Genomic DNA, 144,179 nt, shown 5'->3' with positions numbered 1-144,179 from the left:
TGTCAAACGCGTTTTAATCAGGTCTCGATCTCCCAACTCGTGAATCGGTATATGATGGTATATAACATTTCGAGCGCCCTGGGTCACTACACAACGGGACACTGATGACTCAGCGTCCGCCGAATCGCCCCGACTGGCGTTTCTCAACAACGAACGACGGACCGAAATCTTTCTGACATTATACGTCATGGACATTTTTTTTATCAGCTTAATCAGACGCGTTTCCGTCACGGCATATCAAGCAGGATCGTAGGCCCGCCAGTCGATTTATTTATTTTAAAATCATTAAAATCTCTACGCAAGTGCGCTCCAAAACAATTCGCATTTAGAAGATATGTGCAGTTAAGACGTACAGTCTCTCGCTACCGCCGTTTCAATGACATCATTCTGCACTGCGGCTTCACGTCGGATGGTCTGTCTGATCAAATGCTCTCTAGGATCTGAAGCGCCCCGACGGCCAACGTTATAAAAATCCACAGTGCTAACTCTCAAGTACGGCTTAGCCCGGCCAAACGCTATTGGCTGTTTAAAAAGGGGGAGGAGCCACTCGATATGTCCCGCCCTGACTTCCTGTTTCGGTGGAAATTACGCCAAGACGTCGGATAACGCTACGCGTTTCGAGGCACCTCACGCAGACTTGCGTCAACCGTCAAAATAAAGTTCAAAATCACTAACAGAAGTAATCATTCGAGAGCTATAACAACAATAACAAGCTGCTTCGAGTCTTTTCTTCAGGGGATTATTCCATAACGTTCCACAGTGAGTATGTGGTCTTCACATAACATCTAGTGCGTCTGTTTTAGTGAACGGAGGAGGTTCTGAGGGAAGTTCTAACATCTCTTGCTTTAGCGTTGCAGCTTTAGCCTTTTAGCTATGTGGACATGCCAGGACTGCAGCGCCACGCTCGCCGAGTGCACTTCAAAGTGTCCGAGCTTTGATGTGCAGTTCACAGAGAGCATGAAAGCAGGACGCAGAGGAGCTCGCACTCTGCAAATCAAGACCGTGGCCTTCAGCATGCGTGCGTGTTTGTGTGTGTGTGTGTGTGTGAGTACTGGGTGTATCTTGACTACAAAGTGGTTCATCTTTTTTGGATCTAGGGATCAAAGGAGTTATTGTGGGTCCTTGAGCCGAGTATGGCCGGGATCAAGTGCGCAAAGTGGAACCGCTGGTGTCATTGTGTGCGTGTCAACTGTGTGTCTCATTGTATACCATGAGCATTATAGATTAACACACACATAGTTTATTAGCTCGCTTAACTGCCTAGCATGCTAACTAGCCCCTCTGGAAGAGGGATACAGATCGAGTAGCCGGCTACGTAACAGATTAAACAGCAGATTAAAAGTGTGGACTATTTAGTTTTTTAGATTTAGGAGTCTGTCATTTGCGTTCGGAAATACGAAACGTAACGCCCTTCCTGTGAGATAATGACGTTTTTCGAAAGCTAGTAAAGTGTCCTTTGGTGCATGTTGTGCGAGTTGGCTTCAGAAAGGCCGTGTCTGATAGTGAAACATGGTCTAAGTAGGGTTGACCCTCTTTCGCTTCGCTTTGCAGGTGTGTCATGCCTATAATGACACATTAGAGCCGGGTTGTCTTGTTCCCGCCGCGCCATCTAGCCATTAAATACGGCTTTATGCCTTCTAATTAAAGGGGCTGTCCCGGAGTGCACAGGCGTCACGCTAACAGCTATACGACTAGCCAGACCCTCGGGCTCCTCCGAATCATTCCTTGAGTTTGGACCAGGAGTCGTGACGATGACCCCGACCCCGACCCCTTTGGCCTGCAGGAGGACACTCAGGTCTATTTTCCATCAACGTTGTTTATGTTACTATTTAGCGTTTTATAAATCCGGGTTAAATGAGACGTCTGTTACTGAAGAGTGAGCAGAACAGAACATGAGAGTAAATACAACCATTCACTCAGATCGTTCAGAGTGCCGCCGAAGAATCAGAAAACGACAGGGAGCCGATGTTTTACGGCCCAATATCCTATGATTCTCCCTGTGGAGGCATCGAGGAAGCTGTTGCGTTAGTCAAAACGCCACAGTAGAGTCTTAAAGAAAATCAGACGGGCGGATGTTCTCGGAAATGACTAGAGAGATTTTGATTTCATATTATATACGGTCCTATTGTGGAACTGGAGCGCCACAAGAACGTCATGGTTTGCGTTGCGAAACGGTGAAGCGTTACAACACCACGAGGGACTCATTTCCTTTAATTACTAAGTACTTAGCTCGCGGTTTCCTGCGAACATGACAAACTACGTTTTTTTTTTCTTCCAGAGAGAGCGAAAAAGAAGGAACTGACTTGTTTCTTAGATGCTCCACTATTAAAATTTTTTTAAAAAAAAAAAGCATGACGTGACGTTTTTTAATCATTTTTTTAAAAACGTACCTGCTGCAGAATAAGAGGAACAAAACACTTTAGGACATGCAACCTCAGGGTGGTACAGGGTAAAAAAAAGAACGCTATTCTAGTATTTTTTTTTTTTCGATGTTTGGACGTTAAAGCGTAATTCGTACGTGAATTTGCGAGTTCTGCTTGGGAAAGTGAAAAACGATACACTCGCTGTTCAAGTGTTTCCAGCCGTACAGGCTGTTGCTAGGCAACCGTACGGCATGAAGCTAGCTTATGTCTTCAGAATGAGGTTTTTTTTTTAACTAGATCAGGTTGTTTACGGAGAACGTAAAGGCACGGCGACCGTACGAACGACTCAAAAACATCGGGAATATCGACATTTCCCTCAGATGTGCAGCTGAATCGTTACGAAAAGACTCTAAACGTACATTTAAGATGGGCCGCTGACCAGAGATTTTACGCGTTCCGCCACGTTGAGGAACATCGACCGTGTCGTCACGACTCCGCACTACGACAGAAGACTGTACGTTGACTTTCAAAGCCGTGAATAAACCAGAACGGGCCGTTTATATGCGATCGGCTCATAAACACCGTGGCTCCATTCGAATGCGGAATACACTACAGTCGACTGCGGCTCATAAACAGCCTCTATTCTCGACAGTTTTCCACTAAAAGGAATCGTAAACCCTGGACCTCCCAGCTTGCAGGGTATGTGTTTGTTTGTGTGTGTTTTCTGGAGTTTGACTAACCTTCTTAGCATATGGTCAGCTCAGCTGGAGAGTGTATGGACACCGGATGGGGTGTGTTTACTTTTAAACCCTGGCTGTTGGGACACCCGAGTCGGCGCACATTCTCATTGGAACGTTCTTGGACTATGTTTGTCCTGCATGTTTATTCATTTGATAGATTGCTCTAGCAAAGCGATTACCGTGTATTGTTTTTGTCGCAAGTTAAAGAATTCTGTAACACCAAAAAATGTCAATCAACCAAGAGATGTTTCCTTGTTTCCTTCTTTGTGGACTTGATCGGTGTGGATTTCTTTCCGAACAGAGAGACAACATACCTACAGTAGACATGGGCTGAAATTGCTGGGGACGATTATTCTCTGGTAAAAGGGGTAGCGTCAGAAGACGAGAGGTACGCTACGTTACGTTACGTTACGTTACGTTCCACGTAAAGCGCTTTACAAGTCAGGCAGGATACAGTCGAAGTGTACAGCTGAGGAGTTGAGGGCCACGGTGTTATTTCCTGCCTTTATCTGATGGTATTCTGGGTGGCGCTTTATCGTTTGGGAAGGACTTCCTGGATGTTATCGGAGTTGTTCTTCTCACCCAGTACTACGTAACGCCTTTGACATTCTGAGAATACAGAAATGCTCATACACCTGAACAACGTACTGTATTCGTCTTCGCAGATTCTAGCAGAACGGACATAGTATGTCACTTTAGACATTAGATGTAAGGGCAAGAGGGTTAGCACATTAGCGGTTAGCACGATTGCCACGCACCTCTGGGTTTGGGGGTTCGAATCCATGGAATTTGCATGTTCTCCGCTTGCTTTGGGGGTTTCCTCCTCTAGTCCAAAGACATGCATTGTCGGATGATTGCTCGACATCTCTAAACTGTCAATAGTGTGTGAATGTGTGTGAGATTGTGCCCTGCGATGGTTGGGCACCCCGTCCAGGGTGTCCCAAGCCCGTGTACAGGATAAGCGATATGTTAAATGGATGGATGGATATAAGGACGAGCGTTACAAAAGAGTAAGATTGGCTTCAGCTAGTTAGAGATAATGAGCGACGATGATGAAACTTCACGCTTCAAGTGCTGATCTGTTTGAGCGCGAGAGCCGGCCAGACTAAAGGACTAAAGCGCCGCTGCATCACTATCAGCAGGTAGTTACTCTTAAAACAGACCAATGGAATTGTTGATGGAATAAACTTCAGGTTAAAAAAAAGAACAGATGTGCGAGTGCGTCATAATCATTATATTCCATCATTTTTGAAAGAAATCAAGACTCCACAGGATAAACGTAAACCGTAATATATTCAAACCTGTGACGGCTATCTTACCACGGATCCATTCATTCTTAGCGCTAATGTCGCCCCCCAAAACGAATCTGAAATGAATCGATGTACACGTTAAATAATCTTAACCATTTCACAACACTCTCTTATAACAACCCCGATTCCAAAAAAAGTTGGGACGCTGTGTAAAACGTAAATGAAAACAGAATCTCATAAACCCGTATGTTATTCACAATAGAGCACCGAAAACATATCAAATGTTTAAACTGATGAAATGTACCGTTTTAAGGAAAAAAAAAAAAAAAAAGGGGGTCATTTTGAATTTCATGGCCTAAAACACGTCTCAAAAAAGTTGGGACTCTCCATGGCGATTTCTTCTTGGTAAAAGAAGCGCAGGTTTAGCTCTCTGACAGGAAGGTGATGTCACTCGGTGCGAGTCTCACGCGCACACGCGCACACGTGCACGTCGACACGAAGAGGAACCTGACGGACATGCGCGAGACGTTCTCCTCCCAGGGGCAGAACCTCGCTTCAGAGCCTATTGTTTGTTGTCCAACGTTCGCAGAACAGGGACATCTGGACTGTGTGTGTGTGTGTGTGTGTGTTTGTGTGTGTGATAGAGCGGGGGATGGGCCCAGGGTGTTGCAGACAGTCTGTCACCTCAGTCAGTAGTGAAGTGAAGGGCTAACCTGTTATTACACACACACACACACACACACACACAGCTCTTTGATGAGGCGGGCATCATCTGGGGTCTTCTGGCGTCAAGACAATTAGAGAGGAAAAAAAAAAGATTTGTTTACAGAGAGACAAAGTAGTTTGCGGCGTTTTGACAAAACGATCACGATACGGATCAACATTTATCAAGGTTTGCTAACGAACCGAAAGAACAAAAAACGTCTCCATATTGCCATGTAACGCTTTAAAAATGAAAAGTAGGAACAAAATATATCAAATATTAGCAAGCAAATACGAGTTTATTTCATTTCAGGTCAGTGTTTTGTAACCGTCGAGAAGATTTCCTGTCTTGTCTCGTTAACGTCTCAACATCAAAGCCAACATTAACGTAACATCCATCCATCCATCTTCTATACCGCTTATCCTTTTCAGGGTCACGGGGAAACCTGGAGTCTATCCCAGGGAGCATCGGGTACAAGGTGGGGTACACCCTGGACAGGGTGCCAATCCATCGCAGGGTAACATAACATCAATATTTCAAAATGTACGGAACGCTAACCGGTGCGGACGTGATTCCGAGCATGTGCTGCTGTCTGTCTGTCTTATTAGCGCTCGGTGCTCACCTGAGGAACAGGTACGTGCAGGTTAATGAGCTGAAAAGCTCAGAAATGACTCAATCCCCTGCTATAAATGTGACTACAGCTAGAACTTACTGTACGATTAAACCAAAAAAAAACAAACAAAAAAAACAAAACACAAGTGCCAGTCGGGAGATTTTATGTTCCTTGGCAAAACATTTGCATACCGGCATTTTCTACCATAAAACTGTGATTTCCTTCTTCACATCAGAAGCTTAGCATTAGGTTAAACGCAGTGACGTCCGAGCTGCTAGGGTCAGAAAATGACGGAACAGACCAAGATAGAGAATTGAAGGAAAATATGATGAGGTTAAGCTAACAGGATAATGTATAGCGAGCCACAAGTAGAAAAAAAAAAGCTATAAAACACGATGTCATAACTTTGATCTAACCTGTTTAAAATCTAGCTAATAACATGCTAACTAATCAGCTAATTCTGGCGTTTAGCTAACACGCGCTTTGGACGGCGTACATATGTAGATACTGTTTCTTTAAAAAAGGGGACGTCATAACTTCTAGCTGATTTGATAGCTAGCTAGTAGCCTGCTAGCTCGTCAGCTAATTGTGGCTTTTACTTTCAAGCAAGTAATGGTCGTCAGAGTGACTTCCAAAGCATGTTTTCAATGCCGTATTTAGGTACTGTTTCTCTAGGAAAGAGAATATCATAGATTTGGTCTCGCTAATGTCATAGCTAGCTAATACCCAGCTAGTTAACTGTTGATACCGTACAGTGTCAGAGAATGTGTGTTTTTGTAGTGTATTTAGTGTGAAGTTAACGGCTTAGCTTCCTGGCTAAGAGACACTAATATGGCCTCTAGGTACATGCTAGCTAACTTTGCTTGATTGAGCAATCATGTCATCCCGAGTGATTCACTACTCACAGCCGTTTCTTGGTATTAGAGATGAAGTATTCTCGCGGTGCATTGCGGGTGACACATATGACCACTATCAAATAGCTTTATATTAGACAGATTTGATGGTATCTAGAGGTTTTTAAAATGGCCGACGTTATCGAGAATACTACGCAGACATGAACACGAGAGCGAGGGGGGGGGGGGGGGATGTTGGACAATTCCCGTGGCCAAGTACAGAAATGTTGGGTATCTGTGGTGACCCAGTTGTCTTCATACTTCCTTCCTTTGAGCTTTGCAGTCACTCACACATGCACAGCACAGCTCCATTCTGTGGTTAATGATTGTGACACGATGACAGGAATATTACAGCTCATATGTCAGGTCTCTCTCTCTATCTGTCTCTCTCCCTCTATCTGTATCTCTCGCTGTATTTATTTGTCTTTCCCTTTGTCTGTTCTTCTCTTTGTCTCTCTCTCTCTCTGTTTGTCTGTCTATCACTTTATCTCCTTTCTGTCTTTGTGTTCCTGTCTGTTTCTCTCTCTCTCTCTCTGTTTCTTTCTCCGTCTTTTTCTCTCTCTCTCTGTCTTTGTTTGCCTGTCTGTCGCTCTTTCTCTCTTCTCTCTCCCCTGTTTTCTCACCATCTCTCTCTGATCCTTTGCCTGTCTGTGTTGGTATCTCTCTCTCTCTCTCCTCTCTCTGCATCTCTTTCCAACTCTCCCACTTTCTGTTCTTCTCTCTCCCTCTCTCTTCGTCTTGCCCTCTGTCTGCCTGTCTCTCATTCTGTCTCTCTCTCTCCCTCCATCTGTCTCTCTCTCCATGTCTCGGTTTGTCTCTCTGTCTCTTTATCTCTCAGTTTCTGTCTCTGTCTTACTGTCTCTCTTTCTCTCCCTCTCTCTGTTTCTTTCTCAGTCTCTTTTTCTCTTTCTTCGTTTGCCTGTCTGTCTCGCTGTATCTCGTTCTGTCTGTCCCTCTTTCTGTCTCTCTCTCTCTCTCTCCCTGAGTGAGACAAGGTGAGTCAGCAGTCATGTTGGTAAGAGAATGATGAGACGTCCACACTTTTTCTTTCTTTCTTTCTTTCACTGTAGGCATTATTCGGGGGGAAATTCAGTGTTCTGACACACTCGAGCCTAAATGGGTTACAAAATAAAAACTTTTTAAATAAATAAATAAATACATACATACATGGCCCCGTGCTTCTTGTGTGTCACCAGACTTTAATTGTCTTTCCTGTCGTATTTCTCCAAATGTGAGCTCCACACCCACAGGGCATCGGCGCAAGAAGGCCTAGTCAGTATGTTTTTGCACCCTTGAGATGGATGCGGTTGAGGTTAGCCACATGTGGGTGGAAGTGCACAGCATCCGCAGTCACACACAAAACACACACACACACACCAATGCGTACTATGCACGCTTCAGTGTTTTATAACTAATTCCTAGTACTATTAAAAGTGTTAATCATGTTAATCATCGTGATTTTCATTACAGAATAAATTTGTGCTGCACTGCTTTGCTCTAATATTACCAAGGTACATTTTTTCATTCCTAGCCCAACCTTTAACAGTACGCCAGCCACGTACTCCTCCTGTAGATTTCCTGATGCCTTCTTTCCCTCGAGCTCCTCCCTTTGCCACGCCCATTCCCATCATTACCACCTGTTTCCACTTTAATCACACCGGTTTCTACTATCATTACTCATTAGCCTCCGTATAACGCACCCTCTGCAGTCTGTAATGTTATGTACGTCTAGCTATTACTCCATAAGCCATTGTTCTCCATTGTTTTTTTCCCCCGAACGTCAGGTTTGTTTGTTTTACTCTCCTAAGGTGTGTCTGATTGAGGAGGCCTTGATGATGTCTCGCTGACTGCTGTGTCATGAGTCACTGATAGTTGTGAAGGTGTTAAAAGCAGCGATGTGTCAAAACATGGTCAGGATAGCAGAAGATGACTGCTAGCTGGTGGTTAGCAGTTAGCTAACAGACTTGCACAGCTTAGAGCAGAGCTCACCAAGCCTGTTTTTGGAGAGCTACCTTCCTGAAGACTTTAGCTCCAACCATAATCCTGCCCACCTGACCGTCTAATCACTGGCGTAATAAGTTCTTCGTCAGCGAAAACAGACGTGTTAGCTTTTGGTTGGAGATGAACCTGCAGGAAGGTAGATCTCCAGGAAGACGGCTGGTGACCACTGATCTAGAGGATTCTTGTCAAGTTTCAAGACGGACCCATTAGACCAACACCACGTCTGTTATAACGAGTAGAACGTAAGCAACGCATTAAGGTTTGCTTTAAATATTGTCACGAGTTCGAATCCCGTTGATGTTCGTCATGTAATTGGCCGTGCTCGTTGGGTTGCAGGGGCATACTGTCAATCACTAGCCAATCAAGGGAGTCTGTGAGATTGTGTACTGTATGTAGAAGAGGGTAGACGGCACTGTCGTCTGAGTGTGTTCAGCTGCCACGTGATGCGACAGGAGCAGCAGTTAGAAATGATGCAGTTGGCTGGATTCACATGTCTCAGTAGAAACATCTGACAGCCTTCACACTCCCCATTTGGTAGGCGAGAGCTAGCTTGGAGTGAGAAAAAAAAGAAGCTCTTCCTGAGGGAAATGGTCTAAACTTCACTCAAACTGGAGAGACAGAAACAGAACTTTTTGGCCATGAACGGCATGATGTTTGGTGAAAAAATGGCGACTATACAAGAAACCCCCCCCCACCACCACCACCACCACTTCAGGCAAAAACCTACTTGCCTCTGCCAGGAGGTTAAGAATCAGGTTAAGGTGGATACACCAAGCACGCATCCAAACCCCCTCGGGGTGTGAATCCTTCACAAACCTAAAAATATAACGCAGCTTAAAATAGTTTGCATGGAACAGGAATCCTCTACAAACGTTTCCTGGTTAGACATTACAGGAAGAGGCTCTGCGCTCTTACTTCCCCCTAGGAGACGGTTCATTTGGACTCAACTATATATCTAGATTGCATCTGTGTACGTTTAAACACAGAGGATTCGTTTGAAATGGCTTTGTAGAATTCTACACACGACTGGGTATGGAATTGCCTCAGTTGAGTCTAACTGCGGTCGTGATTTGTGGTACAGCCATTATAAAGAGATTCAGCACATCCAACCTCTGAGTCATGATATTTCTTTACAATCTGTTAGAGAGCGAGAGCGAGAGAGAAAGAGAGAGAGAAGCTGAAACCTCATTGTATAATCAACACATTTCTACTCCTTGTAATTAGCAGATGGACAGATAAACAGAAAAGAGATGTGTTATCCTACACCACGGCTCAGAAATAACGGGCTATGTATAGTTTTGGTAAAACAAACAAACAAAAAAAAAACATTAGCAATAAATAAAAACAACAAGCTAGAGTTGTAGGGTAAATCTAAATATTTAGAAATAAAACCTGACAGATTATTAATCACCGCCGTGTGAAACGTGTGTGCCAGCTAACAAGGGTGACATCATTATCTACGACCTTTAGCCTGCCCCAGATCATCTCGGTGACATTTTTAAGCACCCCACTTAGCACTACCGTCTCCACCACACCCTAAACACAGAGATATACGACTCCCCACCTCCATACACACATACACACACCCACTTCAGAGCCATGGTGTTGTCATAATTCTACATTATTACACATATTTCGAGCACGTTCCTACACACATCACACGCACTGAGGAAAATACCAGCAGTCCCGCCGCTCCCTAATCTTTAATCGATGTCCCTCGAATGTCCCCTTCCCCCTTTACCACCCCCACTTCTACCACCTCCCCTTCACCCCTTCTTTCCTCGGGGGTCAGGGTTTTGTAGCTCCCACAATACAAGGCTAATAGGAGTGAAGGGAGGGACAAAGGTGTAGTGTGAAGTGCAGAAGGGGACGTTTAAACGTGGTCCGCTCTTAAAACCTGGGTCCCATCCGTAATTCGAGGTTCCCTCCTACTGCGAACATCTGCAGCGTGTCGTGGCTTTCCCTTATTCACAGAGCGTCACCAAGCGCATTGTTCAAGATGTCTTTAGTACAAGGTCAGGGATTGCAGACTTTGTAGGACAGATGGTGGACCATAACGGACGCAGAACAGTGCTGAATTGAAATTCAATTTGTACGACTGGATACTTATATTTATAACCGATATACACTGATCGTTCTAAATTCCATAGGCTTACGTGTAAAGTAGAGCTATCTCCAGAATAGGTAGCTAAAAAAGCAAATTTGTAGGGTAGTTATAAGATCATATACAACATCATGATACACCGTACGGATCATGATATTTCGGTTTGCCAATAGAGCGGAACAAATTTTCACAATTTCATAAAAATTTGAAGGTTCGGTCCAAAATTCCATCATTAAAATGAGATGCTATGCTTTCAGTGTATTTGTTATTTAAAAAAAAAAAAAAAAAGAAGTTATATTATACATAGTCATAGTGCCCTATAACTTACAACTGTATATTTAAAGTTCACTGGATAAAAAGCTACTTCTATAACTTATTAACTCATAATCTTAATAACAACATTTTATTATTAGCGCTTAGAGGTACTGTGGGAGGAGCAACCTTTCACATGTAGTGTGGATAAAATATGGATACAATTTTCTCGCTACTACATCCTGGACTAACTGGAACGTCTCGATAAACCTACTGGAGAATTCAGACAGCAAGGTATTACAATAGTCGAACCCGCATATAACAAAAGTAGGAGCTCGTTTTTCCGCATCGCACATAATGCAACTGAAAGGTCATCCAGAGTTACTACATAATCAGCGTGACAGAGGGCTCTGTCACGATTGCGGCTTTTCCTCGTCACAATCGGAAAACTTTTTCCCAGCTGCCTGTGGCCATGACGACAAGTTTATGTGTCTTGTCAGAATTAAATACAAGGAAGTTACTCAACATCATTGTATACTTACAGTATATAATATATATTTAACCTAAAAAAAAACTAAAACTATACACTTCAAATATGTGAATGTATGTTTACAGCTAAGTTCTGAATATTTCTGACTTTATATTTATAATTTAACATGAAATGCAGTCCTCTGTTTTGCCCTTTATATCACAATTATACTGTACATTTTAAATTTGTAAAACTACAAACTAGTATGACATAGTAATATTTAATTATAGTTATACTTATGTCTCTGTAATTGTACCTACAACATATACGCATTTATACTTGATATTGATCATTTCTACTTATAACGTCTTGTAACAAATGTATTATATATAACTATATACAGTAAGTATACTGTATATATAAAACTACATGCTTACATTTAGAGCTAATGTATAGTTAAATCGTTGTTCATACTTATAACTATATACATGTAAAATATATCTGAATATTTCCTTAAGTACAAGAAGTTGCTAGCAGCATTATGTACATCATTTATGTTTAACCTAGAAAACTTAAACTAGACCCTGAAAATTTTGTAAATGTATGTTTAGAGCTAAATTCTGAATATATATGACTCATATATAAAATGCGGTCGTGTTTTGTTTTGTCCTTTATAACACAATTCTACTGTACATTTTACACGTATAGAACTACACACGCCAGCAGTACGAGTCAATATTTAAAAATGTTTATTATAAAAAAGCAGTCTTTGTAAGTGTCTATTTATAATTGTACCTCTAACATATAAGCATATGTACTATATACAATAAGTTTATATACAAAACTACAGTATATACTTGCATTTAGAACTAACACGTTATGACATACATTTTATAGTTAAATATATAGTTAAGTTGATCCATTTTCATACTTATAACTGTATACTGAAAAGTACCAAGTTCAAATTGTATACTATTTAGCACCAACTTACAACTTTAAATAATACATAAGACAATATGCTAATAACTTCATACATACTACTACACTGTATTGTTCAAGTTTAGGACAACGTGAACATATTATAAATATTAATGAAACAAACTATATATCTTTCTAACCACATGTTCTAATTAGGAGCATTTACAGTAGTAGTTAGAAATTTATACAAAATATAACCTTCCTTCCATTAATCAGAAAGCTAAGTTTAAATGTATCATTTAATACACTAATTTAGTCATTATACACATCATGAGTCTATGATTTTTTTTTATTATGTGAAAAAAGTTACCGTTTTTTATTATAGAATTATATATTTTATATATATATATGCTATGAGACTAGCTTTATATTAAAATATCAATAATTCACCAAATAATAATGCATGTTCGAGTAAAGGTAATAATATCCATTCATGTATAATTCACAATCCTAAAATAGCAACTAGAGTGTGTGATCAATCGTGAGACACGCAGGGATCATGTCCGGAAGAATGGGGGTGGAGGAGAGGGAGAGAGAGAGAGAGAGAGAGAGAGAGTGTATGTGTGTGTGTGTGTGTGTGTGGACAGTCTTTGCTGTAGGAGGACTTTTCATTTTCTCTAAGCATTGTGGAGTTAGAGGGCTCGATTCTAGAGACATTAGTTTGTGTGTGTGTGTGTGTGTGTGTGTGTAGGGGGGGTGATGCCTAGACAAAAGCGCAGATGGCCTTCAGTGGGTGAGTGTGTGGCGAAGAGCAACAGAGAGAAAGAGAGGAACTCCAAATTTCACACACACACGCACGCACGCACACATTCACACACACCGAGTATATTAGTGCCAGTGAAGACCTGAAAAGTGTGATAGCGAAATATGAACATCTCATAGTGTGTGTGTGTGTGTGTGTGTGTGTGTGTGTGTGTGTGTGCGGACAGAGTGTTCTTGGCTCGCTCTGTCTCTGCGGGTTAGTCTGGTATGCCATGTGGCATTAACACCCAGTTCCCACTGCCCTGATCTGGTAACACACACACACACACACACACACACACACACACACACAGATACCCTGGCGTCTGATCGTGGGAGCGAACAATCGCACATGTAGAATCAGGTTACTGACCAGTGGCCTTGTTTTCTCCACACAATGGAATTCAGTGTGACCTCCTGGCCTATATATTATACACATACACAGACACACACACACACACACACACACACACAATAGGAGCGCTTCATAGGATGGACTGTGACACTGTGTCGGCTAGGACTGGCCAGGCAATCTGTGTATAGCGTGTGTGTGTGTTGGCTCAGGTATCTCAACAGTGTCTCATTCAGTGTAGTGTTACAGTAAGGTGTGTGTGTGTGTGTGAGAGTCTCATGCTGTATTTATGTAAACGTACAAGATGAACCTGGACTCATCTCAATCCTAATCTCTCTCTCTCTCTCTCTCACACACACACACACACACACACACACACAGCTGTATTGTCCACTTGCAATCATAGTCTCTCTTTCCTCTTCGTGGCAGAAGGTCACGTCACACTCCATGCCTCCTCTCTTCAACCCTCCACCCCCGACTCCACCTCGGGAAAGTGCCCGTGTCCTTCTCACCGTCTTACTCCCTTTTTAACATCGGGTTAGGAGTGAGGGAAAGAGGAGGGAGGGAAAGAGAATGAGAAAGAGGGTGAGATGTTTTTCTGAACGTTATAGTTAGGTGAAATTTTGGGTCCCGGGTTTTAATGGGCTGAGTCTACCAAAAAGAAAAATGATAGATAACAAAATAAATAAATAAATATGTCAAAAATAATAATTACAACATTCATTTTTGTCTTATTTGTTATATTCATTAATTTCGTCCTTTATATATAAATATTTCTGTACTTATTTACTAATTTGTGAACCTATTGATTTTCCATCGTTTCAATTGTAGTTGGAAATGTTTACATCATTTATATGAATTATAATAATGCAATTTTAATAACGGATCTGCTTTCTGTGTTCATTCATTCATTCATTCATTCGTTTATCCGTTTCATTTCTACACAGTACACACAAATTCTAAACAGCAGCGCGGTACAAAATATGCAACAATAAAACTTCATCGATATATTTGTCAAGAAATACGGAAATAAATGAAACGCATGCATTCATAAATAAACACAAACCGCGAGACAATATGCGTAATTAATGGATACGTTTAGTATTATTTCATGTCTAAAACGTACATACCTAGTAAGGTTTTTGAGAATTGTTTAAAAAAAACAAAAAACACAATTATAAAAAATGTATAAATTATAAATAGGTAAATTTCCTACATTATTTTTTTTTTTGTAGAAGAAACATTTCCATACTTCAAAACATTATACTTTTATAGAACAGTATAAATGATAATTTCGTATAAATAAATAAATAAATAAATAAAATAAATAAAGTTTTGTAAAAGCCGAATCCTCTTTAGAAGCGGGGGAATATATATTACTGAATGATCTGGAAATGTTCTTTGTTTGCTGGGAACATGATACGCACTTACAGCAGTACATAAGCTAATAAGCGCGTGCACACACACACACACACACACTTTTGAGTGCCTGCATTGTTAGCCATGTTAGCTAACACTCACTCAATGCAGCCTACACACTGACCTTTCATATACTGTATTCACACACACACACAAAGAGCCTGTATAGAATACTTGCGCAGACACACACCAAGCCTATAGTATACTCATGCACACACATGAACAGGAACAAACAAAGCTCATACAGTCTCATATATGTCAAATTCACATCTGAATAATTTATACGATACCTCAAATAACAGTTGGAAGAAGCGCGAACGTGGCTGTAAGAACGTCACTCCGATGTGCGTCAAACGAGAAATTCTTCAGATTTTAGCACAAACATTCCGTCCGACCATGCTAACAATAAATACAAGCTAACTACGGTCCAGCTAGCATGATCATACTGTATCTCTAGGACATGAACTAGCTCCTATAGAATCCGTAACGTTTCCGTTTTGCCGCTGTAAAAGTCAACACAACGTCGTCCAACCGTGTACGGCAGAAAGTCCGAACGCTCACCCACGTAGCATGAAGTTTAGCCGCACAAAAATAAAACAAACCCAAAAAACACTCAATCCAGTCATGCTATACAATTGAAAGCAAGCTAATGAACATGGTTCAGTTAGCATGTCTATGTTTGTGTTATGCTAATAAGCTTTCACTCAGGTTTAGCCACACGGGTTTTTTAGGTAAAGTATACCTGGGTGTAGTGATACGTGGCTTGTGTGTGTGTGTGTGTGTGTGGGTGTGTGTGTGGGTGTTAGTGATGAAAATTAGCATTTCTTTTCCACACACAACTCTTTAAAGTTGCCATTTCCCCCCACTGAGTCTTCAACCATGCTAATACAGCAAAAAAAAAAAAGAGTTAGCATTACAACATTCGAGCATTCCTAGTTGCGTGTAGTTTGTCTCTTTTTAGTTTGGAGTTTATCTGTCCGCCATTTTTTTTGTGCTAATGTGCTAATCAGTGTGAAAACTGGTTAATTGTATACATCTGTAAATGTCCAAGCATGCTAAGAAGTGTTGTCAAATTAGCACATTGCTAATCATCTCTCGTTCTATCACGGCATTCAAACTAGCAGGCGACTTATCGTTCGTGTCGCTTGTAGTTTGTCTTTGATTTTTTTTTTGTGTTAGTTCTGATGAGAAACGATTGTAGCTGTATATAGTTTCTAAAACGAACGAGGTTGTTTCTGTTTCGTTCTATTTTGTTGCTAACATTACTAGCTAGGTATACTCAGCAGAGGATCTCAAAGAACTCTGCTAACTCTTTCCAAGCTTTATTTTTCTTTGTAATGTCTCTAGACTAATTTCATGAGAGGTCATAAGTAGAAAGGGAAGTTTAAATAAATGAATAGGAAATGGGAAGTAACTACAGGTAGGAACTAAAGTTGTTGTGAGTGGGTGGGGCTGAAGAAACGTCAGCCGTAGGATTTGTCGAAGAGACATTCGAGACAATTGTTTGGATTTGTCGCGTCACGGCTTCATACCCACAGTCCCCTCCAAAAGTATTGGAACAGCAAGGCCAGTTCTATTGTTTTCATTGAAGAAATCTGGGTTTGAGATCAGCAGACACCCAGTGTATCTCTCTGATAGATTGTCCCAGCTTCAAAATGGCTGGCTTTACTCCCATAGACAGCTCTCTGCTCTTCATGTCGGTTTATCCTTTTTGAACAACAAATGCAGTGTTCACAGGCAAAACCTAGGGCTCAACCAAGAGTAGACATTCCGAGCTATTTATTGTTTAAACAATCAGTTTAACAGGGCACACCTGGGCAACAAGAAACACCCGTCAGTCACGTGTTCCATATATACGTGATCAGTTCAAGTAATGGGTGGGTTCAAACAAAAGGTGCCATATTCTAAGCTGAAATTCTGATCCGTCATCTCGTATACGTCTTTTGATCTTCAACGTATAGGGAAAACTATAGAATTGGCCTTGCTGTTCCGATACTTTCGGACGGGACTGTAATTTGCATAGAACTGAGGAAAATCTACATTCAAATGCCGATTGTCACTGAAATCGCAGCTCCGTGTCACACACGTGCATAGAAAGCGAATAATGGCCTGTTGCTTTGTCGCTTGCTAGTGTCAACACAGGGATTGTTAGTGATGTAAGGGTTTATATATTTTTGGCCAAAGTGTCACTCAGAGTCGTGTGAATCAGAGCACGAATGTGTCGACTCCATTAAAGTTATTGTCTCACACTCTGTACCGCCTCCTATTTTTCCTTCAATGTGACCCCATGACCCCATTCTCGAACCGAGACAGTGGTGTGTCGTGTTTTTTTTTTTTTTTTTTTTTTGCGAACGAGTCGACTCTTTGATCCGACTCATGTAGCTGAATGAATTTTTCCCTTGTGGCGAGACGCTTGCTGTACAATTTAATAAATGTTTCCATGGAAACTCAAAATATTTAGGAAAAAAGGCAAGGAAAGCCGTTTGGGATCCGAAAGATTCGACTCTTACTGGTGAGCCGAGTCAAATTATTTGACTCGCTGAAAAGAGTCGGGATTCCCATCACTAGGTGCCTCCCGTATGTTGTTCCCATCCCCCTTCGTACGCACTTATGTGTGTGTGTGTGTGTGTGAGAGAGAGAATTGTCCCTTTCACTATTGTGCTATGTTGTATTGTCATCTATAGGGTCACAGTGGAATACAGGTGCCATTATTCGCTGGATCACAGACACCATCTGCTTCATTATTGATAGTGAAGGAGCTGCGCTCGGACTTTAGGACACTCGAGACGCAGGTGCGCAAGGATCTAAAAATGGTACTACACCTTATCATCCTGCACCACTTTTTTGGCACCTTTCTAACACACTCTTACTGATGACGAAATTCATCAAGAAGCCATTTGCTGAAACAAACATTAACCCAATCCAATCTAATCTAGTCATCTTTCAAAATATAATTCACAATGACGTTAAATATTATGACGTTTCAGTTTCTCAGTGGAAAACGACCTAGAACTCAAAAGGCAAGTGAGTTCTCTCATCACGTGTTTGGTCCTAAGTTTGACAGATAACATCTCTTGGTTCTGTCTTCATTCCCGTCCCGTCTGTATAAAAGCTACAGGCACTGGTATGCGCTACTAGCTTACTTTCAGTGTTACCATTTCATTGTTTATCTCTGTACAGTTTCTTTCAATCAGCTGTTTGGGGAACATTGTGTTTCACGATGACATCATCATCATCTCGACCTTATCACCATGCACTGGAGAGCAATTCGAAAACAATTGCAAGATGAGACACCAGTTAGCCATTTCCTCTCCATTTATAGCCATTAGATCCAGCCCACAGTGAATTTGCTGCAAAGTCAGATGCCATCGTGGATGTCGAGGTGGTTGGGGGTCAAGGTTTACGGTCACGGTGACCTGCACAGTGGACGCACTGCCTGTTCTAACAAAAAGACAAGGTGAGAACGGAGAGCACCGGGTTTATGATAACACTCCTATGGTTTCCTGATTCTTGCGGCCATTAAAGGCAAAGATCAGAGCTCATGATTACAGTGAACGTAATCAGAAAGTAGGCGACTCACGTGTTGCTTGGAACGCAGACAGATCTCAGAATAAAACCAAAACTATCTGCAAAAGACAGATGGAAACGAAATCAAAGTTGTTCGCTAAGCTTTTCATACACACCGCCAGGCTTTTATCTCACGACTCGCTTCACTTCACCTCTTTTCAATACGTAGAATAGATGACGAGAGAAACTTCAACCGAACAAAAACCTCGACAGAATGTTGGCGATCTTCTTTGAAGTTAAAATAAAAGAAGATGAAACTGATACGAGCTGCAGCTTAACGTGAGTAAACCTGGAGTAAAGTGGAAAAAAATATTTGCCCAATCAGATTTGTTTCTAGAGCGATGACGCTGGTAAGGAATGATGCCATCTTGAGCAACCAGTGTGATTTCATTCCTCGGTTCCAGTTTGGTAACATTCCACCTGCAAGTCTCCGCCTCCTAAAACTTTACTGTGTATTTGTAACGTCATTTATTAATTTGCGTTGCGTAGATTAACGATGTTACTAGAAGAAGGACTGGTGAAACACCAGCACTCAGATGAGCGCTAATACAGACAGAAGCCTGTTGTGGACAGTTTTAAGGAAATACTAAACATCAAACATGGAAAACACCCAAAACAAACAAACAAAAAAAACCCCACAAGCTCGTATCTCTCCGAGCTCTCAAACAAACATGGATCCTTCACTCATCAGATCATGGCTTGAGGGGGTGTTGAATGTCAACACTTATTGTTGGGCAGGGACGGGGAAAAAAAAACAACGTTCTAGTGTAAATGGAGTGATCTTACGTTCATGAGTACTACTAAATATTTTGATAAACATGTTATTGTTTCCACGCGTCAATGGAAATACAATGGAATCCATTTATTTCCCCAAAGCTACAGCTAGTTCATTCGTAGCAATTAGCGTTTCCGCAATGTACCGCATGTAGAGATGGGTGTAATATTTCATGCTCTAGTTCGATTGTTGGTGTAAGTGATTATTTTCAGACACTTTTGTCTTGCAGTCGTGGTCCAATCGTTTTAAGCTAACGTATGGTTATGATCGACGTACGCCTCTATATCAACATTCCATCTTGAACGTGCAGTTCGCAAATTTTGGACCTGTAACAAGCCCACGTCGTGTATTGTACCTGGATAGTTTCTTCAGTTCAGGGTTGTTTCCATTTTAACTTAACTTTCACAACTAATTACTCATACTAAATAGTTTTAGAACTTCAAAAAATACTCAATTAAACAAAGGCAGCCTGAGTAAACACGCAAAAAAAGTTATCCAACACCTATGTGAAAAACGAATTGCACCTTAAATTTCAAATTTGCTTGTGCCGCCTTTAGCAGCAATAACTGCAACCAACTGATTCTGAAAACTTGAGGTCAGTCTTTCACTTACTTTCAGGACTAGGATTTACTCCTATGCTTTGGATCATTGTTGTGCTGCATAATCCAGTTGCGATTGAGTTTCAGCTTACGGACTGAAGACCGGATATTCTCCATTAGGATTTTCGGGTAGAGAGCAGAATTCACTCCATTACTGCAAGTTGACCAGGGCCTGAAGCAGCAAAGCATCCCCACGCCATCACACTTCCGCCACCATGCTTGACCACAAGTATGATGTTCTTTTTGTGGAATTTGGTGTTTGGTTTACGCTAGTTGTAACGGGACCCCTGTCTTCCAAACAAACCACAGAACATTCTCCCAAAAGGTTTAGGAGGGGTGTTCTGGCAAAATTCAGACGAGCCTTAATGTTCTTCTGGGTTAGCAGTGCCATTTTTGCCCAGTGTCTTTCTGATAGTGGAGTCATAACGAGTTCCGAGTGACCTTTATTGTTCCAAGCGAGGCCTGTAGGTTCTTTAATGTTATACTTGGCTATTTTGTGACTTCCTGGATGAGTCGTCGCTGTGCTCTTGGAGGAATTTTTGAAGGTCGGCCACTTTTGGGAAGGTTCACTACTGTGCTGGGTTTTTCCATTCGGAGATAATAGGTCTCAAATAACCGTCCCAGAAATAGCTTTATAACCCTTCCCAGACTGATTTATTTCAATCACCTTCTTCCTCATAATTTCTGGAATTTCTTTCAATTTTGGCAGTGTGTGTTATTGTGTAACCAACTACATGCTGTTGAAAAAGTTCTATTTAAGTGTTGATGTGATTGAACAGGGTTTGCAGTAATCAGGCCTGGTTGCGTCTAGTCCAGCTGAACGCCAATATCAATGCAGTTTCATCGATTTGGTGAATTAGTAACTATGGGGGCAAATACATTTTCACACAGAGCTAGCATTGGGTAACTTTTTTGCTTCCATAAATAATTATCATTTAAAAACTGTAGTGTGTTTACACTCGGGTTGCTTTTGTTTCATGTTAGATTCTGTTTTAAGTTATGAAACAATTCAGTATGAGTTGCATACAAAAATAGAAGAACTCTGATGCAAATACTTTTTCACAGCACTGTATATCACACGTCGATGAATAAAACACCAATGAATATTCACCACATTTGAATATTTTGAGGAAGTCCTGAGCAGTGTGGAAAAACACGGTGCTTTACACAGGACTATCAGTGATTATCTTTATGATCATAACATCATGATGGGTCGGTCACGTGATGCCTCCATCAACACTTCAGAACTTGCCCTTCAGTCCTGCCACGTTATCTAAAGCTTCTCCCCTGGAACCAGAAATGCAAAGCAGGCACAAAGTCCCCTCGGCTGATGACGCCTCGGCTCGACGTAACAGTCCGGCGTTCGTGCAAATGCGTATTCAAATTCAGTGTTTATTCTTGGGCCTCTCTGCGGCATTCAAATATTTTGATGAGCACAAAGAAGGCATTCAGGAGCAAATCAGAAAGTGAAAGAAAACATTTGCACTCAATCCGAAAAGCCACAACGCAATCGGATTACCTGTAATATGGCCTGGTGGAAGCGTGTGGTCATGTACGGCATGATAACCGTAAAACTCAACACGGTTACAGCATTGCATTCTCCAAATGGACGACGTTAAACACCATAAAACGCTGAAGCGTTTCATTATTTGATTTAATGAAAAAACAAACACACACACACAAAAAAAACAACAACCTAGAATATTCCACCGTACAAAGATTTGATCAAAGGAGCATTGGGAATCAGTATACACACACCACTATTCTTTCTCAACACCCATAAATAATTTACAATAATGTTCAGTAAAGTTTAAAAGTTTGCGCATTCTTGTTGAATTTTTCACTTTGGCCGTAATTGACAGTTTGGAAGACGGACGGGGTTTAGGGGTTTCACGGCTGAAAAGAATTCCTATAAAATTCTCAGATTTTCGTGTTTGGAATTCCCACAAATTTCCCTCCCATGCACTTGAATTTGTACTCATTTAACTCCTACTCTTTGAAAATTCACGTTTTGTTTTTCATTAGAATTCATGCAAATTTTCAGGCTGCTACAGTAACGCATAACCTTATCAACTTTTTTTTTTCCCCATTAATCTGAGATGAAGGATTTTCTTAAACTGTATTGAAAGCTACTTATATTTATCCAACATATTTTTAACTTCACCCACAGTGTATTTTCCTTTCCTTGTCTTCCTACTCCTTAATATTTGTTTAAAGTACTTAAACTGAGAAACACAACCACTTTAAACCGTCATATTATCGAAGCTAACTGGAAATTAGCTGGGTATGGAAACGGAACATTCCTAAATGATACACTTTTAAAAGATTTCCATGTTAAATTTGAAGTCATGGAATTGAAATTTGGCAAATATTTTATAGGGTAAAAAGAAGTAACAAGGTGATAAAGGCTCATAGTTGAAGCTGGAAAAAAAGCGCAAAGTTGAAAAGGAAAAAACTGAATATAGTAGTTGAACCTGTGTAATATCTCGGTGAGATTTTTATAAAACATTTATGACATTCTTCAGACTGTTTCTACAAAAATTTTTTGCTAGCTTAAAGCTGAAAAAAAGCTTCTTTAAACAGAAATATGTAAATAAATATAATATAAATGGCTTGAAATAGGCAAAAAGACCTGCAACTAGAGTAAACTATACACAAAATAAATAAACTACATGTCTACAGTTAGACCGAATAATTATTTATTTTACAAAAACATCAGGAATATTTGATACATTTGGCTATATTTAAAATCTTTTAGTTGGTGCTTGCTTACACATGGGTAAGCATGAAACTCTTGAGCCGTAGTAAATAGTGAAAACCTGAAACTCTGCCTTTGGTTGGAGGTTTTGGTAAACAGTTTAATGTGGCTTTACTTTACTCTTAAGAAACACACACGCATGCCCACGCATGACCTTTATCCAGCATGCTGCGCTACGGAAATCGAGCAGCACTGCTGAGTCAGCATAACATCATCAAGTGGAGCTCGTGCAAAATGCACTCAAGTGCACGAGTTAAATTCTTTGGTTAATGTAGCAATTTGAATAAGGGGGAAAGAGCACATCCTAAGTATTAAATTTGAAGTGTACATTATAAAAACGGTAAAACATAACGATTAAAGAAAATTGAACGGAAAATTCCCCAAATAAATAAAATCACGACGGATCGAAGCTGAAAGCATTATGACCAGTGCTGTTTTCTTAAAATAGCTTTTGTTTATTGTGAATTTACATCGATTAGCAATACAATCTAAAGCAAGTTCATTAGATTACAATTTATATACGTTGTAGTTTTTTTTTTTCTTTTCACAGGTCACGAGGTTCGGCTCACACGCTTGCATGCCAAAGCTATAAAAACAAAAAAAACAAAAGCGACATAGAAAATAAGCATTAATTGTTTGCTTTGTTTTTTTTATTTAAAAAAAAAAAAGAAAGAAAAGAAGGTGCAAACGTTCTTCGTTCAGAGCAAGAAAACAGAAACATTAGATTTGACGCTCGTAAAGTGGTTAATAAAACGTGTAAATCTCTGTAAACTAAAAAAAAAAAACCAACAACAAAAAAAAACAACATATAATATAAAGGAAAATAAACTGCAAACAGAAGACAAAAGTCCAGCAATAAAACATGCATGAGCTTTTCTTTCCTATTTTCTCCCACCATATTTTTGCATCTCACCACTTCGCTCGAACCTTGCAATTCACTCGGCAGCGCCTGAAAGCCATGTGCTATTTACACAGTTAAGAGATGACTCGATCTCCACATTCACTTCACATTGCTCGCTGGGATCGATCGCCTCGAGACGAAAGCCGCTCGGGGACGAGGGACGAAACGTGTAGCCTTAACGATTAACGAACGCAACTAATCCAGCTTTTCACCATTCGGCGTTAATGTCTGCAGTTCAAACAGAATTTATGGAAATGTCGGTAAAAAATTTGGACGTTAAAAATTTTTATGTCTCAAATCCGCCCTAAAAAAGCAGACTTTTTGAATTTTGTTTGGGGGGAAAAAAGGACATAAAATTTTTTTTAAATCATCCCATTCAAATGGGGGAATGGGGGGGGGGGGGATGTTTAAAAAAAAAAAAAAAAAAAAAAAAAAAAAAAAAAAAAGCTGCCTGAAAACTCCATGACTTGCATTTGAGTCATTCGACTTGTTTGAAAATTCATCACCTAATCAGTTCGTTTTAAAAAAAGAAACGAAAAGATAAAATAAGGAATTGTACAGGTACCGAACGAAAGCGAAAACACCAGTTCCTCGACTTATTACTTGAATGATAAATTTAAACCGATTTGTACGGACCAGTTTAAAAGTTTGGACGAGGGGCGGAGTCTGGGGGTCGGTGTGTATTTTGTGCGACTTCTTTTGGCTCAACCGAATTCCGACACGTTTCCGAATTTTCCGCGGATTTTTCGCTTGCATCCGTTGGAATTTGAAAACTTGTACATTTTTACTTTCTCGCTAGAATTCGGACGCGTTTTCAGGCTGCTGCGGGATTTACGTTACAGCGACGCAAACGCTTTTCTCGGATAGCAGGCATCTGGACGACCCTTTGTCAAACAAAAAATTATTATTTTCCAAATCTCAAAAGGGGGCCACGCTGAGATTTTACTGTTCCCCCCTCGTTCATCTGGGACGCAGGATTACCTTAAACTCGCGCGCGCTCTCTCTCTCTCTCTATATATCTCAAATTTAAAAGAATTTTATATATAAATATATAAAATGAAACATTTTTTAAGCTTAATCCCCTTGTATTTTTCTTCCTGGTCTTCCTACTCCTGCATTCTCGCTAACGTCCTGCAAATCTCTCTGGAAAAAAAATAAAAAAAATTAAAAAAAGACGTCTGTATGCACATAGCTGTTTATTTATATATATATCTAAAATATATACTACGTTAAAAGTGCGGCACAAAAAATAAACCGTTACTTTAACCATCACTCGTCCAGTTTACTTTTCTATATAATTCCGTGTGTGTTTTAGTCTTCCGAGTTACAGAGCGGAGAAACATCGAGCGGACATGATCGGCTGTAGGAAAAAGTGTAAAAGTGTAGAAATGAGTACAAAACATTTATTTAAAAAAAAAAAAAGGGGGGGGGATAAAACTACATGAGTTAAAAGGGATAAAAGTGAATGAGGAGATAACGATGAGATACACTTCACTAAAACGTGATGGTGTGTGTGTGTGTGTGTGTGTGTGTGTGTGTGTGTATAAAACACAGGATTATCAGCCATCAACTACAGAAAGAAAAAATCCTAATTATTTTTTAAAAATGTGTGTCCTTGGAAGGGAGCGGGGAAAAAACCTTAACAAAATCAAACCTCACGGCTAGACGAGGGACAAAAAAAATAAATCGTTACCATACGGTAACAAAGAATTAATCGTAAATGTAGTATGTGTGTTTGAATTGCTGTGTAAGCTCGATTGTGTGTGTCTGTGTGTGTGTGTGTGTGTTTAGTTCGAGGAAGAACCAGTTTGCCAGGACTTCCATATAAAGTGTCGCCCCCGGAACGTTCCCTTCCCAAATCAGATGTGCCCAAGTTTGTTAAAAACAAAAATCCAAATAAAATCGATAATCTTTCAAACAAAGGTAAAAACGACGGGTAAACAGAAAGGAGGCTGGACAAACAGGTGGGTAGGTCGAGTCTCCGCCCCCTCTCGCTCAGCATTCAGGGCTCCACCTTCTCTTTCTTCTTGTTCTTCTTGAGGAACGACGGCGTTCGGAATTTCTTCTTCTTCTTGCCAGGTGATTTGGAGGGCGAGCTCTCGGGGGACAGCACCTCCTCGATCTTCTCGCTGGTGATCTCCACGCTCTCCACGCGCTTCATCAGCTCCTCCTCGTCGTCGTCGTGCGTGCCCTTGCCGTTCAGCAGAGCGTTCGTGTGGTTCTCTGAGGGATGGGAAATTTAAAAAAAAAACAAAATACACAATAAAATTGTTCAACCGACGTTCATACACGACGCTCAAGAAGCTACGCAGATCAGACCACACACACAATGAAACGGGGGGGGAAACAACATTTGAGGCTCCGTTAAATAATATACTAGCGCGATTCCCCCCCCCACACAACAGATATATATATACATTATTTTTACGACCAATTGTTTACGTCGTATGCAAACCAGCAACAAAATGCAGGAACATCACCGTAGCTTCAGTGTAAAGATGTGTAAACTTTACGTTTTTACATATGGGGATTTTTAAAATGTAGTTTTAGGCCAAATTTTCGATTTAACGCTAAATACTACCGTGTTAAACATTTAAAACGTTAACATTTTACTACTTACTAAATTTACTATATATATATATATATATATATATATATATATATATATATATATATATATATATATACACATACACACACACACACACACACACACACACACAATTATTAAGCGTTTATCTTAGCTCTTTACATGACACATGAACACCACACACAGTTGAACGTTACACACGCTTGCCTCTACCTTCTTTAGCAGGTGTGTGTTGTGGGGACTGAGTTTGAGAGGCAGATGGGGAGAGCGTGGAAGCGTCGTCAGACGTTAGCTGATCCTGCTCCTCCTCTGCAGCCGTGAGTGGAGGAGGGATTAGTGTACACACACACACACACACACACACACACACACACAAGTACATTACACACACTTAACAAGTAAGACAGGTTAGAAAGGCATGCTGTTTTCGAGGAATAAACATTCAAGCTTCATCTTTTAGAGATCAGTATGGGGGTTCACGGTAGAAAAGAGTCAAATCTGGAACTGTTGCTTGCTAAAACGAATGTTAGCGTGCATGGCTAACTGCGCTAATATAATACTGACTGATAGCGTATTCAATCCAAATGCACACTATACAACTAATACTGCAGCAAGGATTGTCTGTTCTGCCAAGAGAACGGGAGCTATACGTGCAGAAAAGCTGCCATTTTAATACTGGACAGCAATTTAGGTACCGACGTGCCAGATCCTTTCGTAAATAAGAAGCGTTTGTATTCTACGGTATTTTTAGGGGCTTGTATTTCGCTTGTCCTCGGGCTACAAACCGGATTCAGGGATCTGCTGCGCGTCACGGCATACAAACTGGATTTCCTCTCACCGGCTGTTTCTCGTGGCAGGTCTCTCTCAGAGTTGCAGGGGGGTTCGTGCTACGCGACCGATCGCCGAGAAAAATCAAACGTGTGCTTGAAAATATTGGCGCCTCGGCGGTCGTTCTCAGACCGACGTCTCTGAAATCGTGCACCCGAACTCCTCACTAGGCTTTACCGAGGAACAGATCACCGATCCAGGAGCTCGACGGGGCCAAGGACGGATTAAACACTCGTGTTAGACGTTAAGGTCCATGCTACGTCGTTGGTTAGGAAGGATGTTGTTATTTCATTCACATTTAGGATGATTTTTTTTTTTTTTTTAAATCTCACAGTGATTCATGCAGCACACAGGATTAGAGTTATATAGACAGAATGTGCAAGGGGTATTTATTAAAAAAGTGTGTCAGCAAATTTAAAAAAAATAAAATAAAAATAATCAAACCTGTAGCGTTATAAATTAGTTTAAAAGGTTTTATTATTCTCTAAGAAACATTCCATATTTTAGTAAAACGGATGCTTTGGTTCTGAAGGCGTGCAAACGTTTGCACTAGTAAATAAGTTCTGGAAAATTCCAATCATCTCGAGGGTTTAAATGCAATTTTGCTCATTTTCTGTCTAAATGTCTCCATGTGATTGATTTCTCCATGCTTGTGTGTGTGTGTGTGTGTGTGGGGTCTATGGTCCCTGTGGTCCCGTCACACACATTAGTGACAGTAGACTGGATCTGAGAAGGTGTATATTTATTGATTGAGTGTCTAAGACAAGATTACCTCGTGTGATTAATATCGACAGCTGAGTGTGCGTGTCTGTGTGAGAGTTGGTACAGTAGGTCTTGGAGCTTTTCGCAAATATTACACCGTTTCCAACAGAGAGATGTGTTGAGATGATGTAATCGAAACAGTTTGTGACCCAATCCACATACTGTACACAAGTGTACACAAGTGGCTCTAATTAAATAACTAGCTAGCTAAATAGAGATAAGAAATACAGAGTGTGTGTGTGTGTTACCATCGAGCCCCAGCTGTTGGTGCTCCACTTGATGTTTGTAGTCATCCAGATCTCTCTCGATGAGCTCGCTGAAGGGGTTGGGTGGCAACGGCTCGACCTCCTCCTCGTCTCCACCCGTGTATGGCTGTATGCGTAAACGAAACGAAAGCAAAAACAGTCAGACAATACCCAAGTAGAAACACTTCATCCCACACACACAGATTGTGACAACACCCAGAAGAAACATCACGAGCATCCATCCATCATGCTCATATCCAACAAAAAAAAACTGCAGCACAAGAAAGAAAAAAAAAAAAGATGAGGCGGCTTAAAGTATAATCCACCCAGTAATGCGTGCACATGTTTCATTTTCACACCCTGGAAATCACCAGAACTTAAAGGAACAATAACTCAAATGTACATGGAGCGCAGTGTGCAAAACGTCAAGACACCAAACGTGTCCTGGCTGACTGACTGACGACGACTGACAGATGAAGTTTGTGCGAAATGAAGACGTCCAATAACAACCGACAAACCGTGAAGCCACTTTACCTTTGCGGAGAGCTGCTCCTTTAAAGCAAAACGCAAACATGAACTACGTTAAGCAAAGTTACATTTACACACCGCACGCTGACGTGTCTGAAAAGTTAGAGTTTGGTGACACCCGGTGGTCATCAGGAGAGCTGCAGGCATATCGTTCAATTCAATAAAGCAGCAACAGCTCGAGTAAATAAACAAAGCTTATGTTCCATGGGCAAAATTCCACTGGGGAACTGGAAAGGTTACCATGACGACTATATTTTTTATTCAGTCAAAGCTGCAATGTTATTCACTGATCATTTCCCCCCCCTTGTACAACTACACGTCTCTGAAGGTTGGAGTTTGGCGACACCTAGTGGTCATAAAGAGAAGCTCAAAACCGCCTCTCCTAAACACTGCACTAGTTAACACACATCTTTTCTGTCGTCTGAACCACCCCCCACTATGTGCAGAATATTTGCTTACTAATTAGCTCCTTGAGAACACGATATGGGGAAAAAGTGGACGACTGCTGAGTGAAAACAGAACGTGAACGCAGTGAAGGACTCACCGGCGGTCTCTCCACGACGATGCCAGCCAGGAGCTGAGACTGCGGGCCGGCGGACATCATGTCGAAGCGGTTCTGCTCTCGGATCTGAAACAGGCCGAAGGGAAGAATGCAGACGTGACGCGAACATAAGTAACGGCAAACAGAGTGAATCTTCGGGGCGGAAAAAATGGATTTCATTTGTCAACATTAAAAAAAACTTCCGTTCGTCTTTTTTTTTCCCCCCCGACTCAAACTAGGACAAAGAAAAGCTGCCAGAGTTGTGAGAGAGCGAGAGACGCACTTTATTCCTCTTCTGGAGGACTTCGGTTGGGTTGGTGTTCAGTGGAACGAACTGGTTCGGGTCCTCGATGCGGATCGGAGTCCCGCTGCTGCTGCCGCCGTCTTCAGATCTCATCCACTGAGAGAGAGAGACACACACAGAGAGACAGAGAGAGAAAGAAAAACACTGAATATCACAGCAAACAATATTTATGTAAAAAAAAAAAAAACCCTGTATTGACAAGGAAGACATTTGAAATGCCACTATTGTATATTTAAAGCGTTTCCAAATACCTTAAGCTACATATAGTTCAGTGCAAAAGTTTACACACCCCATTAATAGTGAGTGTTTCCTGCTATCCAAAACATTAAAACATCACACGGAGGTATGACATCGTCCACATTCTTACCAATTCTACTAGAAAGGATAGGTGAGCAATTGGACAAGCAACACGATAAATACGTCAGGGGCAACTGGGGGGCAAATATTATACACTGAGAATACAAAAGCTGCTAAGAGGATTTAATACGCAGTTTTAAAGGCAAATATTTGGCCGTGTAAATTATGCGACTGACTAGATCATATTCAGGATGGAAGAGGCAAACTTTTGCATTTGGAAAGATGAACGAATGATAAATATCTTATTTACATGCATATCATTTCGTTTTCATCCGACTTTTTGGCCTGAGGGTGTGCAAACATTTGCACAAAACACCACTTGCATTTCCTGCAGTAAATATGAGGAGAAAACCAGCATGTGATGTCGTCCTGAACGTTTTGGGGATTTTATAGGAATCAGGTACAATCCGAGTTGTTTGTTTAAAACGTGGTAATACTTAAACCTGCCACTAGATGGCAGCAGAAAGCCGATTGTTGTGTTCTGTAAACACGGAGAGACATGGACAAGCAGGAATAAGGTCACTTTCGAAGCCACATCCTCCTACTCATCCACCCACACACACTGAAATGCAAAAACGTGAAACTACTATGCTCTCACACACGCACACACACAAAAAGAAAACCAGGCACACACCATGGTCCTGACGCGGGTGTTCTCCTCGGCGCCGCCTCCGTCAGCCACGTTGATCTTGGTGTAGCAATTAGGCGAGTTGAGCCAGCGTGTTTTCTCCCTCTGCTGCCGCTGCTGAAGGAGACGGTGTTGGAGGCGGGACGCATCGGTTGGCTCGTCCAACGAGAACGCAGTCACCGTGGCCGGAATCTCCACCTCGCTCTTGTGCCGCGGTTTGTCCCGCAACACCGGGTGGCGGTGAGCGTAGCCTGTTCGGTAACCCTAACACAAAGTAAACAAAGATTACAGCCCTGGTACACACAAACGGACAAAAAAAAAAAGAGTCTCTCTCTCACACACACACACACACACACACACCAGATTGTCGAGCATCCTCATGAGCGACTCGAACTCTAGCTCTCCCACTTTCAACTTGTGCGAAGAGCCCATGCTCACACCGGCCTCGACCACGCCCTGCGTCCTGCTCTTATACTTCTCCAGGTCTAACACGATGAGGTTCTCCATTCCTCCTGCACACGAGAACGCGTTCACCTACACACACACACACACACACACACACACACACACACCATGATAATAATAATAAACTAATCATTTACACACTCGTCCCTCAGCAATGAACAGAGCCTTCGCATAAACAAGATCAGAACTCAGGGCTGTTTTCTATCCACACACACACACACACACACACACACACACACACACACACACACACACACACTTTACAGCTGCTGTTTTGACTGAGTATAAAGTCCTGGCACTGATAACATTATATAAATGCATTTCCAATGTACACCAGGAATCACACACACACACACACACACACACACACACACACACACACACACACACACACATACATATATACACACACACCCCAAGGTAATAATAAACTAATCATTTACACACTCGCCCCTCAGCAATGAACAGAGCCTTCACATAAACGAGCTCGGAACTCAGGGCTGTTTTCTATCCACACACACACACACACACACACACACACACACACACACACCTGGATCTGGCAGGCAAACTGGGCATTGTAAATGTAGTGGAAAGCCTCTTCAATGGTTTCTCCTAAAGCCACCACACCATGATTCCTCAGAACGAGCACCTGCGGAATCAGCGGGATTAGTTTGCAAGAGAACTCTATGCTCTCTTATCTTTTAGGAAAAAAAAAAAAAAGAAAAAAAAGTTTAAAACGGCTCAAAAAGTTAACCTTGGCCGAGGGTCCGAGCGCTTTCTGGAGCTCCGCCCTCTCCTCCTTGTCGTCCAGGCTCCCTTGGTAGTTGTAGTAGGCCACGTCGCCGAGGATCAGCGCCTCCTGAGAGATGGGCAGCAGGCCGCACTTCATCGATGACACCTGCACAGAGACGGACACGAGGGTGGGTTTCGGAAACTCGCGGAAAGCCGAGCGGTCGATGCCACATGACCTCGGAACCCGGAGTGATACTCACGGCTGCGGCGGCCGGGGTGTGTAGGTGGATAAGGCAGCGTGCGTCCGGTCTCATGGAGTAGATGGCTGCGTGCGGGCTGAAGCCGACCATGTCGACGCGCAGGTTAGTGGAGCCCTGGTCCACCACGTCGCCCAGGATGTTCACCTTCACCTAAATAATACAAAATAATTCAATGAATAAAAATACACCGTCACCAAAATATACAGGAAAGCCTTCTTCAATAAGACGTGTTTACTATAACTAGAGACCCCCTTTAAACTAAGGAGGACTCAAATGTAAATCTAGTGCAATCTAGTGCGCAGGCGGAAGACGAATAAAACACTTCGGGATGCGCGGTTATTGGAAAACAATTGACTTTTTCGGTAACTCCGATTCGTTCGTCACGCCACTTGGCCGCTGGTTATTTTCCTACAATGCTGCGTCCTGTCATCTTTTATTCCTTACATAATCCACCTCTTCAGCAGCGAATCTGCATCAGAAAAGGCTCTCGTCGAATCCATCTACACGCCCACACACACACACACACACACACACACACACACACACACACACGCTGCGTTATGTAACCAGCTGGATTATGCACTTCAGAGGACAGAAATGTCTGAGTTCAGTTGAATTCGATGGGCTATGTTTCTCATCCTCAAGGAAGGCAAAACCAAACCAGTTAAAACCTGTACGGAACAGGATTGTGAATGAACAGCTTCTAAAATGTCTCAAAATGGTTTTGTTTTTATAAACTACTACAAATGTAACCCCTGCACCAAAAAAGAGAGAGAGAAAAAGAATAAATAAATAAATAAATAGAAAAAAAAGGGAGTTTCCGTTTTAGACGTAATTTTTATTAGTGAACAGTGACGGATTCTCGTTTCTCGGATTCCCCGTACGTTGCCGAGGTTACGAGCATCGAATTAGGCAGTGATGCGAACGGAGGGACACGAGGAACTCCGGGTCAAAGCTAACTGCCTGAGGCTCACACACTGCATTCCATTGTTATCAGCTGATGAGCAGGAATTCACCAAAACAGCAACAGCTGCTACGACACGGGAATGTTATCGGAAGAGAACCAGACGCTCGACGACCGCGAGTAGAGTGCACTGCTCAAATGTCTCGGGATGCCATCTGGCACAAAGGATTAACGTCGATTTCTTGCAAGATGTTCACGGAAACTTTATCTGACCCACTTTCTCTAGTTGTTCGTTCACGATGACCACGAGCAGGGACGATACCGGTTTGTTTTTTAACAGCCTAAACAATGCGTGTTAAAGCGGGGACTGCTGTCCCCACCCCCCTGTGCGTGTGCGCACATATTTTGTCCAGGTGGCTGTAAAGACACACGGCACGACCCTTTCTTCCATTTTGGTCCTCACAATGATAGGATGGCGTCAAAATGTCCTCACAAATCACCCGGTCCTCACAAAACAGTGTGTTTACAGCTTTTATCTGGGAAAACGCTAACAACCAAAATACTTGCTTCTGGTTACCGAAGTTAAGGTATAGATTTATGTGCAGGCTCAGCAGAAGGTCCTCACAAGGATAGAAAAAACAAGATGTATGTGTGTGTGTGTGTGTGTGTGTGTGTGTACCAGATTAGAAGCTGAAGCCTCGGCGAATGACAGCCCTCTGGGGATGATGAGAATGTGGTCCTGCTCCTTACTGACGCGAACCTACAAACATACACATAATTTCGTCTGTCACACAACAGCTGTGTTGATGTTTTACTTCTAAATATAGCGCGTCTTTCGTTTAGTTTCCTCGAGTGCCTATAAAATTAGACCTTTCGCTTCTGGTCCCAACGCCACCCCCCCCATCAAACGGAAAGAAGTGGAATAATGTCAGATCCTGATTCTCCGAAGGTCTTAAACACAATACAAGCCAAGCTATTTTTCCAGGGGTCCAAGCACCAAAGGTATGGGATACTAATAGCGATCACATGCATCTCTATTAAGGGCCCGAACACCAAAAATAAAGCAGCCCCGTTCTAGTGTGTTGGCATGGCTTCCTGTTACAGATTCAAAAACCTGAACGTGTATACGTAACAGAGTCAAGCATCTAAAAATACCCCGATATGATCATAAAGAGTGACATAAAAGCTGAATGTGCCACAACCTGACGCTATGATGCTTTTGGAAATCACTGACCTGTTTGTTATTTCAGATTCTTCCTGTCACGCAACCATAAGTTTGAGAAAAGTACTATAACAACAATAAATACGTTAGTAAATAAATAAATAAACTAATTAATTTGCTGACCCAGCAGATGCGAATTTGCTAACCCAACAAAGTTATTTAAGCTGGGGAAAACTGTTTCACAATGACGCCACGGTATAAAAAGCAAGCCTCACGGTGATGTAGGCGTTGGAGAAGTGAGCCCAGCTGAAGAGATCGACGAGCCGGTAGAGGCTGGCCAGTTTACACCGCGCCTGCTTCTCACCCTTTACCATGGAGCCGGACTCCGCGCTGAAAAGATCATTTATGGGGGACACCATGCCCAGACCTGAGGAGGCAAAAATAAATAAATATCACAACAGAAACCTTCATTATGTTCAGATTAGATTACAAAGCACAAGGTTTTCTCCTTCAATTTAACCCAAAAAGTTTCTCGACCACCTGTGGGATGCGACTAGTTGCTGCTCTGCTCACGGGTGAACTCTGAGCAACACCAAGTTACTACACTGCAAACACGCCCTTGGCTACTTCCCCACCAGAAGTGCGCAACGCCCAGCGGCCGCTTGCAGCACGATAGTCACACACTGTAGGAAGCGGACTTGGCGAAGACCATATTACTATTTCTGAAGCCGTTTCGTCATTTACGTGTAGTGTACTGCGTCGGTTTCTATTTGAACCGCAACGAACTATAAATAAAACTTCACAGCAACCCTTCAGTTAATTAGTCATTAATTACCTCGAACCAAACACGCTGATCGACAACGCCGATATTACGTCCTCCGTGCTTATGACGATTACGCAATAAAATAAGCTAGTACACACTTTTCTAGTGCATCTCAGTTGAGACTAGGGATGTCACGAGAACCGATACTTCAGTACCAAGTCGGTACAAGCATGCTTAAAAACGTGACGGTACTTGTTTTTGTGCGAAAAAGTAGTTGCGCAAGTACCGAGGTAGTAATTCCTCTGGAACTGAAGGGGGCAGCAAATACGCGCGAGTGTATTAGTCGGTCAACAAGTGGTGAAGAAGAAGAACGCCTACAAGCACACGGGAAAAACTACAAAAGATATGCTTAGCTTAACAAGTTTAGCTCCGCCCCGACACGTTGAGAGGAATAAGAGAAGGAAAGCTAGAATCGGTTGCCGGTGTGTAACCGATGCTATCGTTCATTTCAAACAAAGCGAGGAAACACCTGGAATTTGGCGAAGCACCTGAAAGACGGTCATATATTATGTTTGTTTGAGGCAGCTGGCACTGTTGCCATGAATCCAGCTAACGTTATGCTCCATGTAATGTTAGCGATAGCCTGTTATTTGTTAACGACGCTAACGCACTGCAATGTTATAAACTACCTCCTAATGGGCCACCATGCATCGCCATTCAGCCCGTGTCCTGTCAGCTAAATGTAGCCTAATGTCACTAATAATTATTCACATGTCCATGCTTTCAATAAATCCTTTTATCCTGCCACCATCGGTGAATTTAAACTAATGCTTGCATTCAGAGTATAAGGTGTGTGTGTGCGCGTATTTATGAGTGCACCTTAGCACCTAAAATATCTGCCCCCCTCTCTCTCTCTCTCTGCCAGCAACAACCAGAGGAGGATGTCCTCCAGGAGTTTTAAATTTTCCTTAAAAATGGTTTTATTTTTTTTAAAACCACACCGTGGTATCGACTTTGGTATCGAGTATCGTGGACTTTTTGTGGTATCGGTACCGACTACTAGATTTTTGGTATCGTGACATCCCTAGTTCAGACATGTTAATATTTAACCCTCTACTGCATAAATTATATTATAAAAACGCATTTTTATGGACTGGAATTCGTTCAAGTAGTACAAATATATAAAACATTAGAAACTAGTTTTTATGGGGGGTAGTCGGGAAATTGTTACCGTATGGCAACAACGTGCAACGGTGGAAAGTATCGTATAATAAACATTAAAATGTATGAGGTTACTGTTCCAATTACTGCATTTTCCAGGCTATACATTGGTTTTTTTCGTCACCTAGTAAGGAGTGACCATCGGAAAAAGTACGTGGTTGGATTTACTCACTCAGAATACAAACAAAAATTAGATCCAAACATAATGTTTCATTCTCGCTCCACATAAAATTTTGAAAACAAGGTGTAATTGCAAAAATGTCTGAAATTACGAGTTTCCATACTTTGAACATGAAAAAATGTTAATATACCGTTAGAGTAACCGAGTGTTTTTTTCTCTTTTTTTTTTTTGCTGTGTGCGCCTGTTTCAGTTCGTGAACGCACATACCACAGTTCCATTATCGCGTGTCGTTGCCATATGGCAACAATGACATTTTACAATTTAACAGAAGACTCAAAATGTACATACTTGTTTAAATGACAAAAAAATAAACGTTAACTTCTCAGACAGCGTTTCGTTTTTTCCCTTTAAGTTGTTTTGCCCAAGTATTGAACAATTAATCAAATTTTGAGAGCCCTCAGGTGATGACCTTCACCATGCCATGTGACAGCAGAAAAAGACGTGCGAACAGCACTTCCTGGTGACTTGACATGGCCTTTTTCCCTTTATGTCAAAGTTAAATCCCCCCTTTTCCAGTTACATAGGAAATTTGTAGTTTTGTATCATTGCCTATCAAAAAAAAACACCTGGAGATAAATGGATTGTTGCCATATGGCAACAACATGCAGTAAAAAGGGTTAAACAGCCTTTCTCGCCAAACAGGAAATAATCCCGAAAGACACAGACAGAGACGGAGAGAGCGAGAGAGAGAGCGAGAGAGAGTCACTGTATCCTCAGACAATTAGTTCTGCATTCCAGAGATGTAAAAAAACAAAAGACAAAACATGAGGAGCGCTGGATCGAGGCCTGTTCCCCTGCCATCACTTCCAGTATTCAAAAAAGTAATAAGACACTCAAAAGAAAACTTTATTAAATAACATTCTATTACACTACATTTATTAGTAATTTTGAACAAATGCAGATCGTCCACTAAGCAAGTTCCCGTGAACGAGTGGTTACTATAGTAACGATAACGTATTCGAACAACCACCACTGTGCCACTCACTCAGGGGGGAGGTGGGGTATCCTCCGATGGAGCTGGCCATGAAGAAGTCGGCGATCTGGCGCAGGGCGAGGAGGCCGGTTGGGTTATTTCCCTTGTTCATCTGTTCCTGGATCAGGCCTTCCAGCTCGTCCTTGAACGCCTGAGACACAGACAGAGGGGATTAATCGCACCTAGCAACATTCTAACAAGTAACAACTCAGTTAACAGGTCAACAAAATGGCAGAACCTGGGTAACTATCCACATCCCCCCCCATTTCTTTAGATCATAGTATGGGTTTAATCTAGCTTGCTAGCTACTAAACCACAAGTAACACTACCCAAAACCGCGTACATTTTCTATACAGCTCTTTTACAACTCGCTTGGCCGACGCCCCTCATTAAATCGGCAAAATACTTCCACACAGGTGACATTTTTCACTGCTAACCAAAACAAAAACAAAACGTGGTGGGAAAAAAAAGACTGCATTTCTACACGGCCACGCACAGAGGGGGGGAAAAGTTCAAGACCTCATCGCGCACACTTCGCTCGAGTTAATGATACACCGAAACAACGCTCAGGACAGCGGCGCGATCAAAGCACATTTGGAACACGGCCCAGATCACCAGCACGGACGCTGTGTTGGGTGATGAGCCGCTCAGCGACAGTGATGACGGGTGTCAGGAACGTGTTGTGACGCACATGGTTTCAGTCCCGCTCATTATCCTGGGCCGCGTCTACTGTAAACATGCTCTCACACACACATTCTCTCTCTCTCTCTCTCTCTCTCTCTCACACACACACACCATCATGTTTGTGTACATGCACCTGTGGAGTTTGTGATGAAGCAACAAAACACCAAACCACCACCCACTGACACACCCCCCCCATTTCACTCGGACATGTCGCAACAATCACAGTTAACATTGCACTAAAGGAGGTCAGAAAGGAGAACATGTTAAAATGTTTCACAACAACCACAAATTGTGTGTGTGTGTGCACCAGAAAAATGCGTCACTTTTAAACCCCTGCCGAAAAAGCTTTTACACACTTGCATTATAATTCTAATTAAAAAGACGACGTCTGTGTGACTGTGGTCTGTTCAGTAAGCTGCGTTTGTGATTTGGGACACATCCACAGCGAACACAATGGTGAGAACTTTATGAGTACACGGTGAATAAGGAGGCGGTAGAATTATGACCGCGAGACATTTACGATCGTGTTCATCCTCGTCCCTCCTGTAGCCGTAATCCCAGCATGCACCGCTCTCCTCCGACGCTGCAGAAGCCATGTTGATCCCTTTCTGCTCGTCAGGAGTTGTTCCTTCAGCGACAGCGCGTTTTCCTCTCTGGGTTTGTGCACCTCTGGGAGTAATTAGCTGAAGTATTTCAGGCTGCGCGTTTGTGCGGTTCGTCTCTCAAACACTCGACCCAGACTGATAATTAGCTGCTAATCTGAAACGCTTGATCGCAAAAAAGCAAAAGGCTGAAGCGAGGGTGTGGACCAAATACTAGCTTTAAACACGAGGGTTAACACAGATACTGCTTTATAAAGGAAACCAGAATGGAGAAAAAATAAACCCGGCACAACTTAGTTCTTTTATAGCATAATAGCTAACATTTGTGAATTTAATCGGCTAATTACCAGCAGACTTTAAAAAAAAAACAAAAAAAAAACAAACACAGAAGTCACACATTTATAAGAGATTTTCTTAGCCACCAAGCTAGCGTGAGGTAACCCGACAGGATTTATGAAAGGAAATTTCAAGTCACGTTTTATGATTATAATTATAATCTTCACCTCATAATGCTACAGCTAGCTTACATGATGTACTGAAAGGATTTCAGATTTTTAGGCCACATTCATAAATATTCGTAATCTTAACGGCTAATGATAGCGATCTGGCTAACTTGAGCTAATCAGACAGGAATATCGAGGAGGATTACAACTGTAATCATGATCATAATCTTCAGTACTGATACCAGTTAGCTATTAAGAGGATTCTTTAAACCCTATAACTATATCTTCAACGCTAATACCAGCTTGCTAGCTTCCATGAGCAAACCTGACTGGATTTCTGAAAGGATATTTAAAGCCCTATTCTTAAAAACGTTCACCATCCTATTTACGATAGCTAGCTAGCTAAAATGAGCTGACAAAACTTCTGACAGGATTTTTAGATGTACATACAAAGGGATCAAACTCTTTCTTCCTAAAGCTACGTAGCTAGCGAACACGAGCAAACGTGACAGGATTTCTGAGAGGATTTTTAAAGCTACAGTCATAAAAGGTTCATAACTCCTGATAACACCAGTTAGCTATCTAACACGAACCGACCTGACAGGATTTCCAAGGGGATTTTCAAATTACTTTCAAAGTTGCTCGTAATGATCACTGCTAACAACAGCTAGCTGGCTAAAATGAGCCGACAGGACCACTTTATTCTTTATTTTAAAGCTAGCTAAGGTGTTTAAAATTTTCAAGCAATTTTTCTAATGGTTCACTGATGATGCCGGTTAGCTAGCTATCATGGGCTAACCTGAGAGGATTTCTCAGTGGATTTTTAAAGCTATACTCAAATATTCACAGTCTTTTACTGCTAATGAGAACTAGCTGAGTAAAACGAGCCTAGAGCACTTCTGACAGGATTTCTAGATGGATTTTACAAATAGTCATAATCTTTATTTCTAAAGCTACATAGCCAGCTAAGATTTCCGAGAGCATTGTTTGACAATAGGACTGAGGATTATACACTTTTATTAACGCAGCTTATTTAGCTGGCTAACATGAGCTAACCTGACACAATTTCTGAGAGGAATGTTCGTAAACGGTCATAATCCTTACTGCGTACTGCTAGCTAGAGGGCGAACATGAGCTGAAGAGACTTGTAGCAGGGTTTTAAGATAGCTAACCTGACAGGATTTCCGAGACGATTTATTTATTTATTTTTCACTGCCTATGCTAGCTAGCTGGCCAAGAGACTTCCGAGAGCTGTTTGGCTGTTGCGCTGGGTGTGTACGTAACACTTTCCACTGTCCTTGACAGCTAAATTTGCAGAAGTTGAGGCATTAAAACGGTCGTTGTGAACTTAAAACGCAAGCACGTGGAGGAAAAGACACCCCGACACCCTCTCACAACTCTACTCATTTGTGAGATTAAAAATGTGTCAATAATTCTCAGCTCTTACCATTTCTCTCTCTCGACTTTGTGTTGGATACACACCTCGTTTCCCTGCGCACTCGGCCCGGGTTCAAGAAAAACAACCTCCAGGCTAATTTGATTTGTTTCCTGCTGTGCTGTTTACATCACCGTAGATTAGGTAATAAGCAACGGCACCAATAAACCTAGACAGTTAACCGAAACTCTCAGTATGAGGGTAAGCTCATGTTAGCTCGTGATGCCCCCCCCACCCCCACGTTGCCTTATTGACAGTGCTAAACACTTTTAGCTAAAGCCGCTGGCATGCTTCTACGAAAACATCATGCAAATGTTCAGAAATCTTTACTGCAAAATTTTAAACAAGCATCTCCACACAGAAAACTTCACAATCTCCACGATTATAGGTTTTCTTTGTTGCACAGCAAAATCTTACTAATTCGTCTATTGTTAGCGTTAGCTTATGCGGCTCAGACGACTTCTGCTTTTCTACACAATAAAATATCTATATTTGTAAACATTTATCTAAAGAGCAACACTGCTAACCGTCGCTAATCTGCCTTCGTCATCCTGTATAAACGAAACCATCTGAATAGTGAGACTATGTTTCTGATCTGTTGTGATATGTGATCATGGAAAACATCACCACTGACAGTATATTAGTAACATACACACACACACACACACACACAACATGCCCACACTTGAAACAGGAGCAGTGAGGGCTGGTGTGATACGATGACCTCATGAAAACACATACAATTAATACAACGCATCAGAATTGAGTCTCGCAGGTGTTCGCTTCTTTCCCAGACCGCCCCTTTCAGCATTAACACACACACACACACACACACACACACACACACAAAAAGCCGTTTTATATTTAGCCGTGTGGTTTTATTCTTCTGCCTCATGGTCACGGATTTATTTCGGTTGCTGCACTGGTTTACCGCAATACGTGTGGACACTCGAAAAGTAACACAATTAATATATTTAATTAATTATTATATAAAATCAGTGGCATTTGCAAAGTTTGTTCTTTCAGATTGCTGAAAGGCTGAAGGACAAAAACAACAACAACAAGGCAGGCTGAAGCAATCTGGTCTTTTACAGGGATGGACAAATGATAAATTTGTTAGCACGCCCACTGGGTGAAATGAAAGCTCCAGTGTGCTGCCTAGTTGCCAGGAAGCCCAATCAAGGACAATCTAATTATGAGCATTAAATACATTAGTACTATTTCACTGCAGTCTTTACCATTTCCTGATAATACTTACTTTTCATGAAGCACTCTATTTACACACTGGACAATGCAGGGTTCGGGGGAAACACAGGGTTTAGGGTGAATGCAAAGGGGGGAGGGGGGAGTTTGGAGGAAGGCGAGGTTTGGGTGGAACACATAGGAACATGGGGTTTGGAGGGAACGTGTGGAATGTGGGGTTTGGAGGAAGGCAAGGTTTGAGGGGAACACAAGGAACATGGGGTTTGGAGAAACACGGGGTTTGGGGGGAACACAAGGAACATGGGGTTTGGAGGAACACAAGGAACATGGGGTTTGGGTGAACACCAGGAACGCGAGGTTTGGGCAAACACAAGGAACATGGGGTTTGGAGGAACACAAGGAACATGGGGTTTGGAGGAACACGGGGTTTGGGGGGAACACAAGGAACATGGGGTTTGGAGGAACATGGGGTTTGGGTGAACACCAGGAACGCGAGGTTTGGGCAAACACAAGGAACATGGAGTTTGGAGGAACACAAGGAACATGGGGTTTGGAGGAACACAAGGAACATGGGGTTTGGAGGAACACAAGGAACATGGGGTTTGGAGGAACACAAGGAACATGGAGTTTGGAGGAACACAAGGAACACGGGGTTTGGAGGAACACAAGGAACACGGGGTTTGGAGGAACACAAGGAACACGGGGTTTGGGGGAACACCAGGAACGCGAGGTTTGGGAGTGGGTTGGGTTTGGGGGGAATTCTGAGCTAGAGACAGGTTATGATATATATATATATATTTTTTACATATCTGACTGCAGAGGATTCCTCCTGAAAGCACGAAGCCCCGTCTGGGTCTTGACTACAGCCTGAAACACTGGACAATATGTAATCTTCCAAACCCCAATACACACAGAACTCAAGGATAAAACAAAAAGAAAGTCACGCATTTATGTAACAGGCTGCCCAAGAACAATCATGCTCTCTCTCTCTTTCACACACACACTCGCATCCCAGCAGTAAAACTCCTTTACACCCTTAAACCACAGCAAACCAGCCACCAACGCACTCACTGCCGTAAGATCTGCACGTGTGTGTGTGTGTGTCTCAGTCAGACGGGGTGTGGTACGCCAGGCTGCTGAAAACACCGCTGCTGTGACTCTCAGAAACTCGCCATCAGTAAATACATCCAGCTCGATGTAATCTCTCGGAGCGCAGGACTCGAGATTACATCCTCAAACACCCGTCCCTGTTCTAATCCATCACACCAGTGTTCAGACCAGCAGCCATTTCTCACGTCGCAGCACTCAAGATCACGGTACTGTAGTGGGCGTTCATATTTCAGCTAGTTGCCATGGTTTCACTGGCACACACACACACACACACACACACACAACAGGATAAATACAGAACATATACACAACCACACATTTCACCATGCCTCGTCTATTCGGACCACAAATCAAATATTCTCCGACTAAAAATAAAGAAAAGGGGAACTGTTCGTAAATAAACGCACATGCTGTGCAGTCCTTCCCCGTCCACTTTTAACTCGTGGTTCGTACTGCATTTGACCCTTAGGGATACACGATTCTGCTAAATTTTAGCTAGCTAGGTCGCTTCCTGGACACGTGGACTCTCCTATTGGCCGCGCTGAAATTTTCAGTGGGTTTGCGTACACGGGTCTCATTTATAAAGCTGGATATATGGAGAGAGAGTGTGTGTGTGTGTGTGTGTGTGTGTGTGTGTGTGTGTGTGTGTGTGTGTGGACGACTCACAGGACTCTGCAGGATGTGTGTGACCCTCTTCTTCTGCTCCATCATGTTGAAATCTTGCCGCAGGTCGGCGGGCATGTTACGAGCACGCTGGTACTCCGGATCGTTCTCGTTCACCCGGTCGAAATATCTCTCCTTCGGTCCGACGCTGGTGGGGGACATGACCTCCGCACTCATCTCTCCACTCATCTCGCTGCTCGGCTAAAAACCTGCGCACACACACAGAGAGAGAGAGAGAGAGAGAGACAGTGAGACCATTGAATTTTCTAGTTTATTACTCTTTAATAAAGGAGAGCGAGAGAAGCTGGAAAGAGGACAAGGCAAAACAGTGCGCATACACACACACACACACACACCCCCCATCAGACTGCAGATGAGCATTCCTGTGGAGACCCAGACACAGTGACAGAAAGAGAGACAGGATGGTGTTGGTAACAAGAAACTTTTTTTTTTCCCCCTCACTAAATGTTTCAGTGATATCTCTCTCTTTCTCTCCCTCACAAACAGTCCATTATTCCCTGCAGTGCTCTCTTTCCTTTCTGTGTGTGCGCACGTGCCAGTGTGTCTGTGCATAAAGTTTAAGCATCACTTCAGCAGATGGAGAGAGTGGGCTCAAATAGCCATTTATTATAATTCTTTAATATCCACCTCTCCAAAGAGAGAAGAGAAACACAGTGAGAGTGAGACAGAGAGAGAGAGAGAGAGAGAGAGAGAGAGAGAGAGAGAGAGAGAGACAGACAGATCAGGGCGGAGAGAGAGAGAGAGAGAGACAGACAGACAGACAGATCAGGGCGGAGAGAGAGACAGCGATCAGGGCGGAGAGAGAGAGAGAGAGAGACAGATCAGGGCGGAGAGAGAGAGACAGACAGATCAGGGTGGAGAGAGAGAGAGACAGACAGATCAGGGTGGAGAGGGAGAGAGAGAGAGAGAGAGAGAGAGAGAGAGAGAGAGAGAAAGGGAGAGAGACACCAGGGCAGAGAGAGAGAGAGACACCAGGGTGGAGAGAGAGAGAGATCAGGGCGGAGAGAGAGAGAGAGATCAGGGCGGAGAGAGAGAGAGATCAGGGCGGAGAGAGAGAGAGAGATCAGGGCGGAGAGAGAGAGAGAGAGAGAGAGAGAGAGAGAGAGAGAGAGAGAGAGATCAGGGCGGAGAGAGAGAGATCGAGATCAGGGCGGAGAGAGAGAGAGATCAGGATGGAGAGAGAGAGATCAGGGCGGAGAGAGAGAGATCGAGATCAGGGCGGAGAGAGAGAGAGAGATCAGGATGGAGAGAGAGAGAGACACCAGGGTGGAGAGAGAGAGAGAGATCAGGGCGGGGAGAGAGAGAGAGAGAGAGAGAGAGATCAGGGCGGAGAGAGAGACCAGGGCGGAGAGAGAGAGAGAGAGAGAGAGAGAGATCAGGGCGGAGAGAGAGAGAGAGAGAGAGAGAGAGAGAGAGAGAGAGAGAGAGATCAGGGTGGAGAGAGAGACCAGGGCAGAGAGAGAGAGAGAGAGAGAGAGAGATCAGGGCAGAGAGAGAGAGAGAGAGAGATCAGGGCGGGGAGAGAGAGAGAGAGAGAGAGATCAGGGCGGAGAGAGAGAGAGAGAGAGAGAGAGAGAGAGAGAGATCAGGGCGGAGAGAGAGAGAGAGAGAGAGAGAGAGAGAGAGATCAGGGCGGAGAGAGAGAGAGAGAGAGAGAGAGAGAGAGAGAGAGAGAGAGAGAGAGATCAGGGCGGAGAGAGAGAGAGAGAGAGAGAGAGATCAGGGCGGAGAGAGAGAGAGAGATCAGGGCGGAGAGAGAGAGAGATCAGGGCGGAGAGAGAGAGAGAGAGAGAGAGATCAGGGCGGAGAGAGAGAGAGATCAGGGCGGAGAGAGAGAGAGATCAGGGCGGAGAGAGAGAGAGAGAGAGAGATCAGGGCGGAGAGAGAGAGAGAGATCAGGGCAGAGAGAGAGAGAGAGAGAGAGAGAGAGAGAGAGAACAGGGCGGAGAGAGAGAGAGAGATCAGGGCGGAGAGAGAGAGAGAGAGAGATCAGGGCGGAGAGAGAGAGAGAGATCAGGGCGGAGAGAGAGAGAGAGAGAGATCAGGGCGGAGAGAGAGAGAGAGATCAGGGCAGAGAGAGAGAGAGAGAGATCAGGGCAGAGAGAGAGAGAGAGAGAGAGAGAGAGAGAGAGATCAGGGCGGAGAGAGAGAGAGAGAGAGAGAGATCAGGGCGGAGAGAGAGAGAGAGATCAGGGCGGAGAGAGAGAGAGAGCGAGATCAGGGCGGAGAGAGAGAGAGAGATCAGGGCGGAGAGAGAGAGAGAGAGAGAGAGAGCGAGATCAGGGCGGAGAGAGAGAGAGAGAGAGAGAGAGAGATCAGGGCGGAGAGAGAGAGAGAGAGAGAGAGATCAGGGCGGAGAGAGAGAGAGAGAGAGCGAGATCAGGGCGGAGAGAGAGAGAGAGACAGAGAGAGAGCAATGATGATTCGTCTATATTTTTACAATTGCTCTTATTTGTCTAGGTCTGTTTCTGTAATAAGGGTTGTGTATCGATGTTGCATTGCAGGAAATGTTACGCAACGTTCACTACACTGCAGCTCTGCTACCGCTGGTGTGAGAGTGTGTGTGTGTATGAATGAGACACAGTGTAAAGCGCTTTGGATAAAATCTCTATATAAGTGCAGACCATTTACCAGTTACATCGTCCTTTATTGCAGTACGAGACTAGCGCTCGATTTCGCTTGGGGTGATTAATCTGCACCCATAAACCATTTCTGTAACGATTGCTTATCAACAATAACCCACACCCATAGTTTCCCCCGTTACACACGAGAGCGCCCTCTAGAGGCGAAATAAAAACTATCGCTGACCAACTGTGTCCAGTATTTTGAAGTGTTTTTTTAAAAAATTATTTTGGACGTCTCTGTTTTTTTTTTTGTTTTTGTTGTTTGGAGCGTTACTTTTTGGTTCGGTTTGGATGTACATTTTTTATTTACCTTAACACTGATTAATAGCTAATATATTAATATTTACGTCATTAATCCATGTAAAAAAAATAATTTAAAAAAACAGTACAGTTTTCATGGTACCGTCAGTACTGCTTATTTTTGTAATAAAGTTCGACAATATTTTACTTTGAGTGTCATTTTTTCATTCGATATCAATTTTAAAAACTATTTGACTCATTGCTCATCGGTACCGGTGAACAGAAAACACAAGCTCCGCCTCCTCGTTAATAATAATAATCTACTAGGGCGGAAGGTAACGATACACACTACGCATCATGGTGTTTCGGTTCAGAATTTATAAAATGACATTAGTGGTGCATGTAAAAATGTGTTTTACTAAGGAAACAATACAGCATTTAAAAAAAAATAATTGTATAACATAATACTGTTTCTCTGCGTATCGTGATGCGATGTTCCCGGCATATTGTCAAGCCTCGGGCTGATTAGAAAGCGCTAAACGTTACGCCGAAGCATCTGCTAGAGCATAAAGCTGATTAAACAAATCCCCGTGTTAAATCCCTGCATGCAGCTCACCCACTGACCCGGCAGAGCGGGGGCGGGGGCGGGGCCGGCTGAGTGCATCTCGTTGTCATGGTGACGTGTGACAACCAGCATGTGCCGACGACGCGCACGGACACGCGAGCTGCAGAAACACAGAGGGTAGTTTCACTTCTTCATCTAAAATATCAGTCACCGGTTTCCTCCTGCGAATCAGCTAATAACAAAACACCACACGCGATCGTTTCTATAGCAACAACCGACTTATAAGGACTTGCACGGGCGAGCGAAAACGCAATCCAACGCTTTCAGGTTTTGTTTATGTAGGCGAACTGGATTTGAGCGTGCGCGCGACGATGCCCTGAGACGAGGCTGTAAGATAACGCGAGACGTGTTGACCGTGCCAGGCGACCGGGCCGAGAGAGAAAAAGTGTGTGTTTGTGTGTGTGAGAGAGAGAAATAAAGAGACTATGGGATTTACAACAGCTGCGAAGTCTCCAGATACAGTCCATTATTCTCTCTCTCTCTCTCTCTCACACAGACACAGACACACCCCCTCAGGCTGCATGACACAGGCTGTTACTGTGCTGGCTTGTGGGAAACAAATGCAGGGGATCAGTCATTGCGCACACACACACAGAGGGGGAATACGATGGCAGTGTGATGGCGCAGTCACAAGACCCACACCTACACACACTGCATCCGGTTCAATCAATGCACCATTGTATGGTCAGGGCTACCCAGGGAGAGGATTCACCCGGTCATCCACTCACTGTCTCTATCTCTCTCTCTCTCACACACACACACACACACACACACACACAGAAATACAGTTCCATTTGCATTAGCTATTTTACCATCATTACAATCAAACTTCCAGTCTCTCTCTCCCTCTCACACACACACAATTCTGCATTTCATTCTGTCGATAAAGAACCAACGAGCCAAATCCAAACGCTCACTAAACACCAGACCTCCGCAAACTGTACAAACACCACATTAAATCTGACAACGATGATCTCACACCTACGCCCACACACACACACACACACACACACACACACACACACACACAGAGTCGCTAAGTGCTAAAACCCACAGCGGAATCTGCACAACATGGACGAGTTATGTAATAATGCAAGATGTGGAACATACATACATTATATATATATATATATATGGAGCTGAATTTGAGTACACTACCGGAATCTTCCAAAATAAAAAAACAACAGCACAGCTCTACGTAAACTTTGTTATGCTAACAAGTACAAACAAGATACCGTTGTTTTTATTAAGCATCCGTTACCCGACGTTCTTCGCTACTTCACAAGCGACTGCTACGAGTAACGGCTTTGGCGAACCGTGATCAGCCAGCTTTACAACTGAAACGCACAATTTCCGACAATTTTTTTTTTTTAAACTTCATCGTACGTTTAAAATTTTATTTATATATTTTTACTTCAGATCAAATCAACATAGTCAGACGTTACCTGGTTACTGCCGACTAGTACGGGTAACTCTGCTACGCGAACAAGTACGTAACGAGATACCGCCGTCCGTTAGCGAACGTTCTTCGCTACTTCACAATCACCTGCTTCGAGTAACTGCTCTGGCTCAGCTTCACAGATAAAACTCGCAACGCCGGCGATTTAAGCATTTTTTTTTAAAATACAAAAACCAAAGAAATCTCCTCCTCAACTCGGAAATTCCTATTTCGACGTCTCCTCAACTCCGAGCTCGAGCCTAGCACACGACGGCGTGACAACATGGCCGCTCAAACGGTCAACAGTGATCATAATAGTACGTAGCTACTTTAAACGAGTATGTTTATTTACGTCAGAGCAATAAACACACACACACACACACACGTTAGCTGGTTACGTCTATAAAGTTAACCATACCGCTTCCTGGTTTGAGAAAGTAAATACGCCGTAAACTCACGATCACTGTTCGATGTTAGCTGGCTAGCTCGTCAACTGCGTCATTCACAAGTAGGACGCAATTAGCTAGCTATCCAGCAATCCCAGGTCAGACATCTCAATGCTGCCAGTAAGCCGAGACACAGATGGGATTTTGACAGCGTTCCAGTCGGATAACCTTTCGAAACGCTTTAAAGTAATCGAAAGCGACATTTTTTCAGAACAGAATTTTAACCGCAAATATTTATTCGACCGGAGCTTCCCGAACGCTCTTTCGCCCCAGACCGAAGACGCGCCGCATCCAACAGGTTCACGTTTATCGGTGAGCATTACAAATCAGAGACATTTTACGCCGTTTTTAAGTCTATACTTCAGAGCACAGGTTACCATAGAAGTTGCATTTGTAGAATAATCCGATACAGAAATCCGCATGTTATATAGTGTTGTGTATACTAAAATACTCCGCGCTAGAAAGCGTGCGCCGTATACGTGATGTGTAGATGCCACACCTTTCAGCGAAATGGACTTTACACTCGTATAAAACGTGCCACGTGACCCCGACTGAACTGACAAACTCGACTGCAGGTACCGTGTGATAAGAACAACAAAAGAACTGATGAACAACAAAAGCCTCCCACGTGTTGACGGTCTTGACTGATTTACACAACAGCCAATCGTATTCGAGATCCAACCCAATCATTTAGTTAGCTAGCTAAATATGGAGAACGGCGAAGAGTTTAACAAGTCCCAAGTCCCAACCCCCCCCCCCGCAACTCCGGACTTCAACCAGGATGATATCCTACACCTAGAAGACGAGATGCCGTGTGATTTCAGGAGTTATTCCGTACGTACCGCAGCGAAGTCTAGCTCCAGCGTCGATCTTATAACCACTTTTAAATATCATGCTACGTGATAAAACAATATTGCTGGCTCTCACCGTTGGAGAAATCCCGACACAAAATCGCGTTCTCGGTCAGCGTGTGGTAGCGACGTTACGACCCCGAACAACCCGCAAGTTTGCACAACGGTCTTCTGAAAAGTCACGCAATGCCAACCTGTACAAACTCCACCCTCTCAACTAAAGAAGGCGGAGTTCGTGGAAAGACGTGCAAAGAGAAAACCCGCACCAAACAACCCATGTTTACTTTTTTTTTTTTTAAAAAGCTACTGGAGTAGAGCTAGGGGGCGGGACTTGTACATTCTAGAAAGCGTTTGATTGGACGATCGTCAGATTAGTACAAGTAGGAGTCATCAAAAACTATATAAAACAAAAAAACCAACACCTCCACAACTGTTTTGTAAATATACTACAGTGTTAGTGTCTGTAACATGAAGACTGAAGCCCTCATTTGAGGAGCTCTTTAGATTCTCCCCACTTCCGCCCAGCACGAGGCTCAGTCCAGGTGTTACAGATGAACCTCGTCTAATGTTTACTGTCCTTGTTTACCCCCAGTTTTAATATGCATTTTCAATGGCGAGTACAGTTTACTGACGGAAACACAGGCGACGTGAGACTCAGTCACGTAAAGCGGGAACATGCACGCGAGTAAACAAATACATCACGTGCACGGCGTGCTCGACGCTATGGTCGCCCCTCCTGCGGAGCCCGCGTGCGTCCCGCCCATCTAGCAGAGAGACCGTTTCTCTCTTTCTTTAAATAAAAACCCCTATAAATAGCAAAGCGGGGTAGAGGTTGAGTTGCGGTTCCACACCCACCCAACAATACCTGGAAAGAACAATCCAAGGATTCACAATGGGCCTCCTATATCTGCACACGGGGGGGGGAATGTAACCTAACACACGCATGCACGTGCACAATAAAGCAAAGCAAACACACGATCAAAAGGAAAGCGCACGCGTGTGAGCTGTTCATGCGTTGCAAAAAGGCGTGCGCGAGCTCCGGTAAAGGAAAACATTAAATGACCCACCTGTGTGTGTGTGTTTTCCCCGTCTCAATATCTCGCTTTAAAAAAAAAGAAAAACATACAAAAAAACGCACTAAGCAGGCATGTCCTTCTTTCCCAGACTGCAACGCGCCGCCAGGGTTCACTCCCGCACGGTCATCCTCGCGACTTCCCTCCGTGCGCGCGCCGTCCCGAGCACTAGAGCTGCGCGCGAGTTCTCTGCCGGTGCGTGTGTACACGTTTGTATGGCCTCGCCTGCGTGCGCGTACTACGCGCGAGTGAAAACCCTTTGAGCTGCGAGAGGAGCTAAAGGCAGCACGTGACCTGCTAACCCGACCCATTTCCTTTGAGCGCGGCCACGCGCTGACCAATCAGAGCGCGAGTCTGCACGCGGGACAGCCCAGCTGTCTCAGAGCGAGGAAATTAAAGGTCACTGCTTTGTGTGTGTGTGTGTGTGCGTGCGCGTGCGCTCACAAGTGGAATTAAAGGTCAGTGTTTACTACTTTGTGTGTGTTTAATTTGTAAGCCTCTGTTTGTGTGTTGCAATCACACTACATCTACTACAGTAAATCTACCACACACACACACTCCAGCTGGACTTCATTAAAGCGCTGACACATGAGCCTCAGTACTTTTATCCCAAAGTGCTGGTGAATTCTCGACACTGATTGGTCAAAAGGTGTTCATTCATTTTTTCTAACAGCAGTCCTGACTATAGTTAATTACAGGTTTATATTAATGCACTTGTTCTGATACGTTTCTATAGCAACAACTTACACAGAAAAACATGCAACAACGGATATGGTAAAGCTTTCTGCATTCACATTTAAGTAAGGAGTCTCAGAATTTTTTAACAGTCGGTAAGTTTTTCCCAGACAAGACAGAGGAGTTTCTCGGTAACATGATACGCTGAATAGTTTTGGCTTGTTAGCAAGAGAGGAAAAAATGTTAAATGTAACTATAAATGGATAAACAAATATAATGTGTGATTCATTAATACTTGGAAAAAATTGTAATGGTTGGCTAATTGCGGCATTATAAGAGGAATAAAAGTAGTAGTCTTTGTATATCATATTTGCGCCTACATCTCTTCATAGCACCATAGCATAACGACAATTTGCAGTCTGTGTAGGTGATGTTGCATATTGAATAACGACAGACAAACAAATCAACACTGAACACACTTCCAGTTGGTGCAGGCATTAATAACTATCCAATAGCTATCCAAATGGAACTATCCAATAAATACAATAACTATCCAAAAACTATCCAAATGGAACTATCCAATAAATACAATAACTATACAAATGGAACTATCCAATAAATACAATAACTATCCAAAAACTATCCAAATGGAACTATCCAATAAATACAATAACTATACAAATGGAACTATCTAAATGGAGCTATCCAATAAATACAATAACTATCCAAAAACTATACAAATGGAACTATCCAAATGGAACTATCCAATAAATACAATAACTATCCAAAAACTATACAAATGGAACTATCCAAATGGAACTATCCAATAAATACAATAACTATCCAAAAACTATACAAATGGAACTATCCAATAAATACAATAACTATCCAAAAACTATACAAATGGAACTATCCAATAAATACAATAACTATCCAAAAACTATACAAATGGAACTATCCAAATGGAACTATCCAATAAATACAATAACTATCCAAAAACTATCCAAATGGAACTATCCAATAAATACAATAACTATCCAAAAACTATACAAATGGAACTATCCAATAAATACAATAACTATACAAAAACTATACAAATGGAACTATCCAAATGGAACCATCCAATAAATACGTTAACTATACAAATGGAACTATCTAAATGGAACTATCCAATAACTATCCAATAAATACAGTAACTATCCAAATGGAACTATCCAATAAATATCCAAATGGAACTATCCAATAAATATCCAAATGGACTATCCAATAAATATCCAAATGGAACTATCCAAATGGAACTATCCAATAAATACAATAACTATCCAAATGGAACTATCCAATAACTATCCAAATGGAACTATACAATAACTATCCACATGGAACTATCAAATAACTATACAATATCCAATAACCTACCAAATGGAACTATCTAAATGGAACTATCCAATAACCATCCAAATGGAACTATCTAAATGGAACTATCCAATAACCATCCAAATGGAACTATCCAAATGGAACTATCCAATAACCATCCAAATGGAACTATCCAAATGGAACTATCCAATAACCATCCAAATGGAACTATCCAAATGGAACTATCCAATAACCATCCAAATGGAACTATCCAAATGGAACTATCCAATAACCATCCAAATGGAACTATCTAAATGGGACTATCCAATAAATACAACTATCCAAATGGAACTATCCAAATGGAACTATCTAAATGGAACTATCCAATAAATACAATATCTATCCAAATGGAACTATCCAATAACTATCCAATAAATACAATAACTATCCAAATGGAACTATCCAATAAATATCCAATAAATACAATAACTATCCAAATGGAACTATCAAATAATTATCGAATAAATAGATTAACTATCCAATAAATATCCAAATGGAACTATCGAATAACTATCCAATAAATACAATATCTATCCAAATGGAACTATCCAATAGCTATCCAAAGGGAACGATCCAATAACTATCCAAAGGGAACGATCCAATAACTATACAAATTGAGTTTTTGGTACCGGATGGACTGGTAGTAGAAAAAAAAAAGTCCTGTTTTATGTTGCCAAAAGTTGAGTATTGAAATATTGAACATGCTAACTATGTAGGCAATGTTTAGCCACTGCAGCGATGCTCACAGAATCACCTTATTTTATTCAATATTTTATTACACAAAGTAAAGCTAGCAAGCTAACAACGACGATTAACCTAACAGCTGGCAATGTAGCTAAACCAGCAACAACTCTTGCCAGGCTAGTCCACACTGACAAGACAGCATAGACTTTGCTCCATTGGCTAAAGTCCCAAACCTGACATTCAAATGTACAGCAAAGTCTTCTGGTACTGACGACTTCACTGAAGTGTAAAAAACTCAACAACAATAAACAACCAAACCCAAGTTCTAATCTAGCAGAAAATGATGCCAAGTGTAAGTTGAGTGTAATTTTAGGCGTACTGAGCATTTTCTTAGCAATTTAACACCACATCTGAGGTAAATGTTGATATCCAGGACACTTCGGTCTCGGTTGTACTATCCCCATCACTATATCGTTTTTATTTTCTGGTTAAAACCCTCGACAGCTACAGCTATGTGCTAGCTGGTTAAACCTTCAGCCTTGCCGTTAAGGCTAGTTCACGCTCCGCGACTTTCAACGTCGGCAGATCGCCGTGCTGCCATAGGTTTCGCGGGTTTCCCTTCCTCACGGTGACCTCACCCCACGTGAACTAGGCTTTAGATAGTTTTATACAGTATTCTAGCTAGAATCTGTATTTTACTGTTGCCTAGCACAGAAAATGGTTCCATTCGACGATTAAAGCGCAAGTTACTTATCTATAACCTAGATACTGTAGACAAACCGATAGATAGATAGACAGAGAGATAAACAGATAGACAGAGAACACACACACATGTATATATACAAAGGATCAGGGCGTGTCAATGACTCAGCTGGAAAAGTGGGACAATGGAGTGTTACTCTCTCGCCCGTTCTCTTTCTCTCTCGCTCTGACTAGCTCATGACCAACACTGCTGTCTGTAAACACTCCTCATCCCATCCTCTGCTGTCTTTCTGTCCCCGTGTTTATTTATTTATTTATTTTGGTACGCCACGATAGCCGATAAGCAAGTAAGGGATATAGAAATAATATAATAATCCACCCTGAAGTTGATTATTTTCCTAAAACCACATGTCCTCAAGTGCTTAACTCCTCTTCCTGCACATCAAATTGCCAATGATTTCATTTGTTAACGAACGACACGTAATGCTTTTTTAAAAATCGTGTATAGCGCCATTTAACGTTGTGGAACATTCGAGAAACACGTCGTCACTTATTACTAAAAACGTCTCACTCTCTCCCGAGATTATTCGGAAACTCCATCCGACCTGAACGTAACGTTACAGAGCACTGGAGATCTTACTCATATTTCTCCGTTGTTAGCCTTAGATTATATTATATTATATATATGATCGTACACGTTCCTGTGAACGAGCCGTTACTATAGAAGGAACAACGTGTTAGGACGAGCGTTAGGACGAAACGTGTACGTTTCATTTTCCAGCCCACTTCTTGGTCCGCTCCGAGGTGTCGAGCGGCTTGTAATCGGGGATTTTGTTCAAATAAAAGGTAAATGTTTAACCTGGACTGCCTCAGCAGTTCCTCAATCTGAACAATACATACACTGTCCAACGAATCGATCTTTTATACACACACACACACACACACACACACACACACACACACACACAAACGTCAGAGGGAACATGAACCTGGATATTACATGAACTAATGTGGAAAAGGTGTGTGTGTGTGTCTCTGTCTCTCACTCACACACACACAATATGAATCCTGTCCATGATAATTAAACTTTTATTGAACCGCTGTTTCATTTACTAGCCCTAAGCCCTGCCCACACTTGGTTGGTTTGAGAAGTTTTACGTCCGTGGTGTCAAATACACACAAATGATACCCGACTCACAGAACAGGACAGTTTCAAGCTTCAAATTAGTCAACGTCAAGGAAAAAAGGTTTAAGAAATAATCTCAGATATAACGAGGAAATTCTCCACAACAACTCGCAAATTAAAATACCGCAACTCTGACACTGATTTAAAACCCCAAGTGAGGAACTGCAGAGCTGAAGCTGCTGACAGACTGTACGCTGGTTTTGTGGTCGCGGTTTTGTCGGCGTTTGGAGGCTCGTGTTGATGCTGGAGCCAAACCCCCTGCCAAAAAAAAGCCTTTTTAACTGCGACGAGTCCTGAATCAGAAGTGCTGAACACACACACACACACACACACACACACACACACATCTGTCCTCAGCTAAACTCTCTGCTGCGGAATAAAGCATCACTGGGCTACGGATAACAATCAGAGCATTCAGGAAGCATACCGAACGCCTGGCATTTAAAGGTGCAGTGTGCAATCCGTACAAATATTTCTGGCCCTGAAATAATTCAATCATTTCAAAGATACCTTTCAGAAACTGCGATTTGCGATATCGCCCTTGCATTGGATTTGTTCAGTTTCTTCAGTTCAAGCTTTGATTCAAGTTTTTCTGGCCCTGAAATAATCAATATTTTGATTACTGCCAATTCTCCACTGGTATCGTTCAAGGAGTATTGTTTATATAATATTTAACGTTTAACAACTTCACTGTTATTCAAAACACCTTTAAAACTGGCTTTGCATTTCAACGACTTGGAGTAGGAATAAAATTCGAATATTCATTGTTCGAAGATGACAAACGTTTATAAGACAAAATACGACTTGTGTAAACCGCTGCTTCGAAACGACAACCTTATGTTCACAGTTTATTTAAAATAAATAAATAATTAAAACGTTACTTAATAAACGTAGGCGACCGAAGTAGCTAGCTGGAAAAATCGCGGTAAGAATTCTAGCGCTCGCCATACTACGCAACAATACTTCCCAATATTGACACGCCCCTTTCCCTACGTAAAGTGACGAGCATAGTTCAGCCAAAACGTCCGGGAGAAATGTTTCTACGCGACTGTATTACGTGATAAACCTTCGTCTTTGAATTTTTTTCGCCTCTGAATACGTACAAATGACGTTAATTTAAACATTAACATCTAGTAGTGCAATACGATTATTTTTCCCTCATATCATCCGCTCGTATTTAAGAAAAAAAAATGTAGTAGCTAGACATGTACGGAGTAGTTACTCGCTTCGAAACCCATAAGGTGAAAGATTTTTATTTCGACACAATAAAAAAAAAAAAAAATCTGCCAGTACAACTTCACTCCGGTGAACGGACTGACTCACATTTTTTAAATGGAGAAGGAGGGAAAAAAACAAAACAAAACAAAAAACAATAAAACAGTGGGTGAGATTTCCTGTTAATCGGGTCATCTTTCCTGTTCAGGGTGAGAGAAAACAAAAACGTACTGGTTCTTACTGAACATCCACAGCGTGTGCTTTTGTTTACCGGCAAACAGTAAAGAACGCCTGCGGTCACGGAACACACCTCTCTTCACACAAGTTGCTTTAATACCGGAGTATTAGTGCGAGTTCCTGTACGGACGTCTCCTTATAACTTCATGTAAGTCGCAGGAAATAATCCACGGCAACTAGCTTGTCCGAAATTCCTTCGGATCTTGACACCTTTACCGCAATTTCAGGTCCTTAAAAACGATCCTCTTGTTCCAAGGGCCTTAAAAAGTCCACTCAAACACACGGAATGTACAATTTAGAGCGAAACGTTCGCGTACAACTTGCTGAGCGAATTTGTCCGCTAGCTACTCCTGCGGGAGTTCGTCCACAGGCTCGCGATTTCCAGCCGACCCGAACCGACTTTAAACGGCCTGTCTGTGTCGTAAAAACCCGGCTCGTGTCTCTCAACCTCGAGGCCCGGGGTCAAGTTCAAGAGCCTGTTCCTGTTTGAATTGGAAAACATTAAACTTCGACCCCTGTATCCTGTTGCGGGTGGCTTAAAGGGCGGCGTCTGTATTTGCAAGGTGTTAAGAGTTCAGCTTGTACGCATGAGGACGGAATAACGGCCCGTACCGACACAGTCCACGGCCTTCTGGATTCCGATCTCGTTCTTACTGGGCAGCGTTTTAATTCGAAACGGACAGACGCGTCGTTCGTTCAGGACATCCTGCACCTCGTGCGTTTATTCGTAACGCCAAAGATTCACTACAGATGCTGAATTCACGTTCACATATCCCTAGTGTGTCTGTGTGTGTGTGTGTGTGTGTGTGTGTGTGTGTGTGGAAATGACTTGCAGTAAAGGGGAAACATATGTGTAGGTGTTTGGGTCCATCTCCTTGGAAACTAGCGATAAGTGTGTTTTCGGAAGACGGGTCACTCCGAGTGTATCTGTGTGTGAAAAAGCGCTGCTACAGTATTACTTCATCCACACACTTCCTTGTGTTTACACAGACTTTCGCAACTCGCTTTTGCAGAAACCTCGGCGCTCGTGGGACGGGGGTTAAAGGTCACCACGACCCCCATCTCCTTAGCATGTAGAGGAATATAGAAAAATCCATAATATTTATAATTTTTTTTTTAAACCTGCATGTTGCCCGTTTCCTCTCTCATTCACCCCGTCCCTTCCCTTTAATCTCAGTCCTGTCTAAAGTTTCCCTCCTTTCTTGCGCCAAGAAGCTTGAAAGAGCGCCGAGCTTTGAAAAGGTCGCAGCTTGGCACCGTCTCAAGCCTTTTTAACTCGAATCTCTTCGGGAGGTTGAATCAACTAACGATTGTTTAATAGCTTCCGTATGATTTCGACCGCTCTGTTGTTCTGCGATTGACGGCCGCCGCTGGTCATGTCTCTGCTCTGTGGTCTTGACGCTGTTCAGCAGTGTTTTATTTGTTTAATCCATCTGGCCTCTTTAGGCTTTTTTTTTTGTTTTGTTTTGTTTATTAAAGATTCAAAGAATGAGAAGATATCGTCCGAGAAACAGGAAATCACTCCACATGTGCATATCAATTGCAGTCTGCATGCTACGGCACATTACAACATGCTCAGTCCCACACACACACACACTCATAGTAATCTTACTAACTAGCTTATGTACTAAAAAGTCATACTACCAACTATGTGCTAGTAATCCCACCTACATTATAGTAACTTTAAATACTAAGTAGTAGTAGTAATAATTTTAACATACTGAATACTAAAAGTTGAATAGGAGCAGTAGCAGTAAGAATAGTGACCTTGCAGGTTAATAGTACTAATTAGTATTCATACAAAAAAAAAAAAATTTCTAATCTTACAGCCAAAAAGGTAGCAGCACTCTTGCATACTAAATTCTCAGCATAATCTTACTAATCTTATGTACTATACAGTAAATCTATCGACTAACAGTAAACTTACCTGCATTACAGGAGTTTTACATGTTAAAGATTAGCAATACTTTTAAATACTGAACACTAATAGTAGAATAAGAACAGGCGGAATAGTGCAGGCTAACCGTAGTAAAAAAGTATTAGTATTTCACATAAGAGTCATTGTTACTATACTCTACCAAAAAAGTAGTAGTAGCATTCTTACATACTAAATGCTCACAGCAGTCTTACAGATTGAATAGCAATACTAATCTAATGTACTGAAAGTAATACTAGAGACCAATAGTTAACAGGTGAGACCCATATTACGGTAGCTTTTCATACTAAGTAGTAGTAATCATTTTAGAAGCACTGAACATTAAAAGTGGAATAGTAGTGAGTATTTGTATAGCGCTGTTTACAATAGACATTGTCTCAAAGCAGCAAAGTGTGTACTAAGCAGCAGTAATAAGTTTAGTAGTACTGAATATTAAAAGTAGCAGTAATAAGTTTAGAAGTACTGAATATTAAAAGTGGAATGGTAGTACTAAGTAGCAGTAATATGTTTAGAAGTACTGAATATTAAAAGTGGAATGGTAGTACTAAGTAGCAGTAATATGTTTAGAAGTACTGAATATTAAAAGTGGAATGGTAGTACTAAGTAGCAGTAATAAGTTTAGAAGTACTGAATATTAAAAGTGGAATGGTAGTACTAAGTAGCAGTAATAAGTTTAGTAGTACTGAATATTAAAAGTAGCAGTAATAAGTTTAGAAGTACTGAATATTAAAAGTAGCAGTAATAAGTTTAGAAGTACTGAATATTAAAAGTAGCAGTAATAAGTTTAGAAGTACTGAATATTAAAAGTAGCAGTAATAAGTTTAGAAGTACTGAATATTAAAAGTAGCAGTAATAAGTTTAGAAGTACTGAATATTAAAAGTAGCAGTAATAAGTTTAGAAGTACTGAATATTAAAAGTAGCAGTAATAAGTTTAGAAGTACTGAATATTAAAAGTGGAATGGTAGTACTAAGTAGCAGTAATAAGTTTAGAAGTACTGAATATTAAAAGTAGCAATAATAAGTTTAGTAGTACTGAATACTGAAAGGAGAATAAGACCTGTAGCAGGAAGAATAGTAACTTTGCAAGTTAATAGTACTAAAATCACGAATATTTCACACACTATATAGAGCAATAGTAACTATTCATTCATAAACAGTGATACTAATCCTACACGCTGATATCCAAACGAATAAACTAGTGTCTAAAAGCCGTGGCCTCTTGCAGTGAAAGTTTAAATGCTCTGCACACAGGAAGTGACCTCTCGAGCTCTTTCTGACTTCCTGTGGCGCTCTCATTCACTCGGTCTTTCTCTCTCACACAGTTTCAGACTTTCACTCTCAGCCCCCCATTTCTTGCACACACACTTATTCTCATGCGCTTGTCTTTCTCTCCGGGCTGCCCGGAAACATCCGGAACCCTGCAGATGAGATTTGAGGGTCTCTTATCGGGTTAGAGAAATTAGAGATCCGGCCAATGGTGTGTGTGTGTGTGTGAGTGAAAGAGAGAGAGAGAGAGAGAGAGAGAGAGAGAGCGAGCCGAACAGAGCAGCACTTTTCAACAGAATGTGGGGACGCAGGGCCATACACCAGGACTGTCCCCAGTGGACAGACACACACACACGAGATCTTCATATTTCTGTATTTTACCTATATGAGAACTTAAAACAAATTTAATTATGAATCTTCATCTGTTTAGATTTGAATTTAATTCATTTACTTTATATTTCTTGAATTTTAATCCAGTATTAATCTTCATATTCAATTCTTTTCTTAATAAAAAATTATATTATATTGTTATTTATATACATAGACTTTTTAAATAAAATTTTATTTTAATGTGAGTTCAAGATCTTTATTCTGGACCGAATGAAAACTTTGACGCCTTCATTTTTCTTGAGACAAAACAAAAAAAACCCCAACAACCCAGAACTATTTCTAAATAATTAATCATTTAATTTTCATTTGAATTAATCAAGAATTAAGGATTATGTTCCTCAATTTCAATTAACCAAGACTACTACTAGTTTCTAGTCTATAGCGCTCTCTCGCTCACACACACACACACACACACACACACACACACACACACACACACACACACAGGTTCCTCCCAGCTGTTTCCTTCCACACCCATGTGGAGTGAGGGAGCAGTGAAGTGTACAGAACGAGGGAGTTATAAATAGGTGGACGTCGCTCAGGAAGAGACTTCTTTTCCTCACACAAACAAACACATGATGCAACATCCTTCATAGTAACATTTTTGCAGGAAACAAAAGCCCGTGTTACCGTACAAAGCTAATAAGTTCCAGGAATAACAAACAAAAGGGTTTGCTTTGTGTGGCTGCGAGTGTGTATTAGATCCACCTGCACCTACAGTTCTGAATAAACACCAATGCTCACAGATGTGCTTGGCCAGCTACATGCACACGGTACATTTGTATTCAAGCGTTGTACAACATTTGTTAAGAGAAAACGTAGATTGTCGTTGTTTCCAACATCAACATCAACTCTTCTGAGCATTCTGAATTAAAGCGATAAGAGGACAAATGCGTAGCAGCTAAACTCAGTACCGAAAAAGTACATTGAAAAAAAATTAAATATTATCTCTTATACATAAGGTAGGATATGTTGTTTCCCCATCAGAAACAGGTGGGCGTAGATACGAAAGGATGACTACAAACGTTAAGATTCTGAAGCTTGTGGCCAGAAAAGTGTCACATAAGTAAGAGAGATAAAGAGGAGAGACACAAGGCCTTGAGGCGTTTTCATTTTCAGTGCATTGTGGGATGGCAAAGAGGCATGTGCTTTCAGTCAGAAAGATTAAAGACACACACAAGAAAAAAAAAAAAAAAGAAAGAAAGGAGAAAATCATTTCAGAGGAAAGAGGTGATGTGTTTCTCAGCTGTGTAACAGATATTCATCACCGTTGCACACATTCCACCATGCTCACCCCGACACACACACACACACACACACACACACACACACACACACACACACACACACCAAGATTCGAGATCGAGAGGACAAGATATCGTGCATCTTTCACCTGTTGTGCATCTTAAAAGTTTACTTTAAAAAGTAATTAAAAGGTACAATGATATGCAATAAATGTACAAAGGTCGTCACCTTGAGGGTACCACTACAGCGACAGCACAAGATACAGTTCAGTACCTTTTTTTTTTGGGGGGGGGGGGTAGTGACAGCTACCAACCAGAGAGGGTCAAGGTTAGCACGTTGTTCTTCCGAGATACGTGAAGCCAGCCACCATATTTGTTCAAAGTCGGGGGCAGCTGAACACTTGAAGGAAAGCACTAACCATCCTTACGGATGCGTGCGACCGGTTAGCGTTACTCCGATTGACAGGTGAGAGACTAACATCATCCCTCCCACCCAGAGACCACAACAAATTACGCTCTATCAGACTACTGGTTATGGATAGCTGTGGCATCGCCAGGATCCAAATTCACAAAGGGAGAGTGGTTTTCTGTTGCGCAACTCTGGAACCTCAGGACATTTTTTCCCCTTCCCGAGAGCGAGGGAGTATTGAAAGACGAAACGGTGGGCGTGAGAGAACAAGGGGAGGACGTAAGGATTCTTTGAAGTTTTATACAGTATGCCGGAACAAATTTCCTGCAACACACATTTAAACACGGCTGATCTGGGATCTCATCGCTCATTTGTCCTCTGTCCAAGCTCCCTCTGTTCTTTCCATCCATCTCTTGCCTTGAGTTTGCATCATTCTGAGAGCAGCAATTGTTCTCATGCCCTCGCTCTGTTTTAAACATCAGTTCATCAAAACTCTCTCGGCTCAAGATGAGAATCACCACATGGACTCTCGGCTTTCCACATTTTCCCCTCAGTAAACATGGATCTTTGAGGATTTATGGCTAAAACATAGCCACTTCCACTGTGGCTACGTTGCAGAAGTGCATTTTTGAGAGAAAATGAGAAAGCGCGTTCCCTTAAAAAGCACCCTCGATGCGCCGACAATTCCCACTCCCAATTCATCAGCTCAAATGAGGTAATTTTTAGATGTAGCTTTTGGAGACCTGAGGGATGATATGTACAAACTGGGCTTTATGTGGCCGACTAGTCTTACCGTAGACGAGTCATTATGGTAGCTACCAAGCCATTTTCAGAGGGAACGTATTTAGCAAATGACATATTCTGACGGAAATGTATTTAGCAAGAAAGATATCATGAGAGAATGTAGCTAGGAAACAAGATATTCAAAGGCAATATAGTTAGCAAGAAAGATATCATGACAGAATGTAGTTAGCAAGCAAGATATTGTGAGAGAATTTAATTTGGTAAGAAAGATATTTGGAGGAAGCATTGTTAGCAAGCAAGGTATTCTGAGGGAACAGAGTTAGCAAGCAAGATATTCTGGCGTATTGTAGTTAGCAAACAAATTTTCTGAGGGAACGTAGCCAGCAAGATGATATTTAGAGAGGAACATAGCTAGCAAGCAAGATATTCAGAAGGAACGTAGGTAGTTAGCGATATTCAGAAGAAACCCAGTTAGCAAGCAAGCCAATATTTGGAGTAACACAGATATTTAAAACAATGTTAGTCAACGGCTAACGGTATCTAGCTAGCTAGGCTACTTTTGCAAGTGTGAACAAGCAACTTTTAGAAAATAGTGAGTTGTAAGTGCAATTTAAATGCTACTCATCGGTAAGCTCCTCCATTTTAGCTTTCTCAGAAAGAACTCGCAGGGTCAATGTTCCAAGCAAGCTGGAATTTTCACCAGGTAAATTTTACTCATGTTTGGTCGAACAGCTAATTAGGGTAACTGTTAGGTAGCTTGATAGCTAATAGGCAAAGAAAATCACTTTAGCTGTGTTCCTGCTGCTGAGGTCGCGTGCTCTTAACTTTCGCGACATAACTTTCTTGGTGGCGAGAGAAAACGGACGAAGGAGCATTTTGTAAGGAACGCGAGGACTCAAGTAAACAGACCATGAGAGAAATATTGAAAAAAGCACATTATGATGTCATTTTGAAGCACATGAATTCAATTTGGAAACACCTGAGCTTCATTCTTTTGCTCTGAAATGAAGTAATCTCTTCCTCCCGCACTCATTTTTTCCTCTCGCCCATTTCCTGCGCCGAGCTTGGATATCTCTCTTCTGCTATCCATCTCTAGGCCTAAATCTTTCCTTTCAACGCCAACGGATCTTTTGTTCCGCTTAGACACAATGGTGACGTCGAGACCAGCTCATTCTATCCATCAATCTCTTTCTCTCATTTTTGTTACTCTTCTTTTAGCCCCTCTCTCTCTCTCTTTTTCACCGCTTCTCATTTTCCCTTTCCTTCATCCATTCTTTTTCTCTTTCCGTTATTATCGTTCTCTCTCACACATTTCTCTCTCTTCACCCATGACTAATTCCCACTGTCCATGTCTCTCTATTTCTTGTCATCTGTGTGTGTGCAGGTGTGTGAGAATAAATGGTACGCCACATGTTGCAATGGAATGTTAATAATTTCCATGATTCTGGGTTAAACCTGCCAAAACTAGGAAGACTGGTTTAGCATAGCGCTAACACGGCACACTGCTTTGAACCACAGACAGGTTAGCTTAGCATAGCATAGCATGGGATTTCCTGCCACCAGATTCAGTTCTGATTCGTTTTGATGAGTTAGACAATTGACACAACTTAGTTACTTCATTCTGCAAGCTAGTTAGCATTGTAGTCTTCAAACATGCTAGGTATCAAACTAGCTAGCACCGCAGCAAAAAAGTTTAGTGTTAAACAGTCAAGCGAGCGTTACATTAAATACTCTCTCGACCAGATATGGCTAAAATTTTACAATGTTTTTGGGATTCTGGGTTCTTGCTAGATAGGCTTCCTAACTATTAAGCTGGCTAGCAGGCTAGCTAGATTTCAAAGTCACCAGCTATTAAATTGGACAATTATCAAAATAGCTAGTTATCAATCTTGTTAATAATATAATTGTTAGCTGGCTAGCTAACAAGAACTGACCTGACAGGATTTCTGAGATGATTTTAAAGTCTTATTAATAAATGTCCATAATTATCAGAACTCGCTAGCAAAGATGAGCTAACCTGACAGGACTGTTTAGAAAGTATTACTTCTCGTGCTAGCTAAGACAAGCTAACAGGATTTCTGAGAGGATATTACATTAATATTAATAAATACTCTTCATCATCACCACCACTAGTGGTAGTTAGTTAGCTAACCTGACAAGATGTCTCAAGGGGGTTTGTGTCCATCAGCCTGAAGGTGAAATGTTCATAATTATCACTGCTAGTCGTAGCTAGCTAGCTAATATGAGGGTAGCTAACTTGGCAGGATGTCAGAGAGAATATTATATTCATATTAATAAACATTCATAACTACTACTAGCAGTGCTAGCTTGCTAATAATGGGATTTCAGAGAAGATTTTAAAGAGATATTAATAAATGTTCATAATTATTACTACTAGTTCTAGCTAGTTAACCGATCAGGATTTCATTTCTGAAAGATAAATATTCAGGATTATTACTACTAGTGCTACCTAGCTAGCTAGCATGAGCTAACCTGACAGGATTTTAAAAGTCATATTAATAAATCTTCATAATTATTGTTACTAGTGATAGTTAGTTAGCATGAGCTAACCTGACGGGATTTCTGAGAGAATTTTATGTTTTAAATTTTTGCTATTAGTGCCAGCTAGCATGAGCTAACCTGACAGGATTTCTGACAGGATTTAAAGGTCGTATTAATAAATCTTCATAATTATTGTTGCTAGTGATCGTTAGCTAGCTAGCATGTTCTAACCTGAAAGGATTTCTGAGAGAATAATTATTACTGCTAGTGCTTGCTAGCTACTCCTGAGGGGAAGCTAAGATTACTATTGAATACATTGATGAAATGGGGATTAGTTCTTTTCAGCATGCATTAAGGGCGGGACAGTTTAGGTCACTGGAAGTCCTTTCAATGATTCATGGCTCAGAGTTCCAGGAAAAGAGAGAGACAGACACAGAGAGAGAGAGAGAGAGAGAGAGAGAGAGAGAGAGAGAGAGAGAGAGAGAGAAAGGGTGGGCTTCTTGGCTGAAATACGAGCACAGCTGTGAGGAGACGATTCTAATATTTAACCCCATCAGTGTCTGAACACTCAAAACGCACTCAGTGAGCATGCGTCAGGGCTGTGGTTTGGGACGTAAACACACAAGTTCAGCATTGGGTCAACAGCAAAATTTTTTTTGGCCTCTTTGAGAATGACGACATGATGTCTTTACATGGCTTAAAACTGAAGAGCAAATAAATTTTTCTTAAAAAACAAACAAAAAAAACAGGTTAAACAAAGTTCAGACACAGAGACAATGCGCTAATCCTGAGCTGAGATTTGTGTGTTTTTTGGTGACACTCCTACGAGAAACGTCCAAATGCATGCTGGGAAAATGTTTGCTTTTCCCCCTCATCCTTGGCGCTGTTTGTATATTTTTCCTCCAGCTGGACAGGAAATGACATCACAACAGCCAACATGCCCATACACCATGTCTCTTCAAATAATAACTCGGTCTCACTCCGTTTCACACATCTCTCTCTCATACTTTCTGTTCTTTTTCCCCCCCCAATCCATCTCTCTGGTCACTTTTCATCTCTTTTCCTGCAGAGTTCATGACAGAAACCTGATGAAATGCCCCAGAAACGAGAAACAGCCCCCAGGTTCGACACCGAAGAGTCCGCTAAACTAAAACTCGCTGCAACAGCCATCGTCTGCACGGTTTAGGAATATCCCAAACTTTGGAATAAGTTCACAAGCAACCTTCATTTTACAGCGTTCTAGATTTCTAATCGAAACGTATTTTTAGTGCAACAAAATGGCTGTGCGTCGTTCGGTTTCATCAAGGTTAGCGATTCGCAGATGTGTGACGTAAAGGAATTGTTGAAGTAAAGTCTGTTGAACAGGCGGTGTGGAAAAAAAAGTTTAAAATGAAAAGTGAAGCAATAAGGTTAAAATAATGGGAGTCAGGACACGCCCCCTGACCCTCCCCATTTATTTATTTATTTATTTATACGTGTTTTTTTTTGTTTGTTTGTTTTTTTTAAAAGTGATTTAATGTTAAGTCATTTTGTGTACGTTATATTTAGTTTGGTGACTTGGGTCCTTTTTGGGTAACAAACAAACATCGGACTTACGAGTGTACACAAATACAACAACGTATAAACACTCGTAAATATCTAGTTAAAATTCAATCAAACAAATTCTATAAAAAGTTGTCAAAGTGATTGACAAATTCTATACCTTCCAGTGTTGTGGATGTTTTCAACATTTCTCAGACATGTTCCCAAACAAAACATCGATTCCAGCGTTTGGGGGCGGAGCCCGAGCGTGAACACGAACCTAGCTAGAGTCAGCTAAACTGTGTACTATATATCTTAACATCCTGATGAGCTACCACTGTGATGAGATTAGACGCCCTCAGCGAGGACACACACACACACACACACACACACACACACACACACACACACACACACACACTCTGTCTCTCGCTTTTGTTGCTTTTTTCTTCCTGTTCACCATGTGCAGGCCAGATTGTCAAATGCGTGTTATTTCTTTCAGCGCACACACACACACACTTCACAGGCAACATACTTGCTAAAACACTTGCAGTCTGGCTTAGAGTCCGATCCCAGTCGATGTCTCACTCAGTCTCAATCAATCTGTCACTCAAGCAAACCCACCATTCCTTCATGCGGTGTTTCGTTCTTTAGCCACAACCTTCTGTGATCTCTCCCAAACTTCACATCAATATGACTAACTCCAATGCTAACGCAACCCCATGCAGGTCGAAAGCTAGCTGTTATATACAGTTTATACAGCAAACGCAATATAGAAATCTCATCAACACCTTCTGGCCAATAAGATTCAAGAATTCAGCAACGCTGCGGTATAAACCAACCTAACCCCGCCCCGCCCCCCCCCCCCAAGGACAACCCCTCTCAACAGCGAACAGCTTTAATCAGCTCCACTTTCATCTTTGTTTTTCCCTCAATTGATTTTGATGGATGTGGAATTTTAAAAATCAAAAACTTCATATAACACCCCCCCCCCCCAAAAAAAACCCAACGTGTGCATGAAGGCACCTGGTTCTTGTTTCTGTAATCAAAAGGAAGTAGATGTTTCTCGTTAACGGGTGACTTTTGTTTTTTCAATCAGCGACAGTCCTGCAGCTGCAGTGTGTGTGTGTGTGTTTGAGAGTCCTGGAAACGTAAGGCTATGAAGCCACACATGTGGTATGTGAAGGTCAATATTAGCGGAGGAAGACCGAGGAATAGCCTGAGAGAAAGCGTGTGTGTGTGTGTGTATTGTGGTGAGATGAAGTCATGTCAGAGTTCCTGAGCTGAGCAGTAGGGGAAATGGAATATTCATTGTTATGCTGGAACCCTCAAAGCCAAAAATATTCTCTCTCTTTCTCTCGCCTAGTTATTACCTACAACTGAGTGCAAAAGTTTGCACCCCCACCCACCTCCCTTGTAAATCCTCGTATGGTGCCATTTTCTGCAAAGACGAGCCTGATGATGTCACACAACAGAGTTTGCGAACGGCTGATTGGGTATAACGTAAGCTCCGCCCTATGCTGACCTGCGGTCCGGCTCATTTGCTTTGCACGGGGTAGAGGATTGGGCAACGGCAAGTGAGCGTTAAACAAAGCCAAATGTTTTTGGGATGCGGTCCGAACTCCATTGAAGAGTCCGCTGAGGGGTTCGGGCCACGTCCCAAAAACATTTGGTTTCGTTTAACACTGTTGCCCAATCCTTACATAGCAACACTATTAATCTCTGAAAAAACATGCACTCTGGGGAGGACGGCTTGCCAACACACACACACACACACACACACACAGTGTAGTAGGTTTGAATGCTGGGCTAGAACAAAGTAACCGAACTCAATGCTAATTGTCTCTGTCTCTCACACACACACACACACACACCTGCTCATCCCTATAGCAACACACACCTTTCATGCCTCCTGCACCTGCCACATTCACCTGCACAAACAATTTCACTCCCAGCCAAACACTGAGTGAACCCCGAATCATGACTCGTGAATCATTTCAGTGATTCCCACAATATGAATCTTAAAGAACACATGTTTGGCGATGATGTCAAAAAATAAAAAGCTAATAAAATGTTGTGCAAGCTGCATGAATAAATCACCACACGAGTCAAATTTGGAGTTGTTTGGTGTCTCGGACGGCGTATGACTCACTGCCATGAATATAAAGAGTATAAAATAAATAAATAAATAAATAAATTAGAAAATAGGAGCTACAAAATGGAGTCGTAGATGCATGCTGATGCTGTATCAATTTCTTATGACTTAAGGTAACGGGGCGTGGCATAAAGTGTGAAGGCGGGGTTGTATGTTAGAAGTGATTCGGATGAACATATGGTGCCACAGCATGTTTTGAAGTGTGTGACGACTCAGGCGCGCTCTAGCAGTCTCTCCATCTCGCTCACTCGTTCACTTTAAACCTTCACCTCCCCCAACTTGTCCCACTTCATCTCTTCTTTTCTTCTCTGTTCTTTCATCCTCTCTCTCTCTCTCTCTCGTTTTTATTCACTGGCCACCAAAAGGGCCAAGAACAAGAACAAAAAGACCAAAGTCACAGCTGCGGAGTACAGGGCCAGGAAACGAGCTCGTCAGTGCAAACTGATCCGGGATCAGAGTTTGGCTACGAACCTGAACCGAGTTAAAGCACAGAACTGATCCGAGGTCAGCGCATTCGATAAGAATCGACCTGGTTTTTTTTAAAAACACCCCTCCCTTCATGTAGTCCTCTTCAGGTTGGAATCTCCTGCTTCTTTGTAAGCATGTGTGTGTGTGTGTGTGTGTGTGTGTGTCAGTACACACCACAGAACCTCAGAGAGTTCAGGCTTCGGCTAACCTTTACACGCCACATAAATTTCCCTCTTTCAATGCACTCCACATTTTTCTTTTCTCTCCCTTTTCTCTCCCCTCCTCCTCTCATGTTCACATGCTGGGCTTTTATCCAGCCTGATTGTTCAAACTGCCACCCCGAAAGCTCCTAAAAGTCTTTTACGGCACACAGGAATCCAAATAAACACCTAAACGGTTTGCGCCACGAACACTCGGCATGCTGCCGAATAAAGGAAAAACCATCAGGGTTAGCGTGTTGAAGCGGCGAACCAGCTCCCATCAGCAATGCGCTACGATTTCGTCTGCAAACCGCGGAACTGACATGTGACCATGTAGTGAAATTAGAGTCCTGTCAATCGCTCAGTTTGTTAAGTGATTTGTTAATTAAAAAACCCCCCACAAATCAACGAGGCAGAAACGACACCAAGTTAGCACGAACGCCTGACAGCAACTGGTGTATTAACTTGCAACGAGTTCAACGCAACTGGACACCGAGATCAACATTTAAAACATCGTTAAGAAAAAAAAAACTCTACTTTTCTGATGTGGAACCTACAGGTTACGCTAACCTTTAACATACCATTTAGTACGGTAACGGTGTGGAATAACGGTGCGTCGGAAAGGTCGTATTGACGAGTCGAACGCGCGTGAACGCCACCATAAAGTCCTTAATTACGAGTGGGGAAACTCTGGAAGAAAACACGGTGGAACCGTGTAGTTAATTAAGAGAAGACACGTCGACGTCGTAATTCCGACTTCCTAACTCGTAAATAAGAACTTCCCAGGAGGACCTGAACGCACACTTAGACAAGGACCTTCGCGATTGGCCGGCCCTCTTTTGATGACGTCTTATTGTTGCGGTAACGTAAATTGTTTTTTTTTTGTTTTTGTTTTTTTAAAAGTGTTGCATAACAGTCGCGGACGGAAACACAACGAAACCACAGCGGACTTTTTTGCCGATGCGACTCTGAGGAGTCCCTGAACTCTGCATGAACACGCTTAATAACGTACGCAGCAAAACCTCAGCGCAGCAACCTCGTCGACTTATGCCTTTTTAATTGCTGGGTGCTGAAGCAAGCACTGCTGACCCAAGTAGAAAAAAAACCAAAACAAATCAAACCAGAAACGAAAATTATGGAGAAAAAATACGGACATGGACGCATCTCAAACCGGAGAGCCTTGGCGAGATCTGCAGTTGTCTGTGAGGCGGCATAATAAATAAACAAATCTATATTTAATTAAATATTCATGACGCGTCTGGCGTTCGTCCATCGCCTGGCGGACGTTTAGCTTCTCTCATCGTCCATTTCAGCTGACAGCAGAGCTCCGGATTCTGATTAAGGTTGGAAAGGGATGGAAAAATAAATAAATTAATAATAACCGTACCATCCGGTATGACGGTTTACCAGATCATCAACATGTGGATACAAAAAAGCTTGTGGATAATTTAGTGCAACACACCAAACCTGTTAATAATGCTTCTTTATCTGTGCTGGTTTAACATAACGAGATCACTATTTCAGATTTCCGTCAATCACGGCATACCGGGATACCGATACATCATTCCAGCTGTAATCCCAGGTCCTTCTACAGTATCTCTGGAATTCTGCCCAGAAATGGAACAGTCTGGAACAGTTTAAGCGAGTGCTAAGATAAGTTCCTGAATTATCTGAGCTCGAGCCAATCACGCCAGTCTGCAGTGCAGTCCCTGGGCAGAGCGACTGATCCTTCATACACACTCGGAGAGTTCCCTAAACCGCACCACATACCTGCCAGAAATAGCTACAGTTCACCCGCAGTCCAAAAGTGACACCAGTCTGTTTTGCTCAGGCGCATTCTGCAGTTTAAAAAGGGATGATTAACATTTGCAGCATGCGCCTGCCAGAAAAAAAGCTCCCACACAAACTAAAAAATAAATAAATAAATAAAAATAATCACCCAACCCCCATCCCCAACACCCCCTTTTGTTAGCAACAAGCAAACCAGCTAACTAATGATTGACGCTGATCCAAAGCTAATACTTGTATATACAGAATAACGCCTACATTAATAAGTGCTACTTCGTTTATTGTTGACGCATGTAAGCAGCCATGTCGATTCGACGCCACTTGCTGAACTCCGGGTTCAGGACACCGTCACAGGTTGACAAGTTTAGGGACCGTTTTCATTGTTTTTTTTTTTTCCCCCAGTTTGGAAATCATGAGTTACAAGTTTTAGTCGAATGCGGCATTAGTGCACTAAAAAAAATGGATCGAAAACAACCCTAGCTAAGATTTCATTCTCATGAAAAGGATTCACATAATAATAGGTCACACACACACACAAAATAATGGATTCAAGTAAAAATAATTCACGCGAAAAAGGTTCAACTGAAAAAGCTCGACTTGGAAATGGTTCACACAAACGATTCATGTGAAAATGGTTCACACCAAAATGGTTGGCTTGGTCATGGTTCACATGGAAATGATTCCTACAAAAATGATTCACATGAAAATGGTTCACACCAAAACGGTTGGCTTGGTCATGGTTCACACCAAAATGGTTGGCTTGGTCATGGTTCACACCAAAATGGTTGGCTTGGTCATGGTTCACACCAAAACGGTTGGCTTGGTCATGGTTCACACCAAAACAATTGGCTTGGTCATGGTTCAAATGGAAATGATTCCTACAAAAATGATTCACGTGAAAATGGTTCACACCAAAATGGTTGGCTTGGTAATGCGCTTTGCATGGCAGCTCTGCTACCATTGGTATGTGAGTGTGTGTGTGTGTGTGTGTGTGAATGGGTGAATGAGACACATTGTAAAGCGCTTTGGATAAAAGTGCTATATAAATGCAGACCATTTACCATTTAATGGTTCACATGGAAATGATTCCTACAAAAATGATTCACGTGAAAATAGTTCACACCAAAATGGATGGCTTGGTAATGATTCATGGAAATGATTCATACAAAATGATTCACGTGAAAATGGTTCACATGAAAAAGGTCGAGTAAATGGTTCCTATGGAAATGATTCACACACAAAAAAATAAATAGATTCATGAGAATATGGTTCACACCAAAATGATTTACATGAAACTGGTGGACATGGCCATGGTTTGCACAAAACTGGTTCACACAAACATTGCTCACATGACAACGATTGTTGTTAAAATAATTTATGCAAAAAATGATTCATATGATGACACTATTACATCTGTGGATGTCACCTCAAGCAAGAAGCACACTATTCATCAGACTCGGTAATGTCGTTTCGGCCAGATGTGTACAGGACGTTGTCAGTTTTTTAAACTGGAGCTTACAAAAGTAATTTACAAGAAAATGAATTCATGGTAAGCTACATTAACTGTAATGTAGCCAGAGGCCACTAGCTTAGCCAACATTTCTGCTGTATCATCATGTAAACCATCTCTTACTAACTAACGAACTAACTAGCTGACTACCTAGCATACTATTAGCTAGCTACGACACAAACTACGCTAGTTAATACGGCTAAATATTATATTAGCTTAGCCTTCCTGGCAGCGGTCAGGCTACAGCTACCTCAAACAAACTGCTAATTCGCAGATTAGCTAGCTACTAAACGGTCTACAACAGCGTGGAGAAACAAACACCACAGATATTAGCACAGAATTAAATGTTAAAGAGTTAAATCAGAGTCAAATCAGTGATTTCTGTGTGTTTGGGGTCTGAATTTAGCGCTGGCGCTACGAGGCTAATGTAGGTAACAAACAATAACAGCTAATCTCTGTAAACTAAGGCATTTCATCCTTAATGCTATTAGCATAATTCTGAGATTCACAATAGTGTCTTAGTATGACAGAATGCGTGATTTAGTCATAATGTGGGGTGTGTGTGTGTGTGTGACACATTCCAATAATAGAGAATGAAAGATGCTTATCAGCTAGCAAAAATGCCCCTAAAGGGAATTTTAAGAATTGTGAATCAGTCAGTGAGCTGTGTGTGTGTGTGTGTGTGTGTGTGTGTCTGTGTGTGAGAGAGATCAATTAATTGCACCCCCACTGATAAAATCCACTGACAGGGAGAATCTTAAACACATGCCGTTAGCACACAACGTATAAATCTACCCTGAAAGCTAGCGAATGGCTAACGGCGATGTGGTGATAAGAGCGCTAACGCTAGCAACCGGTCCTGGCACGGCGAGCACCGATGCCTCCCCGGGAATTCGGGGTAAAATGCTTGTGTGGGCAGAGACGGAGTGATGAGACGAGCTCAGGGAGAATTTAGCTGTCTTCTAGCACAGCTGCATTCCACCATACACATGCACGCACACACGCGCACACACTTTTCCATCTGTTAAAAGTCAAAGGTCATCTCCAACTACAGCCGAGTCTCCAAGGTCTCAGATAGAGAATTCAGCTTCTCTCTCTCTCTCTCTCTCTCTCACTCTCACACACACACACACACACACACACACACACACACACACACACAAACACACACCCTTCACTTTATTAAACACTATACAACAGCAGCAGATTGTTTGGCCATGTCCCAATAGCGGGTCATGGCCTGAACTTTATTAGCAAATTCTTCTATTGGGGAGAAAAGCTTTGAACCTGTGTACACACACACACACACGGCAAAGTAGTGTTAGTGGTGTTTATCAGGGAAAGACAGCATAGTGGGTCTCTTTATTTCATTCTCACTCAATCTCATACACACACACACACACACACACACACACACACACACACAAAATACTGTTTTGCTGCATTCTGTAAGCGTGAGGTCAGTCAAGCACAGACTTTATTAAATTAGAAAGAGAGAGAGAGAGAGAGAGAGAGCATGACAGAAACAGAAAGTCAGAGGGAGGAACAGGGGACAGAGAAAACAGACAGCTGAGAGAGAGACAGGAAGAAAAACAGATGGGAGAGAGAGACAGACAGAGCAAGACATACAGAGAGAGACAGAGAGAGAGAGAGAGAGAAACAGAGGAGCAAGAGAGACAGGAGGAGAGATACAGGAAGAAACATGGGGATAGATAGAGACCGGAATAGAAACAGAGAGAGACAGGAAGAGAGAGAGAGAGACAGAGGGGAAAAAAAGAAGGAAAAATAGAAAGGAAGAAAAACAGAGATGGGAAGAGAGGTACAGAAAAAGAGATGGGGAGAGAGAGAGACAGGAAAAAATGGACAGAGGGAGCGAAAAAGGGAGCGACAGAGAGGGAGCGAGGGTGAGAAAGAGGGAGCGAGAGACAGAGGGAGTGAAAGAGACAGAGGGCGAGAGCGAGAGAAGTTGACTAACCTACATGTTTGACCTGCGCTGTATTTGCAGTGTGATTTGCACTCGGAGCTCAGGGCCTCTGTAAGCACATGCTTTCATGTTTAAATGTTCTCCTCAGTGCAGCTTTAAGATCGGGAGCAGTGCTGGGGCTCGTGCCTGAGCGACATCATTAAAGAAGAATTCGACTTTTCCGGACACGCATGACATCATGGCACAGGACAGGGGACGAGGATTTAGACAAGAGAAAGAAGAGAAGAGATGAGAGGAGTGGTGGGAGGGGCTTGAGAGAGAGAGAGAGAGAGTACCAGACACTCAGCACAAGAAAGAGAGTAAGACAGACAGAGGGACAGACGGACAGACAGACACAGAGACAGAGAGAGACCAACATACAGCAAGAAAGAGAGAGGGAGCGCAAGACAGACAGGGGAGGCAAGGAGAGAGAAAGAGAGAGCGCAAGAGAGAAAGAAAACAGAGACAGAAAGACAGAGAGAGAGAGAGACTAAAACTTCAGACTGGATTGCTTTAACAATCACGTGTGGGCGTTTCCTCCATCTCAATTTCGCCCTTTTCCCATCTGCCCAGAGGTCTGTGTATCTGATACACAGACAGTCACCCAAGCCCCTCTCTCTCTCTCGCCATTACTCACATCACACTCACAAGAGCAATGGAACAAATTAATCTGAGAGAAAAAGAGCGTGAGTGAGAGAGAGAGAGAGAGAGAGCGAGAGAGAGGGTGGAGGTCTATTCAGGGAGGACGACTGTTAACTTGCATAATCGCTTTAAAATTCAACACAAATAAAATCTGATTTAGGACTCGACTCCGAGTGCTACACCGTGCAGTCGTGTTCTTCTCACTTGAACGTTGGAAACACAGATTGAGTGGATTATAATAACAAAATAAATCCCAATCCTCTTTATTCGTAATCCGGCTTGTAGCTGCCGGGATAAGTCTGTCGGGGTGAGTCTAACAGACGCGGGCGGACGAGTCTAGAACACTTTACTACAGGCGCGGGACAGTGAAGACGCTTGGGCAGGTACGGTCGGGTTTTTGCCCGAATGACATCATTAATGAAGGATTTGACTTTTCTGGACATGCATGACACCACAATGTCAAATATTAATATCATGGAATATTATATAAGCAGCAGATGACGTCAAAATGATGGGAAATAAATCGGAAAAACGCACATGCTGAGAGAGGCGGAGAGCGAGAGGGAGAGAAAACAGGAGAGAGAGAACGAGAGAGACACAGTGCAGCGGGAGGTTTTATAGGAAAATGCTGCTGCGGTCATTAGTGCTTTTCCAGCATCATAAATTGTCTGGCCAACTCGACATTACCCGTGACACTCAGCCGAGAGAGAGAGACAGAGAGAGAGACCTTCACTAGGACTGGCAACACAGAGGCCACGCCTCTTTCACTAGAACTGACAGAACAGAGGCCACACCCCATTGACTAGGACTAACACAACAGAGGCCACACCTCCTTCCCATAGTGTGTGAGACACAGAGGCCACACCTCCTTCACTAGGACTAACAGCATAGAGGCCACGCCTCCTTCCCATAGACACTGAGACCCAGAGGCGACACGCCTCCTTTACCTACCTGCTGAGTGTGACTGCTCCTCCTTCTGCTATCACCACTGGCACACACGGTCTCACCTGCAACACACAAACACAAATATACATATAAATACACACACAAAACAGACGCAAGATGAAAACGCTTAGCTAACTCATAGCGAAGGATTCGTTTGAGCCAATTTACCTCATGTTACAGCTAGCTAGCTAGCTAAAAAGTCAGCCCACAGACATAATCCTAATTAGCTAGAAATTAGCCTAACTGCAATAAAAATATATTTTTAGCAATTAGCATGTACAATTTACTTCAAACTGACAGCAAGTTCCAGATTTCTATAGCATTTCGCTGAGTCATATTCACTCCTGGGTCCTGGATGAAGGAGTTGGTGGTCATGTGACTGCACGGTTAGCCTTTCATTTGACTTGACATACTGATTAACTTTAAATACAAGTTTTGATGACAAACCCAAAAGAGTAGCAACATTTGCCAAGTTATCCAGCTATTTATAACATTAGCAGGCTAAGTGGTCAGCTAAGCTAATGCTAACATTATAGTAGTAACAAATACAGAGTAACAACAATTCTTCTCAAGTGAATTATTTTACTGCACAAGCAAGCTAGTTAGCATTATGCTAAATATTACACTGGGTTATTTAAACCAGTGGCCAAGTTCAGCAGTTAGCTAGCTAGCAGGGTAAAGTGTACAGATTGACTAACTGCCTATGTAAAACTTATTGTAGCACAGCGTAATCTGTAAGATGCATTTCCTCACAGAACAACAACGCTTAGGGCGAAAGAGTTTTTTTCCCCCCTTCAATCAGATCATCTGACTGTACAAACCCTCAATATGAACCGCCATATGTCTCTCTTTCTCTCTCACACACACACACCAAGCTGCCGTGTGATCTTCCCAAAGTTTTAGAGATGAAAGCTGGAGAGAACAGTTTCAAAAATATGGGGTTGCTATCTCTTGCTGTCTTTTCATCTCTCTCTCACACACACACACACACAGAGTTATCAGTCAGGAAAACAAACAAAAAATAAATCCACTACATTCCTTCTAAGCCCTGTTCAGAAAGTGACGCACTGAGGAAACTTCAGAAATGTAACCATGCCCTAATGATAAATCGTCATGTTTTACATAATTAATACTGATCTTCAGCAGGTGGAGATACACGAGGGACAAAAGAGATACACATAGAGGACACAGGACAACCTGTGATCGGCGACCATGGCGTGTAGAATTTAAACCAGTGCACTGCATAAACGAATACTAACCCTGTTTGGCTTTTATAACCCAATGACTACAATCTCACAGCAAGGCTGAGGGAAGGATGGATGGATGAACGGACAGATTAATAAATGGACAGATGGACAGGCTGATGAACAGACAAACAGAAGGACGGATAGGTGGAAAGATGGGTGAATATACGAATGGAAAGGTGGATGGACGCATGGACGGATTGCTCAATGGAGAGGTGGGCGGTTAGATAAATGGATGAACAGACAAACAGGTAGATAAACACACAGGTGGATAGATGGATAACTAGATAGATGGATGGACGGCTAAACGGATAGACAGATGAATAGACAAATGGAAAAACAGATGGATGGACGGATGGACAAATGGACAGATGGACAGATGGATAAACGGACAAATAGAAAGATGGACAGATGGATGAATAGACAAATGGATGCGTGGATAAATGGATAGGTGGATGAAAAGAAAAAAGGGATAAATAAATATACTGTATGGGTGAATAAACAAATGGATAGGTGGCTGAATAGACAAATAGGAGGATAGACGGACGGGTGGATAAATCGATAGATGGATGGATGGGTGGATAAATGGACAGATGTTTGAGGAGACGAATGGAAGGATGGATGGATGCACAGAGAAATGCATGGCTAGGCAGATGCTAGATAGACAGAAAGGAGCAGGAAATCAGCACTGCCTGGAGGACAAATATCCACCCATCTCCTAGAGAACTCTAGGAGCCATAAACACACCCACCCACACACACACACACACACACACACACACACACACACACACACACACACAGATAACCATCTTTGTCATGTGCTTGAGTACATTTGTGTAAATACAAACAGAGACCGCACAGAGCAAAATGTCTGCATTGTGACTGAAAAATGGCCATTATGCTCCTCTCACTACCAGAAACACACACAAACTAACACACTAATCACAGTCACTCGATATAAAATGTGAGAGAGGTATGGACGCCGTATTCAGAAAGCTAAGCAAATTGAGAAAGTGCTGTGGACAGCAGTCTGGGTTGTGTTTTGTGTATAGATCGAGGCCAAACACGAGGCCTTGCCAGAGTAGATGCTGTCCAGCCACACTTTCATAAGCACTACGCTAAATTAGTCGGTCAGCTTGAACAAGTGTTCCTTGTACGTTTTATCTCTTTATCACTTATGCAAAAGTAACCAAACATTGTTCGGATGGCTCTGGTCGACGGTCTACCCTCATAATATAGAGCAAGCTGCTTTTATTTCGACGGGATGCAACATGCCAACTGTTTCCACCGTTAATGACTCGGGCCCTTTTCAGAACTGGCAGGGGGTCCTGGCTTTTCCCTGCTTATGGGCTTTAATTAAAACACAAGGGCATGTCCTCGAATTACCTACAGGGCGCTTAGACAGTGGTGGATCGTTAGCGCTTCGGTCATATGCCCTCTAAATCACACACCCGCAGAGCTGTGAATGATGGTCACACAGACTGCTTGAGGGGGTTTGCAAATCCTGGCTCAGCGGTGTTGAGAAACATCGTGGTCTTTTATCGGAGCCACAAAGCAGGCAAGAGCTCCCGAATATGGTTAAAATTCGTGGACAGAACTTTACACTGATACCCAAACCTTACCCGAACCAGTTTTTCCACTGCTTATCCATTTTGCTAAACTTGAAATTCTGATAGGAGCCCCAAACTCAGAAGACACCGTTTAAAGCTACTGCTTTCATAAAGAGTGACTGCATATAGCATTTTTACTGACAAACAAGCGGTGGTTGATGGAGGTCAGATTGGTTTATCTGCGTTCCTGTACTTGCTCGAAGTAACACTACTACTTAATCACCGTTTACAGCATAAACCAGCAGACGGGTTTTTCCACCTGAGGCATCAAATAGCAAAACTACGGTGCGACTTTTGAAAACACACTCCGATTACACAAATGCGAACCGCTGTTAAACAACAAACAAGTTTCTACATTTACACCGTTTACAAACGTGGTCTTCCCACAACCAAAGAACATGTGAGATGTCAAGACTCTTAGTGGCCAACGTTCAGGTACCATATTCGAATATTGCGCAACAGGCACATTTCTGGAATTCTCACTTGGTAAGCACTTCAGGAGTCCACGGAATCAACGTTGCGTTGTTTCGGCTACTTCCGACCGGTGTTTAAAACATCTCAATTAGAGCGCGATTCTGGCGGCAGTCCAGAAATCATGACGACTTGGAAACTAGCCAGGTAAAAGCATGTCCTGACCTCCTGTCGTCAAACAGTGACTCACGAATGATTCAGAGATACTCGAGTTGAATTGGCTCCAGAGACGAAACAGTCAGTCAAGGAGCGGAGAGGAAATGCGCTCAGGCAGAACAAACGAGTAGGAGTAATGGCTAGGTATGTGTTCGCTAAACCACTTCAATACGGTTCCCACTCCTCTCTCTCGGGAAAGCCATCCGTCAACTTGAGGGAGGCGAAGCATTGACTGTTAACGGGGTAAGAATATTAATGTGGTTGATTCGTGCTCATAAATGCGTTGTGGCCTTTCTAGCATATTCGGAAAAGTGTTTAGACGATCTCTATATACGTGGGATAGAAGTGCAGAAGTTGCGAACGCAATATCGTGATACACAACTCCTGCACACACAGGCACCGGAGAGGACGTTAATGATAATCGTGTCGTGGAAAGCTCTGATCAATAGCAAGTGTTTTATTGGGCCGTTCTCAATCGCTTCGGAGGCGTTTCTTTGTCTGGTCGGTTCACTCCAATCACTGATTGTCTTGGTCCAAACACTGCACACGAACAATATATTTCCTCCAGTGTTTATTTTTTTTGTATACAGTATATAAACTAGTTCCCATTGCTCAAATGACATGCAAGGGAGGTAATCAGGTATCCGTTACAGTATGTAGTGATATACAAACAAGAACCAACATAACGAGGACCAACAAGAACCAACACATGCAAAATGAGGACCAGCAAGAGTTGTAAGGAACTCGTCACTATCATACAATAGCGATGCACAGTATCATACTGATACATCCTTACCCTGTTCCTGTTCATACATCCCTATCCCTGAAGCACAATAAACAATTTAGCATACACAAAAAAAGCGTTTGCTATATGTCCACGTTAGATTTGGACTGTACAAACCCAACAAACTCCACTCAAACAAACCAATCAGATTTTAAAATGGTCCACCCCTTGAACAGGAAGTGCTGTTTCTGTGATGGAAATGGCGACTGTTTTTCTCCAGCAGTTCCCAGTGGGTCGAGGACAAACGACAGCAGGCTGTGACGAGCTCCAGCGTTTAACACGTGCGGTTTTGTGGCCGAGCGCTGACGGGAGATAAATGCTCAGAGGAAGTCCTGTAAGGTCAAGGTCTTCATTGTGAACCACACCGGACCTGGGTTTCTGATGAACTGGACCTGACATTACCCAGAGTTTCCTTCTAGTTTTTGTCTTGAAAACAATGAAATTATTGATCAAATGTGGGTGGAACGTGCAAAGAAAGTCAAGAAATTCAATTTTGGTTACACTGCGCTAGTCATATAAACGTTTGCTAAGAATGCCAAGTAATCTACAGGCTAGTCAGGAACTATAGCTGAGGGGAAAAGGCCAATGTTCAAGCTGTAAACAGTCCGTGACCTTTGTAATACCCATTTCCACCTACTCACCACCCCACAACACACACCATAAAGTGATACTAGCAATTAGGCAACGACTACATTTTAAAGGATATTAAAGGACAACATTAAGATTAAGATCAAAGCATTATAATGATAAGGTCATGGGGAAATAAAACTGAACTGACCCAAGATGCATCAATTTCCCTCCAACACCGCAACACACACACACCCCCCCACAGGTTGATAATGGACTGTCCTCTTCCCGTAGATCTACCCAATCGTGCTTAATTCCTCTTCCACATGATTGCTCTTGTGTTTTATTGATGCAAATTGGGACATGAACTAAAAGCCCAAATGTCAATCTGAATCCCAGACACAACCAACAAGAGGACCTCACAAATCCAAAACGAAGCCTTGAAAAAAATGTAATGCGTGGAAAAAACAAAACAGCTGGTGGAAACACAGAGTGCAACAGAGTGTGCTATTTTAAAACGTTTAAATATAAACAGCACAAAACCAATATCACTCGCTCTTTCCCAGCTCCACGACATAAAACTTCCAGAATCTTCCGTCTCTCTCGGCGCCGTTGAAAATGCCCGTGTTCATCAGATTAGCTTCACCAGCATGACATTACTACGATGCAATAAGTACTATTAATTAATCACGCACAGTGGGTTACACGCACCTATCTTGTAGAGTCGGGTGCAAAAGTTTGCGCACCCCATGATTTTCAAATGGCGGCGAAAACAAGCGAACGTGGCTCGAAAACTTTCACGACGCATCTACGATTGAATTGAAAAACGTTCGAAATAAAACGTGGGTGTCTCTTGCGACAAGACAACAAACAATTAAGAAATAAATTTATTTATTTTTTGCTGATTATATAATCTGCAATGGAAAATTTTGCATTAAATGAGGTGGGGGGGAGGGGGGAGGGAGAGAGCAAAATAGTACCAATCAAAACAGCATAACATCCTTCTAATGAGATTTTTCATGTGTCAAAATGTTTCAAATACAGAGACATCCTTTAAAAAAATAAATATTTCTAAAAAAATAAATAAATAGATCTCTCATTATCATTATTGTCTTCTCAAACCTTTACCTGTACTTCCTGGCTCGGCGCCAATGTCAATAACGCTCAAAGATAAGAGACATCATAAACTTATCAGGTGTCTCTTTTTAGCGTGACTGACGTCAATGCTTTAAACACACACACTACACAACCAGGTGACGTTTCACTCCAGAGTGTTCAACACCACATGTAGCTCGGGTGTAAAAACACGGACACTAAAAGAGGACTATTTTAAATCTCATCTGATATGCTGTACAAGAGCCAAAAACAATACATATCATGCTGTCTAGCGTTTTCCTGTCCCTTTGTAACAGCGCAAAAGGTCCGAGTGGGATCAAGGCCTCACACCAGGTTCATCCTGAACGCATCCATCACTGAGGCGAAGACCTTTATGACATCACGGGGGCAATAGCCTTACTGCGCCCCTCGACTGTTAGGTGCGATTTGTTTTCATACATGGGATTTAAACATCATATAAAGTGACCCTAAGACCTGAGGATGAATGAAAGGAAATAAGATGACACCGCACACAGTCTCTCACACACACACACACACACACACACACACACACACACACACACACACACACCGGTTCATCTCCCATTCAAAAGCTACTGTCCTTTACACCCTCGATGCAAAAACAAGACCACTTCCTGTCCATCCCACTTGAGCGGAAGAGGAAATGGAATTGGTTTCCCGTTCCTACAGCAGAAGAAGACAGTATCCATCGGTCGCCTCTCTGATACACGCTCGCGCACACGTTATCAGTTCCACAGCAAGCACATCCTCAGTGCAAACACTGATACAGTCGAGTCTGCATGAAGATAACGAGTCGGCGTCAGAACTAATCTGCCGGGATTTGTTAGGCGTCTCAAAGGAGGGCTCAGACAAATAGATCAGGGAAGTGAAACTGAATGGATAAGGATTTTTGGACACCAACACATCAACAAATTACACACACCTTCAATCCGCATCCTTCTTTCTCACACACACACACACACACACACACACACACACACACACACACTGTAGCACGAATTCTGCAACTAACTAATAAATTACTGTGATGTCAGGCAGTAAAGCAGTTACTGTACTAAGAAGTAGTGACACCAAGCCTGGACATGTGGCACCTGGAAATATGTGCGTGTGTCCAATCTAACAACAAGCGCAAATCTCTCTCCCCAGTCCCAAAACACTGATACACAGCGAGTGTCCCGTGATAATACACAACAGCCACTTGAAAGCTCGCCAGAACGACGGAGCACAAAGTGTAACGTGGCTCCCAGCACTGGAGACATATTGGTTATATAGTAAAATGCAACACAGTATTTTATTTAAGAAGAGTCTGCTTAAACAGGCAGCATTTTTTGGGACTCCCGAGAATCAAAGGCTTCTGAAGTTTCTGAAGGCGGTGCTACATTGTGTATCGTTCTTGAAGAAAATTCTTTCAGCCCGTTTGAAAAAATGGAGCTCCCAGTTTCTTAGGTTCACATTTTCCATAACTCCATTCAACGGATAAAAGCTCAATGAATGTTTCAAAATATGGCAGACGGACGTGACACTCTGACCGTGGGATATATTCAATTTAACCTTCATTTTTTAACTTTTAATTTTTTAATTTTACCCTTACTTTTAACTTCAACCTCAACTTTAACTCTAAATTTTAACCTCAACTTTAACTGTACCTTTAATCTTAACCTCAACTTTAACTTTACCTTTAATTTTAACCTCAACTTAACTCTACCTTTAATCTTAACCTCAACTTAACTCTACCTTTAATTGTAACTGCAACCTTAACTTTAACTCTAACTTGAAGCTTACTTAACATTAGCCATAATGTTAACCATAGCTTAAAACTGAACTTTTTCTTTTACCTTACCCGTAACTTGAACCTTAATTTTTATCTTTACCTTAACTTTAATTTTAAAAGTAACTTTAACCTTAACTTAAACAATATAAATCAACTGCCATATCTTGTTTGCCAGAAGTCATTTGCTGTTCCCAACAACTAGCCTACAACCTGACACACATAACAGCTAGCATTAGTTCACATATGTTAGCTTATATTTGACAGAAGAACTAATCTTATTGAATTTGTTTCACTAACCTGAAAAAAATACCCTCAGTAAATAATTGTGTTAGATGAGCTTTAGTGAACATGATTAGAAAACAGTGGCTAGCTCGGTCTGAAATCATACCTTCACTCATTCATCATTATTTACTATGCAGACTCTTCAGTATGGCTGAACAAGAGTCTAGACCAAAATTTAGGTATTCCTTGAGAGTGAACTGGGAAAAGAAAAAAATCAATAAAATCAGGAACATTACCTGCGGTTACAAAGCTAAAAGCTAACCCACAAGACATATCAAAGTAAGAAAAATGAACAATGACTCCCTGAGAAAACATAAGGCAGAAACCTTGAGAGGAACCATGTATTGAGCTTGTGAGAAAATGGAAAGAAAAGAAAACCATGAAACGCAGCTCGTTTTGTTAAGAGAAAGTTCTCAGGGACGGCTTCGTCGAGCCAAAGCCATGTCAGGTTTTGACTGTTTATGCGATGTTTGTGTTTTAACCCGACGTGCCAAACCGCTGGTTGATTTATGCTGGCAGGTTTAGATGCAAAACAGTTTACAGAGTTATAATAAAGGCTTGAGGGTAAACAGAAAACAACAAGAATGAAGAAAGAAAGTAAAAAAGTGACTCATCTAAAAAGAGTAAGATCTTGTATTCTATGATATCTTCTGTATCTGATTGCAACATGCATCAGTCACACGCTAAAAGAAAAAATGAAGCTTATGAGAAAGCTATCTTGCTCCAAGAAGTGTGCGGTAGAGCAAGGCTCTGACATAACGAAAGTGATGTGTGATATGTGTGTGCGTGTGTGCACATGTGTGTGCGCGCGTGTTCTGTAACGCAGTAGGAGGACGGTGCAATTTGGGTCTCTCTACAGGAAAAGCTTTAGGACAGCAGATTGGCTTACATTTGCATTTATTTGCATATGACCACTGGCACACTCACTCCCCCGTATACTATATGTGCACACAATCACACGCCTAGCCACATGCACAGCCTTAACCGCAGCCCATCTTTTTCAAGACATGATTAAACAGAGAGGAGATAAAGCAGGAGGGAAAGAATGCAGCTACAGCCCATTAAGCATGAAATCTCACAGAAATAACCAGCTGGACCTCTCACAGATGATCCCCAAATCAACAAAAACTCTGCAAACATATGAATCAGTAGCTATGTTTGCTCAGTCTGTTACAAAATCTGGCCAAGATTATATTGGGATTGTCTCAAATCTCAGTCTTAAAAGTCTGTGAGGCCTTGTGTATACCTCCGATACATTTTTCTGGCAAAGAGCTAAAGAATCAACGGTTGCAAATCACTTCTCTGTGTATATCTTTATTTAAAAAAAAAACTTTAACCATGAATTTAAACTGAACCTTGATTCTAATTTTACTTCTAATGTTATTTCTAACTTCAATCTTAACTTTAATTCTAACTTCAACCTTAAATGTTATCTAACATGAATGATAATTTTAACCTTAACTTTCACCTCAACTTTGTCTTTCACCTTAAATCTAATGTTAACCTTAACTTGGATTCTAACTTAAACCTTAAAATGCTATCCAACATGAATTCAAATTTTAACCTTAACTTTATTTATTTATTATATTTTAACTCTAAGTTTACCCTTAATTCTGTCTTTAACCTTAACTTTCACCTCAACTTTGCCCTTAACCTTAAATCTAACTTTAAACCTTAGTGTTAACCTTTACCTTAACTTTAATATTAACCGGTACCTTTAACTTTAATTCTAACTTTAAACTTAACTTTGATTCTAACTTCAACCTTAAATGTTATCTAACATGAATTATAATTTTAACCTTAACTTTGTTTAAACTCTAACTTTACCTTAAGTTCACTCTTAATTCTGTCTTTAACCTTAACTTTCACCTCAACTTTGTCTTTCACCTTAAATCTAACTTTAAACCTTAACTTTAACCATGAATTTAAACTTAACCTTGATTCTAATTTTATTTCTAATGTTTTTTTTAACTTACTTAAATCTAACGTTAACCTTAACTTTGATTCTAACTTCAACCTTAAAATGTTATCCAACATGAATTATAATTTTAACCTTAACTTTATTTATTTATTATATTTTAACTCTAATTTTACCCTTAATTCTGTCTTTAACCTTAACTTTCACCTCAACTTTGCCCTTAACCTTAAATCTAACTTTAAACCTTAGTGTTAACCTTTACCTTAACTTTAATATTAACCGGTATCTTTAACTTTAATTCTAACTTTAAACTTAAATGTAACTAGTAGGATGGCACAAGAGCCATGAGCTTCTGGCCAAAAGCCTCAGAATCTAGGGTTGTAATCTCTCCACACTTCTCTTTATACCTTAACGTTAATTCTAATTTTAACCTTAACTTTAACCTGTACCTTAAATTTAAACTTTTCACATTATTGCCTAGCAACTTTAAACAATTTCCTGCTTCATTCAGTTAAAAGTACAAAAGTGATCTCAGGTGCACAGATTTGCCAATCAGGATATAAAACAATTTTGTAGCAAATCGAATGGAACCCAAATTATATTTTGTGGCAACCTTACAAGGCTGTGGCCAACGCAAGGTTTAAAAAGAAACCCTGCCGTAAACACAGAGCATACTAATGGTGCTTGGTGACGTATATTTGGGTCCGGACCAGAGGCCTGGCATAGCTTAGCACGGTTCAGAGATCTGATTTCAGCTTACAGTATCAAATATGATCCAGCCATGCCTTTAAAGCATTACAGGCTCACACGCCTCCACATACCAGCCTTCACACACACACACACACACACACACACACACACCACAGTGGATCTTTCGCCAAGGTGACCCACACCTATTTATGTTTGCATATGCAGCCAGACGCTAGGGAATGTCGTAGCGCTCACTGTGCCAGATGTGTACACTGCGGCAGACTCAACAAACAGCGTTAGAAACTTGTGATTTGTGCTTTCCACGTGGTCAAATGTTCTTAAGAACTGGGAAATATAGACACCAAGCAGAAGACAGACAAGGGTACATGTTCTAGATATCTAGAAATGTCTACAAACTTCATGAAATCTCCAGAAACTTCTAGAAACACCCACAAACAACTAGAAATGCCTAAAAATGTCTAGAAACTTCTATATCAAAAACTGTCTAAAGACTTCTAGAAGCGTCTATAAACCTCTAGAAACATCTAAAAACTTCAAGAAACATCCTTAAGATTTTACAAATATCTACACATCTAGAAATGTCTGAAAACATAAATAAACATCTACAAAAAAATTATATATATAAACTTCTAAAAACATCTCCAAACCTATATAAATGTCTACACATCTAGAAATGTCTGAAACATCTACAAACTTCAACAAAGACCTAGAAATGTCTGAAAAAACATCGAGAAACATCTACAAGCATCTTCAGACTCCAACAAAAATACCTAGAAATGTCTGAAAGCTTCCAGAAACTTCTACAAGCATCTACAAATGTTTAGAAGTGTCTGCAAATGTCTATAAAAGGTCTAAACACATCTCCCAATTTCTACAAACCTTTACTTTTCTAAAACATCAAAAAACTTCTACATACTTCTACAAATGTCTACACACATTTAGAAATGTCTGAAAACCTCCATATACATCTACAAGCATCTAACTTCTACAAAAATATCCACAAATGTCTATAAACTTCTGGAAAAATCTACAAATGTGTGAAAACATCCAGAAACGTCTACAAGCATCTACAATCATCTAGAAATGTCTGCAATTCTCTATAAAAGGTCTAAACACATCTCCAAATATCTACAAACATCTAAATAATAATAATAATAATAATAAAAAATAACGTGTCTAATAACTTCTAGAATAATCAATAAACTTTTAGAAACATCTACAAATATCGAGAAAGTCTCATTCGGGTTTAAGATGGACCACTGATGCCTCCGAGGCCAACAGGTTTACTAATTTGTACGCCTGAAATACCCTTAAACTTATACTTTAGATGGGAAGGAAAAAGGAAGGACTCTATTGAAGAAAAACTAGCTCAGACATTTAACCTTGCTGTGACCTTGACCCTGTTTGGATCCATTCCAAAATCTAACCAGTTCATCTGCTGGTTACAGTGAAAATTCCATATAACTCCGACAAACATTCAACCACTCGTTCGTGAGAGATCACAGTAACGAGAATCTCAGATGGACGCGCAGATACACAGTGCCTCCACCACCTAGAGGGAAATTCATTTTAATGGGAAATAATTTTCACAGGAAGTTTAAGTTTGTGCTTTGGAGATAATTGAACTTTTGTGCTGGAAGAATACGAAGGCAGAAAGCAGTAAAACGAGAAAGGGCGATAGTGCTGACTGATTGGTCAAGTGTGAAGCTGGACTTTGATGCAGCCAATTTCATTCAGCTGAAGGTCAAATGAAGGTCACCTCTCTCATGACAGGAAAATGAGCGTAGCTTCATTTACACCACAGCTGTTTGGGCGGTGAGAGATAAATCACCATAAACAGGAACTAAAGCAGGGTGGGACTGCAGGTTTGGTTTTATATATAGTCTGACTTTTGGTGTTATTTTTTCGAAATCGCATTGATACAGCACGTTTCCTCACAGGAGGGATGCCACACGCCCTTCTTCGTTACGGTCAGAGGGTCTCACACACACAACCCTAATGCAAATTTACAGAACCACATATGGAATCACACATGTAATACACATCAGTTAGGGACGATACCGTGCCCAGAATGTCTGATGAACTTTAAAGTGCTCTCTCACACAAACCCAGGTGCATACTTTACATCAGAGGGTGCTTTAGAATAGACTTCTGAGAAACTTGAGCTGTTATAACCAAAGGAGAACAACAAACGACAGAACACACACATCAACAACCATACACACACACACCCTCGGGGTTTCACACACAGGAGGAAACATGATCTCTGAGTTTGTTTAAGATCAAACTGACCTGACGTGATCGCAGGTATGGAATAACAAAAGATGAAAAAGTTCCAAGAGCAAACGCACGGAATTGGAAAATGGAAAGCCATCGATGCCAAAATTCACTCAAATTTCACTATAGTCCACAGAGAGACTGAGGATGAACCCCTGATACTTTCCAAATGGGACTTTCCAGATACCATTAACAAACACTACGCTGTTCTGCACTGTTTGCTCACTTTTCACAAGTAATTAACCACTTCGCAACCAATACCTAGCAGGTCGACATGCATGCTATTAAAACCACACAGACAGGGTCAAATCAGGAAGGCCCACTAGATGGAGCCGTATTTCGTGTCAGAAGAGCGATGGAGATGAAATCGATCTCCAGGATGTGTTATATGGAGGCACGTTAGGACGTTTACTTTGCACCTCCAGGGTTGGGGGTTCGATTCTCATCTCCACCTCGTGTACGCGGAGTTTGCAAGTTCTCCTCCAGGTTCCTCCGCATCTCAAAGACATGCGCTGTAGGCTGATTGGCATTTCCAAATTGTCCTTTGTGTGTGTGTGGCACCCCGTCCTTGTGCCCCAAGGCTCCCCGTGACCCTGTGTAGGATAAGCGGTACAGAAAAATGGATGGATGGATCGGTTATAACCACCCCCCCCCACCTCTGTGGTCTCGCAATGCAATTACACCAAGCAATATTAAACGGTAGTCTAATATCAAACGCAACTTACGCATTTAAACCAAACTAGGGCCGCTCAATCATAGACATATCGATGTTTTATGACATCATCAGCCTCCATTATTGCAAAAACAGCCCTATTAGCAATTTTTTTTCTCCTTAGATCACACAAATTGCTCGGTTATAGTTACCAGTTCACCGTTAAACTCTTCCGAAAATGCATCTCCATACGGGACACGGTGAAAATAAATGCTCTTGGCATGGCGACCACCCACTAAACATCTCCCTCCATTTAAAAAAGAAAAACAAAGATCACTTGCTTGTCTAAACACACGACAAAGGAGTGTATGGTTTAAAAACCCGCTGAAGCTGAAGGATCACTATGAAGGTCTCGCTATACGGTGAGGACTTTAGGGAACTTAGCCAGAGCAACGTGAGCACAGCTGGACTTTTAGCAAAGCTAGCAAGGCACCGAACTAGTGCACCGCTGACCATGAGGCCAACACAACGGCGTGACTAAAGGATTGTTAGCAATAACGCATTGAATATTGTATAGGTTCAAATCGGAAAATTGTCGAAAAAGGCTGAGCAGAAAACCGGGCCGAATGCAGGAAGTACAAATTAAACCCAGATGGAGGCTGCGAGGAAGAGAGAAAGCTGAAATAATAAAAAACAAAACACACACACACGCACGCACACAAAGGGAAACTTTCTTGAAACTTTCCATTCCATGGCTCCATGTGTCTGTGTGGGTGCGTACGATTCCGATAAGCCCAACACACACGGGGACGGAGTCATGCTGTCCTTTTGGACAGGTTCAGATAAAGAGTTGATGCTTTCCTAATGGCTTCGTAGTTGTCTGTTTTTAATCCCACTCCCGCCGCTCCCGAAGGAATCCTGACCGACCCTACCCTTCTGTACAGAAAGTCTGACCACTTCCTCCGGTTCCCGCAGTTATTACTCGCGGTTCTACTTCTGATCATCATAATTGGCTTCACAAAATATAACCCAATTAGCAACCACAGAAAGTGAATGAATGCTGCTCCTACCTGGATGAGAGTAAAAACTATTTTTTTTTTGTTGTGTCTTGCAGGATCACGCTCCCAACGCACACCGTCTGTATGCAGTGATCGAGCTGCAGTATTCAGAGAGACTGCAAGAGGAAGGGAGAGACCCCAGAACGAAGAGAGAAAGACTGAAATACTGGGAGAAAGTGGTGAGCGAGAGAGAAAGAGAGACACTCAGGAGAGAGCAGAAGAGACAGAGAGGGAGACCGAGAGTGACCGACTCTAGGAAAGAGAATGGCTCTGAGAGAGACACCAAGACAGAGAGGGAGAAATGTGGAAGAAAGAGAGCGATTCCAAGGGAGAGATTGGGAGACTACAGAAGAGACTCAAGGGAAAAGAGAGAGCGAGAGAGAGAGAGAGACTCTGGGACAGAGAGGGAGAGACTACAGGAGGGAGAATGGCTGCGTCCGAAATCAAACTCCATTCGATACTGCGTGACCGTCGAAACAGTACGTACTAATCAGGTTGTGTGTGTATTATGACTACCATCCCGGACATACTACATCCGCCATGTTGGCACTGTCATCATGTGACCTTCGATGCCATCATGAACACAAAAATCTTAAAGGGGCCACCAGATTAAAGCAAGCGCACCAACGGTAAAATGCCCATCAGGAAAGTGAACTGAATTAGTAATGTAATGTGGGCGGGGTTAACAGGCTGCTGTTAATTCATTGCCGTTAACTTGGCCGGCTAAGGCATGCTGGAGATCACATAAAAATGTTTCGAACGCTGTGACGCTGCAAAATCTCGCAGGAAGCCGTACACCATCCGGGTATTTCTCGCCTACTGAGAATTCGGACATACTACCCCTCTGGGGTACTGCTTTTCACCTGCTGTGTAGTAGCACGTGATATCGCACACAGCCAATGACTCTAGGAGGGAGACAGTGAGACTCTGTGAAAGAGAGTGAAAGACTGCAGGAGGGAGAGAGACTCCGTGGGACAAGGAGAGAGAGAGACTCCATGGGACAAGGAGAGAGAGAGACCCCGTGGGACAAGGAGAGAGAGAGAGAGACCCCGTGGGACAAGGAAAGAGAGAGAGAGAGACTCCGTGGGACAAGGAGAGAGAGAGAGACTCCGTGGGACAAGGAGAGAGACAGAGAGAGACTCCGTGGGACAAGGAGAGGGAGAGAGAGAGAGACTCCATGGGACAAGGAGAGAGAGAGAGAGAGAGAGAGAGAGAGAGAGAGAGACTCTGTGAGAGAGAGAGAGAGACTCCGTGGGACAAGGAGAGAGAGAGAGACTCCGTGGGACAAGGAGAGAGAGAGAGAGAGAGAGAGAGAGAGTCTCCGTGGGACAAGGAGAGAGAGAGAGAGAGAGTCTCCGTGGGACAAGGAGAGAGAGAGAGAGAGAGTCTCCGTGGGACAAGGAGAGAGAGAGAGAGAGAGAGTCTCCGTGGGACAAGGAGAGAGAGAGAGAGAGAGAGAGAGAGAGAGAGAGAGAGAGAGAGAGACTCTGTGAGAGAGAGAGAGACTCCGTGGGACAAGGAGAGAGAGACTCCGTGGGACAAGGAGAGAGAGACTCCGTGGGACAAGGAGAGAGAGACTCCGTGGGACAAGGAGAGAGAGACTCCGTCGGACAAGGAGAGAGAGACTCCGTGGGACAAGGAGAGGGAGAGAGAGAGACTCCGTGGGACAAGGAGAGGGAGAGAGAGAGAGAGAGAGAGAGAGAGTCCATGGGACAAGGGGAGAGAGAGAGAGAGAGAGAGAGAGAGAGAGAGAGAGAGTCCATGGGACAAGGGGAGAGAGAGAGAGAGAGAGAGAGAGAGAGAGAGAGAGAGAGAGAGAGTGGGACAAGGACAGAGGGAGACTCTGTGGGACAGAGAAGGGGCAGCTAGAGAAAGAGACTCTGTAGGAAGAGAAGGGGAAAGGGATAGCATGAGAGAGAGAGAGACACTCTGTGGGACAGAGAGGGAGAAAGAGAGACCCTGTAGGACAGAAAAGTGGAGAGGGCCAGCATGAGAGACAGCATGAGAGACAGCATGAGAGAGAGAGAGAGAGACTCTGTGGGACAGACAGGGAGAGAAAGAGACTCCATGGGACAGAAAAGGGGCAAGAGACAGCATGAGAGAGAGAGAGAGATAGACAAGAGAAAGTGAGAAGCAGAGATTCAGAGGAGTAGGAGCGAAACTACAAGATGGAGAGACTCCGAAAGGAAAAAAAGAGTCAGGTTGACTTTAAAGTAGTGTTTCACTCTCAAGCCAAACTATTATCTCAGAATGGCTCTCGTCCAACTATGATTCATGGGGTTGTTTTTGGGGGAGTTTTATTTTTTTTTTTCCTGCAGCAAGATGAGAGCGAGAACGTGATCAGGAGACACCTCACCCCACCCACCCCATCCCACCTAAATTAATAAATACTCTCACTAACCTGAAGAAAGAACCACTGCACATGTTCTACCACATCGTTTCAGGGTTCGATTTCAATACTACTGACTGATAAAATGTAAACTTGGCAAAACTAACAAACCAACCATGCTGAAATAAAGGCAGGCGGCACATCAAATACGCATCGACTCACTGAGTGTTTATTAGACGATCTGACCAACTCTTACTTTTAGGATACACACGATTTAAAATAATAATAATAATAAATAGTTAATGAATCAAATACACACCACAAGACGTTAAGACTACAAATGATTCAGTTCATGGATGCCGAATTAGATTAAGATTTAATTCCTAATTCGCTAAATTACAAGTAAATACAAGGCAAGCGTGATTAAAACACGTAGACAAACGGGGGATATGACCAATCTGGCAACCCTGTGTACAAACTTGTTTGTAAACAGTCAACACTGACGATGAATCCATTCTCAGTCTCGGGTTGAATCGACACAGCACTGAAAAGTGCTACAGCGTATGCGCAAAAAGTGCGCAGATGCGCGCGATGCGATTTTCACTCGTAGCCATGGCGACCCCGCGAGAGAGTTCTCTTCCACGCGCTACACTGAATCACGAACGCATTCGGAAACACAAAGCGCCTTGAGAACAAAGTGAAACTTTAATAACTGTCGGTTGTAGAATGTGGATCCGGATCCGAAACTGCGAGCTTTAGCCGCAAGAAGAAACAGAAAAAAAACAGCGCGATTACCTTGACACGCGCTTTGCGAGCCTCGCGCGACGCTTTCAAACCCAAGCTGCTCTTCTCATTCAATCCCGCGCGCACAGTCCGAGCGAGTGCTGCTGCGCCGCGCGAGATCGTCCTGTAACTCCAAAGCTGCTGCGTTGAACTCGCGCAAACTCTCGCGATAACTCGTTCATACGCCGCGCGGCAGGCGTCACTATTTGGCAGGAAGCACAGACCCGAGTTTTTCAACGAAGGGAGCAAAATATAGCAGGAGTCGAAACTAATGGAATGGTTGTGCTCGAAATCGACTCGAAACACTCATCTCTTGTATTTTTTTACCCTAACCCTGTGCGAATAATAAACTTTGAAATGTTAAACAGAATGTAATATTTTTTTAAATATATTAAAGGGAATTTTTTTTGTAAATATATTAAAGGTGGCCAGATATGTCGTGTTTTATTTTAGACATGCAGTATACTGTACGTTCATTATTCATTTATTTATCATCTTCATGAAGCGTTTTTTAATCCTGTTCAGGGTGTCCGTGGATCCGGAGCCTTTTCCCCCGTGACCGGCGCACACCTCTACACACTCTTTCGCTAATCGGGCTAATAGCCAATCGAATTGCCAATCCACCTACTGGCATGTTTTTGGAAGGTGGAGGAAACCGGAGAACCCCGAGCAAACCCATGGGAGAACACGAGACGCTCTGCACAGGCGTTAACTAAGGCTCACGATTGAACCTGGAGCTATAAGGCGACACGGCTACCCGCTGAGCCACCACGCCGCCCTTTATGTCTATGAAAATCAACATTGGTTGAGTTTAAAAAATGCTTAATCGCTTTAGACGTTAGACTGCGTTGTGATGGAACAAATCGAACATGTAATAGACGGACCCCTTTTTCTCCTAGCGTCTATAACGTAAATGATAACAACGACTAACTTGTCTCGCAGACATTCCACAACTTTAAATGTAACTATAAACGTATATAAAGCATGCGTCATTCATTTAAAAAAAAACAAATTGGAGGAAACGCCATCATTAGCAAACTGTTGTGGTGTAAGAGGAATAAAACACCCCGGGGACTTGCTGTTATAGGAAAACAATCAACTTGGTGATGAACTCCGCTTCATCACACCACGCTTTCGTTGATCACTTTCCTATAACAGCACCACAACGATCACACTACAGCTAGAAACGGTGCGATTTGACAGCAGTTTTCGAACGCTGCGGTCAAGACGACCCGAACGTTTCTGTGGGCTGTGAGCTAGTAAAACCGTATTGAGAGACAGGCTGAACGCCCTGAGAAAAGCATCCGGCCCATTTAATACAGGGCGGATGTAAACAATACTGCAGGCTATATCTCATTAAAAACAAACTACTACGATGCACATGACTAACTGATTCATTAAACTCAGCACACGTGTCTGTTTGGCCTGTAAACTAACACATAAATGCACAGACGTGACTTACATGCTGGGCTTATTAGGATGTTGGCATTCTTGCACTTATATATATATGTGTGTGTGTGTACTTTTTAATGTATGCAGTATGCAAAAGTAAACATAATCCATCAATGGGAGTTCTATTCAACTGTTGGGAGAAAAAAAAATCATTTCACAGCACATTTGTAACAGATATTTATTTATTACCATTAACATACTTAACACTTCTTGTAATACACTTCAATTGTATTGCATTAAACAAATATCGTTCGAAATTGCATGTATCTGTTTAATTATTTCAAATAATAATTATTTAAAAATAGAAATGAATTAGAGATTAGAGATTAGACATTCGTGTTCACTTTATTGTGCTTTGTAGTCTGTAACTGGCGTTAAATCGCGTTTTATATGTTCCACCTAGTGGACACTTCAGGAACTACATGTAAGTTTCCAAATGTCGACTAGAGGGCGCCCGAGCCCTTTAAGGTTTAATAGTGAACGTACAGGAATTTTTATCTTAAAATTAAAAATGTGTTTGTTGTGGTGTGTACCTACAGCTCAAGTGTATACAGTTAGTTAATAGTGACAAGTAAAGCCAAAAAGTTTTGAATTAACAGTAAAAAAAAAAAAAAATCTTAAAATTACCCTTGAGATCCTTTTTTGTTTTGTAAAAATTATTATAATTCAAAGCCGTCCAAAGACAGGAAGTACAAGTGAAATTTTATTAAGAGCTCATTAGAGAGAAGCTTGCTTACCTGTATAGTACATACCCTGACAGGAGGAGCAAACCCGGCATTACACAACCATTTTACACTGCCATTTTAAGTCGTTATGTGTCACGTTTTCATTCATCTTCAGTAAGCACTTTATCCTGGTCAGGGTGGTGGTGGTGGTGGTGGATTCGGAGCCTATCCTGGGTGCACTGTGGATTGAACTCCAAGGTTTTTTTTTTTTAAGTTTAGGTTAGGTTCAACTTTACTGACATTGTCAGAGTACAAGTACAGAGGCAATGAAATGCAGTTAGCATCCGACCAGTTGTGCAAATAGTAAATGAGTTAAATGAAATAAATAAGGTTATGGTGTGATGAGTTAAGATAACAAATGATGCATACCAGTGATACAAATGGTTACATGCCATAAATAGTAATTGTAGTGCAATAGGTTGATAGTATAACCGGTACACAGGTAGAGGTAAACAGCATGACGCATGTGATATGATACAGTAGGTACATACAGTGGATTAGAGTAAATGTAGATGTGTAAATAACAGTCTGATATAAATAACTGTAGTGTGACAGAATGTTCAAGTACTTACAAATAACTGCAGATAATGTATGATGCAGTATAGTATGGTGTTTCATGCTGATGTTTAGGTGTTAAGTCGAGGCTGATAGTCAATGCTTAGAATGCTTAGAGTTCAGCATTAGTATCCTACAGCTGAAGGGGAAAAAATCTGTTCGTGAGTCATTTTGTGCGACAACGCAGACTTCTGTGGCGTTTTCCTGATGGGAGACGTACAAACAGTCCATGGTGGGGACGAGAGGTGTCCTTGATAATACGTCTCGCTCTCCGCTTAAAAACGTCCGTAATGTTGGGCCGCTGAGTACAAATGATGTGTTGGGAAGTTTTCACTAACCGTTGTAGTGCCTTCTGGTCATGTAATGTGCAGTTGTTGTACCACTCCGTGATGCAGTTTGTGAGGATGCTTTCAATGGTACATTGATAGAAGTTCACCGTCACCTGAAGAGCAAGTTGAGCTTTCCTCAGTCTCCTCGGAAGGTACAGGCGCTGTTGCGCCTTTTTGAGGCGAGAGGAGGGGTTGAGGCTCCAGGAAAGATCAGCAGACATGTGGACAGCCAGAAACTTTAAGCTAGAGACCCGCTCTACCTCAGTCCCATTAATGAAGATAGGGGTGTGTTAGGATTTCCGTTAGTCCACAATCAGTTCTTTGGTTTTCTGGGTGTTGAGCTCAGGGTTGTTTTTGCCACCCCATGTTAGCAGATGCTGAATCTCTTCCCTGTAGGCCGTCTCATCATCAGCTCTGATCAGGCCAACCAACGTTACGCGAACTTGATTATAGAGTTGGAGCTGTGCACAGATACGCAATCAGAGGTGAAGAAGGAGTAGAGGAGCGGACTCGGCATGCAGCCTTGTGGTACTCCGGTGTTTAGTATGATGGTGGTGGAGGAGTTGTTGCCAAGTCTAACAGACTGTTGGTCAAAAAGTCCAGAGTCCAGTTGCAGAGGGCTGTACTGACACCAAGACTGGAGAGTTTGGAGATCAGCTTAGATGGAATGACAGTGTTAAACGCAGAGCTAAAGTCAATGAATAGCATCCTCACATAGTAGTTGCTATTTTCCAGATGAGTCAGGGCAGAGTGAAGGACTGAGGTAATGGCGTCCTCTGCTGACCTGCTGTGACGATAAGCGGCACAATAATGGTGGTTTTGAAGGAGGTAGGGATAACTGCTTGGATCAACGCTAAGTTGAATTTGTCTATGAAAATGCCGGCTAGTTGCTCCGCACATGCACTGAGCACGTGGGAGGTGGGAGGAAACCTGAAAACGGGTAGGAAACTTGAAACTCCGCACAGACAGAAACCCGAGCTCAGGACTGAACCGGGATTCTTTGTGAAACATAATCCATGGAAAATTCTTCCTGTCGGTAGTGAGCTAATGAGCTACTCTATCTTTTACACAACACTGAAGGTGTGGAAATGCGAGCAAATGCAACTGCAGTCTGAACAGATGGTTTAAAAATGCGATAGAGATCAGGTTTATCCTGCTGTGTGAATGAAACCCTCACCACAGTACGTGAGGAGATGGTGTGACTTTAACTCTGAGCAGCTTGAGCAGGTTGTGGTGTGGTGTGTAACGAGTTTATCTTTGAGGAGCACGAAATGTCAAGTTTCTCCTGCAATCCAACAGGGCATTATTCTGTATGTGTGTGTGTGTGTGTGTGTGTGTGTGTGTGTGTCTGTCTGTCTATCTGTCTGTCTTGCTCCCACTTTGTTGCTTTCTTCCTCTTGCTCTCTGTGTCTGTCTGTCTGTCTTTGTTTCTCCTCCTGTGTGTCTCTGTCTGTCTCTCTCTCCATGTCTGTCTGTCTCACTTTGTTTCTTCTTCTGTCTGTCTGCCTGTCTGTCTCTCTCTGTGTCTGTCTGTCTCTCTTTGTTTCTTCTTCTGTCTGTCTGTCTCTCTCTCTGTGTCTGTCTCTCTTTGTTTCTCCTTCTGTGTGTGTGTCTGTCTGTCTGTCTCTCTCTCTGTATCTGTCTCTCTTTGTTTCTCCTTCTGTGTGTGTGTCTGTCTGTCTGTCTGTCTCTCTCTCTCTCTTTGTTTCTACTTCTGTATGTGTCTCTCTCTGTTTGTCTGTCTGTCTCTCTTTGTTTCTCCTTCTGTGTGTGTCTCTCTCTCTCTCTGTCTGTCTGTCTCTCTTTGTTTCTCCTTCTGTGTGTGCCTGTCTCTCTCTCTGCATGTTTGTCTCAATATCTGTGTCTCTGTCTATCTCTCTCTCACTCCTTGTCTCTCTGTTCCTCCTTCTCTCCCTGTGCCCTTCTGTCTCTCTCTCTCTCTCTCTCTCTCTCACTCTCTCAGGTGGTCGCTGCCTCTCGTGAGCGTAATCAGAGACTGAAATAACTCCCCTGAAGAGCCTGTGACCGAAGAGCTGAAGTGGTGCCTCTTTCCAAAAATAGAGCTGATTGACCGTTACACTTTAATTACGAAGAAAAAAGAAAAAGAAAAGAATTTGAGTTATTTTTGTAATCTGGTGTTGAATGTCCCCATCAGAGGTCATCCCCAGCAGTTCATCATTCCTGGAGGAAGAACAAAATTCTAGTCACCACAGATGAGAATAGTAAGACTTCATATGCTGAGAGAGAGAGAGAGAGAGAGAGAGAGAGAGAGAGAGAGAGTGTTAGTGTGTGTGTGTGTGTGTGTGTGTGTGTGTGTGTGTGGTACTTAGGTCCTGCCCCCATCCCCACCTCCAAACACCACTTTATTTTTCTACAAGAAATTGAGGAAATTATGTCTGAGAACACACACACACACACACACACACACACACACACATATACACATGTACACATTCACTCATCAGGGGGTGTCCCTGCTGAAAATCTGCACTCATCTTTCTCTCTTATACCATCCCTTTCACACACACCTATCCTCACACTCAGAGACACACACACACACACACACTCACACACAGCTGCCAACATGTGCCTTTCAGCAGTTTTCCTCCTGCTGACGCTGTGCGGTGAGTATTCTGTCTTGTTTTTCCTGTTCAGTTGTTTATTAGACACATACTTTAGCATGATTTGGAGTGTGTCTGGTTGAAATTGATAAGTGGTGTGTGTGTGTGTGTGTGTGTGTGTTCAAATGAATAACTGAATTTGTTTGATTCAGACATAAAGATGAGTTTGTGATCTTTTTTTTTTTACTCTTCTTTAGCGTAACAATTTTTTTTAAAAAGGGGGAGCGGGGTGCATGGACTTTGCTCTTGTTATCATTGTCTGGTAAATAATTTGTACAGGTTGTTAAATAAGTTTCCAGTTTCAGGATGGAACGATAAAAGTGATGAATTTAAGCTAGAATTTGCAGAAGTACCTTTAAAGTACCTTTAAATCACCTTTAAATCCCAGGTCCAGGTATGTTCCTTACATTGTAGTTATGTTTTTTAGTTGAAAAGATACATATTAAACATAGAAAGTTTAACACTGTTTAGCTAAATTTTAGCAGGGAATGCCTAACAAATCTTAAAATACACTCAGAAAGAAATAGTAACGGTACCGCTTTAGTCACAAGGAAAGGTACGGCTTAGATCCCTTTTTTTCTGAGTGCCTACTTCATAGGATGTCTCTGCAAGGTCTAGTTAAGTACCCTTATCGTCTGCCTAGAAATTTGCATATCGTTAATTACGTTTCAAAGCTACACTACCTACTACTAAAAATATATGCACTAAAGGTACTAAAGGTGTACGCTTAATGGCACACCACAGCGACTAGAAAAAGTAACCTTTTTTATGTTTTATGTCAACAGCTAATTTTATTAGTATTTTTATCATTAAAAGTATGACTGTGCTTGTAATAATGCTGTAAATACCATTTTAAGGTGGAGTATTAGGAAGAGTCTGCCTTAAAAGGGCAAGTGTGTTTTTAAGATTCGAAAAGTGTTTGCTTATGAGTAATCTCAGGTGATGTTGTTGCAAGTGCCTAAAGTGTAAAAGATATGTAACCTGGTTACCCATGACGTACAAACCTCGCTTTCTTCCTTTGACACTTCAGCACCTAATGTTTCACGCATGATTGAATATCCGCTGTATCCCTTTATTCTGGTTTGTTGTGGTTGATGTGAAACTGTACCTTTTGTTCTTGACCTCTTCCGAAGAACACCTTTATACCTTATTAATCAGGGCAAAAAAAGTAGAACGTGGCTGTGTTTCTTTATGAACGACGTATGGTATGCGTTATATGGTATACAGGATGCACACTTTATTCTTCTCTTATTTGCTCGTGGGTTGGGATGAGAGAGGGTCTTTGGTGTGGCATCAATAGAATCTTTCAAAAACACCATAATAAGCATGTTGTAAGACTGCACCCACTAAAACGTACAATTTGCTTTCTTACCACGTGCTCTTTTAGTAAACTGGAGTTTTAAATATAGGCAGTCGGGACTCTTTTTTTTTCTTCCAATGCTTGGGACTTAGCGTTTTATTACTGAGCGCTGGAAAGGATATGTACACCTTCAGGAGTATATAAACAACGTGTGTAATACTAGAGTGTTTAGTAAACACCAAACAATGTTATTAGTAAAAACATTGCTCATGCAACTTCATTTTCCGTCTCCATTTTCAGGTTCTTCTGTTGGTCAGTATCTGTCCAGGTTCAACATGGCGGGAGTCACCGGTTCGGTCCGGTTTGACTCCATGCAACAGACAGCCACTGTAAACCTCAGTGGTACCGGCGTAGAAACATGTGGCTCCTTCAATCTGACGCTCACCGAGTTTCCTGTAATGTACGGTCACGTGGCCCAGCCCTGTGAGAAAGCCCACATAGGAGCTCGTGTGTTCACGCTGTCTATTAACACTTCTGTTTCTTTAGTGAACATCTCCGGTATGCTCCATCAAACCCCCAATCTGGAAGCACGCTCTTTATTGGTAGAGACATGTAATGGCACGAAGGCTTGTGCAGGTGTCATAGCAGAGTCAAAGGTCAGCACTTGGCAGGCTCGGTTCTTTAGTATCGTGGCTGGGAACATCTACCTCCGGCAGATATTGGGGCAACCGAGCGCCACACTTCTTTCCAACCTGGTCGATCTGAATCAGAATAGCTCCTCTTTCGTGAACGTGAACGTTTTTCTATCTCGGAGTTCTGCTGCTAGCTGTGAAGCATTGCTGGGCAGCCTGAACCTAAACAGTTTGATAAAGTTGGGCCAGCTGATGGTAGGCACTCCTAGTGAACCTGTCAAATCCCGTTTAGAGATCCCATCTCTTGATGCTGGATTTCGCTTTGCTCTATTCAATCTCAGCTCAGAGTATACATGTGCTGAGATCCGAACCTTAGAACCGAAGGAGGTCAGTGCTCTGATAGACATGAGAGGGGTCAAAGGTTATATCACCTTTCGCCAGCCGTCTCCCTTTGAACTTACTACTCTCTCTGTGAACCTCACCAATCTGAACAGAAGGGTTGGGCCGTACCACGTTCATCTGTTTCCCACCCCAGAGATGAGGTCACCCCCTGAAAGCACCTGCAGCAATGATAATGTTGGGGGCCACTGGAATCCCTTTAATGTGGACACTCAGCCATCTGTTTATCCCCCACCCCCTGGCTCAACCCATGACCACTATGAAACTGGAGACCTCAGTTCCCGACATGGATCGTTAAGTAATGAAGATGACATCCAGGCAAGCTTCACCGACTGGAATCTGCCACTCTTTGGACAGAATAGCATTGTTGGTCGTTCTGTGGTTCTGCACCAGCCTGACGGTAAGAGGTTTATCTGCTCAAGCATTGGCTACCCTGGGGAAGTGATCACAGCCCAGGCCATCTTCCAGAGCCCAGTGGTGGGTACTATCGTGTTCACTCAGTTGAAAGGAAACCCTTGCTCTGATGTCTCAGTGTTCCTGGACTTGTCTTACGGACGACTGAATACTCCTGCAACTCAGAAACACCACTGGCACATTCATACCTACCCCATCAGCACCGAGAGAGACAGTGATGAGGGTTGCTGTAGATCCACTGGGGGACACTGGAACCCTTACAACATCGACACCAGTGCAAGCAGCTATAAGGTAAACTGTGGACCAGAATGTCCTTTTGCTTGTGAGATTGGAGACCTGTCCAGCAAACACAAGATGCTGAATTTGTCACCAAATGTAGGGAAACTACCTAGCAAGAACTTCTTCACAGATACTACAGCCTGGGTGTCTGGACTGAGCAGCATGATTGGTCGGTCTGTAGTGATTCATGGCCCTGACGAGGCTGGCCATCGCATTGCTTGTGCCAACATCACACTCCTGCGCTTCCCCTCGGCTCAGACCGGATCCTGGCAAGGGTCAGGGTCATCTGGGGGAAATGTCCACTTCTTCCAGCTCTCTCCCCAGGGTCCAACCAACATCCATGTCTCTCTCACTCGTCTGGAGGCCAAAGCTGGTGGATACCATGTCCATCTGCTCCCAGTAAAAAGTGGACCAGCGGCCTGCTCCAACGAGAATGTCATGGGCCACTTCAACCCATATGGCGTGAATGTCTCGACGTCTCCAGCACCGGGGAACGGCACAGTGGATCAGTATGAGATTGGCGATATCAGCGGGAAGTTTGGGAGTCTAGCTGATCAGAACCAATTCGAGAAACATTACGAGGACAGTAACATGCCACTGAGTGGACCCAACAGCATCATAGGACGGTCGGTGGTTATCCACTACAGGAATGGATCAAGGTTAGTTTAGTTTTAATGCTATTACTCATGGGACACAATATTTTCAACTGAATCTGCAAATCTGTTTGGTAATGAGTGCAGCACTCCATTTTTATGAGCCAGTTTTTCTTCAAAACCTTAAAAGCAGAACAAAGAATTAGTGCAGAAAAAATGTACTCGTAGGTGGACTGGCTACTCCAAATTATCCCTGGTGCTCTGCAATGGACACCTATCCAGAGTGTATTCTCACTATTGGATAGGCTCCGGATCTACCACTGGATAAAGTGTGGGATAAAGTGCTTACTGAAGATTAATTCATGAGTGTATAAAGATGAATAAATGAGTGTATGAATAATCCTGAAGCGCTTTTGCAGAACTGAATCTAACATCTGGGGTTTCAGCTTTAATTGTGGGAAGGTGTTTTGGTTTGCTGGTCTTTGGGCAGATTAACCTTTTAAATGCCTATATAATTCCTATTCATAATGTCATTTAGTCTTGGGTTATGTACATAGAAAAATACTTTTCTAGAGCATAAAAAAAAAAAAGAAGTCAAATCTATGTTAAGTTCCTGTCCGATACCAGTCACAGAACCAGAATTTGGACCCTGCAACGGCTGATTCCTCTCGTCCGAGCTCGGGAAGACGTTCACACAGACACCATCGTTCGGTTAAAGCTGCTTAGTTTTAATATCCAGAAAGCGTAGTGTATATACACACACAGAAATATTGATAAAGAATGATAAACGTCAACTGGAACAGGTCACAGATAAAATCAGAACATCTATTACGTAAGGTCGAGTGATATAAGAACTAAAGACGTCTAGTCTACCAGAGGCAAAGAAGAAGAAGAACCAAGAGAAATTGAAGACGACATGTGGGGCGATTAGGAATGCTCAAAACAACACATTCCAGGAACACAAAACAATTCTGTTCTGGTATTTCGTCACACTAGAGACCTTCAGAATTGAGACACAGAGATCATGCCATGAAACTTATCAGTCTATTACTTACTTTTTTCTGAAAAACACACAAACACACACCTCATATAAGCTTACCTGAGTGCAATTTGAAAACCATTATGAGGTCAGAGATCTAAATAGGACTCCGAACCTTATCTGTTGTGTAAGAATGAAAATAAATGAAGCGAGCTTGAAGCCAAATTTAAGTTCAGTAGTTCACCTTCAGTACAAAGATTCTAAATATGCTGGTAATAGGTCATTAGCAGTGCACTCAAAAATACCTACATATCGTATGAAATGTGCACATCTCAATTGCGTATAACTGCAGAAACCATTTTTAGTGATACATCGGTACACTTCTCGCTTCAACAATGTTATATGAATAACATTGAATAACAAAACAGGAACTGGTGAATCCTGTGGGCGCTTATGGTATATGGTACAGAGACTGCATAGAACAAGTCATAAAGTAAAAAAAAAAAAAAGTCAAATCATTTATGCTTGGGACCAGAAACATGTTTGTGTTTAAATATCCTGCAGGATGCAGTGTGCTAATATCTCAGCCATGGACTCCTCTGACGGGCACTGGATCATCGCCAAGGCCGTTTTCAACAGCCGTGTGAAGGGCACAGTAGTCCTGGTAATGTCTTTTTTTTTTCTAGTTAAATCTAAAACCACTCTGAGATAAACAATATAAATCTAATAAATGAGTTCAAATCCCGGCACTGTCAAGCTGCCACTGTTGGGCCCTTGAGACCCGTTGAGTGCTTGGCACAATTTTAAGTCGGTTTAGATAAAAACATCAGACTAAGCATAAGGATAAAGGATAAGTTAAGGATAGGCTAGCCGTTCAAGGAATAAAATCAGACTCGACTCGACATCTCTGAACGCATACCTCACTGCACATGCAGTGTAACAGAGAATCCAGCTGGCACACGTGACCCTTTCGCCCTCGTCCAGATAAAGAGGATAAAGAGGGGGGTGGCTCTTTAAATCTGCCACAAAAAGATGACACTGTCTTCTTTCTCTCCATTCTGTGGAGTGGAGGATGAGCAAGAAGAGGAGAGAAGAAGAGAAGGACTGGAGATGAGAGGAGATGTAAATATTAGACTACATGTGATTTCAGAAATTAATACGCCACTCCTACTGTATTTAACGATCATTAACACTGAATACGCCGTTTCCCCAGGGTGACCTTTAAGAAAGCAGAAGTACATATTTAGCTGCAGTTGCGATCAAAATTATTCAACCCCCACTGCCAATCTGGTTTACTGTCAAAATGTACAGACTTTCTGCTGTTTGCAATGAAAAAATCAAACAAAATCGATTGAAATAGTTCAACACGACGAACCCTTCAAGTGGTTTCCCCAAATTCAACTGAAAATGCAACTTATAATAATTTCTCCAGTCTCAAAATGATTCAACCCCTTCATGGTGAGCATCTTTAGTACATAGTAGAGCTCCTTTTGCTGTTATGACCTGCTGCAAACGAGATGCAGAGCTTCTGCAGCGTTCCTGAGGAATCTTCTCCCGTTCCTCATGAGCAATGGCCTCCAGTTCAGTAATATTCTTGGGTTTGTGTGCTGCAACCGCCTTCTTCAAATCTCACCGGAGATTTTCTATGGGGTTCACGTCAGGTGACTGTGACGGCCCTGTAGAATCTTCCAGTACTTCTTCTGCAACCAAGCCTTCGTGGAATTTGAGGTATGCTTGGGATCGTTGTCCTGTTGGAAGGTCCGATGACGCCCAAGCTTCAGCTTCCTTACAGACGGCATGATGTTTTCTCCTAGGATTTCCTGATACTTCAATGAATCCATCTCACCTTCCACACGCTGCAGGTTTCCAGTGCCAGAGGATGCAAAGCAGCCGCAGAGCATGACCGAGCCACCACCATGCTCGACTGCGGACAGAGTGTTCTTTCTTCATTCTTCTTCCATTGTGCTGAAAATTTCCAGTTTTGTTTCATCGCTCCACAGAACAGAATCCCCAAACTTCTGTGGATTATTTATATGATTTTGAGCGACTTTTCTTGTGCTTTTGGGTCAGTAGTGGTGAACGTCTTGGAGTTCTGGCATGGAAACCTTCTGCATTTAATACGTACCTTACCGTGCTCATTGAAACCTCAGTGCCTGTTACACCAAGTCTTGATGCAGGTCTTTTGCAGTCACTCGAGGGTTTTTCACAACCTGCCGTCTCACAAATCTGCTTGCTTCTTTTTTCTTCCCTGTCCAGGTACTTCACCCATTTTCTACCCCTAGCCAGCTCAGGTATTTCATGTGTTCCAGCTCAAGCACACCTGATGCAACTAATGATGCCCTTGATTAGCTGCATCGGGTGTGCTTGAGACAACACCTGTTTTGCATATTTGTGCTGTTGTGAGGGATTCTATTCAGGGGGGTGAATCATTTTGAGACTGGGGAAATCATTAAAAGTTGCATTTTCAGTTGAATTTGGGGAATCCACTCGAAGCATTCATTGTGTTGAACTATTTCAATCGCTTTTGTTTGATTTGTTCATCGCAAGCAGCTGAAAGTCTGTAACTTTTGACCTGATTTGAATCATTTTGATCGCAACTCTATTAGTTAAACATTATTAACATTGTGATGTTTTTAACAAATAATTGATTCATGGAACGTCATATATTTAGATTAGTGTTGCAATATTAGCTAACATTCTGTACAGCTGTTCCCTGTAACAAGTCAAATAGTGCTTTCTAATTCAACCTGTCACTAATTTGAAAAATAGCACCACTATATAGTGTATAGTATAAGCAACAGCGACAATAATTATACATGTAAATTTCTGTAATATGTGTTTAATTTTTTTTTTAAAGAAAAAAGTCTAGTCCAAAAATGCACTTATGCACTTAATTTTTCTACTTCTGCTTAAAGTCATTGTGCCATTTCTGTATTTACAATTGCACACTACAAAGTTAAGCCTTGAACTATTTTTTACTTTATGGAACTCTTTCTCCACTGTCTTCTTGCATCATTTTTGGTTTTACCCACTAAAGTTGACACATCCGGTACAAAAATTACCTTGTGTAAGTTTGCACTCTCTGGTTTTTGTTTTTTTTTATCATTTGCTCTGCTTGCTTTTGATGTTTTTTTTATATTGCCTGTTTTACATTTCCTTTAATGATTTTGTATTGTTTGCTCGACAGCCCTAGCCTTAGCAAAATGAACTTAATTCAAAAGGTAACACATGTATATCACTATATAACACATATTGTATATTAATTGTTGTCTCTTTACAACTAACGCGTGATACTGCCTCCAAAACATACGCTAAAATATTTACACTGGGAAAGTTACTCGTATTCAGAGACGGGTTACACACCTGCTTAAGTTGGATTTTCTGGGCTGAACGTTGTGTGAGAACGTCAAAAGTCGTGTGAGAGTTTTCACCGCATTTTGCGACAGGACACGAGCACACACGGCAGTTTTACGTTTTACGGCGAACAAGAGAGCTCGGTTGTGTCCCAAATCGCATACTTTCCTACTATAGGCCTGTAGTGGGGAAAAATACATGTATCTCTGCTACTATATAGACGGTAACTACGTGATTTGGGACGCAGCCCACGGCTTCAAGCAGTTGTCTATTAGCACGTATAGCATGACAAATAATTAACCGCACTTAAAGCGTTCGTAAAAAAAATAAATAAAAACACCCAAAACTGTATACGGTACCATAACGAAGACGAACTGTATGTTGATAGGTGAAATTCTGGAGGGACGTCGGACGGCGGTGACGTAATGACGCGGGCTGTTAATCTAATTATGTTCTAAAACATGTAAAACGGGAACATGGCAGGAGTATTCTAAAAGCGACTCGTGTAAACACCTTAATCACATTATTATCTTACTCAGAGTAAGGTCAATAATTAGATTACTGCTGTCCATGTAAACGTAGTCAGTGTTTAGTAGTAGCAAAATTTTGGATTATTTAGTCCTAAATGCTTTCTGTACATGTAATCAGTCCCAACAGTGTTTTCCTGATGGCAGCTTCAGTGACACGACCCTGCTGGTGGACCTCAGAGCGTCTAACACTGTTAATGTGAGTACCACGTTTCACTGTATAACTAGCTACACGAGTTATAGTAAGTTATGTTTGGCAAATTATAACTAACCAGTCAGCATAGATAGTGGTCAGTGATGGATATTTTATGCTACTGGCTGGGTTTAAATCCCAGAATTGCCGTATTTCTACTGTTGGACTGAATTCCGCTTCACTTATAAGATCATTCAAATCAAAATATCCTTTTAAACATTTTTCTGCCTATTAGTATCACTATTCGCAACAGCTAAATAGCCCACTTGTTTTGAATTCATTGATGTAGCTGTCGGTTTTCTTGTGTCCTTTTTGTGGTTGCGTAAGCTCATGTAATAACTGCATTGAAAATGGCATGCTTGAAAATCAACCATTTTCAAGGGTATCTGATTTGTTAAAGTCTTTTCCCCATCATCTTCTTGCTTCATCTGCGTTTACTAGAACTGGTACAGTACACTGTATTTCTACTGTTGGGATGTTGAGCAAGATGATAAACCATCAACTGCTCAGTTGTGTGCTTGGAATTTCCGTCTCACTTTTACCTTGCGCTCTTTAGCTCAGTTTAGAGCAACTGTTTCAACTGTATCCCTAAGTCAGTCCCCAATTAATAACTTTACTTTTAAGTTTGTTTGGCTAATGGTTTTAACCATCTGAAAGGTGAGCCAGAATCCAATCCAAGACCCAAAGCTGAGCACTTAAGTGTTAAGGATCTTGCTCAAGAGTCCAACTGTGACGCTTTGGTCATCTTTGTATTTGATCTACCACGAAAACATCTACCAAAACTACTGAAATATCACATTCTATCAAATATCAAAATAATATTTTATTACTGTATGATCTTTGGTCCAGGTCAAAAACGCTTCCTGGTACATAACCGAAAGTCCGTTCAGTGGACTGGTGGCTGAATGTCCAGGAAATGGAAGAACTTATAACCCTTTCAACATGACAGCTCAGGTGAGACCTGATTTTATATTTTGGTATATGAAACCAAAAACAAGTACAATATTACATGTACCACTAGTTTGGTCTCCTTTTCCTAAAAAAAAAAAAAAAAAAAAAAATCAACAATTCACCAGCCTACTGATTGCACCAACTAACCAACTTCAATGCTCCTTGGCGTACAAGCCTCCGGAACGGTACTGGATGGATAAGCACTGTTCTTCCAAAAGATATTGGTGTCTAACACGGCGCTCCAAAATCTCCCATCGGTATTCTATTGGGTTGAGATCTGGTCAGTGTGAAGGTCTTAACATATGATATACATCATGTTTATCCCCATTAAACCATACAGTGAGCCCTCATGGTGCCCTTGTAGATAGGGGCGGGGACATCCTGGAAGACATCACACCCATTTTCCATCCAAGTTCTAAACCCGAGGTTTAAATACTTTATACAGTATATTCATATTATTGTCTTTTTCTTTTTCGCCCCTCTCTTAACCCAGAGCTCCAACTGTTCCCCACTCACCTATTTGGCGTGCGAGGTTGGAGATCTGACCAGCAAACTCGGCTCCGTCAGTTTAACACAAAGGCAGCTCTTTACAGATGCGCATCTTCAGCTGGCTGGAGACTACACAGGTACATCGTCACATTGTGTAATTTCTCGACTGAAACCAAAATGTGTGTAAAAAAGTGAATTCAGCTGCTAGACAAGTATGTAATGAGGCCTTTCCTATTAATTACGTAAAGCAATGAAACACTTGTTAGTGAAAAAGAATCAATGATGGGATGGGGTACTGAAGGTACTGTACGTGGAGGTACTGAACTGCCTCAAAGTTGATTATTTTCCTATAATACACTCCGTGTACATTTTAGAAAGGATAACACCAAGGGCGTTAATGTAAACCTGTGAGTGGAAGCTGCACTACGGTCAGAGCTGCTGATCCAGAACATGAATCAATCACCTTCTGTCTGATCCGAATCCAGAATTCAACGCTGTTTCTCATATCGAGTGATGCATGATAAAATACCTGAAGGATGCTTTATTCATCCTTTAAAGTACTCCAGTACCAAGATTTTTAGAAACTCATCTTGGATGGATTATTCTGAATGGTGTTACGTGACGGGAGTCGACTCTCACTGATCACCTAAATGAGAGCTGACTCAAAGAGCCGACGTGAACAAACGAAAACCCTTTTGCTGTTTGTTTCGTCAGTCGTTTACAGAACGCTAGTCCTGAGGGCAGGAAACGAGACCATCGATTGTGCGGACATCGTCCCTGTGTCACCATCGGCGCAGCAAATCTTCCCGAACATAAAATCCTTCAGCAGGTATGTCTGACGCAGCCTTAGCTTCCTCTCTCCGATCCAGTGCAGATCGTTGTGAGCTAGCAGAAACTAGAAAAACGAGAGACACAAGCATGAACCTGTACCTGATAGCGGACACCGTGTTGCGTATTTCTAATCTTCGCCACGTACGGATGATGGGAAAATGAGTAAAAATGTGATGTGGTCATAGTTTTGACTTGTAAAAAGTGCAGAACTCAACGGTCTGTTACATTTAGCATAGATAAATAATAACTAACAATACACATTCGCGGGGTTATATGAGAAAATGAGCAATTCAACATCAACACTGCTTTTAAAAGGCGCCGGTGTGTTAGGAAGAAGGTCAAACCATTGGCGCCAAACGTGTTGTGGAATATATTTGTGTAAAATATGTGTTTTGTATTGTCGTCAGTTATGATTTCCGTAAAAGGGTGGCAGACGTTCTGGAGGTCCAAGTGTCCCGGGTGTCCATCTTACCCGGTGCCCTCTCACCCATTGCAGGAGGGAAGTGCCAGCAAGTCACCTTTCTTGTGTCAGGTAAGAAAATGTTCACGTTTATCATTTAATGCTCGTCCAATTTAGTTAAAAAAAACAACATGGCGCCTTGCATGAGTATTCACCCGCCGTGACACTTTTCTGCATTTTGTAACGTTACAACTTGGAACTGAAATAGACTGTCATTGTACATCATGAATCTACACAACATGGCCTATAATATCAAAATACTGTATGATATTCAAAGACACTATCTGAATGTAGTCAACTTGTGTGCGATTAAAGATGTCATTTCTGATGGCAACACAACTGGGTTAGGGATTCCACAGCAAAGGGGGTGAATACTTATGCAATCCCAACTTTTACTTTTCTTATTTGTAAATAATTTTGCACAATATATTGTCTGCCTCCCCCATTTCAATATTCTGGGCTATTTTGTGTAGATTTGGGACATGTGATCCTAAAATCAGGGTTGCCAGGGTGTGGGTTTTACACCAAATTTGGTAATTGGAACATGGTTGCAGGGTGGAAGAACAAGACTGCCAATGTCTTGTATTTGAAGCGAAAAATCTAAATGATGTCTAATTAATTTCCACAAAATAGGCTATAGCACACAAAGGGAAAGCGCAGGCATATCTAGGACGTACAGATCCATTTTTCCGTTGTAATGGGAACTAAACGCTAGCGCTCTAATTTGAATCAAAGACTGTACATAGTTTTGTTAAGTGTTATTTTTCACAAAAAAAAAAAGTCATGAGGGGAAAAAGGCGGATGTTCAGTCATTTACTTGTGTTTATATAAAACCAATGAATGAACAAACTTCATCTATATAGCCACTGTTTTGTCATATATTGGTGAAATTTTTAGGAGGATAATTTTAGTGCGGTATTTGAGATCTAACTGTTTTTTTGGGTATTTTTTTTTTTCTCGAGTTTTGCTGAGAACTGGAAAACCCAACCCTAATGAAGTCCATTTCAGTTCCAGGTTGTAGCGCTATAAAATGTAGACAAGTTCAAAGGGGGGTGAATACTTATGCAAGCCACTGTTAAGATTCCTTTACGGTTCTGCACTAGTGATTAGAACGTCCTTCAGCAAGGCTGTATGTAAACATGATGCGGTTAAGCGGTTTGGGTTATGAGCTAGTGACCGCCTGAGAGCCACTGCTAGACCCTTGGACTTAATTTCTGAACTATTTCTTTAAAGTACACAACAAAATACAACAAGGATCAGCGAACGTCGCATGACTCGGCAGTTTCTACCTTCGTTGTCATATTTTTGGAACGCTCGGGGTCGTGAATTGTCTTGTGGATACTCAGGTTCCCTGATTCCTTGGCGTAATAATACAAATATCTTTTTCCAGACATATTTAGATCCCTGTTTTCAGTCTTCCTGAGCTCTCTGTCTATACAATGAACAATTCAGTCCTTTCAAAGCGCACACACAGAAAAGGAAAATTAGAATGTAATCCGAAGCTTGGCTCGAGTGTGTGAGAGCGTCCGGCCTCACAGTCCGTTCTGAAAGGGGCGAGGGGTGGTTCGCGGAGCACTGATTATATATAGCGTCTGTTTTTTTTTATGCTCATCCATAGTCTGGTTAGAGAACTTTTATTTTTTTTCCCCTTCAGCTCCGCTGATGAAAGTACACAAAAGACTTGCAAACTTATGTCACGTTGAGATAAGGCCCCAAAGAACTTGTAGCTAGTAGCTAGTATGTTGTAGCTAGTAGCTCACTAAATAACACAAGCTAGCTATTTTGCTTCAATGCCTTTAAATGTAAATTGTATTTTTTTAAAAAATATATAGTGGATTTACCATAATTTCTCTGGCGATCTCAAGCCTGATTCCCTGAGAGTAGGGGTGGAGCTGTTCTAGCTGGGGGGTGGGGCAAATTTCTAGACCAGGAGAAAAAAAATCCAGAAACTAGCCATATTTGTAGTAATTACTGAGAACTTCACTTTTTTCTTTATGTTTTTAGCTTAAGTCAAATTCTTTCGATGCTCAAACCAGCTATAAATTTATAGTATGTAGGTACTAAGTTATTAAGTACTTAATACATAGTACTTTATATTAAGTACATAATATCTGAAAAGCTGCAGCACTGTATATGTAGCCGACTAGTCCGACTGTGACAATTGTAGAACGAAAGCTAGCTAATTAACACACCAGCTAGGTTGTTAGCTAGCTACAGTACATGGTTCGAAGATATTTGATGGCAATTCCTGTCTAAAACTTAGCTACAATGTGGTGACAAATCCATGTAATGTCTTTGAACATTGACTCACAGGTGACATGAGTTTGAAGAAGCTATCTGCTGTGAAGGACAGCGGGATGATGGGCATGTACAGGCAGACTGAATGGTGTATGAAAAGTAAGTCTCACCTGACCTTCACTCCATGTCCAAATATGTTCCTTTAATCCGTTATATGATATATGAGGAATAAAACGCTTGGGGATGTGCTATAACCTGTGGAGTTTTATTCTTCTTCTACCACAGCAAGATGCAAAATTAGCTAACTTGCTTGGGAACTTAGCTAGTCACTTGGCATCAGACTTTTACTGTTGTTGGGATAATGTTAGCGAACTAGTTATGAGGAACTCCTCATTTTCAGTACTTTCAACGTTATGAGGTAATATAATTATAACCTACTAGCGAGCATTAGTCGGTGCTATGTCAGCTTATTCTTCAATACAAGATTCTCGGATATCTATTTATAAAGTATAGCCAAGTTAATATCTTAGAGACTGATTTGGTTGAAACATTGCTAATGATGCAAGCACAAATAAATATGCTGTGTTTTGCATGCAACGCCACCGTTGCATCATAAACCAAGATCTCAGATCAAACATTAAACGATTACACATAAGCTGTCACATGAACAAGTGTTCTCTAATTCATTTTAAGAACTTAAGCCATTTCCCATTGCAAAATCCATAACACAGAAATGGATTAGTGTAACAAAATACAGTATGTTTGTGACTTGTATGTTGTATGTTGTGTGGCACACTATGTATGTTGTGTGGCACACTAATCGCTAGGCATTACTCAAGGTGTAAGAGACGCATTGTGAAGAAATTCTTTGGAGCTTTTTGAACGTGCCTTTGGTTTTCTGGACATAATATTTGGAAAGGACATTTATTGGTAATAACGTACACTTACCGAAACGCTAGTGGAAATGTTTTTGACAGGAGAAGCACCACAATTATCGACTCCTCCGTGTTCTTTTAGGTGGCGTACCTGGTCTTGGGTCTTCACATACCGGAACCGTCCACGTCTTCTCCCTGGCCGCCGTTTACCTTCTCCACTCTCTCATTCTGTACTGGACATCAGAGTGAGATCAGCGGTGCTGAATTTATCCCCAGAGCTGCACGGAGGCTGCTTAACTCCATAAAACTTGGTGTGAATGAACTGTCTCGATGGTCAACGTGCTCAAACCACTTTGAATCAACTGCTGTAAAATGATACTAGATAAAAATGTTGTTTTACGATCCTTCGTTTTACTATTACTGTCTGAAGAGTACTTAGAACTTGAAGGCAATTCATTTTCTATTTACGTTATATTGTTCGCTAATTTGATACTGCCAAGTGATTTATGCCCATGTGTTCACTGTATATCTGGTGAAAATGACTTACTGTGTATTTGTATTTTTAATGCTCGCATGATTGTAGATATCGCATCCACCAGATCCTAAATGTCCTAGTATATGCTTTGTCGCCCTCATTTGCGTTTCGAATGAAATGAGCGCGTATTGAATGAAGTAGAGTCGGATTGAGCTTGCTCTGTACGTCCTCGGACATGTTGCGCAGTTTCCATTTAAGTTCCATGTTGGTGAGAGCAATTAAATCGCTACTAGGATGGTCTTGAAATTTGTGAAATTTAGCATTTTTTTTGTTGCTTGTATATAGTACATATTGGTGCTTATCAATGCATCGAAATAAATAAATAAACAGCCAGATAGATAGATATATAAGTGGGTGGGCCTAATTGTGAATAAACCTTGCGTACGTCTGACACCTATATTACACATGCTTCACACATATATAAGATCCACTGTCCCCATTTTCATTGTTGACATGAAAAATCTTACAAATTCCTGCCCTCTACTGCCCCCTAGTGCACAGGTTCCCAAGCCTGGTCCTGGAATACAGGACAGGACAAGTGGTCCTACACATTTTAGTGTTTTCCCTTCTTCCTACACATTTGATTCAACTAATCAACTAATTAAGAGCCCTTCCTGAGTTGAACTGGCTGTGTTAGAGCATTGAAAACACTAAAATACACAGGACATGGTGGTCTCCAGGACCAGGGTTGGAAACTTGAGCCACTTGCACAGTGGCATGTCTGTTCAGGTGTTTCGGGCTCGGAGTCTCAGACAGAGTGATGTCAGTTAAGTGTGCTCGTTAGAATATTAGGCCACGCCCATTACGACCCTTCCCAGATCAATTCCTAAACGTCACTTTCGAGAGTTGCTTAGGATTTGCGTAAATGTCCGTTATCTTCGGCTTGTTCCCATTCATGGATCATTTTTAAGTAAGAAATAACACACAACAAACCGTGCCTGTTAATATGAAAACAATGCACGCCAGAGGAGTGTGATACATCAGGACGCGCAAGCGGAGTGTATTGTTTTCGTATAACAGCACGGTCCGGAGTGTAAACGAGTTCTTAGCTTATTCACGTTACAGCAAAGGGAATTACAGTTTGAGTTGTGCTGTTATATGAAAATCGGACCAATCAGATTTGAGAATTCAAGCACGTCGTGGTATAAAGGCCGTTCACTCTATATGCCCGCTACATAGGGTCTAACATACAACAATGATGTTAGGGGAGGCTGTTTGGGGATAAAATGTCTACCTTGACGGATGACATTAATAACTTCCCTGTGATATCACTTTTAGGACTTATTTCATGTAAAAATGTTTACGTTATTTAAAAACGAAAAAGGAAAAAAAAGAATGAAATCAAATGTGCCCTATTTTAAATACATTTATACAGAGCCCTTCAGCAACATTAAACAAAATGGATAGATAGTTAGGTTAAACAAATGAAAGCATCTTATAAAAAAAAGATTGTTGTTGAAATTTTCAAATGTAGATTTTCTTGTCCATAAATATGTACATAAAATAAACATATGAATGGTATTTGAACAGTGGGATATATTACGACAGCCCTAGTCAGGAAATCAACCTAATGTTTTTGTTTTTTTTTACCTAAAAGCCTTTTTCTTTTGGCTGGAGGTCCACACATGAATATTTTCGCTGTGTGACTTTAATTAGTCTGGTTTTGTAAACAATGAAATGAAAAGTCGTTCAATTCATTCATCATTTTGCAACTTAACGCCTCATAAGTTGTTAGCAAACCTCAGGAGGGAGGGAAAAAAAGCTAAATATGCTCGGATATGCCACAGCGCCCAGAATCCGCCATTTCGGCTCGGGTGTTTGATATGTTTCAAGCTCATTTGCATAAAAGAAGGCGAGCCTCGTGCACTGAGAGACTAGTGGAAGTGTGAGGAGATCACGTGACAGCACACGTCGACGCTGTACATGGCGGCCTCCTGTTTCCTAAATGAACACAAGGCACTGTAGAGTTTTGAGGAGCGCAGTTTGATATCGAGACAGCACATTTTCCCGGAAGGTAACTCCAAAAACATTCGGTATCGCTCGCTCACACCGAGAAATACCTGACCAGGAAACGGAAACAACGGTTCGGATTTGAGTGGGTGGTGCTGACGCGCGTGCATGTTTTGCTCTCTTTATCATTCAGCGAGCGGGCTGCAGCTAGTACACAAATCAATAACAAACACGTATTTGAGTAATAAATATATATATACATAGTAAATCGTTGTCATGTTCGAGATTTTCTAAACGTTTTTATTTCTTAAATATGCATGTTTATCCTCTGGATATGTGAATTTGAGAGAAAAATCACTAAGTTTCGGTTTCCTTAGTGATCTAAATCACTTAACTTTGCAACGTTTAACAATCGTTAAACAGTTAGTGGTAGTTTATCCTTAAATATATTGTGTAAGTATAATCACTGACGGTTAGCTGATTAGTTTACTATTTAAGCAGCTTGTTTTTGTTTTCATCGCTATGTAGCGTCATGCACAAATCCAGCCAATCAGAGGCCGCGCTGGTGTTTCTGTTGATGTGATTGGACGACGCAAAGCGCTGACGCTGATTCATTGATTCTGTTATGGCAAAAAAAAAAAACAACCCCAATGGGTCAAATACAAACAGCCGTCGCGCACTACATAAGCGCACTACATATAGCATTACGTAATGATCTTCCGGAGTCTTCGAAGTGCACTAGATGTTTTAAAACGAAGGCATTTGGGACGCAGCCAAAAAAAATGGCGGAAGGTTTGCTGGCTTGACTAAATGTAGAGGAAAAAAAGCTGAGAAGCTGTTTTTATCAAATAAAATACAGTTGATATTCTTATTACACACACACACACACACACACACACACACACACACACACACACACATATATATATATATATATATATATATATATATATATATATATATATATATATATATATGTGTGTGTGTGTGTGTGTGTGTGTGTGTGTGTGTGTAGGTAAACTTTGTTGTCTTACTCTTGCGCATGTTATGCAATCATCATATAGTTTCACTCACATTTATGATATAATACCAAATCAATGTTTAACTAGAGTGTTGGCAATTTTATGAGCCTTAAAGACCAAAGGCCTGACTACAGTCAGACTTTGAACGCTTCATACACAGACCGATCTCAGACCTTACTAAAAGAACAGGGCTAAAAACAGAACAAACCATGAGCACGGGTAATATTTTAAAACGGTATAGTTATTTTCAGACATGGATGTTAGTGATGTTACTTTATAGCGAACGATGTATCAGATTTCTAACTACCACTGGATAACATAAATGTTCAGAGCGATCAGATTGCCATGAGGCCTATGGACTAGTGTGCATGAACAAGTGTGTGTCTTGTGTGCAGACGCTGCCATGTCCCCGAAGATCACGGTGGAGCTGCTGAGGAACCTGAGGCAGGCGATGAAGAATGGGAAATACTTCGCCGAGCCCATCCAGGCGTACATCATCCCTTCAGGAGACGCACACCAGGTGAGGACACCAACATCACACAACGCGACAACTGACTGAGGCATAAACATCAGAGAATGATGCTCACTTCTTCGGTCTAAAAGAGACGATTTAATTCACATGAACAGTCAACAACTTCAGCAGTAATAATGTTAACAAAGTAACTAACACATTACACAGTAATTAATGAACATATTCCACTTCTAAACACTTCAGTTTGTTTTGAAATAGAGAGAAACTTCTCACATGTTGGATGGACTCTGTGCGTGTGTGTGTGTGTGAGACGTCTCAAGCTGTGTGATTGTGAAATCACCTCTGATTATCTGAGCGTGTGTCCTCTGAGAGCAGGGTAAACCCCGACCTCACATAGCACTTGAGACTATCGCTAATTAGGCCTGATTGCTCATGAGTCGTGGCTCGAACTTCATCGTCCACCTGTCACAAATCTGACATTTCTGTTTTAATTGGCGTACAATTTTCTTTGATTTGCATATTAGATTTTTTTTTTCTTGAGAAATTGGTGCTTTCACACATGGCCCCTTTTCTTTACTTTTCTTTTCTGTGATATAAATTCTTTATTAGAATATTTTGAGTCACTGGATTTTCGATGTCCGTGAGCCGGAAAGCCGTAGTCATCGAGATTAAAACAAAACAAACAAAAGGCCTGAGATATTTCACTTTATGTGTAATGAATCTAGAATATATGAACGTTCCACTTTTTGAATTAAATTATGGAAAAAAATGAACTTTTCCATGATATTAAAATTTTTTGAGATGCACCTCTGTGTGTGTGTGTGTGTGTGTGTGTGTGTGTGTGTGTGTGTAATCTAATCTATATAGTGTCATGGCTCTTTATTTAATTTGAAGCTGTTTGTCCTTTACAGAGTGAATACATTGCTCCGTGTGACTGCAGACGTGAGTTTATCTGTGGATTTAATGGCTCTGCAGGTACATACGTGTGTGTGTGTGTGTGCATGTGTATGTGTGTGTGCACCCTGGTTCTCAAGACTGAGACTGAATTTGATATATCTGGTACTGTATTATTACTATGCTGTCTTTTTATTTTATGCTCACCCGTGTGTGCGTGTGTGTGTCTTTCAGGCACTGCTATCGTGACGGAGCAGCACGCTGCCATGTGGACGGACGGACGCTACTTCCTGCAGGCCAGCCAACAGATGGACAGCAACTGGACTCTGATGAAGATGGGTATGATGGAAAAAAGGCACCTGTCCTTCAGATTCCACGTTATTTCCTTCCTTAATAAGGTCTACGTTCCTGATTTGGACAAGTATCCGTATGGGTTGTGGCGATAGTTCGACGTTTGCGCTGTAAAATCTGTTCCATTTGAAACATGACTAAGACGACTTTCTTTGGCGGTTAAGAATTTCCTCTTCCTCGCATCCTGCCCTTCTCCAGGTCTGAAGGAGACGCCGACGCAAGAGGACTGGCTTGTCAGCGTCCTGCCGGAAAACTCCAAAGTCGGAGTCGACCCCTGGATCATCGCCGCTGGTTAGAGTTGTACAGATGAGTTAACACAGCTGCAGATTTGGTAGACAAACGTGACCAGAATATAAATACTGTTGTATTTGGGGTGTGTGTGTGTGTGTGTGTGTGTTTGTTTGTTTCAGATCAGTGGAAAAGCATAGCGAAAGCGCTGAACAGCGCCGGACACAGTTTGGTCGCGGTTCAAGAAAATCTCATCGATGCAATTTGGGAGGACCGACCCGCTCGACCCAGCACTCAGCTCAGCGTTCTGGGGCTCGGATATACCGGTTAACACACACACACACACACACGATCAGTATTAGACGGCTTAGTACAATTAAATACAATATTGATAATAAGTCATTATAATCAGCTTGTGTTCCTGTGATCAGGTCTGAGCTGGCAGGACAAGATCGTGCAGCTGAGGGGGAAGATGGCCGAGAGGAAGATCTCCTGGTTCGTGGTGACGGCCCTGGATGAGATCGCATGTGTGTATCAGTACGCCTCGTTGTGTTTGTGCGTGAAGTAGCAAGATCACGACACAGCTCTCAGCCTCCTCTCACCTCGCCTATTAAAGGGAGTTAAGTAGCTCTTAGGCAGATTGGCCTCGGTGGTGTGTTGATAGTAATTGGATATTGTTTATTTGAATTTTTAATTTGGAGTGGGCTAAATTAACGTGTGCGTGCGTGCGTGTGTGTGTGTGTGCTGAGCTGTGCTAGATCCTCCCATAGCAAAGTTTGCTATTATAAGTACGAGACGAATCGTTTAAGGAACGTTGAAGCTGCGCTACAAAAGACACCGAGAATGTTACAGTGTCATCGCATACAGATGAGTGCAAAAGTTTACACCCCCCACCCCACCGCCCCCATGCCCACGAAGTCAATCATTTTCCTATAACAGGGCATGTTTAATTCCGCCCATACCACAGCAGTTTAGTAAGGATTACGAAAGTTTAATTTATTAATCAAGGACACGTCATGCTTTTTTTTAGCCGATTAGAGTTACTTTTAGTACCACCTTGTCTTCTTCTGCAGGGCTTTTTAACCTGCGAGGCTCAGATATCGAGTACAATCCGGTGTTCTTCGCTTACGCCCTCATCGGAATCAACAGCATACGGTAATAAAACTCCATCACTGCTCACTCGCGTTCAATATTACTAATATTTATTTATTGTTTGAGAAACATGCCAAAACGCTAACCGCGATCCCGTTGTCAGGTTGTTCATGGACGGGAAGCGGGTCGCCGACCCGGTGGTGAGGCAGCACCTAGAGCTGGACACGGCTGCCAAGCCTGAGCTGAGCGTGCAGTGTTTACCGTACGAGAGCGTGTACGCGGAGCTGCAGGCCGTGTGCTCGGCTCTCGGCCCCAAAGACAAGGTGTGGATCAGCGACAAGGCCAGCTGCGCACTCACCCAGGCCATCCCTAAGGTCAGTCTCACACCCACACATATAGAGAATGAAATATAGGTCTGGGAAAATACCTTACCTGCCTCTGCGTCGTCTCTTTCCAGATCCACAGATCTCCAATCCCGTACACACCACTGTGTCTGGCCAAAGCAGTGAAGAACCCCACAGAGATACAGGGCATGAGGATGGCACATGTGAGTACAAGCGAAAGCACACTGATCACTGAGGAAGGAATGCCGATAATCAGGCACGTCGATATTATAACATCGCATGAGGAGGTAAGCCGCAGTATTGACGCGTGCTCTTTGTTGCAGATTAAAGATGCCGTTGCACTTTGCGAGCTCTTCGCCTGGCTGGAGAAAGAGGTATCCGTATAACTTCACTAATCGACTCTAGAACGTACTTCTTTAAGGTTTTGATCCAGAACATTTCAACGTAACTGCAGGGTGTTGAAGCACTTTAACGGTTTTTAATACATGCCCCTCAAATCAAGTTTTCTAAAGTCGTATATTTATGCCTTTTGTAAAGTGAGTGTATACGAGCGTGTGCTGGTTTATGGTCTGATTTTTGTTTTTTTCCCCCCACAGATTCCTAAAGGTACGGTGACTGAGATATCGGCTGCGGATAAAGCCGAAGAACTGCGCAGGTGAGTCTTTCGCATCCTTCATTAACTAGACACAAAAAAAAACTGGACCTTTTCGTTTTATTTCGTTTATCCCGTGAGACAAACTCTTCTTCGTTTATTTTCCTTCTCTCCAGTCAACAGAAGGATTTCGTCGGCCTCAGTTTTCCTACCATCTCCAGCGTGGGACCGAACGGCGCCATCATTCATTACCGGTGTGTGTGTGTGTGTGTGTGTGTGGGTTGTGGATATATATCCTGGACTTTTCCCATTTCCCATATCAGAACCTAATACATTCTCTATTAATCACAACATTTCTTGTTTTCTTGCATGCTAGGCCACTTCCTGAGACCAACAGGACTCTGTCTCTTAATGAAGTATACCTGATTGACTCTGGAGCGCAGTACAAGTACGCACAAACATCCTCACATGTTGCTCAAGACGTTTGAATCTGAGCACAAATTAATGTAGCTTTTGAAAATAATAATAATCATTTCTTAAAACTGCCTCACGTACACAGGGATGGAACTACGGATGTGACGCGTACGATACACTTCGGGACTCCAACAGACTATGAGAAGGTGAGGAGACCTCGCCGGTTATGTGTCCTGTTGGCTCCCTCTGCAGGAAGTGAAGTGTGTTGCGCTCTGTTTAACTCTCCTTCACTCTTTCGTTTTTAAGGAATGCTTTACGTACGTCCTGAAGGGCCACATCGCCGTCAGCGCCGCTGTTTTCCCCAACGGAACTAAAGGTACCTGGATATTAGACATTGCACAGAAACCCCCCCGAGGCCTGTTGTCTGGACTCTATTACAGAACACCAACTTTTTTTCTATGTTATCTTTGCAATTTCAAATTGAATTTCCATATTTCACGTGCGTAGGTCACCTGCTGGACTCGTTTGCGCGGGCCGCTCTGTGGGAGTCTGGACTGGATTACCTGCACGGTACCGGCCACGGAGTCGGCTGCTTCCTCAACGTCCATGAAGGACCCTGCGGCATCAGCTACAAAACCTTCGCTGATGAGCCACTGGAGGCTGGAATGATCCTCAGTGATGGTACACACACACACATATACACGCACACGCACACATGCACGCACTGATATTGACATGAATATAATTAAGTCCTAATTTAATTTTTTCATATATCCCTGTATATAATTAATGGTGGGTTAAAAAATTGTTTTTTTGTTTGTTTGTTTTTTCTTTCTTTTAAGAGCCTGGATATTACGAGGATGGCTCGTTCGGCATTCGACTGGAAAACGTCGTGCTGGTTGTTCCTGCGAAGCCTAAAGTAAGATCTCTCGAGCAATTTTTTTTGTCAACTGATTTTTTTTTCCTCTAATAGTGATTAGCAATTTAAAATAATACTAACCCCATTACATCAACACACATTCAACATGCCTCTAACTCGAATCGAATCATTAGCAGCCTTAGGTCTTGGATCAGAGAGAGTTATTTGCGCCTCTTCTCTTTCTCTCCGTCTGTCTCTGTCAGTATAACTACAGGAACCGAGGCAGCCTGACGTTCCAGCCCCTGACGCTTGTCCCTATTCAGCTGAAGATGATCAACACCGAGCTGCTGACACAGAAAGAGGTGAAAACACACGCTGATGTTAATTATTTCTAGAGTTTTAATTGCCGCATGACATACAGTGGTTTGTACTGGTGTAATGTGAGCTTTTAAAAACAACTGATGGAAAAAAAAAATTCAATGCTTGGAACATTTAGAGAACTCAGTAAAAGTTAGAATCTCTGTCTCTTTAGCAAAAAAAAACCAAAAACAGGTGGACGCTTTCAGAGAGCTGAAGGGCGGGGCCAGGTGGACGCTTTCAGAGAGCTGAAGGGCGGGGCCAGGTGGACGCTTTCAGAGAGCTGAAGGGCGGGGCCAGGTGGACGCTTTCAGAGAGCTGAAGGGCGGGGCCAGGTGGATGCTTTTAGAGAGAGGAACGGGCTGTGGGTGGAGGGTTAGTTGGGTGAGCACTGACGGGGCGGAGCCGAAAAACAGTTTTACGAGTTGTAGCTATAAAAGTCTCGAGATGGCGTGTTATTTCCAAACAGAAACAAGTGCAAAAAACATGTTTATACGCCTTGTTTACGTAGTCGTCAATAGCTTTGCAAAACTATGATAAAATTAAGATTATTGACAGATAACTGCCTCCATTTTTTAAAAAAAAAGAAGAAAAAATTTGCCCACATACTTGAACATAATATAAATGATGGATATTTCTTTTCTAAGTAAATATTTTTATTTTCCCACAGCGTGATTGGCTGAACGATTATCACCGGCAGTGCTGCGAGACGGTTGGGGCTGAGCTGGAGCGGCAGGGCAGGAAGGAGGGCCTGGATTGGCTGATCAGGGAGACTCGGCCAATCGCATAAAGTCATACGCATTTTTATTTAACCCAGTCCTCACTGATCTAATCAGAAATGACTTTTCTCTGACTTTTTTGCTCCGATTTCTCTTCTTGCTGACTTTGTGACGCACTCTACACTTCTTTTACGATACAATAAAACCGAGAGCGCAAAACGCCACTGGTTACATTTTGTGTCTAAAGTTTTTATTTATTTATTTTTCCATTTTAGATTTATACATTTTAATGATTCCCGTTACAATTCTGACCTTCCCCTCAATTTCACTGACTTGGAACATTCCGATTTCACATATAAGTGCATGTAGGTTTAATAGTCTCCACCTCTATTGTCGGTTGGAACCTTCCAGATAGTTCTGTAGATTCCTGTGGATTCTGTTATCCCTTTTCAGTTGGAACGTTCCAACTCGCTCTAAATCGTAACCCTCTGTGTGTTGGAACGTTCCAACAAGCTCAACAAATTCATGTATTCATTTTTTTGTTATTATTTCATGATTTTCTCCCTCTCCCTTGTTCAGCTGGAACATTCCGAGTTCTACAGCTGCAGATAAAAGACGGGTGGGTCCAGGATGATACCACTTTTGGTGTCATTTACTGTCCGTGTGGTGTGCGTGGCCTCAACATCATCGTCCTCGTCATGGCGTCCGACAGGAAGTGGATTGGTGTAGATGTAGTAAATGGAGGAGTCGTCCTTCCTGAACGATTTTGCTGGTTGAAACGCGGGCAGCGCCTTATGCAAACTTTGTGACCTCTGCATGACCTTTAGGTTCCCTTGCTCCTCCTCCAGGTTGCAGTCCACAGCGCTTTCATACTCGTGTGCTCGCTTCCGGTGCCTGCAAATGATAAGATAAACAGTTCCGACGTTTAATCAGGTAATTAAATCTACACCTTTCGAGCAGTCAGAACGGGGAATTAAATAAAAGAAAAAAAAAATCATTTTTCTCAAGCAATCGTTAGGAATGTTACCGACACAAAGAAATATTTAGCATAAATACAGCTCCAACGTTATTCTTAAAGGGTGCCAATAATTTTGAAAACTTTTTTTTTTGGATTAAAAACAGTGTTTAATAAAACTATACCTCATATGTTTAAGCTCGACACTTTGCACTTTGGTATTAATTATAGCTATGCTTCTCAAAGTGTGAATTTCTGAGTTAGATTAAACGTAGCCGTGTATCTCACCATAGACGACGTCTCTGCTCTCGCCGTCTCCGTTTGTGCTGTTAAGATACAGCGCAGAGCTTCTCAAAGTTCTCAGCCTGGCACTCATTGTAGCACTGGCTACGGTCTCCAAACGAAGTCGGACTGAATGAGGCGAAAAAACATTCGACCCACGTGACCTCAGTGGGTTTCCATGGCGATGCCCATTCAAACCCTTTTGTCATTCCATTTTTTCCATGCCAACTAAGACTTGTTTGTGGGGATCGACCGGGGTGAGGGGGGAAAAAAAAGGGCCCTGAGGCGTGTGTTGCAGCGTCCCAAATACAATGTCGTTACACATGGAAAGTGTGCAAAAAACAATTTCATATCGAGACGTGAGGTCGTGAGTGATTAGTTGAAACAGTACGAAAGTTCTTCAGCTTTTATTCGATCGAGACGTCCGTTACTTATGAGCAACAGTAGCCAGTGCAGAACACTTCACCCACCAAACATGCCTGTTTAAGGCAAGCAGAATATTGTGGGAATCCGTCATTATCCTTCATATTTTGTATTTGTTTAAAGCTTAAAAAAAAAAAAAAAAAAAAGGCTTGTTAAAGCTCTCCCATGCATAACTTCTGTCCTCATAAATGTGGGACGCCGTTCTTTTTTTTTCTTCTTCTTTTTTTTCCTCCAACGATTTACCAAATTCTGTTACTGTTCCACACACTAGAGCACTGGGACTGATGACGAGATCCACTAGGGGGTTCGCTTCAAGTTCCCTCGACTTCTGACGCCTGGAAGACAGAATGTATGTGTGTGGATCATGTACACTCTCTCTCTCTCCCTCTCTCTCTCTCTCTGGATGTTTTTTCCCATGTCCAGGCCACAGATATACACGATTCAGCCACCCAGCCTGCGATGGCACCAGAGGTCAGCGCCCTCACCACTGACGCCAATCAAAACACACACACACACAGCGTGGTCACTCGGGCGCTCCGTCCTAAATCACTCTAACGTTGGCGTTTACTGCACCCTCGTGGACGATCTGGACATGGACTGTTGCTCCTGGGGCTCGTAGAGCTGATCGTCTCAACAACTAGATGGCAGCGTTCACATGAACTTGACTTTAAAATAAATAAATAAATAAATAACGATAATAATTGTAATAACCGTCGCATCACGTTCTATCATGCACCTCTCATGCCACTGTTTATTTATTTATTTATTTATTTATTTATTTTTAAAACTTTAATAACTGTACAAGATGTTTAGAGGCACTTTTTGATCATGACTAAGCTACTTGTCATGAATCTCATGTCACGTATTAAACGGTCACTTCTTTTCACCTATTAGTGCTTCGCAAAGCCTCAAGGTCGAATGAAACCTCACTCAAGCTGGGGATTAACGGAAAATCGAGCGTGTAAAGAGACGGAGCAGCTTTACAGGCCGCCCAAACGTCCGTGCACTCTCTTTAATAATACGTAAAATGACGAGACGTTACTTCAGCGTAGGTTTTGGGGTGTTTATGATGTCTTGTAAGCTCAAGGTGTTGGGAAAACACACATTGTTTACACTCGTATGGCTTTTATTCGTCTTGCCGTAAAACACCAATTCAGGTTCAAACGTGTTAATGAGGACCAGCTAAATATTTATTACAGTGTATTTCAATTAAACTGGGGAGGAAACAGATCCGTTTGATCTGTTGGGAATCCAGGAAAGGTGTTCGAGAGCTGATCGTGTCAGAGTTATGAGGACATAAAAGGGACTGATCCTCGGTCAGTTAACAGGGCCGAGGATCAGCCCCTTTTATGTCCTCATATGTCCTCATAATGTCCTCATAACAGGGCGATATTTCCATCCAGAAGGTCACACATGGGGCAGATTAGCACTTTTGTTTGCTCTCCCTGCACCAAGTAGTGTTTATTACAAGAGGAAAGTAATTATTTGTGTACATGTTCTCAAAGTGAAGGCGTTCCAGACTAAATGCATTAGACACCAAGGAATTCGAGGCATGCGGGCGAGTTTTTCTACAAAAAAAACGTTTTTCCGTATCGCACTTTATCTTACACCATCTTTGGTTTTTTTGAAAACGAACCTACTGGGTGTGTTTTTTTTTTCTTTCCCCCCTCTCTCTTTTGTTTTACGTTTAGACAGATAACATGAGCGAGGTTCAAAAAAAAAGAAGAAGAAGAAGAAACGCTGACGGGGAATTCTCCGTCACGCTCCATTACAGCGACGGCGTCAGACTTGAAATTGATTTAGTAAAAATGTCAATATTGACGGAGTGACAGAGAAGGGGCGGGGGGGAGGTAATGGTATGCCAGCATGTTTTCCAAACCAAAGTGCATAAACGTGTGCACGAGGGTACTGAAAATATTTTTAAAGCTATACTATGCACTATATACTGTAACGTCATCGCTATATATTGTGTCGTAACTAGCATCGACTATATATCGTAGCATTTTTCTAAATACACCTCTTTAGCTAATGTGAATTTCTAGCTGAATTTCTTCTCTAACGGAAGACCTGCGACGGAAGAATCAGCGCAGCGCATAAAACAGGGACATTCTTCGAAGTGAGCGTGTTTTGTGTTTACATTTTATTATTTTTTCCCAGCGCAGCTACCGCATTTGGAACTGTCCTGCGAGTCTCATGGTTAAGACCGCAATTCACGACCGATGAATTCTTTCGCGATATTTACCGAAAACTACGTAAAGTCGTCTTGACGCATCTTTTCCCCGACAAAGCGGATAAACGCGTGCGCTAATAATATTTTGGAATTGATCGCGAGGGTACTGAAAATATTTTTTTAAATGGCTACGTGAACTATACACCGTACCATATGTTGTATCGTAACTGGTTATTAGCTGATATTTGGTTCTTTTTGTGAAATGGTCCGTGTAACTTTTTTTTTTTGCTTTTTCAGCACACAAAGTCAATGTGGAAAATATACTGTGCGAATTCCATGAATATATAGTTACATTTACTAATATCTATAAACAAAGATTATGAAGCATATTTCTAGCCATTTCTTTTCTTTCTTTTTCTTTTTTTTTTTTTATTACTAATTTTAACCTTGAAATAGTCTTATTTCTTTGGCAAAATTAATTTTTTTAAAATTTATTTCCAGAAAGAAAGAAACAAAAAAGCTGGAAATGAGTAAAAAAATATGTAGAAATCCATTTAATAACCTTACGGTATATTTGGTTTATTGTGTTCTTATAATACAAAATATTACAAAATGTTCAAGATATTTTCACTTGATAACCTGATGACCTTCTTCGTATTCTTCTTATTATTTTAAAAAGCAGCCAATGAAGCCCTGGCATGTTGAAGCACATGTGAAAACACATCTCAGGCTCCTCATGAAGATTTAGCAGTACTCCCGCCCACTGCATGAATCCGTACGCGTTGATTCATCATTTGGATGAAAGGGTTTAGAACTTCGTGCTTTAGAGAACTTTAGAGCTCCGTGTGGCTTTAAACTCAAGAATATTCCGGATAATCAGTCACAGATGAAGGAACGAGGAACGCCTGTCCGTGAAAAAGTGTGTCCAAGCGTCCGATTGGTCCCTGTATGTCTGAATATGAACTTCAAGTCTCACCGGCTACGTCGAGGATACATCTGAGAAACCGTTCAGCAATCCATCAATCACAGAACACTACATTCTGCTTGTCATATCTGTCTCCAGGGCGTCCTGTTCCGGACGTGATTTCTAAATACACTGTCCTGAAACCTAAAAGACATTTTCGCTTCATTTTGAGCTACTCCGTTCTCTCACACGCTCTGTCAGCGGTCAGGTTTTACAGGCGCAAGGAAACGCCGTTCAGAAATAAGGGCTACACGCGTGATTTAGAGATCTGTCATCACTGTGAATGTCAGACTTCAGCTGTGAATGTCAGACTCCAATGTCAGACTTTTTTTTAGGGGTTGGGGTTACGGATGGAGTGTGACCCGTAAACCAGGGCGAAGCAGTAAGGGCTTGGCGACCCGGAGTGACCTCTGCACATGATACGCAAGAACGAGTTTATTCTCACGTAAACATACGTCGAAAAACGTACAAGCTGAAGGAACGTACGTGAACGGTGCCGTCAGGTTGATATTAGGGCTTCAGAGAGCAAATTAGGTGTGACAAGTGTGGCTAAAAGTATAATTGTGATAAGCAAATCTGAAACTATAAACGAATAAATAAAAAGAGTAAACGTTGATATAAAATAGCAATAAAACTATTTGGTTATGCAGCGGTCGCGAGTTCAAATCCCAACCATGCTACAGCCATTCGTGGCCAAGAGATGGGTGGGAGGGGCATACTCTCTCTCCACGTGTCAATCACAATGACATCAGCCAATCGCGGGCATCAGTGAGCTCATGTATGTGGAAGAGGGCAGATATCGCTTTCCTCCGAGTGTGTAAAGCTGCTCTGTGGGGAAAAAACACACGTTGACTTTTGTTGCTTTTATTTGTAACAACAACAACGACAACAACAATATATGTATAACCGACTTTTATTGCTTTACCGTATTTAACATAATATTTGGCTTGTTACTGTGAGACTCCTGGATATGAAAAAAGCGTAGAAATTAAAGTCGAAAACAAATTCCGATGAGATCCCCTGCTTAGATTTGGAAAAATCTCTGTTTCCCTCCAGGTTGGCGAGTAGAAGTACGTAGATCATCAGTAAATCCACTCTGTTAGCTTTAAAAAGTGAACCCCAGTGAGGTTCCTAAAACCCGTGTCACTCTCTCCCTCCCCACTCTTTAATAACTCTTTATAAAGAGCCAGGTTTCGGTAAGGTAAAGGAGATATACAGGATTATCACCCTGACCTTTGACCTCTCCTGGGATTAGCGAGACCTACGGTGGAAAAGCAATATTTCTTGTAGTGTATACCGTTCTTAAGTCCTAAACCCTGTATTTAAGGTTAGCGGAGTCTATAGGGTTCACCATAATCAGTCTTTACGCCTGTATTGCAAACAGCTCCAGATAAAGTGACACTGTTCTGGGATTAGTGTGTGTGTGGTATATTTATCAATTTGTTACAATGTCTTGGCACTTACCAGCTTGTAATTCAAAATAAATACCCAGTACCTGGGACTTTTGTTTCTTTGGTTGATTAGAGCTATTTAATATTAGGTAGCTTTTTCACCATATATATATATATATATATATATATATATATATATATATATATATATATATATATATATATATATATATTTGCCACCATTCCTCTGTTTTTTCACTGTTGTTTGGTTTACATCGGAGGAAAATAAACAAAATAGCTAGCTAACACTACCCTCTTGGACAACACACCATAATAACAATATTGTTGATGCGTGCAACTCGACCGTATCGTGATTTGCATCGTGAATCTACATAACACTAAAGAAAGCGTTCATCATTTATGCTGTCTGTAGCATTTTATTGTTAGCAATGGTGACAAGTAATGTCCTTTAAATAATCAAATTAGATTCAGACTAACTATTCAGGGAGGTCATAGTTTATCGATAAAGGAATGGCCCCTAATTGAACCAATCCGATTACTGAGCTCCAGACATCTGATTCATCACGTATTTTCTCTAACAATGGGCTGAATTTAGTCAAATCCAGAAAGCGTGTTAACTTGGGCGTACCGTTGTATTTTCCCCACCAATCAGAAGCCCATGAACAGATTTGAGCAAAGATGAACGATAAATAAATACGAACACTACCGAATATTTACTAACTTATAGCTAACTTTTTATATAGCGTATTAGCTAGCTAAGAACCATACAAACTCACCTTAGCTACCTATCAGGTTTATTTTTCTGCATTTGTAACCTGTTTAGCTTGTTATTACAGGTAATTGTGCAGCAACTGGTGGGTTTTTACTAAATCAAATGTTTTAATGAGTGTCCCATTGCCTTCATTTCTCATGAACGTTCCCAGCTTTTCATGCTGCAGTTCTACATTGCACGTAACTGTGTAAATAAATGTAAATAGGTGGCTTGGGTCATCGGGGCATCCAGTGAACGCAACACGAGGCTGGTTAATTGCATTCAGGCCGATCCTGACTGTTAGCCCGAGCTCGTACCCACAATCCTCTCTGATCCGGCTACAGCTTGACCCAATCAGCGTGCCACTTTTGCTGAAAGGGAGATATTAATTTCGGCTGATGACCCGTGAATAGCTTATTGTGCTGGGTGAACATCGAGGGCACAAGATTAGATTAAACCCCCCGAACCTTCACAAAACCTTTCTAGAAAACCTTTTTAGTGGATTCATTATTACACAAAACCCCAATTACATAGCAAATATCACCTGAACTGGAAACACAGCCTGTAAACAGTCTTTTTTCCTCTCTCGTGAAGTTAATAAGACACAATTTGTCACGTTACCAAGAACCCACAAAGAGTAAACTCTCCCAAGGTGGAAAACGTACTCACTTTTACAAAGCGCTGACACTGGAGACTCCTTCCTTCAACGTTAACTAAACATCTCCTTAATAACAACACTTGTTTATTATTAGTCTTTGATATGGAAAGTTTGCAAATACAATTTCCGATGAACGAGCTGTTACTAAGGAAGCAATAACAATAATCAGATTCAAGAATCCAACAGCGCAGTGGTAGAAACCTCTATAATTACTTCCAGGCCTCTTTTTAATTTTGTTTTCTAAAAATGTTATTGGCGTCATAAACGCTAATAGTGACAGAGCTGATAAAAACTAAACACCAGCAGTAACAGTGTAGGCATGTTTGCCAGCTTTAAAGATCTCATGAGGCTCCTAGAGCAGAGCAGAGACAGGCTGTCTACACACGGCCTTCAAGTAGCTGTATTAGTAGTAACAGGTATGACATATTCATCCAGCACAGCTGTGTGTATGTACAGACGGAGAAACTTTCAGACTAATTCACGGCCAAAAAATAATAACTCACAAACAAACCAAACAAAACAAAACACCTGCTGATTTTGGGGTGAAAAAATAGCTAGAGAGAAATTGTCCTACAAACACACAATGGAGTACCGAGAGCCAACCAAGGCTGTGATTACAGGATCGCTTCCCAGTTTAATGTCTGTCCGCTGACGCGTTATTAATCTCAGACTCTGTCAGCGGATTCGCCGATCTCTCGACAGCTACTCTCTCAACCGAAATCCTGCACTGCTTACACTGGTTTCACATTCAGACGGCGTTATGTCTCTCTCTAGCTTATAGCCGAGCTAGAACAATACATTTGTAGTGTCTTAACACCGCGTCTGGACGTGCACTGCAAAACCTCACACCCACGTTTCCATCACCTCCATTGTGCAATGTTTATATAAGGGAGCCATTTTGCTGCATCGAATGGACGATGCTATCTTCAATCCCTCGCTTTCGTTAAGAAGCCCTGAGGGTGCGAGAAACGAATGAAAAGGTGCATTTGCACAAGCACATTTGGCGTCAGTACAAACGCGGACGGACAAACGGCTACGAGAAGTATGAGACGTGTCCGGCGTGGCGAATATCCGCGCCTTTTAGTGCTCTGGACAATGTAAGCATGCTAGTACACTCTCTCTCTTTCTCTCGCTCTCACTATCTGTCTCATCTTTCGCATTGTATATCAGCATGTGATGAAATATATATAGCGTAGTCCGTAATTCTAGACCCTTTACACAATGGAACCTCATGACAGAGCGGTATTAGAACGAACTCTCTGGTAAAAGCACACTGAAAAACTCCAGTGCTCCAAAATAGTCACCGTAGCGTAGCCTCCGCATAGCTTTTTCATTTCCACAGAGGTGAAAGACAGAGTGGGAGTGGGAGAAATTTCCTCCGGAGGGCAGCGGAGTGCGAACGTACGCCACTGGAGACTCCTTCCGTAAACGTTAAATAAACGTCTCCTTACAGAAAGCTGACTTTCGGTGAGATTATTTCACGTTAAAATGTGCACAGCACTCCTTCCTGTCTTTGTCGCATCGTCGACTATCGAGCATGAGACGAAGCCTATTTGTTTAAATGGTAACTAAGGGTGCCAATACTTTATTTCTGGTGAAAATGTACGTGCAAACTTCATCAGATGATGTCGAAATAAACAAAACGACGCTCCTATTACGTGGCTGGATCTCGAATGGTGTTTTAATCGGACATATAGTACAATATATATATATATATATATATATATATATATATATATATATATATATATATATATATATATATAAAGCACTGATTACTTTAAGTAGAAAAACAAATATCAATTGTAACCGTTTTGCATAGAACCTTTAACCGCTGTCTGGTAAGACTTGCACTGTATTTTTGTATTAAAGTTGAAAGTATTGGCACCCGTGGTCATGTTTGGGAGTAATGGGCAGCCATTAAATAGTACAAGTTTGGGTAAAACTTTACTACTCGTTCCAGTCTTCAAGCAATAACTTCTTTAGTAGCTCCTCCTCATTTCATGGGTTGACTTATGCGATGGGAACGCATCACACACACTTGGCCCGGGATATACATACGCCCTGGTGTTCTTTGGAGACATATTACAATTGGTGTAGTCAGGTGGCCTGATTATTAGTCAAGTGAATGGGAGAATGGGGTGTGTTGATACAATACTGTCACTTGGCTCGTCCATGAGGTTACTGTGTATATTAGTAAGCTATAGTGAGCTAGGAAAGGTCCATTTTTTTAGGTGAAGTGTTGGGGATTTATTGGCTGCTCAGGCAGCAGAACTGCCGAGTGTTTCTACACCTGATGAACGAGTGCACTTGTGTGTGTGTGTGTGTGTGTGTGTGTGTGTGTATATATATATATGACACAGAGAGGTAATTCGCATTGGTAGAACTGAGTAATGAATTATTGATGTGTGTGCGGTCAAGGAAAAGAACTCATACGCATGCATTTTCTCTGGGAAACACACACACACACACACACACACACACACACACACACACACACACACACACACACACACACACACACACACACACACACACACACACACACACACACTCTGGGGGAAAGCAGTATGAGGGGGCAGGAGAGAAACAGAAATAGACTGAGATGTCACTATAATCAGAAAATGTGGCTTCTTCCAGACAGTGTTCACAGACTCAGAGCCAAAAAAAAAAAAAAAAACAAGCTGGACATCTCCATTAAGCCCTGCACTGTGTCCTCGAAATAGTGGTATAATTATTCCGACAAAACCAGTCAAAGGTTTAGACATATCTGATTGCATACATGTTGCCAAATTCTGATAGTTGTACGTGTGGAGGTGTGGTCATGTAATTATTATTAGAGTATTGTTATGTCAATCCTTTTTATTTATTTATTTATTTATTTATTTTTACACAGACCAGGTGTTTTCCGGAAAGACTATGCTATCTTTTACCTCATGATCTATGGGAATAACCCAAGGCAATTTAATACTGGTGCTAAGTTACACATAAGTATTCCCTCAGTTTGACTGGGTAAAGAATTTTCATGTTTTTTTTCAATGACCCCGCCCCCCCAAAGGTGTGCCATTATTTAAAAAAACAACCACGGTCAGTTACCTACTGTCTTGCACTCGATACAGCTCTCCAGCTCACATCACAGCTGATGTGACCAATCATTGATTACAACTGTTCCCAAAGAGCAATCACTAATCACCATTGTTCCAAAAGCCAAACACTGATCACCACTGTTCTCAATGATCAATCACTGATCAACATTGTTCCAAAAACCAATCATTGATCACCACTGTTCTCAATGATCAATCACTGATCAACATTGTTCCAAAAACCAATCACTGATCAATATTGTTCCCAAAAACCAATCACTGATCAAAATTGTTCCCAAAAACCAATCACTGATCAATATTGTTCCCAAAAACCAATCACTGATCAATATTGTTCCCAAAAACCAATCACTGACCAATACTGTTCCCAATAACCAATCACTGATCACCATTTTTCACAACAAACACTGATCACCACTGTCCAAATGATCAATCACTGATCACCACTGTTCCCAAAAACCAATCACTGATCAATATTTTTGCCAACAACCAATAACTGATCACCACTGTTCCCAACAACTAAATATTGTTTAGTTCAACATTGTGCCAAATGAATGATCACTAACCACCATTGTTCCGAAAATCAATCACAGCTGTCAAATACTGATCACCATTTCCCCAAATGACCAATCCCTGATCACCACTGCTCTCAACAACCAATCACTGATCACCACTGCTTGTCCATTCTCACATTTGGGTTTCCTCAGAAAACCTTTCTTTCCTCGATATTCAAATGATCATGCATTTCTGCATAATGACCATCTATGAATATGCAAATTGGTGTATGACATCATTCTCTAGTAACTTTTTCAGCATGTATTCGCTACATTACTCGAAAAGGATTGGCAACACTTCTTCTGTGAAAATGATTAAGTACCTGGTTTGAGTTCCTCTTCACTTTAACTGCAAGTTAAATTTCAGGAGTAACCCTGTCTGTCTGGCAACAATCTGAGGGAAATTGTAAGATAGATAAAATATCACATTATGAGGAAGGTTTTAAAAAATATTATAATAATTTAATAAAAACCCACACTGCTGGAGTGTTTCCTTCTTTTTCCTGTCCACTTAGGAGGCCCTTTCCTGGAGGTTTTGACAGGTTTTGGTGTCCGCTGCCAACCAAAACACCCACGGTGTCATTCATGGTACACAGCTCACACTCAACCAGCCATGGAAGAGCTTTGGAAAAAGCGACGTGCCTGCACGTCCTCCTCCCTCACAGTGAGGCAGCGTGTCTCTCTCTGTCAGTGTTCGGTCAGATACGGGTTATTATTCGGAGACCTCTCTGTTTTAACTGGCACAGTGTGGAGGAAAAAAGTCCCGTTTGCTCACTGCTGGACTCACAGTCCCACAAGATGGCATGTTCTCAAACATGCCAAACCGTTTAACCTTTACAATTCTTATTGTTAAAGAGTAATTTAAATGGAACTCATGGGAAAATGGTCGCTTCACAAATGTTTCACTTTCCGCTAACTTGTCCCTGGACAGACTCCGACTCATTGCTAGTGCAAATACAGCGATATTTAGGCACGATTATATGGAGTGCGCTTAAAAAAATACAGGAGGATAATATCAAACTCCAGATGGCTTCACAGAGGCGCCCGTTTCCTGCACTCTCGGGAACTGCTTTATGGGGTTGGGATTTATGTCCAGCTGAGGTACAGCGCTCATGAGTGAACTGCTACTGACAAGAACAGCAAAGTCCCCATCACGAGCTGTCATGAGAACCGCGCAACGTGCTCACACTCGTATATTTATACATATTATATTAAACGCATATATATATATACATATATATATATCAAAAATGGGTCCCAGGTTTAAAAAGACAGCCATCCTGGTGCAAGATGGATTGTACACAGCTGGAACAGCTTCATCAAACTATATACGGTACCTACTGAAAGTACTGGAACAGCAAGGCCAAGTGTATCGTTTTCGCCATACACTGAAGACATTTGGGATTTAGATCGAATGATGAATAGGACACGATAGATCAGAATTTCAGCTTTCATTTCCTCATATTTAATCTCGATTTGTTAAACTACTTCGAACACGCCACCTTTAGTGGAAGACGACCCAATTTTTAGGTGAGCAAAAGTATAGGAACAGATAAGTCTTGCAGTAAATGACAGTAAATAACACTTAATATTTGGTTGCATATCCCTTGTTTGCAATAACGTCATCAAGCCGGTGACCCACTGACATCACCAGACTGTTGCATTTTTCTTCTGTGTTGCTTTTCCAGGTTTTTACCGCAGCCTCTTTCAGTTGTTGTTTGTTTTTGGGGGGTTTCTCCCTTCAAAATGCTGCTCAACTGGGTTAAGTTCTGGTGAATGACTTGGCCAGTCTAAAGCCTTCCACTTTTCCACCCTGATGAAGTCCTTTGTTGTGATGGCAGTGCTTTTTGGGTCACTGTCTTGCTGCATGATGAAGTTCCTTTCAATTAGGTTGGATGCATTTCTCTGTAAATTGGAAGACAGATTGTTTCTGTGGACTTCTGAATTCATTCTGTTGAGATCCATCACGAGTTCCTAAAGATTAGTGAGTCTGTTCTCAAGCCCAGGCCATGACACTACCTCCACCATGCTTGACTAATGAGCTCATATGTTTTGGATCATGAGCAGATCCTTTCTTTCTCCACACTTTGGCATTTCCATCACTTTTTGTAGAGGTTAATCTTGGTTCCAGAACTTTTGTGGCTCATCTCTGTATTTCTTTCGTGTAGTATGGCCTCTATATTTCTGCACTTGTCTTCTTCAAACACTGGATAGTGATACCTTCACCCGTGCCCTGTGGAGGTTGTTGGTGATGTCACTGATTGCTTTTGGGTTTTTCTTCACAGCTGTCACAATGTTTCTGTCATCAACTGCTGCTGTTTTCCTTGGTCAACCCATTCCATGTCTGGTTGTTAGTACACCAGTGGTTTCTTCCTTTTTCAGGACATTCCGAACTGTTGCATTGGCTATGCCCAATGTTTGTGCAAAGGCACTGAGAGAATTTTCCTCTTTTCTCAGCTTCAAAATTCTCAGCTCTCTGATCTTCATGTTCCTTTTTAACAACAAATGCAGTCTTCACAGGTGAAACGCAGAGCTCAAACCAAGAGTCGATTTTCAGAGCTGTTAATTCTTTAAACGATCAATTCAACAGGACACACCTGGGCAGCAAGAAAATTATTATTATTTTTTTAAATCAGTCGCATCTTCCAATATATCTGATCACTTTTGAACACATCTAGATGTAAATATGAGTAAATGAAAGCTGAAATTCTGATCTCTCGTCTCTTATTCATCTTTTGATCTCAAAGCCAAATGTCTTTAATGTATAGCTAAAATAATAGAATTGGCCTTGCTGTTCCAATACTTTCGGAGAGGGCAAAATATAAACGTATATAATTTCGGTTTCTCAGTAGTGTATTTACAGTGTCATTCATTTTTGCGACTTTTTTTCGTCCTGCGAGATCCCAATGCACAGTCAAAATACGGAAAGCTTTCTAAAAATGAAATCTCCGCCTACAGATTCGATCTGTTCTCATATTCGTTTAGGACGCATTCTCTGTTCAATTCGTGTTTTCGTATATTTGTACACCCCTAATATATATATATATATATATATATATATATATATATATATATATATATATATATATATATATAATTTGTTTAAAATAATTCTATTTCACTTCTATTTATTATAATTATAATCCTGTTTATAAAAATATGATGAAATGAAAAACTGTAATTAATAACTTCCTTTACTTTACCTTTTCATTACATATTCTTGGAATTCTATTTATTTATGTCTATAAATCGTAAAATAATTACATTTTCCCCCCGAGGAGATCACAGGGACTGCTCACAGTGTTCTACGTTGGTACTTGCGAAATCATACATTGTTTCTCAATTGTACAATTTGTTCCAGATTGCTAAATAGGCAACGAGCACCACTGTTACTGAAAAAAAACCCAGCTTATCTAGTAAAAAGAAAAAAGAAAAAAAAACAACGTGGAAAACATTGGCGATGAGCCCGTCCCTGGGCGCGTCCTCCAAACCCCAGCTCAGATTTCTGATTCCGATCTGTTGACATGGTGGTATTCCTCAGTCTCGGATTGAAGGGCCCTGTTCATCTAGCACGTGTTTAGGCGCCAACGTCTGAGGAAGGAATAAAAAATAATAATAATACAGAAAAATACAGAGATTATCCAGAGGATCTCAGGAGCCTTCAGTCATCACAGATATTTAGTTGTGAGAGGTTTAATTGTATTCAAACATCAAACGCGGAGTTATCTGTGACTGAAACACTCGAAGAACAACTTCAGAGGTTTGAAAGCTCGGTTAAAGATAGAAGGTTTATGATTTTCAGGTGATTAAAAAAAAAAGATTATGTGAATATACCGTATATGGTGTGTGGGTTTGTAGTAATATTTATGACTAGTTTTACAAACAAACAAATAATAAAAAAAAAATAAAAAAAGGACATTATTCAAATGTATATCGTTATAATTATTAATATTATTATGAATACATCCTTGTCTGTCCGAGACCAAAGTTTTTTAAATTGCAATATAAATTGTTATTTACTTCTTTTTTTCTCCATGTAATTTCCAAGAAGGTGTTTCACATGAAATAGCAAATTACAAGAACTAATAAAATGAATGTTTTTTGGTTGTAAAAACAATGTTTTCTTTCTTTTTTTTTCCTGGTCTACAGTAGCTAGCAGGCGTGTTATTTATGCCTCTGATGTCCCGGTGTGTGTTGAGAGTGTTGTATTACCTCCATGGAGGCTTTGAGTGCTTTACACACACCATCATGGAGTGTGCACACCACACTGTAACGGCTCTAAAGCCATCTGCAGCAGCTACAGTTCATTTAATCTCTGTGTGACTACAGGCGTGATTTACAGTTATAACCCTTACCCACACACACACACACACACACACACACACACACACACACACACACACACACTCACACAGAGTAAACACAGGAGTACTGTTCGTCTTTCTAAATGGAAGCACTAACAGCAAGTGTTTATAAAGCGTGTACTTTATAATCGTTTTGCAACGGTGCATTGTTATACGGCAAATTGCAATATGATAAATAATATTATAAATAATAGAAATCATTATGCATTAATCACTGGCATGATTATACAGTGCCTTAATATTTAACAAAAAGAAAAAAGGATTTAATCAGACAAAATAGTGTGGACAATAATTAAAATACTTATTATTATTATTATTATTATTATTATTATTATTATTATTATTAAACAACTTTTTTTTCCCCCAGAAATGGTAATACATTTTATTTACTTCCTAACATTTAATTTCTAATAAAATTATATAAAATAATAATAATAAAAAAAATAGAATATAAGGTGAGTGATTTTTTTTCTGCTCCCAGATCAGTAGGTGTTATATTGTCCATGATGTAATTGTGTATAATCAATAAAATATAACTGTATATTGCGCAGGGGATTTAATAACAAGCAATATGGGAAAATATAATAATAATAATAATAATAATAATAATAATAATAATAAGCATTTTTAAGATTGAACTTGCTTGAAAACTCAAAGGCAATCAAGTTAGGACTTTGTTTACTGTAGGATTATATATCGGGGAATTTGAAACCCATTCACAGTAAACACAATGTTGTGGACTTGAGAAAGTGAAGAATTCCTCGGCAATGCTTATGAAAGGAGCTTTATTACAGCAGAGAGATAAGCCCAGGACATGACAGCACATAGATAAGCTTGGATGATGAATAAGACGTGTGTGTGTGTGTGTGTGTGTGTGTGTGTGTTCCGGCGGTGGTGCATATCGTTGCCGAAGAGGGAAAAATCCCACATCTATGTCCTAAACTTGATTTAAAAAAAAGTGTGTTAGAAATAAATACAAACTGAGTAAAAATGACTGAGTAAAAATCGTTTCTCAGACGCAAACAGTCAAACGTAGTTCAGATTAATCATGTAGTTTTTTTTGAGAAACCGCACTTCTCCAGGGCATCACTTCAAAACCGGACGGCCGTCAATTAGAAACTTCTCGCTGGAATTAACGCTGACACTAAAACATGCTAAACTCCATTTACTTGCTCTAAGGTCTAAATGTTAATGGTTTAGTCTATAAATTTCGCCACAAATGACAAAAAAAACTGTTAACTGAGTGCTGCTCAGGCTAATTTGATTCCCAAATAATATCAAACACACACAGCCATAAGGAAACAGCGCTGATTTAGCTCTACGACAGGCTAGCTGTAAGGCTGAATTCTGAAAGCCCATTAACAGCCTGTTAAAGCGATGTGGGAGTATTAGTTTCAAATCCATCATGCTCAGGCGTGATGATCCGATTACAGGCTAATCGAAAACATGTGAGCCCCGGGTCGCTGTTCACACATCGGACCTTTATTTAAAACCACAGTCCCTAAAGAACGGGTGAATGTTAAAACAGTTCGTTACGGGGCATTAGCGGTACTGCTAAAAATGCATAGTTCCTGGACACAACTTTTATTTTTTTTTATTCAGAAATCATGGGCTGTGGGAACTTTTGCCTGTATGTGAGATTGAAAGTGTAATGCTGATGATTAGAGGGTGTAAGAAACCTCGTCACTCAGCATTATTCACGAAATAAAGAAGCTGAGACAGTGTTGGTGGGAAAAACATAAATCTGGTTGGGTGGTGGTTTGGTTGGATGGTGGGTTATTGGGTTGCTTAGTGGGTTTGTGGGTTGGTGGTTTGGTTGGTTGGGTGGTGGGTTGGTTGGTTAGTGGTTGATTGGTGGGTTGGGTTGCTTTGATGGTAGGTTGGTTGGTGGGTTATTGGGTTGGTTAGTGGGTTGGTAGGATGGTGGTTTGGTTGGTTGGGCGGTGGGTTGGTTGGTTAGTGGTTGATTGGTGGGTTGTGTTGCTTTGATGGTAGGTTGGTTGGTGGGTTATTGGGTTGGTTAGTGTGTTTGTGGGTTGGTGGTTTGGTTGGTTGGGCGGTGGGTTGGTTGGTTAATGGTTGATTGGTGGGTTGGGTTGCTTTGATGGTAGGTTGGTTGGTGGGTTATTGGGTTGGTTAGTGTGTTTGTAGGTTGGTTGGTTGGATGGTGAGATACTTGATTGGTGGTTTGGTTGGATGGTAGAGGATGGTTTGGTGGGTTGGTTGGTGGGTTGGTAGGTAAATAAATAAATAAATAAATAAATAAACCATTTGGACATATTTTAAGAGTTTCTTCATTAGTGCTTAAACTGTCCTAATCCAGAGTGAGTTCACATCACAAGCACAGACATATCCATGATCATAATTCAAACAACAGTAAAAAAAAATTAAATAAAATCCAAGTCACAAAGCAACAGAGACTGAGGTTTAGTAGGCTCAGGACTTGGATACTAGAAAACTAGGAAGTAGGAAAAGAGACATATTGGGAAATCAGGAAAACAAAGATAGAAAATTCATAGGAAGTTATAGGAGGTTAGGGATTAGGTTAGGAATTATGGAAGGAGGTTAGGGATTACGTTAGGGATTATAGAAAAGAAGTAACATAGAAAACCAAGGAAATAGATAAGGTGTGAACAGAGTACAGGGGTGTTTTCAAGGCAGAGAGATTATATAGTCTTTCCTTAATATCAGTAAGGAATAAAACACTTTAAATCTGTGGTGATAATTATAGTAGTTAATATACTGATTGATACCGGGGATTTGTTACATTCTTGCAACATTATCTTTTATGCTTCCTGGAATTGGTTGATATTTTGAGGTGACCTTTTAAGGCACAATACACAACATACGCACCTTGGTCAGGGTCCCGTTTACTTGTGACTGGTGACCTATTTACATAAAAATTGTTTTAAGTATTGTACGAACCTTCTCATTATTACTCATTAATTTGTTTCATTTATTTTTTTCAAACAAGCTTCCTCAAATTTAATACGTGCCCTTCAGTTGTGTTCATTTTTTTTTGAACATGCAGTTGCTGTTCTTGAAGTGAACTTCAACGTGTGGTTAGTCACACTTCTTATGCTCCATTAATCGGTTTGCATTGACCCCGCCTTGACTCCGCCTCACGTCGCATATCCTGTAAGGCAAAAATCACGAAATGGACAAGAAGTGAAAATTTGGTCAGGTGACAGACACAATCCTGCGTAGAACCTGTTAGTAAATCAGCATGGGAGGGCTTTTTGCGGGTTTTTACACACACACACACACACTGACAAACTGCACGTCCCTCTTATCGGCCCATCTAACAAGCAGAGATAAACACTTGTGTAATTTCACATGCAGTTCATGACCTACAGCTCTGTTAAGAAATCTGAGGTAAGCGCGCGCACACACACACACACACCCACGGTTCTGCTCCCTCATAAACAACTCATCCTCAGTGTGTGTGCTCAGAGGCAAAAAACAACAAACAGATCAGCTGGAGATATATGAGGTGAAGTACACGCGCCACAGCCACTCCATTACATCACAAGCACACAAACACACAAAGACCTACTATTTTTCCACATAACGGATGACATTTTATCCATCTGACATCACAATGGTTTTTTTTTACGCTTTGTTCCGCTTTTTTTCTTTCCAAAAAAAAAAAAGGACGAAAAAGTAAAAAAGGAGAAAGCATTTCTTATTTTTGTAAGGCGTTAACAACAACAACAACAACAACAACACCGGTAAATAAAATAAATGTTTTACTTCTAAAGTCATCCAAAAACAAAACTTTTTTTTTTTTTAAGTTTTAAATATGCAAATTTTACACACATTTGATAAGATCTACTAAGATATAGGTCTTAGTAAGATAAGACGGTCTGAGAAGAGATGTTCTGAGAAGATGCTTTTCTGCTTACTACGGTTGTAAAAAGTGGATAATTGAGTTAGCGTAGCCTTCCTGTCAGCTCGAACCAGCCTGGCCGTACTCCCTTTGACCTCTCTCATCAACAAAGTGCAGAACTGCCTCTTTTTTTCTGGTTTTTGCACCACTCTGTGAAAAACTTTAGAGATTATTGTGTGTGAAAATATGAAAAATCCCAGGAGTTTCTGAAACAACCCGCTGGGCACCAACAACCACCACCGGGATCACATCCCTGTGACTGGGAGTACTTCAAATGGATTTAAATAAACCACACGGCGTATGTATCATAATATCAGTAAGACATCATAATGATCATTATATATTTCACAATAACGAGGCTACGAATATGAGCATTTAATGAGGAAAAATGAAAAGTTCTCAAGCGGCCAAGGACACATGGATCTCCTCTATCTCTCCCCCACCCCCCTCTCTCTCTCTAACGGTCCTTAATTATTGATTTCTCAGCAAAAGGACTGAAGACAAAAGCCTGATCCGCTCTAGTTAACGCCTCGAGGTCAAAGACTGGCATCTCTATTTATACACTGGTGAATATCTCAGTCCGGGTTCAGTCACATAATTACCGACTGCTTTGTGTATCGTTTATTTAACCAGCGCAAAATCGTTCGTGGGAATTATTACAAACATGAAAAACGAAGGCTCGCTAATATACACTCGCCGT

The 144,179-nt window shown here is 41.6% G+C and overlaps 3 protein-coding genes across 8 annotated transcripts; 2 read left to right on the top strand and 1 right to left on the bottom strand.

Annotated features, from left to right (window-relative positions):
- Nucleotides 1-23,011: 23,011 nt before the first annotated feature.
- On the bottom strand, nt 23,012-94,075 carry add3a (adducin 3 (gamma) a). 4 transcript variants are annotated; one of them, XM_053616496.1, is made up of 16 exons: nt 93,944-94,075; nt 76,186-76,241; nt 43,069-43,274; nt 36,938-37,076; nt 34,063-34,214; nt 33,305-33,385; nt 31,722-31,871; nt 31,484-31,627; nt 31,280-31,378; nt 30,622-30,795; nt 30,268-30,525; nt 29,256-29,372; nt 28,976-29,059; nt 27,907-28,030; nt 26,282-26,377; nt 23,012-25,701 (listed from the first exon to the last, which is right to left on the bottom strand). In XM_053616496.1, exons 3-16 carry the CDS (start codon nt 43,252-43,254, stop codon nt 25,481-25,483), a joined length of 2,025 nt encoding a protein of 674 aa, XP_053472471.1. In that variant the 5' UTR covers nt 43,255-43,274; nt 76,186-76,241; nt 93,944-94,075; the 3' UTR covers nt 23,012-25,480. The 4 variants fall into 4 exon arrangements, with proteins under 4 accessions (XP_053472471.1, XP_053472472.1, XP_053472474.1 ...); XM_053616497.1 differs by lacking the exon at nt 93,944-94,075 and adding an exon at nt 90,832-90,947; XM_053616499.1 differs by lacking the exon at nt 26,282-26,377.
- A 4,806-nt stretch (nt 94,076-98,881) lies between these two features.
- On the top strand, nt 98,882-114,531 carry cusr (Copper-only SOD repeat protein). 3 transcript variants are annotated; one of them, XM_053616989.1, is made up of 10 exons: nt 99,378-99,616; nt 101,214-103,296; nt 104,774-104,873; nt 108,212-108,289; nt 109,133-109,237; nt 109,728-109,860; nt 110,438-110,552; nt 110,962-111,086; nt 113,328-113,411; nt 114,270-114,531. In XM_053616989.1, the coding sequence occupies exons 1-10, from the start codon at nt 99,385-99,387 to the stop codon at nt 114,374-114,376; spliced, it is 3,162 nt and encodes a 1,053-aa protein (XP_053472964.1). In that variant the 5' UTR covers nt 99,378-99,384; the 3' UTR covers nt 114,377-114,531. The 3 variants fall into 3 exon arrangements, 2 of the variants coding, with proteins under 2 accessions (XP_053472965.1, XP_053472964.1); XM_053616990.1 differs by lacking the exon at nt 109,133-109,237 and having other exon boundaries at nt 99,376-99,616; XR_008384912.1 differs by lacking the exons at nt 113,328-113,411; nt 114,270-114,531 and having other exon boundaries at nt 98,882-99,616; nt 110,098-110,552; nt 110,962-110,987.
- A 1,805-nt stretch (nt 114,532-116,336) lies between these two features.
- Nucleotides 116,337-124,187, top strand: xpnpep1 (X-prolyl aminopeptidase (aminopeptidase P) 1, soluble). Its single transcript, XM_053616991.1, has 20 exons — nt 116,337-116,676; nt 118,030-118,154; nt 119,018-119,081; nt 119,235-119,339; nt 119,550-119,642; nt 119,762-119,905; nt 120,011-120,106; nt 120,653-120,734; nt 120,835-121,045; nt 121,129-121,218; nt 121,339-121,389; nt 121,612-121,670; nt 121,784-121,861; nt 121,984-122,055; nt 122,167-122,227; nt 122,328-122,397; nt 122,529-122,702; nt 122,864-122,940; nt 123,144-123,242; nt 123,908-124,187. The coding sequence occupies exons 2-20, from the start codon at nt 118,038-118,040 to the stop codon at nt 124,025-124,027; spliced, it is 1,863 nt and encodes a 620-aa protein (XP_053472966.1). The 5' UTR covers nt 116,337-116,676; nt 118,030-118,037; the 3' UTR covers nt 124,028-124,187.
- Nucleotides 124,188-144,179: the final 19,992 nt, after the last annotated feature.

This window comes from Ictalurus furcatus, chromosome 27 (assembly GCF_023375685.1).
Source record: "Ictalurus furcatus strain D&B chromosome 27, Billie_1.0, whole genome shotgun sequence".
Classification (NCBI taxonomy): Eukaryota; Metazoa; Chordata; class Actinopteri; order Siluriformes; family Ictaluridae; genus Ictalurus; species Ictalurus furcatus.
The sequence above is the reverse complement of the archived record's forward strand: the minus strand, read 5'-3'. Positions and strand labels throughout refer to the sequence as shown.

Bases quoted from the DNA above. Each gene is read 5' to 3' on its own strand.
- add3a (XM_053616496.1), bottom strand. From the start codon at position 43,254: ATGAGTGGAGAGATGAGTGCGGAGGTCATGTCCCCCACCAGCGTCGGA. The intron at 31,379-31,483 runs GTTAACTTTTTG...CTGATTCCGCAG, and splicing joins CGCTCGGACCCTCGGCCAAG to GTGCTCGTTCTGAGGAATCA. The intron at 29,373-30,267 runs GTGTGTGCCTGG...TCTCTCTCTCAG, and splicing joins ACACCCGCGTCAGGACCATG to TGGATGAGATCTGAAGACGG.
- cusr (XM_053616989.1), top strand. From the start codon at position 99,385: ATGTCTGAGAACACACACACACACACACACACACACACACACACATAT. The intron at 99,617-101,213 runs GTGAGTATTCTG...CTCCATTTTCAG, and splicing joins CCTCCTGCTGACGCTGTGCG to GTTCTTCTGTTGGTCAGTAT. The intron at 103,297-104,773 runs GTTAGTTTAGTT...AATATCCTGCAG, and splicing joins CACTACAGGAATGGATCAAG to GATGCAGTGTGCTAATATCT.
- xpnpep1 (XM_053616991.1), top strand. From the start codon at position 118,038: ATGTCCCCGAAGATCACGGTGGAGCTGCTGAGGAACCTGAGGCAGGCG. The intron at 119,082-119,234 runs GTACATACGTGT...TGTGTCTTTCAG, and splicing joins TGGATTTAATGGCTCTGCAG to GCACTGCTATCGTGACGGAG. The intron at 121,862-121,983 runs GTGTGTGTGTGT...CTTGCATGCTAG, and splicing joins GGCGCCATCATTCATTACCG to GCCACTTCCTGAGACCAACA.